The 144179-nt window shown below is 39.2% G+C and overlaps 4 protein-coding genes across 10 annotated transcripts; 1 reads left to right on the forward strand and 3 right to left on the reverse strand.

Annotated features, from left to right (window-relative positions):
• The first annotated feature begins 26182 nt into the window (after positions 1 to 26182).
• LOC145093772 (tyrosine--tRNA ligase 1, cytoplasmic-like) lies at positions 26183 to 28573 on the forward strand. 2 transcript variants are annotated; one of them, XR_013703087.1, is made up of 11 exons: positions 26183 to 26376; positions 26631 to 26778; positions 26866 to 27155; positions 27241 to 27337; positions 27436 to 27541; positions 27630 to 27712; positions 27792 to 27937; positions 28017 to 28122; positions 28207 to 28266; positions 28383 to 28515; positions 28546 to 28573. XR_013703087.1 is itself a non-coding variant. In XM_079032008.1 (10 exons), the coding sequence occupies exons 1-10, from the start codon at positions 26276 to 26278 to the stop codon at positions 28401 to 28403; spliced, it is 1158 nt and encodes a 385-aa protein (XP_078888134.1). In that variant the 5' UTR covers positions 26183 to 26275; the 3' UTR covers positions 28404 to 28570. The 2 variants fall into 2 exon arrangements, 1 of the variants encoding a protein (XP_078888134.1); XM_079032008.1 differs by having other exon boundaries at positions 28383 to 28570.
• Positions 28574 to 29466: 893 nt separating this feature from the next.
• On the reverse strand, positions 29467 to 76113 carry LOC145093773 (putative disease resistance RPP13-like protein 1). Of its 6 annotated transcripts, XM_079032011.1 has the most exons (4): positions 72157 to 76113; positions 71892 to 71946; positions 66846 to 69259; positions 62619 to 62801 (listed from the first exon to the last, which is right to left on the reverse strand). In XM_079032011.1, the coding sequence occupies exon 1, from the start codon at positions 76014 to 76016 to the stop codon at positions 72180 to 72182; it is 3837 nt and encodes a 1278-aa protein (XP_078888137.1). In that variant the 5' UTR covers positions 76017 to 76113; the 3' UTR covers positions 62619 to 62801; positions 66846 to 69259; positions 71892 to 71946; positions 72157 to 72179. The 6 variants fall into 6 exon arrangements, with proteins under 6 accessions (XP_078888141.1, XP_078888137.1, XP_078888135.1 ...); XM_079032015.1 differs by lacking the exons at positions 62619 to 62801; positions 66846 to 69259 and adding an exon at positions 29467 to 29809; XM_079032009.1 differs by lacking the exon at positions 66846 to 69259.
• A 15560-nt stretch (positions 76114 to 91673) lies between these two features.
• On the reverse strand, positions 91674 to 96017 carry LOC145096118 (uncharacterized). Its single transcript, XM_079033888.1, has 16 exons — positions 95667 to 96017; positions 95454 to 95598; positions 95323 to 95384; positions 94952 to 95065; positions 94536 to 94580; positions 94254 to 94426; positions 93952 to 94147; positions 93810 to 93881; positions 93589 to 93726; positions 93418 to 93474; positions 93257 to 93338; positions 92968 to 93056; positions 92838 to 92882; positions 92702 to 92737; positions 92030 to 92453; positions 91674 to 91915 (listed from the first exon to the last, which is right to left on the reverse strand). The coding sequence occupies exons 1-10, from the start codon at positions 96015 to 96017 to the stop codon at positions 93472 to 93474; spliced, it is 1299 nt and encodes a 432-aa protein (XP_078890014.1). The 3' UTR covers positions 91674 to 91915; positions 92030 to 92453; positions 92702 to 92737; positions 92838 to 92882; positions 92968 to 93056; positions 93257 to 93338; positions 93418 to 93471.
• Positions 96018 to 141597: 45580 nt separating this feature from the next.
• Positions 141598 to 143729, reverse strand: LOC145093775 (uncharacterized). Its single transcript, XM_079032016.1, has one exon. The coding sequence runs from the start codon at positions 143640 to 143642 to the stop codon at positions 141750 to 141752; it is 1893 nt and encodes a 630-aa protein (XP_078888142.1). The 5' UTR covers positions 143643 to 143729; the 3' UTR covers positions 141598 to 141749.
• Between the last annotated feature and the right edge of the window lie 450 nt (positions 143730 to 144179).

Raw genomic sequence — 144179 nt, forward strand, 5'->3', positions numbered from 1 at the left:
AGATGGCTCACAGACCTAGAGGGAACACTCCTCCTAGCACAGATAATGCAGATGAGCAGAGTGAGGAAGAAGAGGTTCGTCATGTCTCACCCCGAGAGCCTACTCCTCTACGATCTCCTGCTTTACTAGAATCTCCAAAACACAACATAATTCCAACTCCAACCCAATCACCGAAAAAGACTGTTCCACTTTCTGTTCCCATTGTTACTACACCTCTTACCACTTCAGCAACAACTTTGCCAACCTCACCACCAATTACTTCTGTTCCTATTTCTACTGTATCCCTATCCTCTCCTCTTATAACCGAATCCACAACCACTACCATTCCCAAATCAACCGTAGAAGTCAATGTATCTGATACAGGGGATACTACTGCGACTACAACTCCAATCAATACCAAACTTCCTTCACCTACCCAATCCACTGATTTTGGTGCTACTCTTGGAGGAGACGATGAGGAATTTGACTCAATCTACTACAGTCCTTATCGACTTCAATCCGATGAAGAGACTGATGCTCCTGTTTCAAGTAAACAATTAAAGGGCATTCATGAGAAGTTGGATCGTTTGCTTGCTGACAGCAAAGCCTATGGTGGTGTTGTTCTTAAAGCCTTTCTGGAGACAGCCATTGAGCAGTATATTCGGGCTATTGACAATTCTACGAAGGCAGTTAATGAGTCTACCTCCACCTGTAAGAAGGCCACCAAAGATGTTTCTGAGATTGTTCATACAACTCAGATTTTTCTTGAGTCATTAAAGTCTCATGCTGACACTCATGCAGCTCATTATCAATCCTCCGTGGACTCATTTTCTAACTCTCTTCACGATGAAACTACTAAGTTTGAGGCTGTGCGCTCTGAGCTTAAAACAAAAACCACTTCTTTCTTACACTCAGTGGATTCTCATTTTGATGCTCTGGCTGCTAATCTGGCAACAGAGGGTGCCTTGAAGGAGGATTTGGCTAAAAAGCAAGCCACAATTGATGTTCAGCAGGTGCAGCTGGCCCAGGCAGAGAAAGAAATTTCTTTGTTGAAAGTTCAAAGGGCTGTTTATAAAAGTTGTGCAGGTGATGTGAAAGACATGCTGACTAATCTGCTTGAAGCACATGATCCAATCTTAACTCTGACTATTCAGAATCATCTTCAATCCAAACTCCTTCCTGCCATTGCAATTTTAAGTGAAATGAAAGGTGTTTCGGAGGGGGTTGTACCTCCAAAACAAGGGGGAGAGAGTAGTGCTCGACCGAAACCAGTTGTGAAGACAGAAGATGAAGAACCGAAAGTCACAACAGAACCAAAGGTTAATTTAGCTTCGGGTTCTGGTTCTCAATCTAAGCAGAAAGGTGTCAATGATGAAAGTGAGAGTGATGTTGAAGAAACTATAGCTGACGCTCTTATACGAAAGAAAAGAAACAGAGAGCTTGATGAAATAATGAAAGTGGCTAATGAAGCAGAGGAACGGGAAAAGAGAACCAAGGAAGAAGAGGATGTCTTGCAATGCAAGAAGGCTTTGTTTCCTGAGTGGAACAGAGACACACTTATCAATCAAGCTATTGAGTTTCCTTCTGTTTATTGGTTGGAACCAGTTGCTTCGTTTGATTGTGATAACTCTAAAGACTCGCAGTTCGATATGCCTATTACCAGAAAAGCGTTTACGTTTCACTGCTTTGAGCCGTCTGTCGAGTTTCCACATCCACATCCAAAGGTTGATAGAGAATTGATTGATTTTTACTTGAAGTATGGTCAACCGCAGTACTTAACTTGGAGTGCTCAGAAGATTGTAAAAGTTAAGGTACTGAAACCTTCACCTGCTGGGAGATTCATAAATGTCAATTTCAAAATCACTCGTGGTTCAGCAAACACGGTGTCTGTAATCTCTCTAGCAGATCTTCCTAATCTCAATCCTCATGACTGGATTCTGCTATACAACATTCTGCTCTCTGATCCTAGGGAGTATGAGCCGATTTTAGATCATCTTAAGAGAATGTTGGCTTCCTATATCCATGAGTTAGCAACTATGGATCAGGAAATAGCAAAGGTGATGAATAAGAAGCCGACTGTGAAGCCGACACCTAAACCGGGTGATGTAAACATGATGAAGTTGGGACAGATAGATTCTGCAAATCTAACTGTTATGTTCACGAAAGGAGAAGGACTCAGGTTTCTGTTTTCTCTGGCTGATAAGCATCTGTTTTCAACAGACTGTTTGGAGCACATCATCAATATCATACACCGATGCAAGCAGAACTCAACGGCTGATAAGAAGAACTTTACTAACATGCTTTGTTGGTATATTACTTTTTGTCATCATATGATAGCAGTTATACCGAAGGTGTTCAAGACTGTGAAGAAGCCTTCTGCTGTTAAAAAGGAATGAGTTTTCGGCTCCAAAGACGCAAAGGGGGAGATTGTTGAGTCCAGTTGTGTTGCGTCTTGGGCCGTCTATATTTTGTATCCGGATTGGGCCTGTCCATCCGTGTCTATCTAGATTAGTTTCGTTGTTATCTAGATTAGCTATTAGGGTTATAGTATATATGCATGCATGTATGCTTATATTGATAACAATGATTACTTACGTAGATTCTTGTAACCCTAAAAACACCTCTACAGATTGAAGTTCTTTATCGAGCTCTTCTGAGGTGTTATCACATTAATCATACGACATATTCAGTGCTATTCACTTTAGATGTCAGCACCAATTCATCGAGGGGCACATAAGTATTGTTTCTCTAGTTAAGGAAGAAGGAACAAATAAACTTCGACTACATAGTTTTTGTCTACTTCATCATATTATACATGGACATACGCTTTATTACTACTAGTTATAGATAACGTTGGAGTAAACCAATTCATAACATAATTATAGATCAAATCCCTACATGTATCTTAGTTTGAAGAATATAAGATATTATCGTATTAGAACTACTCATGACAATATCCATGAGGTAATCTCTAAGTGCGGGTTATTCCAATAAGTAAATATAGATTAAGTACTCATGAGTGTTAGTGCAATCTCTATGATATGCCCAATCACTATTGAGGTTTGAATATACTAATACTCGGGAAGTGGGTTCCAAACATGCAATAGGAGAACACAATGATAAGTAAATTGAAATGACTGATTTCCATCATATATTAAGATCTCCACTTGATAATCGCCAAAACTAATTGAGACTTATACTGCTTAAGTTCTCAAATTTAAAACAAACTAAACTAAATGTGTTCAAGCCAATTCATTTGCAAATTTAATTCATCTTTACTCTGTCTAACTGTCAGTCTTGGTCAGTAACATTAGCTTAGGGAATGGATCGACAAGGTTATCTTCCGATATGAGTTATTGACTGTGATGTCTTTACCTTCGAACAACTATCAAATGTTATGGTACTTACCCAATATATGTCATGTGAGATTATGTGACTTGGTATCCATACTCATAGTAATTTCACCCTTATAGTCACAAGAACCTTCAGAAGCACCATCAATGATTGAATTTCAACAATGATGCCACTAATGAATCTCTTTTATTCACATTGTGTAACGACCAAAATTTCAAAACAATTAAAACTTTTCAAAACCACCCATTTTAATAACGTTGTTACAAAAAGGTTTTCAATACATAATTTAACAGAGTATTTTTCCCAGGTTCAAATCATAAAACACCAACGCGGGGAACGGTACGATCACGCCTTTGCCTTGTCACAGACTCCTGAGAACCTAAAAACATAAAACCACAACTGTAAGCCCGAAAGCTTAGTGAGATACCCCCAAAATACCAACCACATATACGCCCTTCCAGGCCACGACCTTCCGGTCCAAAACATATTGCCTTCCGGCCCATAACACATCGCCTTCCGGCCCATAACATATTGCCTTCCGGCCCATAACATATCGCCTTCCGGCCCATAACATGAAATGCCCACATAACATAACATATCATAGAACAGCCATACATATCGGGTCAAACCACAGTCCAAGCAACTGTGCACATAACATATAATCATTCAACAGATCACAGTCAGTAAATCGATCAACAGATCACATAACATATCATTACCCTAACCAAGATACCGGCCTAACCGGTCACTAGCATTGCATCACCCTACGAATCAGTCAACATACTAATTACACACATACACCTTTCCAGGCCATGACCTTCCGGTCCACATCGCAATGCCTTCCAGCCCACAACATATAATGCCTTCCGGCCCATAACGTAATGCCTTCCGGCCCATATTCCGCAATATCATAACATCAGACACTACCCGGATTTCCATCCGATAAAGGGTCGACCTTGGTGCCGTAGACCCTATCGATATAGTGAGGATAACTCACCTCGAAACTGCCGACTGAACAGATAACCCAAGCTGCTCCGATCACTGATACGATCTCCACCTTTGGACAGCCACCAATGCACTGAACTCAAACAATAATCACCAATTACCAAAATACCCCTGGAAACCACTGGTCAACCCTTGGTCAAAGACAAGGTCAAAGTCAACCCCTGACTGACCCTACTCGCCGAGTCAACCCGATGACTCGCCGAGTTCCCATACTCAGAACTTCACTCAATCCGCGACCTAACTCGCCGAATCACCCCGAGACTTGCCGAATCCCACAACTTCTGAGTCCTCTCGCACACAACTCACCGAGTCATCCCTTGACTCACCGATTCTCGACTCAACCAGAGAATATCAGAACTCTTCGACAAGACTCGCCGAGTCCAAGAACAGACTCGCCGAGTATATGGCTATCTTCAACCTACTCGCCGAGTTGTTCATACAACTCGCCGAGTTGTTCTTCCAACTCGTCGAGTCCCAGCTCATCTTCAAACAACTCGTCGAGTACACCCATGTGACTCGCCGAGTACCACCGGTCTGAATCCATACAGAAGCACTCCAAGCCATGTAATTGATCCAAAACATAGATCTAGCTTCCTACAACCCCTTCATCACGTAAATTGGCAAACTTTACGTGAATCCAACAAGATCTAGGCTTTTTGCACTTAGGTTTAGGGTTTGAGACATGAAAGCTTCACTAAACACTCCAACACAGGGAATTTCATGCTCTCTGATTCTTCTCCATTCCAGATCTGAGGTAGCAACCTCAGATCTAACCTCTAGACTTCCACTTACATCCATAGGCAAGTTCCCACAAACCCCAAAATGAAGAAACAACATAACAATAGCCCAAGAACGAGATATTACCTCCAATGGACGCCCCAACTGCAATGTAATTCGAATCCAAGCAAAGCCCCTTGCTCCAAGCCTTCAATCTCTCAAAATTCCTTCAATAATCATCTCCTTCAAGCTCCCAATTGAGATATGATCACTCACACACGAAGGCTAAGGGTTTCTGGACTTGGAGATGAATAAAGAGGCTGAGAGTGGGCTGTTATGTTCTTTATATAGGGCTCAACCCCAGGAATTAAGGTTTTCTCCACTCAGCGCCTACTCGCCGAGTCCTCCTTACCGACTCGCCGAGTCGGCTACTTAACACGCGACCCAGTCGCGACTCTACTCGCCGAGTCACTCTTCCACAACTTACTCTTTTAGCCCTTCAACTCTACTCTTGATATTTCGGGATGTTACACATTGTTTCCATTGCAATTTAACTAACTGCAATATACTCAAGGCTTTTTGAATCCACTATAGTGTATTACTTGGTACTCTTCCATGCTAATACTTCACCATTCAGTAAATGCCTGAATTCTGACTACGAACGCAATCGTCCTTATTAGTGTGGAGTTTAACATCAGTGTAACCTTTATATTGATCTCTTTCATACTAACAATATCATTTCCTCTATCCTCCTAGTACACCTAGGAATATTATTAATTTTGATTCGTTGATTCTCACCAATTGATCTGATCCGACTTGTCATGCTCAAGGCATACAAGTCATTAGATTTCATATATATCATGACATATATGACCGATCCCATAGCAGAAGCATGTGGGACACGACTCATTTCATATTAGCAGAATAGTAAAACTAGGACATTAAAATCACTTAATGTCATGTCATATTCTATTAAGCACGAACTCATTTTGAGTTCTACATGTCGAGTTTCCTCATGATTCCATGTACTTTGGCTTAATCCAATGAATCTCTTAGATCTATCTCCATAGGTCCTTATATTATGTACGTGTGTTGTATCTCCCATGTGTATCGTTGTGAAACAATTACCATACCAACCCAAACTTTTACATTTTCTAAGTTAGAACATAGTCTCATAAGAATTGTATACTATCTATGTACAATACAAGGATGGCTACAATGCTCCTACTAGCATTGACACACACACACAAACACACGCACACACACACACACATATATATATATATATATATATATAGAGAGAGAGAGAGAGAGAGAGAGAGATTAATTGCTCCCACTATCATTGACATATATATGGCTCATCTGTGTTTCTTGATGTGTCTCCGGGTTGGACTTCCATAGATTATAAGGGTCGTTATTCCCTTGTTGGTATGGATAACCTAGAAACAACAAACAAACTCGTAAGTTGATTGATCGGGAGGGGATCCCGGGACAACGCTCCGATTGTAAAGTCTGAAAAGGTTTATTTATGATAATGACGATCTATTAATTAATGGGAAACGAGAATATTTGGGATGTAATCGATTTAGAATGATCGGATCGAATGTGCGTACCTTGTATAGTGTTCTTCGTTCTTTATTTATAGTCGATATTGAGGGACCATACCCTCTTCCTATGCCGAACAGGTCTGCCAGCATGTCACATTAATGGTCGTACACTTGAAGGTACACTCGTGTGTACTTGTTAGCCATTTTAATAGTTGTGGTTTGTTGATTTAAGGATCAAAGTAATTAATGGCTATCTTTTTGTGGAGGTGGTCAAGGAGTTTCGATTGTAGACCGTTGAAAGGTGATATTGAAATATTCTCACCAAATGATAATTATTTGTTTTGATAATCGAGGCAAGTAAGAGTCGAGTGCTTGTCGACAGACAAGTTATGAGTCGATAAGTTGATGCATGTGACTACAGAGCTAGTAGATACCTTATATGGAGAAAGACCAGACAACGGTGAATACAATGAGTCAAGCTCATTAAAGTCCAATGTGGGGACGAGTATGGGTCAGAAGTGACCTAGGTGGTCGAAAAAGACATGAAAGTTAAACGAAATCATTTTAAGGAGAGAAAAATTGTAATGACCCAGAAATTCTTCCGTTGACGACGTAAAAAGTAATTGTCGTAAAGTTATTTATATTTAAAGGGTTTAGATTGAGATAAATAAAATAAAAAAGGTGTTCATTAATATTTAAAAAATAATCAATATTAATAAAGCGTATAATCATATTAAATTAAACTAGATTATAACCCGTGGAAACCACGATCGATATATTTAAAATTTCTATACAGATAAAAAAATAATAAATGTAAAAAAAAGAACCAAGATATTGTCGGTTTTAAGTAATTATGAATTAATTTGTTAAACAAAATAAACATAATAATGTTATTAGGATATGATTTTGTATTTTCAAAATTTGAATTCAATTTGATTTGTTACAAAAAAAAAGAATAATAAAAATCATAGAAAAATGACACGTGTCAAAGAGACATTCTAAAAAACTGACACGTGTCATTTTTAGGTTTCATTTATTAGAATATGTAGAGTAGATAAAGCTAATGCTTAAGATACTGATCACTTTAAATGAAAGTAGAAGGTGAAATGTGAACTAACGATCAAATTTTAAGGGTTCAAATTGGGAATTAAAACCTTCTAAGGCTACGTAAATAACATTTATGTTTCTTTCCTAGGATGCGGCCAACGATATTCATTCTATTGAAGGCTTCGAACGTTTTTTTTGGGCTACTATAATCGATATAAAAAGAAAGAATCCAATAGTTTGTGTGTGTTGTGCATCGATCAACATGAAAAAAAAGTCTATCGTGAATGAGACTGGTAGGTGCGGACGAGCTCAAGGTACGAGAAGGCGGCCGACGGATTTCTTGTAGGTGTAACGGAGGATGTGAATGTTGACTTAACTGGTAAAATTCTTGGTCTCTTTTCCCCATATAATTCTAATTTAATTGGTAGTGTTTTGGAAGGAGTTATGGGGTGAATTCCATCCCATTCGTTCAATTAATCTCCTACTTTCACTTCAATTCTCGTGACTTCCTTTATGAACGAATTCCAGCCACTTTAGGTGTGTTATTAGCTTGTTCTTGTTGTCAAGATTCTTATAATAACACTATCTTACATGTTATTAGTGGGTAAGAATTAGTTGGAATTCTGCAGTCAAATTGTATTATTTTGGAGTCATGTTCCTTGCTTCTTATATACCCAAATCCTATGAATTTATATGAATGATTTTCTATATACAAAGCATGTTTGAACTCTCCAAAAGGTATTCAAAATAGTTTTTAAGTGTCTTCATATATGGTTAATTGGTAGGAGAAATTTAAACCTAAATTGGTATTTCTCTTTTTAACAATGTATTTTGTCTTTCCTTTAAAGACAATGTACTTTCGACCATGGTTGGAGGGTGAAACTATCTTTTTACTCCCATATTATATTGCTATTGTTTTAAACTTTTTTCAACTGTATAGTCGATTTGGGTGGTGATTTAATGGGTTAAATGGTAAAAAAATCCTTTAAAACTTAAAGTTGGAAATTGCAAATATTGACAAATATGCCCCTGGATTGGAAAAAATATAGAAAAATCATCAGGTGTCAAATTGAGGATCTGTAAACTCTTAAAGTTTTCATTTGAGTCTAGTTTGTCCTTGAATTTTTCCAGGACCCGTTGTTGCCTCCAACTACGGTGGAAATCGCCTTCTTCACCAACTAGTCAGAATGTAGCTGCATTGATATGTAGTTTTGTAAAAATCATATAAAATTGTAGAAATTTTTTTTACCTTTAAAAGCAGATTCTGGAAAGCTACAATTCAGAATTTCTTGAATATGAAATAAAGCTGTAAATTCTACAGGTCTCAGTGGTGCTAAAACAACTCTAAACAGACGACTGTTTTAGGTTCAAAAACTGGGAATTTTGTTTGATGGTTAATTTATATGTTTAGGTTATGAAACCGTCACATTTGGCATTGTGGAACTCCAATAACATTTTGTTTGTAATGTAATAAGGTCAAATGTGACATTTTAACTCTTACAAGACTTCAAGTGTGAGGAGGACACATCTTTGGCAAATGTAAGTTAGTTTTTTGGTATTTAAAGTACATTGTTAGGAGAATCTTGTATCTTAGATGAAATGGGATGAACCTTGTTACCTAGGATGTGTGTACCCCATTTGGGAGTGAGTAATGTGCCATGGATGTTGTATTGCTTTATGTTTAATAGAATATACAATGGTTGCATGCTAGTTTCTTATTTGTTTGATGTGAGATGTGTGATAAGGCCATGTTAGATTGAGTGTTATACATGGATATTATGTGATGTGAGCATGTCAATATTTGTTTGAAAATAATTGCCAAGTTGTTTAAGACAAGAATGCTAGAGATGTAAAACCATTATTGAAGTGTTGCAGATGAAAGTGATGTGTGATGTAAAATGTATTAGTTAAATAAAAAAGTTACATGTTTACATGAAAATGAACTCTTAAATAAGTAACATGTAAATAAAAGAAAAAATCATAATATTTGCATGATTACTTGAAGAGGGTAAAAGTATAACTCTTTAATTGATTAATTCTTATTAAATTAAAAAAAGGGGAATACACTAGCGGGGCAAAAGGTAGCAACCTAGACATAGGTGTATACCCTATCCAGATTATTACAGGACTAGATGCATTGAATGACACCTACAGGAAAAGAGCTTAAGCCAAAGCATCGTCAAATGATTTTTCTAAGAGATCATTCGAGACATGGTCCGACCAGTTGGTGGACTGGAGTGATGTTGGTCTAGCGGTGGGGGCAATGCAAACATCACATGGGATTGGGAGGTGTAACACGGTGGAATTGACAACGTCTGTATAAATCCTTAACAACAACAAATGTATACATATGTGCAATGTCGGAGTAGCGAGCACAATGTGCCGGGAGCAATGATTACGGGTGAGAGTCGCGCCTCACCTAGTTCATTGGGTCGTTTTGGTCATGTTAGTAGTGAACAGGATACTTGCCTTGGGGTTTGCGGTGAATAAATAGACAGAAACTAGGAAGTATTACCATAATAATTACAGTGATTGTAAGCGATGAATAATTATTAAAATAAAGCAGATATAAATATTACTTAATAATATTTTAGCGGTGAAAAGATAGAAAATTAGTTTCAGCGTGGTTGAGGAGAGTAAGTAAAAAAAAGCTCTAAAAAAGAATAAAATTAATTGAGCTAAACAATGTTGGATATGCGGTGTCATGTTGTTATGTCTTTCTTGTGAGTATTTGATTATGTGGGAATGTGTTGTGTGATCAATTTCTGATATGTGTGTTCTTTTAACACTATATTATAATTGACTCACTTAGATAGTGTTTGTTTTTTGTTTGCAGATCTGCGGGGCGTCTTCTGTCTGCGCCGTGCAGACGACGCGTAGACATAGCCTTCGCAGACTGTTTGATTTTTTGAAGACTGCAGACCTAAAAATGTCTATGCGCCCTCTTCTTGGCGCAGATGTGGACCGAAGTCTTCTAACATCTTCAAACATCTTCTAGCCTAAAAAACATATATATCTTTATTTTTTTAAGTTTTTTTAATTTATATTTTTCCAACTTTATTAATGATAAACAATTTGAAAAAAAAATACAAAACTTAAAAAAAAGTTCGACGATACAAATATGGTATTTTTGACAAATTTATAAATAAAGATTTATTACAATAATAGTCGTTGAAATTTTTTATATAAATATGAAAAAAAATCATAGTATATTCTTATATTTTTTTGCCAAATTTTGTAAAACATTAATTAATACAGTATTGTCAATTTCTCGAAAAAATATTTATGGTACGTTTTTAATGGATATTTGATAAAAACCATCGATTTATGTATCAAATTATTTGATCATTAATTATAATGTTTAGTTATAACTTTGCAACCAAAGTTGCTGGTTTTTATCAAATATATACGTTAATTCATACCATTTTTATTTTTATTTTTTATACAATAATACATAAAAGTTGATCTAGATTCGTTAATTATTTATAACAAAGTTATAAAAATATTAAAAAGTCACTTTGAAGTTTAAAAAAATCAGTTTATCTAGATTTAAGCTTATTTTAGTAGCCCGCAGATGTTACAAAAACAAACAATCTTCTTTTTTTAGACTGCAGACGTTTGATCCACCTCTTCTACTGCAGAGGTCTACAGATGTGGTCCACAGACTACATACATTTTGCCTCAGAAAAACAGACACCACCTTAGTATATGCTAACACTTGTTCTTTGCTTGTTGATCGATGTTCATTGGAACAGATAGCTTGACATGATGCCTTGGTGAGGATGGGGGACCCTTTTAGGTAGTTATATTCTACTTTATGTCTTAGTATTGATACCATTTTGGACATGTTGTTGAGCTTTCATCACATTACTTTTGAGAATCTACTATGGTGTAAGTTTTGAAAACTTTTATTTCAATGGACTTGTTTTGATAATAAAGTAACACTGGTGATGTTTTCATAATATTTAAAATAAAAATGCTGCTAATGTATTCTGGTTATGTTAGGGAATTTCGAAATTGGGTTATGGGAAATCTGGATCACAAATAGGAATCGTGTAAAACACTTTCCTTGTTTGATATTTCGACCCTAATTGCCTTCGGTATCACGAAATCCAAACTAGGATAATTCATGAAGTTACAATTCTGATCTTAGGCACAAAAAATAGAATCAATTTTGAGAGAAGATGAAGTCGAAAGTGTTTTCCAGTTTTCTGTGTTTCAAAGTGTCACACCCCCGAACCAGACGGCGGAAACGTCCGGGGGCTGTCGTGACTCAATTGAATACCATAACATTGAATATATATGAAACAAAACAACATTCGTCACCATTCATCAACATAGTACAACCAGTAGTGTTTACATGTCATACATTGTTTAAGACATTACATTTCCAAAAATTAATTTTGTTTGGTTCATTCAAAAATAAACTGCAACCGTCACTGAGTATGATTTCCCTTGATTCACTGGTTCCCTGAGAATACAAGTATTTTGAAAAACGTCAACATATGAAATGTTGGTGAGTTCATAAGTAGTGTTTGAAATCGAATGTTTATATTGCTTGAAAAACCACCAGAAAATCCGATATTTTCTGAAAAGAAAAGCTTTCGAAAACGTTTGTGAAGATCCATAGGTATGCTTGTTTGTTTCTATACTTAAAAAAAATGTTCCTTTAAGATGTATGCGTTTCAAATCTGTATGTGATAAAAAAAAAAAAAACCTAGGGAAACCCGATGTTCCCCTAGTTCTTTTGGAATCCATTAAGTTGCGTTGAAAACATTATGAAAATAGCAGTATCGGTCCCAAGCGACGTTGGAAGGTTCTCGAGCATTGATTATTTACTACAAACCCGCATTACACAAACGCCCAGTTTATAGTTATACTAACGAACCCGAAGGCGTCGTCCGTACTAATCACGTTATCCAATCGCCCGGACTAAGTGTAGTCCCACATCCGAAGAGAAAGAGGTCACGAAGACCCCGGTAACTCCATTAACCGGTTGGGGAAAATATGCGTGCGAGGGGTCCCCGACCCGCCTCGTAAAATGTGTAGACTTTTCTAGCAATACCATGGACCCTTGGGGACCAGTGGTACAAGCCATTGAAAGTCACCCTACGTTGTGCCAAGTCGGTGAAACTCAACACTTCGTAGAAAAAAAATGTCTTCGGGCCTTAAGATCAGGTCATTGGGCTAGCTAGGCCCAACAAACAAGATTTTACACTTTTGGGGCCCGAAGATGGTGCGTAGACGTCTGTGCACACTCGTATGTATATGTATTACCAGTCGTTATTTGTACGTATCGAAGAGTTAGTAGTTGTAGATTTTCATTGGCTCGAGACCGAGCCAATTCGTTTAACAACGACTTTTGGTATTGTAATGAGTTGTATCTCGTTGATAGTTGAGGTGTCATTATTTGATCAAGTTGTACATATTGAATCAGCCTTGGAATATTTCTGTTTTCAGCCCCTCATTATTTGTAAAATTTACATTTTCAACCCTTTTATTTCAATATTTCCCGGTTTGGTCCTTAAACTATTTTTCTTGACATTTTAACACCAAAAATTATTGAAATTAATATTTCCCAGCATATTTTCCATAGAAAACAGTTTAGGTCCCTGAAAATGCAGTTTTTCTCGGTTTTAGCCCTTCTTTTCGCAATTTTGACAATTTTGGCCCAAAATGGAAAATTTTTGCAACTTTGGTCCTTTTTAAATTTAAAAAGCATTTTAAACCTTTGAAAAGGGTTGGGACACTTATAGTCCACTGTTTTACAGAATTTCACAGTTTTGGCCCTTCAAAACAGAAAAATTCGCATAATGGGCCTCCTTGGGCCGAAATTTTCATTTTTAGCCCAATAAGCTTGAAATTTATGTTTTTAATCCTCTAATTGAATAGAATTCCAGAAATAGTTTTATGGAAACTGTTTTGGCACATTTCAACCATCAGAATCTGTAAAATGTCAATTTGGGCCCTTAATTTTGTATTTTTCACATTTTTGGCCCAAAATGTGTGTTTTTAGCTTAAAGAAAATTGTTGTTAACCACTTAGCTATTTTTCTTGTATCACTTATTATGTAGGAACACATTTGAAGCTAAAATCATAAAACATAAGTTACATCTCGGTTTTGAGGGGTTTAATAGCTAGATCCAACATTAAAACACATATAAGCATACATATAAGCATGGAAATCATACAAGGCATACAAACACATATAGATCTACACTTTCACTTGTATTCCCCCCCACAAAAACTCATAAAAACAGAAAATAGGGGTATGAATCTCACCTTGGGGTGTTGGTTCGGTTTTTGCAAGGAAAATGGAAGGAAAAATGAAGTGTTTTTGGCCTTGGCTCCCTTTGGTGAAGATCTTGAGTTTTGAGATGATTCTAGGGTGTAAGATCACGATTTTCGTATAGATTAGGAAAGGATTTTAATAACAAAAGAATTTAAACCATAGATCCATGCATAATCTTACCTTAGATGATGATTTACTTGCAAAATCCTCTTGGAAAGTCCCTAAATTTCGAGATTTTTGGAGAGGGGAGGGAGGAGAGTTCTTGTGTGTTCTAGAGAGAAAGTTGAGATATTTTTGGTGTGTGTGGTGTTGCTCTCGGCCAAACAAGAAGAGAAGAGAGAAAAGAAGTGACTCTTGAAGTGATACATGCATGGAGGTATGTGATATGTGCCTAGAAATCCATTAGATAATAGTGAGGTGGCAACCAAAGTCAACCTCCCTTGGATTTGGGCCTTGGGCCGAGAATATGAAGGGGAAAGAGGAAAAATTTGGGCTTTTGCCCCTAAGCCCAACATTAGAGGTAGTTTAGGGTATTTATTGGACTTATAAAATAAAATTGTGATTTTTTTATGCTTTATTAAGCTAGGTTAGGTTAAATTATGGATCAAACTTGTGTTTTATTTCCTTCTAGGTTCTACCTAGCCCAAAATATTGGAATAAACGAATGTGGGTCCAATTAGAGCCCAATTAGGGTCCTAAGCCCATGATAGTCTAATTGGAAGCTTATTGGTTCATTTGGATCCAATAAGGAAGTCTTAGTCCAAAATGGACTTAACCAAAACTTCTAGGGTCTCCAATTGTTTGATGACTATTTATAGTACTTGTATCTTGTATTTGATTAAAGTTTTTGATTCACATTAACTTGAATGTATAGATTACATAGCTTAAAATTCACAGTTGTGACATCATCCCCCCGTTAAAGGGAATTTCGTCCCGAAATTCTGTTTGAAAGCTAGATTTGAGAATGCTAGAATAGGCGAGGGTACTTTTGCTTCATTTGATCTTCGCGTTCCCATGTGAATTCTGGCCCACGCTTTGCGTTCCACCGTACCTTCACGATCGGGATGCGACTTTGTTTAGTACGCTTCACCTCCCTGTCCATGATTTCGATTGGTTCTTCGACGAACAGGAGATTCTCATTGATTTCGATTTCGTCAAGAGGAATGACAAGGGTTTCATCTGATAGGCACTTTTTCAGATTAGAAACATGAAACACGGGGTGTACACCGTTTAGCTCCGGGGGTAGTTGTAGTCTGTAGGCTACCGGACCTATTCGGGCGACGATTTCGAAAGGTCCAATGTACCGTGGGTTTAGCTTTCCTCATTTTCCGAAACGTATAACCCCTTTCCAGGGTGAGACCTTCAACAATACTCGATCACCGACCTGGAACTCTAAGGGCTTTCGCCGTTTATCAGCGTAGCTCTTTTGCCGGTCACGCGATGCCTGTAATCGAGCTTTGATCTGGACAATCTTTTCTGTGGTCTCGCGAATGATTTCCGGTCCTGTCATTGCCTTATCCGACGTATGTGTTCTTGCTAGCTGGGTGTCACCTACTTCAGCCCAACATAACGGTGATCTACATTTACGCCCGTACAGTGCTTCGAAAGGGGCCACCTTAATGCTCGAATGATAACTATTGTTATATGAAAACTCGATCAACGGTAGGTGGGTATCCCAAGACTTTCCGAAGTCTATCACACATGCACGAAGCATGTCTTCAAGCGTCTGAATGGTTCGTTCGCTTTGACCGTCCGTTTGTGGGTGATACGCGGTGCTCATATCAAGATGAGTTCCCATTGCCTTGTGGAGCGACTGCCAAAAGCGTGACGTGAACCTACTGTCCCTATCCGAAATGATGGATTTTGGCACTCCATGAAGTCTTACAATCTCTCGTAGGTACAAACGCGTCAGCCTCTCCATCTTGTAGGACTCTTTGATGGGCAGGAAATGGGCAGATTTCGTCAGTCGGTCGATTATTACCCATATGGTGTCCAATCCGTCCGACGTCTTGGGCAGCTTGGTCACGAAGTCCATAGAAATCCCCTCCCATTTCCACTCAGGGATTGCCGGTTGCTGTAACAATCCGGAAGGTTTCTGGTATTCCACTTTTACTTTGGCACACGTAAGGCACTTACTAACATAAGTTGCGATTTCCGCCTTCATGTTAGGCCACCAATAGTGCTGCTTAATGTCCAAATACATCTTGTCCGAACCAGGATGAATGGAGTATCGTGTCTTGTGAGCTTCCTTCATAACGATCTCCCTGAATCCTCCGATTTTTGGAACCCAAATACGGTTCATGAAGTAGTATACCCCATTCTCTTTGACTTCCAGGTTCTTCTCCATTCCGCGTAATGCCTCGCTAGTTCTATTTTCCGTTTTCATAGCCTCTGCCTGTGCTGATGCAATTTGAGTGGTCAGATGAGACTGAATGGTTATCGAGTGCGTTTTCGTACGGCGATTTGTGTATTCCTTCCGACTTAATGCGTCAGCTACCACGTTGGCCTTGCCTGGATGGTACTTGATCTCGCATTCGTAGTCGTTTAACAATTCCACCCATCTTCGTTGTCTCATGTTCAGCTCCTTCTGATTCAAGATGTGCTGGAGGCTCTTGTGGTCCGTAAAGATGGTGCACTTTGTACCGTACAGGTAGTGCCTCCAAAATTTTAGAGCGAAGACCACAGCTCCCAGTTCTAGGTCATGGGTTGTGTAATTTACTTCGTGCGTCTTTAGTTGACGGGACGCATATGCTATTACTCTTCCACGTTGCATGAGAACGCAACCTAAGCCCTGATTTGACGCGTCACAGTAAACTACAAAATCTTCCGTTCCTTCGGGTAGAGATAATACAGGAGCGCTACAAAGAGCTTGCTTCAAGGTTCGAAACGCAATCTCTTGTCTATCTGTCCACTTGAATGGCACACTCTTTTGCGTAAGCAAGGTAAGTGGCTTGGCGATTTTAGAGAAGTTTTGGATGAATCTCCTATAGTACCCTGCTAGGCCTAAGAACTGACGAATTTCTGTGGGCGTAGTCGGAGTTGCCCATCCTTCCACAGCTTTGACCTTAGAGGGATCCACATGAATTCCATCTTGGCTAACTACGTGACCTAGAAAATTCACGCTCCGTAGCCAAAACTCACACTTAGAGAGTTTGGCGTAAAGCCTTTCCGATCGCAGCGTCTCTAGGACTTGTCGGAGATGTTGGCCATGCTCCTCTTTGCTTCGAGAATAGACGAGGATGTCATCGATAAACACAATGACGAAGTTGTCCAAGAACGGTCGACAGATTCGGTTCATTAGGTCCATAAATGCGGCGGGTGCATTTGTTAGACCGAAGGGCATTACGACGAATTCATAATGTCCATAGCGGGTTCGGAAAGCGGTTTTAGGAATATCTTCTTCTCGGACCTTGAGTTGATGGTATCCGGACCGTAGATCTATTTTAGAAAAATAGCTAGCTCCCTGGAGCTGGTCGAATAGATCATCGATTCGCGGGAGTGGGTAGCGATTTTTAACAGTGAGTTTGTTCAACTCTCTGTAATCGATGCACATTCTGAAAGATCCATCCTTCTTTTTGACAAAGAGCACCGGAGCTCCCCATGGCGAGTAGCTAGGTCGGATAAATCCCTTGTCCAGAAGCTCACTGAGTTGGCTGGATAATTCCTGCATTTCAGCGGGAGCCAGTCGGTATGGTGATTTAGCGAGAGGAGTTGCTGCTGGGACGAGGTCGATTCGGAACTCAACCTGTCTCTCTGGGGGTACTCCTGGAAGATCTTCGGGAAACACGTCCGGAAATTCACATGCTACCGGAATGTCTTGGATGTTAGTTTCTTCTTTGGCCTTGTCCACTATGTGGGCCAAGAACGCTAAGTTGTTATTTCGCAGATGTTTTTGTGCTTTGATGCACGAGATAAGACGAAGATTCGTGCTAGGTTTGTCTCCGTAAATTACTAGGGTTTCGTGATTCGGGAGACGAAGGCGAACGGCCTTCTCGTGGCACATAATCTCAGCATGGTGGGGGCTTAACCAATCCATGCCGATAATCACATCAAAACTCCTAATTGATACTGGCATTAGATCTATTCGAAAGACGTGCTGGTTAAGGGTTAGGGTACATCCAGTGTAGATTTCCCTAGTGGATTCGGTCTTCCCATTGGCCATTTCCACCGTATAGGTTTCATTTAGCTTTTGGGGTTGTTGTTTTAATAAATGTTTAAACTTCTCGCTTACGAAACTTCGCTCCGCTCCGGTATCAAATAAGATGCATGCATAAGTGTGGTTTAGGAGGAACGTACCGGTCACAACTGCGGGGTCCTGAACTGCATCACTCTGACCCATAGTCAGCATTCTTCCTGCTCCTCTGTTTCCTGAGTTGTTGTTGTTGTTAGGGCAGTCTCGACGGAAATGTCCCGTCCTTCCACACCCGAAACAGGTGTGGCTAGGCCCTGCGTTGTTTCCCTGACTCTGGTTCTGAGGAGGATAAGTCCTGCAGAACTTTGCAGTGTGTCCCCTTCGGTTGCAACTGGTGCAATGGAACTCCCTACATTCTCCTTGGTGATGGAAACCGCACTTGTTGCATTTGGGATGAGTGCCGGAATAGGGTCTTGAAGTATTTGAAGCAGCTGAGGCTGGAGCATGTGATGTGACTGGTACCGGCGCAGTGACAGCGTGAACTGCCACCGTTTGTTGCTTTTTAGAGGTCTCGGGACCTTGACGCCCCTTCCTCTTGTTGTTCCATCCTTTCTTACCATCGCTCTCCTTCTTCTTTTCAGTCTCTACCGGTTTCTCGCCCTTTTTGTGGTTATGATCATACAGCCTCTTTGCCAATCTCTTCGCACTGTCAAAAGTTTCAGGGTTCGCAGCTATCACATTCCCTTGAATGGGGGTTGTCAATCCCCAAATGAATCGTTCAATCTTCTTCCCCTCTGATGTGATCATACCCGGGCACAACAGAGACAGTTCGCTGAATCTCGATATGTAAGCATCGATGTTCCCATTCTGCACCGTGAGATTCCATAGTTCCTGCTCCATCTTCTGTATTTCGCCCCGGGGGCAGTACTCAGCCGTTAACATCTCTTTCATCTCTGCCCAGGGAATAGAGTTGGCGACAGGGAGTGTCATAGCTTCCACATGACCATTCCACCAAGTGAGCGCTTGGTCTACAAAAGTGCAGGCCGCGAACTTCACTTTCATCTGCTCGGGGCACTCGCATATCTCGAATACCGACTCTACCTTCTCGATCCATCGCTTCAGGGCGATCACTCCTCCGGTACCGTTGAAAGTTCGGGGTTTAGCGTTCGCAAAATCCTTGTAGGTGCACGTTTTAGTGAGTCCTTGGTTCGTCCCGTTGTTCGAACTTCCGGAGCCTTGACCATTGCCTCCTCCGTTGTTTCCTCGGTGAAGTTGTGCCATAGCTGCCGTGACCGCAGCAGACACGGCTGCCTGGAAAGCAGTGGAGTCAACTTCCGGCGGGGTTGGTTCGGGATTTCCGCGAGTAGCTGGGCGAGGCATCTTTCTGTCATGAAACGGAAAGATGTTGAGTGTACGTGGTTTCGGTGAGGTTATGATCCTACTAACTAGGTGTAGGGTACGAACCTAAGCATTACTATCATCAAGCATGCAATCATAATGTCCCAACACATAGCAACTGAGAATAATTTAGCAAAACACATAAAAGTTTATTAATATTATCCGCATTTCGTACAAGAAAATTTGCTCGTAGGAGCATACATAAGTAACACTAATCCGACAGCATAACGGCTCCATGAGTAGTGTAGTCACTTAAACATAGAGCCGGAGTACATAACATAGTTACTAATATCCTACTACGATAGGTCTATCCCTAACCGCGATGAGCTGCGTCAGGAGGTGGTGCCGAAGTCATATGCCGAAATGTTGTGCCAGTAGCTGCGCCATCTCTGCCATGTCTCCTATAACCTCATCCCTCTCATGCTCTGCTTGCACTGCCCGAGCCTCCATAGCATACAGCTGTTGTCGCAGTGCAGCGATCTCAACTTCGAGGGAACGGTTCTCTCTTGGGGGGTTCACTGGTGGGGTAGGGTGATCTGGTTGTGCCTCGTCCTCGCATGGCGGGATGGGGTCCTGGTCCCCGTCCCGGCCGTCTTCGTCGTCATCGTCGAGCTCTCCAAATTCATAGTCAGTGTCTACATATTCGTCGGGTTTGACGTCGTGTGCTTCTCCTGGATTCTCTCCCGGCTCATCCACAAGCATCCCGTGAGCTACTAAGGCCTGATGAAACTGGATACCCTGCTGCTCCTCCTCGGGCTCCTCCTCCTTCTCTAGCCACCCGTTGTTTCCCTGATTGGGGAAGTAGGGGTCTCCCGGGTGATGAAAACCAGCCATGCTGTCTGCGCGAGTACGGAATTATGCTACATTATTCCTAGGGTACTATGACTATTACACAGGCTAAGCAAATATTCTCTTTTTGAGTGATAGAGGGTAAAATTTTTAGGTTCCCTGGCTATTCCGATCTCATCAAGACATGTGTTAGTTTTACCTTGGAGAGAATGTAGTTGATCAGGCTACATTCACTCCTTGGTATCACTAAGAACAGTCCCGAATTAACCGAGATACCAGCATTATGGTGTTTGATTCAGCGTTAGGTCCTTACTCCTAATGCAAGCAAGTGTATTTTATTCATTTGTTTTGTTCAGAGTTATGTTAGTCCTTCTTTTTGGTTTATAGTTGCATATCAATGTATGGCTCGACATGCTAGTTCACTATAAACAAAGCTCTGATACCAACCTGTCACACCCCCGAACCAGACGGCGGAAACGTCCGGGGGCTGTCGTGACTCAATTGAATACCATAACATTGAATATATATGAAACAAAACAACATTCGTCACCATTCATCAACATAGTACAACCAGTAGTGTTTACATGTCATACATTGTTTAAGACATTACATTTCCAAAAATTAATTTTGTTTGGTTCATTCAAAAATAAACTGCAACCGTCACTGAGTATGATTTCCCTTGATTCACTGGTTCCCTGAGAATACAAGTATTTTGAAAAACGTCAACATATGAAATGTTGGTGAGTTCATAAGTAGTGTTTGAAATCGAATGTTTATATTGCTTGAAAAACCACCAGAAAATCCGATATTTTCTGAAAAGAAAAGCTTTCGAAAACGTTTGTGAAGATCCATAGGTATGCTTGTTTGTTTCTATACTTAAAAAAAATGTTCCTTTAAGATGTATGCGTTTCAAATCTGTATGTGATAAAAAAAAAAAAAAACCTAGGGAAACCCGATGTTCCCCTAGTTCTTTTGGAATCCATTAAGTTGCGTTGAAAACATTATGAAAATAGCAGTATCGGTCCCAAGCGACGTTGGAAGGTTCTCGAGCATTGATTATTTACTACAAACCCGCATTACACAAACGCCCAGTTTATAGTTATACTAACGAACCCGAAGGCGTCGTCCGTACTAATCACGTTATCCAATCGCCCGGACTAAGTGTAGTCCCACATCCGAAGAGAAAGAGGTCACGAAGACCCCGGTAACTCCATTAACCGGTTGGGGAAAATATGCGTGCGAGGGGTCCCCGACCCGCCTCGTAAAATGTGTAGACTTTTCTAGCAATACCATGGACCCTTGGGGACCAGTGGTACAAGCCATTGAAAGTCACCCTACGTTGTGCCAAGTCGGTGAAACTCAACACTTCGTAGAAAAAAAATGTCTTCGGGCCTTAAGATCAGGTCATTGGGCTAGCTAGGCCCAACAAACAAGATTTTACACTTTTGGGGCCCGAAGATGGTGCGTAGACGTCTGTGCACACTCGTATGTATATGTATTACCAGTCGTTATTTGTACGTATCGAAGAGTTAGTAGTTGTAGATTTTCATTGGCTCGAGACCGAGCCAATTCGTTTAACAACGACTTTTGGTATTGTAATGAGTTGTATCTCGTTGATAGTTGAGGTGTCATTATTTGATCAAGTTGTACATATTGAATCAGCCTTGGAATATTTCTGTTTTCAGCCCCTCATTATTTGTAAAATTTACATTTTCAACCCTTTTATTTCAATATTTCCCGGTTTGGTCCTTAAACTATTTTTCTTGACATTTTAACACCAAAAATTATTGAAATTAATATTTCCCAGCATATTTTCCATAGAAAACAGTTTAGGTCCCTGAAAATGCAGTTTTTCTCGGTTTTAGCCCTTCTTTTCGCAATTTTGACAATTTTGGCCCAAAATGGAAAATTTTTGCAACTTTGGTCCTTTTTAAATTTAAAAAGCATTTTAAACCTTTGAAAAGGGTTGGGACACTTATAGTCCACTGTTTTACAGAATTTCACAGTTTTGGCCCTTCAAAACAGAAAAATTCGCATAATGGGCCTCCTTGGGCCGAAATTTTCATTTTTAGCCCAATAAGCTTGAAATTTATGTTTTTAATCCTCTAATTGAATAGAATTCCAGAAATAGTTTTATGGAAACTGTTTTGGCACATTTCAACCATCAGAATCTGTAAAATGTCAATTTGGGCCCTTAATTTTGTATTTTTCACATTTTTGGCCCAAAATGTGTGTTTTTAGCTTAAAGAAAATTGTTGTTAACCACTTAGCTATTTTTCTTGTATCACTTATTATGTAGGAACACATTTGAAGCTAAAATCATAAAACATAAGTTACATCTCGGTTTTGAGGGGTTTAATAGCTAGATCCAACATTAAAACACATATAAGCATACATATAAGCATGGAAATCATACAAGGCATACAAACACATATAGATCTACACTTTCACTTGTATTCCCCCCCACAAAAACTCATAAAAACAGAAAATAGGGGTATGAATCTCACCTTGGGGTGTTGGTTCGGTTTTTGCAAGGAAAATGGAAGGAAAAATGAAGTGTTTTTGGCCTTGGCTCCCTTTGGTGAAGATCTTGAGTTTTGAGATGATTCTAGGGTGTAAGATCACGATTTTCGTATAGATTAGGAAAGGATTTTAATAACAAAAGAATTTAAACCATAGATCCATGCATAATCTTACCTTAGATGATGATTTACTTGCAAAATCCTCTTGGAAAGTCCCTAAATTTCGAGATTTTTGGAGAGGGGAGGGAGGAGAGTTCTTGTGTGTTCTAGAGAGAAAGTTGAGATATTTTTGGTGTGTGTGGTGTTGCTCTCGGCCAAACAAGAAGAGAAGAGAGAAAAGAAGTGACTCTTGAAGTGATACATGCATGGAGGTATGTGATATGTGCCTAGAAATCCATTAGATAATAGTGAGGTGGCAACCAAAGTCAACCTCCCTTGGATTTGGGCCTTGGGCCGAGAATATGAAGGGGAAAGAGGAAAAATTTGGGCTTTTGCCCCTAAGCCCAACATTAGAGGTAGTTTAGGGTATTTATTGGACTTATAAAATAAAATTGTGATTTTTTTATGCTTTATTAAGCTAGGTTAGGTTAAATTATGGATCAAACTTGTGTTTTATTTCCTTCTAGGTTCTACCTAGCCCAAAATATTGGAATAAACGAATGTGGGTCCAATTAGAGCCCAATTAGGGTCCTAAGCCCATGATAGTCTAATTGGAAGCTTATTGGTTCATTTGGATCCAATAAGGAAGTCTTAGTCCAAAATGGACTTAACCAAAACTTCTAGGGTCTCCAATTGTTTGATGACTATTTATAGTACTTGTATCTTGTATTTGATTAAAGTTTTTGATTCACATTAACTTGAATGTATAGATTACATAGCTTAAAATTCACAGTTGTGACACAAAGGAATTGACGTTTTTTCCCAGACTTATCCACACAACAGATAAAACGAGAACAGTTTTCAACTTTCAGAAAATCTGAATTAATCCTTGAATTTGCATCTTTAAAGAATGACAGATTAGTCCTCGTACTGTTCTAACAATGTTTAGTAAATACAAGTGTGCACTCCCACACCTCCTAACTTGTATTATAACTAAAGCATTATTCTTGAAACACTTGTTAAGTCCATTACACTAAAATATTGGTGATCAAATCACCAATAGGTTAAACGTGTTTAAAATAAAAAGAAATATTTGGGTGAAAATCACGATGTTACACTAGTTATTAAAGTTTGTTTATTTTGGTCCCACAGTTTTGGATCTTTGGAGTTTAAGCAACTCCAGACATAATGAGGAGTGTTTCTCTTCATTATAGAGCCTTGTGATCCATAAAAATGGGATCTTGGTCTTTCACATTCACCCATCCTAGATCTATTAAGCTTATGGGTCATGAATAACACTTAGGGTTAGATTTTGGTCCCCTTGTAGCCATGCAAATGCATAAAGGTTGCAACTTAATGATTCTAGACGTTAATTAGGGTGAGAACTAAAGTTTGGACATTAGGTCTTAATGCATTAAGAACATTGGTTAAGAGTTGGACTTCAGTTGGTTACGTCGGGCGTAACCCCTGAGTACGTTAGGCGTAGTAGGCTGTTGCCCCGTAATCTTTCCAAGATCAAGTTGTACGTTGGGCATAGCGAGGAGTATGCATGACATAGTCCCATAAACCTATTTAGGCCATTTTTGGGCCTTAGGTCATTAGCGGTTTTGGGCGTTTATTGTTGGGTCATATATAGGAAGGGCAAATTCCCTTAGTAAGATAAAAGATGATTTGGACCATTGATTATGGGTTAAAACCCCGATTATTAATTAAGGTTGACTTTGGGTTATGACCGGTGTGAGGAGCCGTGGTAACATCAACTTGAGTGTGTGATTCGATTATCTTCAGTTAGAGGTGAGTCTTCTCATTGTGCAAGTGGGTCGAAAGGACCAATGCCGACTCACTAAATTGTGTATGTAAGATGCTAGTTGTCTTTGTGATTCTTTCATGTTTGTATGACTGGATTGAAATAAACCCCAGGGCTCGACTCATTATTTTATGATTATGTTGAAACAAACCCCGGTGTTGGGCTCAGGGCTGGGCCCATGAGTATATGATGGGTTGAAAGAAACTTTAAGGTAAGGCCTATAATTGTATGTTGGGTTGGAATATATCCTAGGGATAGGCCCAATTGTATGTTTGGTATGTGGTACTTTGGGGAACTCAATAACCTTTGTGCTTACAATTTATGTTTATGATTTAAGGTACTTTTGGTATGAAAGGGAAGAGCCCGACGTCATGGTACAACAACCCCTCATGATTCCACACTTATTTTCAACTGTACTCTGATGTTTTGTTGACAATTTGTTTTGTGGTTGATTTTGTGATACCTGATGTAAGAAACTATTGGTTTTTAATTAAAATGAAAAATTTTATCATTGTTTTTAGGTTGTTTCAAATTCCCTCTTCCCGAACATCATCTCATACTCATTGATCTCAAAAACCATTTCTTCTATTTCACTTTGAGGAATTGTCACAACTTATTTGCAAAACAAGTAATGTGAAAGTAAATGACCCCCTATATACTGATTGAATATCTAACCACTTACCAAGACATGTCTTTTGAGGACATAATCATGCATGGCAGTCGGTCCTGAGTCTCGCAAGAATATCCGCAACAATGACATGTTTGCAAGATAGTGTAATAGAAGCATAAAAAACCTTATCATGTTGAAAAAAAACTACCTTGAAGCTAATTTAGGGTTGTAAAAGTGTTTCAAAACGAAAAGCGATGACAATTCCAGAATTGTTCTGCGCATTCCGGATTTATTCTTCGCATTCCATAATGGCAGACTGGAATACCTTTCCGTGTGCCCGAATACTGAATTTCAATGTACAATAACGTAAGACACTAACTAAACTCGTTTTGGGTTGATCCTAACACTAAATAACATTTCTACAACACTGTCCGACGAACATGTTTTTCGTGTCCCATAGTAACTATTTTACACCAATAATCATAAAATTTAAACAACTACAAGTGAAAGTGTCAAAAAGTGACACATAAATCTTCAAATTTATCATAATTGTATGTCATATCTTCTTTGCTTTTTTAATCTGAAATGCATAGATATTTTAAAATATGATTTTGTACAAATCTGTCCGGAACATGTCGGAAGAAACCGTAATGGGCATTCCGAAATGTGTTGGAATGAGCCTACGGATCACTGGAGTCCAAAATGATCTTCGGAAAAGGTGATTCTAGGATCAACGATTGAGAGTTGAGACTAATGCACATAACACCCTTTACTTATTCTTAAGTAGTTTAGCATATAAATGGGCTGCAAATACCATAATTAAAATAGAAAAGTTAGGGTACTCGCCAACCCAATTGAATAGCCCATATCTTACTTGACTACTAACTACTCAGAAGTCAGACCTCGGTGGCTGCTTCCCCTCTCAACCCTAAATCTTCGTATCTTCTACGTCCTGCGACCACGAAAGAGATATAGCGATGTCAATGGAGAATCCTCCAGGGAAACAAGGAGTTGAGTCACTATCTCTTACTGCAGGGGATGAATCCTCCTCTTTGAATCCGTTGAATTGTACCACACAGTAAGTTTCATCTCTAATCTACCCACGTAGGGTGTTTTTTTGGCTACACATTGGGATTCTCAAATGTGTTTGAACTTAATTTGATTGGACTGCGACTAAATTGGACCCCTGTATCATTTTTCCATGAGCGTACCAGTAATCATTAATTTGTTTTATAGAATCAACTTCATTTTTATAACTTGATGAAGATGTACTTGCTTCTATTCTCTCTTCCCATTTCTAAGTTACTAAACAAAAAATTCGGTGGGGTTTAGGATGAGTGTTGAAGAAAAGTTCAGGATTGTGAGGAGTATTGGAGAAGAATGCATCCAGGAGGAAGAACTGTTGAATCTTCTTACCAAAAAGCCCCAACCCATCTGCTACGATGGGTTCGAACCCTCTGGGCGAATGCATATTGCTCAGGTATGTCATATGTGTATGTCAATTCGATTTAAATATCATATAAAGAAGGTTGGTTTAAACTTTAAATCTCAATTGCTATATGTATAGGGTGTTATGAAGACGATTAATGTTAATAAACTGACTTCAGCTGGTTGCAAAGTAAAGATTTGGATAGCAGATTGGTTTGCTCAATTAAACAACAAAATGGGTGGAGATTTAAACAAAATCCAAACTGTTGGACACTACTTAATTGAGATCTGGAAAGCTGCAGGCATGAATTTGGAAGATGGTAAAGTAGAGTTTATTTGGTCTTCTGAAGAAATCAATTCAAGGGCACATGAATACTGGCCATTAGTCATGGACATTGCTAGAAGAAACAAACTTCCTAGAATAATGAGGTAATTATAATTTATAAATAAATAAATTTGTTAATTAATTTATATCCTAATTTTATTAATCACAATGCTTGTATTATATTTATAGGTGCTGTCAAATCATGGGTCGAAGTGAGCAGGATGAACTCACTGCAGCCCAAATCTTCTACCCTTGCATGCAATGTGCTGATATTTTTTTCCTCAAGGTTCTTGTTTAAATCTTTTTGCAAGGGTAAAATAGTCGTTTTACAGTTTATGATTTTATTAATAGTTATTAAAGAAACAAATTTGTTGATTTGGATAGGCTGATATCTGTCAATTAGGGATGGATCAAAGAAAAGTTAATGTTCTTGCAAGGGAGTACTGTGATGACATCAAAAGGAAAAACAAGCCTATCATATTATCTCATCGTAAGGGCAATTTTGTAAACTTGCTTTTATTTCCAATTTTACCATTTTTACTTGAAATATCAAAATGGTTGTTGTTGTTATTATGTAGATATGCTTCCGGGTTTGTTACAAGGACAAGAAAAGATGTCAAAATCTGATTCTTCTTCTGCTGTTTTCATGGAGGATGAAGAGGTAAATTTTTTTCAATTTTGGGAGTAAAATGTAAATTTGAAGTTGTAATTAATTTGTATGTATGATGAATTTGTGATAGGCTGAAGTTAATTTAAAGATAAAGAAAGCATATTGTCCACCCAATATTGTTGATGGAAATCCATGTCTTGAGTACATTAAATACATTGTATTCCCTTGGTTTAATGAGTTTAAAGTTGAAAGGAAAGAGGAAAACGGAGGTGAAAAGTAAGTTTTTAAAAAAAAAAGAAAAAAGAAAAACATTTTTTCTTTTAAATTTTGTTTTAACATTTTTCTTGAATGTCAGGGTTTTTACCAGTTATGATGAATTAATTGCTGCTTATGCAAAAGGGGAGTTGCATCCTGCTGATTTGAAACCTGCATTATCCAAATCTTTGAATAAGATATTGCAGGTATAAAATAATAAAATATGCATATTTGGTATTTTTTATTTCAATATTTTTATTTCAATCTTTTTGTGTGTGTGTGTTGTATAGCCTGTGCGTGACCATTTCAAGAATGATGAGAAGGCCAAGGCTTTACTGAAGAGGGTTAAGGTATGGTTTGTTCCCATGCTAAAATTTATAATGCATAAAGTATTCTAATTTGCTTATATTAAAAAAAAAATTAAGTTGTTATTATAGTATTAATAATCTTTGTGGTTTAAATGTAGGCTTTCAAAGTTACAAGATGATGGAAGTCTTTTAGTGAGTGGATGAGAAGATGGGAGTTTAGTTATATTAAACAAATTGTTCAAATTTTCTTCACATATGATATTATTATTTATATTTTGCATCAACTAGTAGCACTTGAAACACAACCTTTTGGAATAGTAACACTTGAAACACAGTTTGGTTTTAATTATTTGGAAAGAATAATAACATACTCTCTTACTGCATAAGAAAATAATTATTTTGGAAGAAATAATATTCTTAGGTATATTTGTTTGTATTTTTGATTATATAAACTAGTATATGGCTAATACAGCTGTTTTTAAACTAGTAATCGGCAGTAGAAGTAAACCTTAGGACAAGTAACTTATTATAGCATGGAACAATAAACCTTATATATATATATATATATATATATATATATATATATATATATATATATATATATATATATATATATATATATATATATATATATATATATATATATATATATATATATATATATATATATATAACTTTATTGTTCAAAATAGTGAATTATGAAACTTTTGTGTTTTTCCTTAAAGTCAAAACAGTTGATTTGTTACGTGCTTTTAAGAAAAATCATTTATTTCCGATCTATACACTAAAAAAACTATTTCCGTTAATGTTATGGAAAGCCCAATACGGTTTTATTAATTAATTAAATATATAAATCGATATGTGCTAAGTTAACAAATTCTATCGGTATATATCTACTTTATTTCTAAGAAAAAAAAATCATCACAATTCTGCTATTGATTATCCTCATATCGTACCAAATTCATATAATTAGTATATATCATATTAAGAAATTTCTGTTGGTACCTTCTATACAAGGTTGTTAAGATCGGGATCCTACCTATGATCGTTTTTGTGTTTGCAAGATCGGGATCCTAAGATCCAACAAAATAAAATATAATTTTAATTTTTAATTTTTAATCATGAAAAATATTTCAAACATTCAAATTTTCGTTCAAAAGTTATAAAAATTTCAAAATATTAGTCATAAGTCACAATACAAAATGATAAATGGTAAATTGGTAAAAGGTAAAAGACATAAAGTGGTAAAAAAAATTCATTTGCAAAAAAAAAAAAATCAATGGAAGGCTGGATCGGATTGGATCTCGATCCTACGATCCTACCTACGATCTTACGATCCTACCTGTCATCCTACCCAAAATACGATCTTTTTATGATCCGGATTGTTTTTTTCATACCTATGATCATACGATCTTACGATTAAGATCGCGATTTTGGCAACCATACTTCTATACAATACTTTTTTTTTTGTTTTATTTTATTTAAATTTTTGCATAAATTTGTTGTACAATCATCTTCAAGAATATATCCTTCAAAATTCAAACCAATCCAGCCGCCTTTAATGCCAGAAAAACATCAAACATAACTGCAAGACAACATAGTTAATTAGATCATTCTAACATTATGATCATAATCCACATCAACATATAATGTTGGAACGGAAAAAATAGAAACATATATTTTTTTCCCAAGAAAATGATTTAGAAGGTAACAGAATTCTAAAATTTAAAAAAATATACCATCTTACTTTATTTTGTATAATATATACCAACAAACTAAATCATTTATACACTTACGAATCGTTAAAGTTAACCATTTGTTCATAAAACACTTTTCCATCATCGACTATAGTATATTGTTAAGGAAACCTAATAATGTGTACAAATATTGTAGTTTGTTGGTGTTTTTTGAACAAACTAATAATGACTGTAGTAGTATATACTTAAGTCAGTTGACGTTTTAGATTTTTGTTTTCTTGTCATAATGCTTCTAAATCCTTCCCCCCTCTCATTGATTTTCAGTTTCACCAAACTTACCTTTGTTATGACAAAGTAATCAAACACGAAATATAACAAACATCAAATCAAATAATTCGAATTTTAATCAGAAAAACATACTTGAATGTTGATGTTTACAACAGAATCACACATGAAAATATGTAAATTGAGGCCTGTGAATTGTAGTGTCCTAAGACAGAAATTGCCTTGGTAGGGGTCTGTCTTGAGGATACGATCCATCAGAATCTCATCGATTGGTTTCCGCCTCGTGATTCAACCTAACATTGGAAAGGAATCTGGGTCTCTCCATGCCTTTCTTTCTCTCCCAGTTACTACCACACTCACATAAGGCTAAAGAATCTTACACCCAATGATGTGTGGTCAGAATACAAATCCCAAAATGCAACCCTTGTAGACTTTGACGGAAACCTAGTCCTACCGGAACTTCATTTGAAAAATTCTACAGCCTCCACTACTCCGCCCGTTCCTTCCATTACTTCCTTTGCTCGACTCACAATAACAAGTCACAAGAAAGATGATAATCAGACTTGTAGGTAGTCACCAGAAAATATCAACTCTCTCTCTCTCTCTCTCTCTCAAATGCTAAGCCGTCTCCCTCGGGTTTTATTGTTAGATGCCTATAAGCTCATCTGAAGGACAATAATAGGAATCATGTGTTTCTTGTAGAGTTAGAATCAACAGAAAGCCAACAGCAAGATGTGAAGTTCGATCGATATATATGATTGAAATTGGTTAATTGTGTTGTAAATGCAATTTACTTATATCCCTTAAGTTTTTTTTTTGGTTAAAAGAAATCGATACAAGCATATTTACTAGCCTTAAATGGTTCTAAATCCCACATTTACAACATTAATCTTCTAACTTTGCTTAATTATTCATAATCCACCTTTTGTTTTTGTTTGAATGAATTCTAACCCTCCCTTATATCAAACATTTGATTCATATTAACCATTTTTATTTAATTAATTTCATTTTATAATTTTAAATCGAAGTTATTTTACTATAACAACTATTCGAGTGACGTAAGACCAACGTCGTTAACAGAATGATTTTTGGGTCATTACATGTTAGCTCCCAAAGATGCGACCTCAAATCCATCTCACATATGTAATGCTAATTTGGAATAATCCGTACTATTCCACTATAAAAGTTATCAATATTATTAAGACTAAAGATTCAACCCTATATGATCAACAAAAAACACAAAATAAATATCATCGGAGTGAGCATACCTTTGTGTTAGTTTTACTTTGAGTGTTCCCCAACCAGTTGTCCTATTGAACCTTGAGCATGGGATCTCCAATGTTTCTTAGGTTTCTGTAATATCCGTTCTCTTGGATGAATTAAATGAGGCTTTTAGAGGGTCAAAAGGTTGGATTTTTGGAGAAAAAAGGGTCATCACGACGTGAGCTATGGAGGCTCACAACGCGAGGGGGCCGCATGAAGATTCTATCCAGGACTGAGCTCAGGATATGAGCAACAAGAGCTCACGACGTGAGGATCGCTGCAGCCTAAGCCCATAAAGTTGTAGGGTTTCCCACATATTTAAGCCCCTTAAATCGGTTTTAGGGTTCATTTCTCAGCCTCCACCGTCCCCTAACTCAGAAAAAAACCCTAACCCTAATCCATCTTGGTGATTTTGGATCCATTTTAGTGTTTTGGTGGCTAGAAGAAGAAGGAGAAGTTCTAGAGTGTTGGTTCAACAAGGAGGCTTCATCATCATCACCATCATCTTGTGTACATTTTGGACCATTGTAAGTGTCCAAGATCCAATCTTTATGAGCTCAAATTGCTAGATCTAAGTTTTAAGCTCCTTTTTGCTTGTTTATGATAGATTGCATGCTTGGGATCCATAAAGTTGGCAACTTTATGGATCAATGAGTCATTCCCTGTGATTTAGGGTTCGTTTGTTTTTTGGAAAAAAGACTTTTTAGGGGATTACATTTGCAGGCGGGTAGATGTTTTGTAACGCCCCGATTCTCAGGTATGGATTTAAGTAAGCATCTCTTTGGTTTTAAATCCTACTCGACGAGTTAAGGGTGCCCTACTCGTCGAGTAGCAGCGAGGTGGGATCGCACATTTAGTGACCTACTCGCTGAGTCCATAAAGGTACTCGACGAGTAGGAGCTGGCAGATGAAACCCTAAATCTCGGGGTTCTGCGCTCTATTTAAGGAGGCATAAGCCTCATTTGGCCTCCCTGCAGTTAGTAAGAGCTCATAGAAAACCCTAACCATGTATTGTGTCTTTCTTGTGCATTGTAAGATTGGAAGAAGGGCTTGTGGGAGGAAGAACTTGGAGAATAAGGAGATAGGAGCAAGGAAGGAGTGGGAAATCCGAAATCTGCCTCAGTTAGCACCCATTGAAGGTATCAAGTCAACATCTTTATCTCTTTTCCTTCTAGATCTCATATGGTGGAAATCTAGGGTTTTATGGTTTGAGTGAGGTGATATTGCAAGACATGAGCTAGATCTGAAGTTGTAACTTCAGATCTAGACCTTTCCCAAGTTCTAGATTCATAAAGTTCATGTCTTGGTCGTGAATGACCCCCCCCCCCCCCTTGTGCATGAAACCCATTAAGAGCTTAGTTTTGGCATTAAGAACCTTTTTAGCCATGCATGCACGTAAAGTTTGAAACTTTACGTGAAAGGCATGCCCTGGGAGCTTGGATATGTAATTTGGAGCCATTGCATGGATTAAAATGGGTCTGTATGTGTAGCACCTGGTTTCTGGTACGTAAAAATTTATCTAAGTATTTTTCATTTTAGCCTTGGACTCGGCGAGTTGTAGGCCCGACTCGCCGAGTAGAGACGGGTTTGGGGGCACGTTTAAGTTGGCGACTCGGCGAGTCCACATTCGGAACTCGGCGAGTCCCAGCTGTCTGATGAAACCCTAAATTTTTCGGGTTTGCACCCTATTTAAACCAACCATTTGCGCCCCAACCTCGCCCCCTTCACCCTCAAAGCTCCCAACATCGTTTATACCCCTATTCCTTGTGAGATTGAAGTGTTTTGGTGTGTTCTTGAAGATTTTGAGGAGAAAGAAGAGTAGATCAAGAAGAGGAGAAGGAGGACAGGCATCTTTGTGTCATCTCAGTGCTTTCCTTGAGGTATAACTCGTTTCCCCTCTGTTTCCATGCTTGTAGTCTCTATTAGCTACATGAAAGTCCTTCTTGAGCCATTCCCCAAGCTTATTTGTGCATTGTGGTTTGTAATAAGCTGTTAGCCTCTAGATCTAGGCATGATTGAGTCCCTGGAGCTTGGATCCACTGCCTTTATGGAGTCATATTGCATGAAAGCCCTAGATCTACTCTTTTGGTGCATTTTGAGCCCTAAAACCTTCATGGGTGATTATTTACACGTAAAGTTGGAAACTTTACGAGTAATTCATGCCCTAGAAACCCAGATATGTGAATGGCACGAGCTGGATTCAAGCAAAATTGGGTGTATAGTAATTGTATGTGACAGACTCGGCGAGTCGCTCATCAGACTCGGCGAGTCGAGTCGCGAGTCCCCGAGTTTTCCCCCTTTTCGTGTTCGCGGGGTAGAGTAGTGAGTCATGGGGTGTGACTCAGTGGGTCGGAAGCCAGACTCACTCATATAGTAACTCGGCGAGTCAATGCCATGACTCGGCAAGTTCAAGGCAATCTTCTTGCCTCAAGAACAGACTCGGCGAGTTGTTCATACAACTCGGCGAGTCGCAACACAGGATGTTCTTCGGATGAAGACGATCTCGGCGAGTTGTTCATACAACTCGGCGAGTAGGATGAAGGACTATTGGACGTCGGTTTAGAAGGAAAACTCGTCGAGTCAATGCCTAACTCGACGAGTAGAGACGGGATTATGGTCAATCGAAGGATTAGGGACTCGACGAGTTGGAGAGCCAACTCGGCGAGTCGGGTCAACTGGAAGTTGACTTGGACTTGGACTTTGACCTGGTTAAGGGTAAAAGGGATCCTTTTACCCTAAGTACATCTAGCAGTGTCTGACTAAGTGTTTTGTGGGAATTATAGCCGGAGGATTTCCGGAGCAGCAGCAGCAGAAGGCAGTCAGCTCCCACACAGATCAGCAGCTACTTTGAGGTGAGTTACCTTCCAGTAGCGGTGGGTCTACGACCATAATGCCGACCCACCAGTAGGAATTGTATGATAGATTTTTGTCTTTGTGATATTCATCTAGGGCTGTTACTACCTAAGATATGTTATTGTGCTAGTATTATATGATGCTATGTGTTAGTGACAGTAGGGGGAGATAGTCCCCCAGAATACCGGTCAAAGAGGGCCGAAGGGGCGGTCATGCCCAACCATACTAGATAGATTATGTGATTTATGTGTTATGTGGTAGTAGTAGGGGGTGAAATAGTCCCCAGCATCCGGTCGAGAGGACCGAAGGGGAGACCAACACCCAGATATGCTAGTCAGTATCCGGTCGAGAGGACCGAAGGGGAGACCAGCACCCAGATATGCTAGTCAGTATCCGGTCGAGAGGACTGAAGGGGAGGCCAGCTCCCAGATATACTAGTTAGTATCCGGTCGAGAGGACCGAAGGGGTAGGTCGGGCACCCAAATATGCCTGACAATATATGTATGTTATGTGATAGTATGGTATGTGGTATGTTGGGGGAACTCACTAAGCTTCGTGCTTACAGTTTTCAGTTTTGATTTCAGGTACCTCTTCTTCGAAGGGGAAGGAGCCGGCGCGGTAGCGGCACATCTCACACATGTCTCGTATTCCGCACTATGAGATATTCCTGGGGATTTGTACTATGACATTATTATGTTTTATAAAATGTTTTCCCAAACATGCAATATCTGTTATGAATGATATTATCGATGAATGTTTTATTTCTAATGTTTTGTTAAGTATACGTTTTAAAAATGAAATTTTTGACCCGTATTTTTGGGATGTTACAAGTTGGTATCAGAGCCCTGGTTTGAGGGATTTGGACACACCTTTGGGGGTGTCTGAACTCAAATCGAGGGATTAAAAAAAAAATTGAAAAGGAAAATGTTTTCTAAAAGGTTAAGTAAAGTGTTTTAAGAAGGAACGAAGTGGGTGATGTGCGCTACCGGCCGAGCTCAAGTAAGTATTCCCCAAAGTACCCATACAAGCTTATGTTATGTTTATTAGTTTCAGTAGAACAACATGCTAGAATAGGACTAAGGATCTAGGAGTGATGCCTTTTGTGCTTGCTTTATGTGCTTCAGTGTATGAAAATTGCATGCTAGAACTGAGTAGACAGCAGTAGGATAGCCTGTTAGGGTTATGCCTGATAGTATGAGTTTAGCTCTGTATGCTAGTTCAGTTTCTCTCTATGAGAGCGGATTTGCTTGAGATTGTTCCCTTTGTTCGAATGCTGCTTGCTTTGTGCTTTGTGTGTTGGGGTTGCAAAGTTATTCATTCATGACTTTGTAAATGTTTGACTTTTGTAAAACCCACTTGCATGTGGTGCTTTAGCCTTTAGACCCATTTGTTAGAGAGTGAGAGAGAGACATGTAAACACCTCTATAAATAGTGGGTTCATACCACTTGTAGAGGTGTGCTTGAGAGATGTAGAAGTGAGTGTGTAAGTGTGTGTTAATTATGTAGTCTAGATCTAGTCCTTTTTTGTAACACCATATACATTCAATATATCTCTTAAACACCCAAATCACCATGTTCAATTGTGCAAGCTTTAATTCCGCATGTCAAACCATGTTCTTTGTCACTACAATTGGTATCAGAGCTTGGTTTTCACGATCAACGTGACTTTTGAAGAACGATTCTCGGTTTGGTAATTTTTGTCACAATTTTGAGCAATTTTGGTGAGTCTCTCTCTATGATCTCTCTTAATTTCGTTGATATCGTGCGTAATGTTTTTGATTTGTGATCATTTGACTCGTTGGATCTAAATTTTTGTTGAAAAACCCATTTGTTGTGATCCAATAAATTTTTGTCGATCAATTCCCGATCCAATTTTATATTCGTTTATTCGATTCGAGTTTCAAATTGCATGTATTCGTTTGAATCAAGAACTTGTCCAAAATTCATTGTGAATCATTTCAGATTTTGAGATCCCGACACTGTTCATCGAGTAGCCCAAATCATCAATTAATTCAAGGTTTAGCCCAATTCTCAATCCATTAGTATTCATTGGTTCATTCTTTAGCCCACAGGATTGTTTTTTATCTGATAATGTTGTTAAGCCCAATTAACAATAAAAGTGTTTGTATCTTACTCGCTGTTCGTCATTCATTCTTCATCATACGTATTCATCATTTGACAGTTCGCAATTAGTATTTTCTTTCCGAGTTCTTGAGCATCAATTTCTTCTCATATTTCTTGCAAATCGATTACTGATTAGCTTTGGTAAACTTGTGAATCGATTAGGTTAGTTGTGTTCAATCACAATAATCGATTATGATCAAGTAAGAGTCAAGAAATCAAAATTTGGATCGTTGATTTGGATGAAATTTTTGATCGAGAACAATTGAAGATGGTGAAGAACAGTTGAAAAACACCTTTTGATCTGAAATCGGAACTCAAAATCATCTATTTTGTGTTTTTAGATCGATGACTCTAAAAAGTCAAACATGAGTTCTATGGGTTGATTTATGAAATTAAAAGAAGAAATCGATGGCTTTGAGTTCAATATGTGATTTGAAAGAAGAAATCGAGTTTAATTTGGAGATTAATTGGTTGGATTTGTGATTATGTTGATGAATGATGGAAGGAAACGAACCGAGAAAGAACAAATGATATGAACAGATGATTGTCAATAGTCGATTGTTTTTGATAAGTCGATCGATGTTTGGAATTTAGATTTTGAATGGATTCGCGTTTGGTGAAACTTGCGAATTCGTTTTTGATTTTGATTTACTGGAAATTGGATTTGGAATCGATATTGAGGATCGATTGGGTGTTGTTTGAGTGGATGAAGAACGAACGGATGAACTGATAAAAGATTTTGGAACTCGATTTTGATTGAGTGTTGTTCGCATGATTGGAATCGATCGATTGAAGGCTTGATATGCGAAAGAATGATTCCATAGTGATCGATTATTTGGGAAAAGGGCTGATTAAAAATGGATTTCGCATATTGAATACAGTTCACAAGTTTGATCGATAAAATGCGAATGATAATTTTTTTTTATCAAAGACGAGTTCGCATTTTGATCAAAGACAGTTCGCATATTTTGATTGCATTTGATCTTGATGGGTTCTCATTTGTGTAACTGCAGTGTACATCTTGTGTTTAATTCGCATTTGGAGTTTTGTATTGGAATCAAAATGCGAATTCATCTCATTATGATTCGCATTTTGGTGATTGAAACATGCGAAGGGATGCGAAGGGTATAAGAATGAAAATGCGAAGCCTGTTATTACCAGTTCAATGAAGAAGAAAGCCAAGAGTTTCGCATTTGGTCCCTGCTCTTTTTAAGGAATGACAAAAATAATCCAACTTCGCAAGTTTGAAGAATATGCAGAAATTGTAAAAACGAATACCTGTAGTTTCGCATTTTTGACAGTTTATACCCAACTTCGCAAATGGGGTCATAAAATGCTGAAATTGCAGAATTTTCAAATCTGGTCCCTGCAGTTTGTGCGAATTTACACATTTTACCAAGTTTCGCAAATGGGAGTGTGTTTCGCATATTTGGCTGTTTTTGGCGCAACGGGTCACTGCAGAATTTTGAAATTTACGATTTCTACCCATTTTTGAGAAATTTTGTCAAAGGCGATCCGTGAACGAAGCTAAAAATTCAATATTTTTTGGATTTTTCGGATTGAAGCACAATGTTTATGCCACATGTTAAGGGGGAGTTTTGAAATGAAAAATTCCGAATAGAGCACGTTCTTTTTCCATGGAGTTTTATAATCAAATTTCGATTATAAAAAGGGGGAGAAGTTTTATATGGAAATTCGAACTTGAATTTTTCATATTACGCGGATTTGAAGACCGAAGTGATCTTGAAGTTTTTAAAGCCACGAGATGATGCAATTGGAAGTTCGAAAGTGATGTATTCGAAATGGGTTTGGAATTATTGAAGATTTTTGGGGTGTGTTTTTATGCGCAATTTTAGGGTGATTATTTGGAGTTTGGAATACTCTTGATCATTCGTTGCTGCTTGGTTTGTATGGTCTCACATCCTAGAGCCCAAATTGAAGAGTCATGGAAGAATTGAAGATTGAAGTTCGTTTCGACATGTGTCACCTTTGAGGCTCGAACCGCGTAGTGCTTGATTTTGGAAGATTTGAAGTGGGTTATTCATTCCTAACTTTGAGGGGGAGAATGTTGGGGTTGCAAAGTTATTCATTCATGACTTTGTAAATGTTTGACTTTTGTAAAACCCACTTGCATGTGGTGCTTTAGCCTTTAGACCCATTTGTTAGAGAGTGAGAGAGAGACATGTAAACACCTCTATAAATAGTGGGTTCATACCACTTGTAGAGGTGTGCTTGAGAGATGTAGAAGTGAGTGTGTAAGTGTGTGTTAATTATGTAGTCTAGATCTAGTCCTTTTTTGTAACACCATATACATTCAATATATCTCTTAAACACCCAAATCACCATGTTCAATTGTGCAAGCTTTAATTCCGCATGTCAAACCATGTTCTTTGTCACTACATTATGGGGCTCTGAGCGATGGGAGTTAGCCATTAGGTGAACACGTCACGTCACACGTGATCAGGGTTGAATAATCGTAGAGTGCTGGATTTGGCCCTATTGCGCAGCTCTCGTTTGAGTCTAACCGTTGTAGGGACGAGTCTGTTACTCGAAGGATTATTTAAGCCTCATCACATGTGATGGTATTCAGGTAATGACTAATTGGAATTGCAAGGAGGCCTTCAGCAGCTGAGGACCGGGAAGGGTGGAGTTAGAGATTTCCCTAGGGCAAGCCTAGGATGGGTATAACAGTGATCAGCAGTAGTGAAAGGGATCTGGTGGAGTCGAGGTAGTCCTTGAAGAAGGTACGGATAGATGTAGAAGGTAGTATGGGCCCGTACTACTGAAAGCTGAGGATCCGTACCCGAACCAAGGAAGGCCAAGATAAGACCAGGGAACTTGTTGTAGATGTGATCCCTCAAGAAGTATCAGTATCGCTAACGAATGTTATTTATGTATTGCAGAATGGTGGTACTACGATCGAGACCGATAGATGGCGGTTCAGGAGAGGGGTTAGGTTCGGGATCAGGTTTCGAGCCAGTAGATGAGGGACTATGCGAGTTCATCGCGTCGGAGATCACCAGGGGTATCCTTGAGTCGACCCCCATTATCTTCGGGTCGATCAAGGAAGGGATAATCGAGTTGATGGAGGATCGCCTCCGGGCATTCAGGAGCGACATGGCATCTGGCCAGTCAGGATCTCGCACACTATCCTTTAAGGACTTCAGGGCAGTGGTGCGCCGGATTTTCACAGGGCGAAGGACCCCATAGCTGCCAGGCGATGGATTGCAGACATTGAGTCTGCGCAGTTGACTAGCTTCTGCCTTGAGGGGTCGAAGGTGAGATATGCAGCAAGATGTTTGAGAGATCGAGCTAGGGATTGGTGGGAGTCCGTTGGTGACTCGTTGGGAGCCTCGGCTATCGAGGCTATGACCTGGTCGGACTTCGTGACCAGGTTCAGGGTAGAGTTTGCGCCGGCCATTGAGCTTTAACAGCTGGCTAGGGAGTTCCTAGATATGAGACAGACGACGGAGACTGTGGCGGAGATCACCGCCAAGTTCCAAGAGAGGGTGTTGTTAGTACCCCCAGTACGCAGGTGATGAGGATATGAAGAGGACCCGTTATCACGACATGCTACGAGCTGATATTCGGGAGCATGTCAGTTTTTCGGCCTGCCCTACTCTGGAATCTATGATTGCCAGGGCAAGGGAGAGGGAGATAGATCTAGAGCACGTCCGGAAGAGGAAGGCGGAACAGGGGCATGCTATGGGGACTTCTGGGAAGAAGCCCAAGGTACCAGACGCGGGGCCGAAAGGCCAACAGGGGCGGGGCCGCTGCAGGAAATGCGGCAAGACGCACGAGGGAGCATGCAAGTTGGGATCATCAGGATGCTACAAGTGCGACAAGTTAGGGCACTTCAGCAGGGATTGTACCGCCCCTGCACCTGTGATACAGACGATGGAATTGCTGTGTTTCCACTGCAACCAGAAGGACCACAAGAAGGCCAATTACCCCCAGTTCACAGCATCAGCGCCGGTTAAGGCGCCAACTCCAGCTACCCTGCGGATTACAGATGGCCGGCAGGGCAAGGTAGAGGCTCCAGTGGTGAGGAGCCGGACGTTTCAGCTGGCTACCGAGGAGGCACGCGCCGCATCCGATGTGGTGACGGGTATGATTCTCTCCCTCTATTTTATTTTTATGATATTGATATGTGCTCTGTGTATATGCGTTAGGATAGTTCCATGTGAACGGTATCCCTGTTCAAGTGTTGTTTGACTCGGGTGCCACCTGATCATTTGTTTCTCTTGCGCTTAGCAAGAAGTTCACTGAGTCTTCGGGCATGTTGGATTGCCATTTAGAGGTAGAGATCGTCGATGATCGATCAGTTCGGGCATCAGCGGTATTCCGAGATTGTGTTCTGAGGTTATTCGAGGAGCGCTACTTGGTGGATTTGGTTCCCATTCCGTTGCGTGGGAACAAAGTGATTATAGGCATGGATTGGTTGAGCCCTAATGGGGTGGTGATAGATTGCGCACAACAGCTAGTGCGGATCAGGACCCCAAGTGGGGGAGAGTTGGTGATCCATGGCGAGAGGCGCTACCTTCAGCGGGGTTGCGCGGGATATGTCGCGTACGTTATGGATACACGGGAGACGGGTAAGGAGACAGTGAGCGAGGTTCCAGTGGTGCGAGACTACACTGATGTGTTCCCAGAGGAGCTTCCTGGAATACATCCGGAGCGTCAGGTAGAGTTCCGGATCGACCTAGTTCCTGGTGCGGCTCCGATAGCCAAGGCACCCTATCGGTTGGCTCCTCCCGAGATGCATGAGTTGTCTACGCAGCTGCAGGAGCTGCTAGACAAGGGATTTATTCGACCGAGTAGTTCACCCTGGGGAGCCCCGATCTTGTTTGTGAAGAAGAAGGACGGGTTGCATCGGATGTGTATAGATTACCGGGAGCTGAATAAGGTAACGGTGAAGAACCGTTACCCACTCCCGAGGATTGATGACCTCTTTGATCAGTTACAGGGAGCATCTTGGTTTTCCAAGATCGATTTGCGTTCAGGTTATCATCAGATGAGGGTCAGAGAGGAGGATGTACAGAAGACCGCGTTTCGGACGCGTTATGGCCATTATGAGTTCGTGGTGATGCCGTTTGGGCTCACCAATGCTCCTGCCGCGTTCATGGACCTCATGAACCGCGTGTGCAGACCGATGCTGGATCGGTCTGTGATAGTTTTCATTGATGACATCTTGGTTTATTCCAAGACGCAAGAGGAGCACGAGCAGCATCTGAGGGAGGTTTTGGAGACCCTGAGAAGGGAGAACTTATACGCTAAGTTCTCCAAGTGCGAGTTCTGGTTGCGCGAGGTGCAATTCCTTGGGCACCTTGTCAACCAGAAGGGTATATTGGTCGACCCGGCCAAGATCAAGGCCGTCATGAGATGGGAGGTTCCGAAGTCTCCATCTGAGATTCGGAGTTTCTTAGGATTAGCAGGCTACTATCGGAGATTCATCCAGGATTTCTCCAAGATAGCCGTACCCCTGACACGGTTGACTAAGAAAGCTGTAGTCTTTCGATGGGGGCCTGAGCAGTAGGCAGCGTTCGAGACTCTCTGACAGAGATTGTGCAAGGCGCTAATCTTAGCCCTGCCCGAGGGCGTAGAAGGTTTTGTGGTATACTGTGACGCATCCATTTCGGGGTTGGGCGCGGTACTGATGCAGAGGGGGCATGTCATTGCTTATGCCTTGAGGCAGCTGAAGCCTCACAAGGCGAACTACCCGACGCATGATTTAGAGTTGGGGGCGGTGGTCTTCGCCCTCAAGATTTGGCGGCATTACCTCTACGGGGTCCGATGTACCATCTACACGGTCCACAAGAGTTTGAGGTACCTCATGGATCAGCCAAATCTGAACATGAGGCAGCGTCGGTGGTTGGACGTGGTGAAGGATTATGATTGTGAGATCCTTTATCACCCGGGGAAGGCCAATGTGGTGGCCGATGCGCTTAGTCATAAGACGACACCGATCAAGGGTGTGTGTATGAGGATGACGGTGGTGACCACACTGTTAGAGCAGATTTGGGAAGCTCAGCAGGAGGCTATGAAAGAGGAACATCGGAAGAGCGAGCGAATAGTGGTTCAAGTCACCTCCTTCGATTATGATAGCCAAGGACTATTGACACTACACCGTAGGGTGTGGGTGCCGTATCACGGAGGCGTGCGCCAGATCTTGATGGAGGAGGCGCACAAATCCCGATTCTCTATTCATCCAGGGGCGACGAAGATGTACAGGGATCTTCGTCTAGACTATTGGTGGCCCTGCATGAAGCGGGATGTGGCTTGGTACGTTGAGCGGTGCTTGACCTGCAGGAAGGTCAAGGCCGAACATCAGAGACCGCACGTCAAGATGCAGCCCTTGGATATTACGTTGTGGAAATGGGAAGATATTACGATGGATTTTGTCACAAAACTTCCCAGGACTGTGCGTGTAGTAGATTCGATTTGGGTCATCGTGGATCGATTGACCAAGAGCGCCCATTTTATTCCGATCCAGGAGAGCATCTCGGCCGAAAAGTTGGCCGATATCTATATCAGGGAGATAGTGGCGCAGCACGGGGTGCCAGTGTCAGTGATATCAGACCGAGATGTGCGTTTCACTTCCAGGTTTTGGAAGAAGTTTCATGATGAGTTGGGCACTCGTATGCATTTTAGCACCGCCTTTCACCCGCAGACGGATGGTCAGAGTGAGCGGACCATCCAGACCTTGGAGGATATGTTACGGGCATGCGTGCTAGACTTCGGTGGTAGCTGGGACACCTATCTTCCCTTGGCTGAGTTCTCGTACAACAACAGCTACCACGCGAGTATTGACCGTCCTCCATTCGAGATGTTGTACGGACGGAGGTGCAGGACCCCGATATGTTGGGGTGAAGTTGGCCAGAGGGTCATGGGGAGCACCGAAGTGGTGCTCAAGACTACTGAGAGGATCCATCAGGTTCGGAGCAGGCTTCAGACTGCACAAAGCCGGCAGAAAATTTATGCCGACAAGCGTCGTTCGGACTTGGAATTCCAAGTCGGGGATATGGTTCTCCTAAAAGTATCGCCTTGGAAAGGCGTCATTAGATTCAGGAAGCGGGGCAAGTTGGGCCCGAGGTACATTGGTCCGTTCAGGGTTGTAGCCCGGGTGGGCAAAGTGGCATATAGGCTGGATCTGCCAGCCGAGCTCAGTCAGATTCACAGCACCTTCCATGTCTCCCAGTTGCGGAAGTGCCTAGTGGATGATTCAGCAGTGGTGCCGTTAGAGGATATACAGGTTGATGACAGCCTGAATTATATTAAGCGCCCAGTCGCAATCCTCGACCGGAAGTCGAAGGATCTGAGGAACAAGAGGGTGGAATTGGTGAAGGTGCAATGGCAGCACCAGAAGGGTTCAGAGTGGACTTGGGAGCCGGTGGAAGAAATGATGGAGCATTACCCCGAGCTGTTTCAGGATCGAGCACCAGACTTCGAGGACGAAGTCTAAAATAAGTGGGGGAGATTTGTAGCACCTGCTTTCTGGTATGTAAAAATTTATCTAAGTATTTTTCATTTTAGCCTTGGACTCGACGAGTTGTAGGCCTGACTCGCCGAGTAGAGACGGGTTTGGGGGCACGTTTAAGTTGGCGACTCGGCGAGTCCACATTCGGAACTCGACGAGTCCCAGCTGTCTGATGAAACCCTAAATTTCTCGGGTTTTCACCCTATTTAAACCCACCATTTGCGCCCCAACCTTGCCCCCTTCACCCTCAGAGTTCCCAACATCGTTTATACCCCTATTTCTTGTGAGATTGAAGTGTTTTGGCGTGTTCATGAAGATTATGTGATTTATGTGTTATGTGGTAGTAGTAGGGGGTGAAATAGTCCCCAACATCCGGTCGAGAGGACCGAAGGGGAGACCAGCACCCAGATATGCTAGTCAGTATCCGGTCGAGAGGACCGAAGGGGAGACCAGCACCCAGATATGCTAGTCAGTATCCGGTCGAGAGGACCGAAGGGGAGGCCAGCTCCTAGATATACTAGTTAGTATCCGGTCGAGAGGACCGAAGGGGTAGGTCGGGCACCCAGATATGCCTGACAATATATGTATGTTATGTGATAGTATGGCATGTGGTATGTTGGGGGAACTCACTAAGCTTCGTGCTTACAGTTTTCAGTTTTGATTTCAGGTACCTCTTCTTCGAAGGGGAAGGAGCTAGCGCGGTAGCGGCACATCACACACATGTCTCATATTCCGCACTATGAGATCTTCCTGGGGAGTTGTACTCTGACATTATTATGTTTTATAAAATGTTTTCCCAAACATGCGATATCTTTTATGAATGATATTATCGATGAATGTTTTACTTCTAATGTTTTGTTAAGTATACGTTTTAAAAATGAAATTTTTGGCCCGTATTTTTGGGATGTTACAATATGGCTTAAGGACTAAAGGAACTCGGCGAGTCATATGAAGATAGTCGTGGGCTCGACGAGTTGGATGAATAACTCGACGAGTCCGATGAAGATTGCCATAGACTCGACGAGTTGCGTGAACAACTCGGCGAGTCAGATGAGTTTTCCCTAAGTTAGGAATGTGTGTGTATCGGCGTGTTACTAGAAGGAAACTCGACGGGTGGCCATAGGGCCTCAATCGAGAATCGTGGGAACTCGACGAGTCACCCCGGTGACTCGGCGAGTAGCCGAGGGTTCTCGATGAGTTAAGGTCAACATGGACTGTTGACCTTGACTAAGGACTTTGACTTTGACCAGGGTTAACTAGTTGGGTTATGAAGTACTCTGTGAGGATGAAGACTTATGAGCATGTTCGGATTATGGTAATAGGTGGTGGAGTATTGACGAGTGGTCGGAGAGCTGTGATTTATTTACCGAGCTGACATCTACGAGGTGAGTTATCCTCACTATACTAAGGGGTCTAAGGCACCAAGGTCGACCCATTGGATTTGATATCCTAGTAGTTATTGATATGTTGAGTTGAGTTAGTGATGAATGCCAGTTGATATGCTAGTCGGGTAGACCTGTAGGACTGCCTGTGATACTGTATGATTATATGTATGTGCTTTAGTCATGATACATGTCGAAATGTTATGTGGGATGGGTTGAGGTTGTACTGCTCCGTGCGGTAGCCAACAAACCCTAGAGTATTCCAGATATGAGCTGAGGGCCCAATAGGCATTCCAGACTCATACTGAGGACTCGGGAGCATTCCAGATACGAGCTAAGGGCCCGATAGGCATTCCAGACTCGTACTGAGGTCCCAGGGGGTAGTCCAGCTTGAAAAGCTGTGGACCTAGTGCATGCTGTGTTAATGTTGATATTGCTATGTGGACTGTATGTGTATCAGTATTTTGGGGGCAACTCATTAAGCTTTCGGGCTTACAGTTTCAGTTTATTGTTTTAGGTACATCAGGGGATCAAGGCAAGGCCAAGGCGTGATCGTACAACTCCTCCTATTTTGTTTATGTTTCTGGGAAAAACTTTGATAATCAATATTTTGAAAACAAAGTTGTAATGTTTTGATGAACTTGACATGTTTTAAAAAGTTTAAATTAGTTTGAAATTTTGGGTGTTACAAGTCGGTATCAGAGCCTTGGTTTCAGTGAATTGGAGGAACATTCGTGTGAATCCTGTCTCAAATCAAGGAAAGGTTTTCAAAAATGTTTTAAGAAATTGGTTTTCAAAATAAATAAAGGAGGATGAAGGGTGTACGATCAGCCGGAGCCAATAAGTAAACCCCAAAATACCATACAATTATTTGATTATGTGATATGTTAGAACAACATGCTAGTACTAGGCTAGGAATCTTCAGGAATTGCATTGCCTGACATATGATGCATGCTAGCCTACGGTTTTCCTTATATGAAATTGACATCATTACTGTAGTTATCTAGTGTAGGCATCACAGTTGTACATAATTAAGATCTTATAGCCTGAGAATGTTTGATTTAGCCTTATGTTCTGTTCTTGTTTGATTGGGAGCTTAGAGAAGGATTGGATATTCGAAGGCCTATAGGGTCCAGCGTTATGTATGGCTAGCGTACACCAGTGCTGTAGGGTTGGTTGAAGTTTCGTGGGTGGGTTGGTTGTTTAGGAGGAGTCCGCCGACTTCGAGGCATTTAGACTTCCTTTAGGAGTGAGGCTTGAGTGCTCGATACGATTATGTGTATTGTTAGGGCCTTGTGATGATACTTGGGACAAATACGTGTAGGTGTGGAAGGTAGTATGGGCCCGTACTAATGAAAGAACAAGACCCATACGCGTAACAAGGAAGTCACAACCCCTAGGGTTTTGTCGGGGGTTGGTCCCGAGTTATTGGTATGAGTTATCTGATACCTTGTGTTATGTTTCAGAATGGTGATGATCAGGCGCTTTGTGACTGGATCCGGTTCGGGATCAGGATCAGGATCAAGAAAGGGCGGACAGGGGGAGTTGATAGCACTCGAGACTATCGGCCAGATGAGATGGATGACAGGATCCGAGTGATCTTGCACGATGAGGTTGTTGTGTTGTTCCGGGCCGAGCTGTCGGAAATGTTCGGGTCGATTAAGACCTCCATGGTGGAGTATTTTGATGAGCGCTACGCAGCCCTTGCAGAGACATCCGCCGCAGCAGCTGCATCAGCTGTATCTACGACAAGGGGAGGAGTTGGTAGAGGTTTTCAATACAGAGACTTCGATAACGCGAAGCCCCCTACTTTTGATGAGACACAGGATCCCATCAAGGCTATGAGATGGATTTCAGATGTTGAGGGGTGTTTCTTCAACTGCTCATGTCCTGCTGACCAGAAGGTCAGGTGTGCTCTGAACCTGCTTAGGTCCGGGGCCAAGGACTGGTGGAGACTTACGACTGGGGCTTACACTGATGATCAGAGAGCTGCTGTTACTTGGGAGCAGTTTAGAGATATGTTCCGCGCTCGTTACATTCTGAGGGTTGAGCGGGAATGTTTGGCACAGGAGTTTCTGATCTTGAGACAGGATGGAGAGTGGGTGACGGAGATCACCCGTATGTTCACCGAGCGGGAAATGTTCTGCCCAGAGTTTGCTTTCGAGCAGTCTCAGATGACCCATTATCTGAGTATGCTCAAGACTGATATCCGATAGTTTGTATCTACCCAGTGATGTGATACTCTTCCGGAGTTGCAGGAGGCCACCAGACGGCGGGAGTTGGAGATTGAGCTACAGCTGAGGGAGCAGCGGCCGGCCCCGACACAACTGCAGCCAGCGCCGAAGCGGTCTGAGACCGCTGATGCTAGGACTGGGGGTCAGCAGGGCTGCACTTGTGGCAAGGGTCATTCTGGTGTATGTCGGGCTGGTAGTGGGTGCCACAAGTGTGGCAAGGAGGGGCATTACGTGAAGGATTGTCGCCAGGCCGCTTTAGCTTAGGGTATGAGGTTATGATATCACTGCGATCAGGTTGGTCACATGAGGGCCAACTGTCCACTACTTGCCGCCAAGCCGGTGCAGGCGTCAGCATCGACTACTTTGAGGATCACGGATGGGAGACCAATTAGGGCAGAGCCTTCGAAGGCTCAGGGTCGTGCGTTCCAGCTCACGGTGGAGGAGGCCAGAGCAGCACCAAATGTGGTTGCTGGTATGTTTCTATCCTCATCTCGTTTTATTTATCTATTGTATGCTTCTCTGTTGAACCTGTGATTAGGTACATTTTTGGTGAAATCTTTGCCTGCTTTGGTCTTATTTGACTCAGGGGCAAGTCGGTCCTTCGTGTCTCAGTCTTTTAGTAGGGAGTTCTGTGCGCCAGTGGGCGAGTTAGAGTGTCCGTTGCAATTGTCTATTGCCAACGAACACGGGGTTTCTGCTTCTTTAGTTTATCGAGGATGTGGCTTGGAGACTTTCGGGGTGTCGTTTCCGATAGATTTGATTCCGATCCCCATGGGGGGGGGGGGTGTGCGTGATTGTGGGCATGGATTGACTCAGTCGGTTTGGTGCTATGATTGATTGCGAGGGCCAGCGATTGGTGGTTCGAACCCCAAGTGGGGGAGAGCTGGTTATATATGGTGAGGGAACCAAAGTAGGATCAAGGTTTTGTTCAGCTGCCAGGGCTCGACAACACATTCAGCATGGGTGTATGGGTTATCTAGCGTATGTGGTAGATACACGAATCAGGGACCAGACCTCGGTTTCCGATGTACCAGTGGTCAGGGAGTTTGCACATGTGTTTCCAGAAGAGTTTCCAGGGATACCTACGGAGAGGCAGGTCGAGTTCAGGATCGACCTGGTGCCAGGTGCGACCCCTATCGCTAAGGCGCCGTACCGATTGGCGCCACCAGAGATGCATGAGTTGTCGTCGCAGCTGCATGAACAGTTGGGCAAGCAGTTCATTCGACCTAGCAGTTCTACGTGGGGAGCGCCGATTCTTTTTTTCCGGAAGAAGGACGGTTCACACCGAATGTGCATTGATTACCGGGAGTTGAACAAGCTAACGATGAAGAACCGTTACCCACTCTCGAGGATAGACGATCTCTTCGATCAGTTGCATGGTGCATCTTGGATTTACAAGATAGATTTGAGATCTGGGTATCATTAGGTCAGGGTCAGAGAGGAAGACGTGGAGAAGACCGTGTTCCAAACTTGTTATGGACATTACGAGTTCGTGGTGATGCCATTTGGGCTCACAAACACGCCAGCAGTGTTTATGGACCTGATGAATCGGGTCTACAAACCGATGCTTGACCGCTCGGTCATAGTGTTTATATATGATATCTTGGTGTATTCCAAGAACCGAGAGCAGCATGAAGTGCATCTGCGAGAGTTATTGGGAGTCCTGAGACGAGAACGGTTGTATGCCAAGTTCTCAAAGTGCGAGTTTTGGTTGCGAGAGGTCCAGTTCCTCGGATATCTCGTCAACCAGCAGGGGATTTTGGTCGATCCGGCCAAAATCGAGGCAGTTATGCAGTGGGAGGTCCCAAAATCTCCCTCGGATATTAGGAGTTTTTTGGGGTTGGCAGGATACTACCAGAGATTCATACGAGATTTCTCCAAGATTGCAGTACCCCTCACTCGTCTGACGAGGAAAGGGGTGGATTTTTGGTGGGGCCCCAAGAAACAAAGGGCGTTTGAGACCCTCCGTCAGAGTTTGTGTGAGACACCAGTCTTGACACTCCCGGAGGGAGTTGAGGATTTTTTGGTGTTCTGTGATGCATCCATCACAGGTTTAGGGGCAGTCCTCATGCAGAGAGGACGAGTTATAGCCTACGCATCGCAGCAGCTGAAGCCGCATGAGACGAGATACCCTACGCATGACTTAGAGCTGGGGGCGGTGGTGTTCGCCCTCAAGATATGGAGACATTACCTTTATGGGGTCCGCTGTACCATTTACACGGATCAAAAGAGCTTGAGACATATCATGGATCAGCCGAACCTGAACATGAGGCAGAGCAGGTGGCTGGATGTAGTCAAGGAATACGATTGTGAGATCCTTTACCACCCTGGTAAAGCGAATGTGGTTGCGGATGCACTAGGCCGCAAGTCGGCTGGATCTTCTACCCCCGCGGTATGTATGATGATAGCGGTGGATTCTCCGTTTGTGAGTTTGATCAGAGATGCCCAGGTAGAGGGCATACGACCGGAGAATTGGAAGTTGGAGAGGATCAAGGGTGAGAATACCAGGTTCGTGCAGGATAGTAGGGGGTTACTGACCCGATGCGGTCGGGTTTGGGTTCCAGTGTCTGGTGGGGTTAGGCAGATGGTTATGGAGGAGGCTCATAAGTCTCACTTCTCTATTCACCCGGGGCCACCAAGATGTACTGGGATTTGAGTTTGAGCTATTGGTGGCCGTGTATGAAGCGAGGGATTGCTTGGTACGTCGAGAGGTGGTTGACCTGTAGGATGGTCAAGGCCGAGCATCAGAGACCGCATGGCAAGCTGCAGCCCCTGGAGATTCCCATGTGGAAATGGGAACATATCACAATGGACTTTATCACAAAGTTACCAAGGACGGCGAAGGGGTTTGATGCCATTTGGGTCATCATTGATCGATCGATCAAGAGTGCCCATTTCTTGGCCATACGGGAGAATTCGTCGACCGAGAAGCTGGCCGAAGTGTATGTTCGTGAGATCGTGTCTTGCCTTGGCCATACGGAACAAGGAAATACCTTTGGTGAAGGTGCAGTGGGAACACCAGAAGGGATCTAAGTGGACATGGGAGTCGGAGGCAAAGATGCGCGAGCACTACCTAACATTGTTCATTCCAGAAGACTTCGAGGACGAAGTCTAGTTCAAGTGGGGGAGAATTGTAACGCCCCGATTCTCAGGTATGGATTTAAGTAAGCATCTCTTTGGTTTTAAGTCCTACTCGACGAGTTATGGGTGCCCTACTCATCGAGTAGCAGCGAGGTGGGATCGCACATTTAGTGACCTACTCGCCGAGTCCATAAAGGTACTCGACGAGTAGGAGCTGGCAGATGAAACCCTAAATCCTGGGGTTCTGCACTCTATTTAAGGAGGCATAAGCCTCATTTGGCCTCCCTGCAGTCAGTAAGAGCTCATAGAAAACCCTAACCGTGTATTGTGTCTTTCTTGTGCATTGTAAGATTGGAAGAAGGGCTTGTGGGAGGAAGAACTTGGAGAGCAAGGGGATAGGAGCAAGGAAGGAGTGGGAAATCCGAAATATGCCTTAGTTAGCACCCATTGAAGGTATCAAGTCGACATCTTTATCTCTTTTCCTTCTAGATCTCATATGGTGGAAATCTAGGGTTTTATGGTTTGAGTGAGGTGATATTGCAAGACATGAGCTAGATCTGAAGTTGTAACTTCAGATCTGGACCTTTCCTGAGTTCTAGATTCATAAAGTTCCTGTCTTGGACGTGAATGAGCCCCCCCCCCCCCTTGTGCATGAAACCCATTAAGAGCTTAGTTTTGGCATTAAGAACCTTTTTAGCCATGCATGCACATAAAGTTTGCAACTTTACGTGAAAGGCATGCCCTGGGAGCTTGGATCTGTAATTTGGAGCCATTGCATGGCTTAAAATGGGTTGTATGGCTTAAGGACTGAAGGAACTCGGCGAGTCATATGAAGATAGTTGTGGGCTCGACGAGTTGGATGAACAACTCGTCGAGTCCGATGAAGATTGCCATAGACTCGACAAGTTGCATGAACAACTCGGCGAGTCGGATGAGTTTTCACCAAGTTAGGAACGCGTGTGTATCGACGTGTTACTAGAAGGAAAATTGACAGGTGGCCATAGGGCCTCAATCGAGAATCATGGGAACTCGACGCGTCACCCCGGTAACTCGGTGAATGGGTAAGGATTTCAACGAACTCGGCGAGTAGCCGAGGGTGCTCGACGAGTTAAGGTCAACATGGACTGTTGACCTTGACTAAGGACTTTGACTTTGAACAATGTTAACTAGTTGGGTTATGAAGTACTCTGTGAAGATGAAGACTTATGAGCATGTTCGTATTATGGTAATAGGTGGTGGTGTCTTTGACGAGTGATCGGAGAGCTGTGATTTATTTACTGAGCTGACATCTACACGATGAGTTATCCTCACTATACTAAGGGGTCTAAGGCACCATGGCCAACCCATTGGATTTGATATCATAGTAGTTATTGATATGTTGAGTTGAGTTAGTGATGAATGCCAGTTGATATGCTAGTCAGGTAGATCTGTAGGACTGCCTGTGATACTTTATGATTATCTGTATATGCTTTAGTCATGATACATGTCGACATGTTATGTGGGATGGGTTGAGGTTGTACTGCTCCGTGCGGTAGCCAACAAACCCTAGAGTATTCCAGATATGAGCTTAGGGCCTGGTAGGCATTCCAGACTCATACCGAGGACTCGGGAGCATTTCAGATACGAGCTGAGGGCTCGGTAGGCATTCCAGACTCGTACTGAGGGCTCGATGGCATTCCAGATACGAGCTGAGGGCCCGGTAGGCATTCCAGACTCTTATTGAGGGCCCGGGGGGTAGTCCAACTTGAAAAGTTGTGGACCCAGTGCATGCTGTTCTATTTTGATTGATATGATATGTTAATGTTGATATTGCTATGTGGACTATATGTGTATCGGTATTTTGGGGGCAACTCACTTAGCTTTCCGGATTACAGTTTCAGTTTATTGTTTCAGGTACATCAGGGGATCGAGGCAAGGCCAAGGCGTGATCGTACAACTCCTCCTATTGTGTTTATGTTTCTGGGAAAAACTCTGATAATCAATATTTTGAAAACAAAGTTGTAATGTTTTGATGAACTTGACATGTTTTAAAAAGTTTAAATTGGTTTGAAATTTTGGATGTACATGTTTACCAAAAAGACCGTTTGATTTTTGGAAGACAAAACAAATTAAAAATACTTTTTTCATATCTTTTTCGGAAGGACCTAAAAATGCCTCTTTTAATTGCTGAATACGCTTACCTTTTTCTCATCGTCTCCATCCGCTTTTCCCTTTTACTTGAAATTGCATCCTCCCACTGGCCACCGACGATCTCTCCGCACTGTCCATACCTCCGACGGACGTCAGTTCTTGCTCCGCCTTCGGCGCTCCTCGCTCATCCTCCGTCGCTCCACGTCATCATTGCCACCGCCGACTCATCAAGTATGTTTTGTTCTGTCCCTCTTTGTTCTCCTCTCTCGTTTATCTTCCATTATCTCCCTCTCAGATTGTCTTGTTAGTTTATGTAACGTCCGTAGATTCGGGCTAGTCAATTTAGAGATAATAGAGGTCGAAAATGACTTTTCAAAAAAAAAGGTTATTTAGAATAAATAATCTTAACTAAGTTATAGTATATGTTACAAGGATTTCGTACATATAAAGAACGCCGAAATCCGAGTTATAACGAAGAAGTTATGACCTGTCGAAGTTTCGTGACAAAACCGGCACGATGCTGAATGACGTAAAAAGTTAATTTACGTTAGAGCGATATTAAGCCTTAGTGATCTAAACAAAAGTTGTAGAGTTCGTTAAACCATGAGCGTGCATAAAAAGAACGTCAAAATCTGACTTCGTATGAGGAAGTTATGATTTTTCTAAGTTTCGACTTAACGGTATGCAGCCCGAATACTCGATTTGAGATCTCACGGTTTTTAGCCGAAACAATCTGAATGAGAATCGAAGATGTCGTCATTAGTAGTGCAACGGTAAAAAGACAGACGAAAACGAACGTCGGATGAAGAAGTTATGATTTTATAACGAAGTTTTCCTGTCCCGGCCTACTAAAAATAATATAATAAAAATAAATTCAAAATTAGCCGACGGAGTCTAAATGAAAGTTGTAGAGCATAATCACACCTTCGTGTGGATATAAAGAACGTCGAAAACGGAGCTCTTATGCGAAAGTTATGAATTTTTGAAGATCGTGGCACACATACCAAAGCTTATCCGAAGCGTACGCCCAACGTACTTGGAAATTACGCCCAGCGTACTGATTACGCCCAACGTATTCCAAAATTACGCCCAACGTAATCCCAGACCCAACAGCCTATAAATAGAAACCGATATTAGCCATTTGCCTTGCCATTTTTCTTCCTTTCTCTCTATGTTTTGCATCGTTTTGCGTGCCAATTATATCCCGAAGCCCCGGTATCATTCCCAATCCCCGAAGCAAGTTCCGAAGCCCCGATGATCCCGATAAGTGATATTCCCGAGCCGAAGCTCTACCCGCGAGAAGCCCGTTTTTGTGAAGATCTTCCAGATCTACCGAAGAATACTACTTCTACAAGTCGTAGTGCTGTCCGAGCATCGTCTAATCAAGTAAGTGTATAGTCACTTTCATCTTACACATAGATATGAAGTATTTTATAAAATACGTGCTATGTGTACATATATTGTTGTTTATATGTGTGAGTGTGTGGTTACTCTCTTCTAAAACATAAATATAAAGTATTAGCTATGAAATACGTGCTATGTGTTATATATTATTTGTCTATTTGAGATGGGCTTGGAATTGATATTTTATATGGGTGTTAAATGATTTAAACTATATATGTAATTTATATCTACAAATATGTTGGGTAGAACATGGGTAGATGAAATAGTTGATGTGTGTTGAAAGAATGTGATAAGAGATAGGTGAGGATATAATGGTGATGATAATTAGGTGATGATAGATAGGTGATGAATTACGAGTCCAGGCGATGTTGTGGCTACGTATTCATACGATGATAGTCTATCCCTTATTATGAATTACGAGTCCAGGCGATGTTGTGGCTACGTATTCATGCGATGATAGTCTAACCCTTATTATGAATTACGAGTCCAGGCGATGTTGTGGCTACGTATTCATGCGATGATAGTCTAACCCTTATTATGAATTACGAGTCCAGGCGATGTTGTGGCTACGTATTCATGCGATGACAATCTAACCCTTATTATGATTTACGAGTCCAGGCGATGTTGTGGCTGTGTAATCATGCGATGATACCCTAACCCTTACTAGTCACATATTGAGGGAGTGACCCCCAAATCAGTATTGTCTATATGATGCAGGCGATGATCCTTAGGAAAAGTTCTTAGGAACAAACATATAAGGAAATAAGATGTAAGGAGATGAGAGGTAAACATGATATAGGAGATGACCCTTAGGATAATATCTTTTGGGACGATTAAATGAAGATAATGGGGATGTGTAATTGGGTTGATTGTTTGATGATTAAATATAATAATTATATTATTGTGGGTTGAAAACCCTATACGCTCACCAGGCTCCCAAGCCTGACCCACTCAGTTTTCTTTGCATTACAGGTAATGGCACAAGGGTATAAGTTGGTGGACTTGACGAGAGATTTTGGATTATAGATCAGTAGTTATAAATAACTATTGTAAGGTCTATTTTATATTGTTTATGCTTTTGGTCTGTATCGGAACATGACATCCCGAGGTTTTATTATTCAATGAAAATACATTTTCTTTAATAAATACGTTTGATAAATTCTTATCATAGTTTGTTTTGGGAACAAATTCCGCAACAATTTTCTTTAAACGATTACTCTGATTTTAAAAACAAAGCATAAACAAATCGGTCTTTTCTGGCCGTGAAATTGGGGATGTCACAGTTTAAACTCCATTAATGATGAAATCCCATCTACCATTTTGTCAATTAGAAACCTTATGTGTTGTTGATTTCTCAAATAACTTCTATTTATCACTTTGATTTTGTTTTCTTTTGTACTTGAATCAAACTACTTCTTGTTCATCTAAGCTTTATCTGTTCCTCTCTTGTGATTTTGTTTAGTTTAAGATGTAACTTACGTTCTTCATTTTTCCTGTTCAGTTCTGTTTTCTGACAGTGGGTATCGATTTGTCACATTATTCTTTGGGAATTTTGTATATGCTTGAGTTTAATCTGTTCTGTCACTCTTCATTCTTGTTTCTCTTTTCTTATATCCCTCTCAACTTGTATTATTACTTTAAACTCCATTAATGGTGAAACCCATCTACCATTATGCCAAATAACTTCCTGTTGTTGATTTCTCAAATAACTTCTTGTTAATCTATTTGATTTTTTTTTTGTTTTCTACCTAATCTAATTGATTATGCTTTACTTAAAATGTAATTTTCATCTTGTTTACTGCTCTTATACCAGAAAAGTATTAGTTGTTTCTTGTTTGAACAAGTAATTTTTCTGTTTCTTGTTTGAAATCCCTTTGGCACCAAATCCGACCATCAGGGGTATTGTTGTCCAAAATTTGTAGTGTCCTTTCTGTAATTCAGATGTGGAATCAGTTGATGATTTATGTTTGATTCCTTTTTTATTTTAGGAAAACTGGTTATACCATCATAAATGGTTTTTACTTTCATTGAATAAGTTGTTATATATATATATATATATATATATATATATATGTATTGGGTTCATTGTCTATAGCAACATACTTTATAGAGGATGTAAACAATAATTGAACAAGTAATCTGCAAAAACTCAAAAGGGTAGCTTTGTGTTTTTTGAAAAGTTAATTTGATTGTGAGAAAACTTGCATTTCTTTTGAAAGAGAAGGAAAAACTCACAGACTTCAGAGTTTCTCTTTAAATTGTTTAGTTTCAAACTGTTTAGTATAGTACTATTATTCATTACATGCTTCTAGTGTAATGCTTTTATTCAATTTTGTTTCTTGATCAACATCATGTTTTTTGTTATCATTAGCTTGAGATTCATTTGAATCAAATGTTTCTATTTTATGTTGTTTTTCTAACATGTTGTAATCCATAGATATGAATCATGAAATTTTTAGTTTTTTAAGTCGATTCTTTCATGGACTTAATTTATAAAGTTATTATATGTAGCTTGTCTAATTGGGAGACAAACTACAATGGTCGAAAAAGCAAGTAAAATGTTTATTAGATACGTGTATCGAAGAGATCAACATAATTGAAAAAAAGGAGGTAGCATGCATAAGGAGTCTTGGGTTATGTTAGGGAAAGCTCTAAAAGAAAAGTTTGACATGGATACTTCATAAAAACAATTAAAAAAATGCTTTTGATAATCTAAAAGCTAAATACATAGTGTGGAATATTTGAGAAACAAGTCAACGAATTTATAGAATGCTCAAACAAATTCATTTGCCTTAGTGAACACAAAATGGGAAGAATTCAAGAAGGTGTGTCTATATAATTTAATTTTTTTAGTTTATGTCCAATTTTAGTAATGATGTCAAAATACTTATAATTAATATTAATCTTGGTTTAGGGTCATCTAAAGGCAGGATCATTGAGGACACACCCATTGCCTTATCCCAAACTTTGTGAATCTTTGTTTGATGGAAGTAGTGCCGGTGGTAGCATTAAATGAACCTCTACTCAAACGACACCTGCATATATATATATATATATATATATATATATATATATATATATATATATATATCATCTTCTTCTTATTGTGTCCAAAGATTTCTGATTAATGACAACCCTTTTAATGGCCTAGAAGATGATAATGATGCCGCTTCCAATGACACTAGTGCTCGAGCTCCTAGTGATAAATCTCATGCCGGTTCTACTTATAAGCCCGATAAAAATGCTAAAACTACTGATGCTTCTACTAATAGGCCCGATAAAAGGGCTAAAACCAGTGATGCTTCTACTGATAGGACCGATAGGGATAAAGCCTCTAAAACCTCTTTTAGTCTTGATGAGTTGAGTCTTGATATGCAAAAAGCTTTGCAACATTTGGTGAATAGCAAGGAAGGGCCGGCAGTAGAAGAATATCATGAGAGGTTGAAGCTAGTTGGATTAGATCCAATGGATCCTATATTTTTGGCAACCTTTCACCTTTTTGGAATGTCAATTAATATGAGAGAGGCATGGATGACTTTGCCACCAATACCTGAGGTCTTAAAAGGGTGGATAAAGATGATTGACACCACATTAGGGATGTTTAAGTAGTCTTTATGCTTATGTTTTTTCTTTCATTTTGAACAATTATGTTTTTCTTGTACTTATGTTTGACATTATGTTTTTTGCTATCATTTGAATGATTGTGTACTTATTTGACACAAATATTGCTAGTATTGGGATTATATGCTTATTTGAAACAAAATGTGTGCTTTGAATATGATACAAATGCTTATGCTTTTTGCTTTATCATATTGAGATTTAACAAGTGTTGATGGTTTAACAGGTTCATAATGGATTACGATAAAAAGTCACACCTACTAATTGTTATGTATCTTCGCTTTTTTTTGGAGACGAGGTTTGAAAAGAATGCGAGATAATACCTCAAAAACGTCTGGGCATCAATTCACATTAGAGTTATTACAAGGAACTAATAACCAATGCATTGAGCTCTTACGTATGTTACATGATTCTTATGTTCGGCTTTGCACACATTTTAGAGTAAAAAGTTGGGTAAAGGATAGTAAACATGTATCGGTTGAAGAGAAGATGGCGATGTTCTTGATGATGATTGGTCACAATCAATGTTATGTAATCATCAAACGTACATTTCAACACTCAAAACAAACGATTCATAAGTATTTTTATGAAGTATTGGATAAAACACTCGTATTCGCAAAGGATATAATAGTGCCAACTCCCTTTAATCCAAATCCAAACATTCCTTGACATAATAGGAGGTTACGAAGGATTTTAAAAGAAGCGGTTGGGGCACTTGATGAAACTTTGGTACATGCTATTGTCCTTCTTGACAAACAACATTTGTATAGAGGAAGGGGAAAAGGTGATTGTTATCAAAATGTATTGACAGTATGCGACTTCAACATGATTTTTATGTTTGTCGTGGCTGCTTGGGAAGGGATAACACATGATTCTAGAATATTATCTGAAGATTTAGCAGATCCAGATGCACCATTCCCATTTCCACCGCCATGTTTGTTTACATTTTCATTTTAATATTTTTACTTTTATTTTAATATAATTATTTCCTTATATTTACATATAAGTATTATCTTTGTGATGATGTGTATACACACACACCCGAGGATTTATGGCTCCTTATTGTAATGTGTGGTATTGGCTTGGAGATTTTCATCGAAGACGTGCATTAACCAACAAAGAAAAATCTAATCACTCACATGGAAAAATTCGAAATGTCATTGAGCGTGCTTTTGGTGTCTTGAAAGCATGTTTCCCTATATTGAAGAGAATGGCTCCATTTCCATTGGTTACATAAAGAAACATCGTCATTGCATGTTTTGCACTTCATAATTATATACGAAAAGAGGGATCGAGTGATGAGTATTTTTCTCAATATAATCAAGTCGATGTATCACTTCAAAGCAACAGTGTACAAGATGATGATGATGAGGAGAAGGATGACGAAGATGAGGTACAACCACATGGAAGTGCAAGAGATCGGGAATATATGGTTCATCTTTGAGATCAAATTGCTGACCAGTTAATGCGAAATGTAGAAACAATGATTTCAAAAAAAAAAATATGTTAGTTGTGTGAATTTAGTTTTAATATTGTAAGACAATCATCAAAAAAATCATTTATGTTTTTAAAAATATCAACTTTAATAAGTAAGCAGCATTCCAGTTTGAATCGAATATATATATATATATATATATATATATATATATATATATATATATATATATATATATATATATATATATAGTTTATCTAATGTTTTAAAAAGTATTATATGTTTGAAACTGTATGAAATTGTTATTGGCAAAGTTCGAGTCGGATATAAATTTTAATAGATTAGTAATGTATGAGATGTTGAGTTTTTAGCATTTGGGCTTTGGTTGTTTCAACATTAATTTCAATGATCAATTTTGTCGTTGAACAATGGATATTAATGCAAGTCGGGTGGCAACGTCTAAGTATACAATTCTTATTAAGAAAAAATCTATTGTGTCAAGTATACAATTCTTATTAAGAAAAAATCTATTGTGTGTAAGTATACAATTCTTATTAAGAAAAAATCTATTGTGTTTTTTATGTTGCTTTTTCATATTATCTAATATTTTCTTACAAAATACTATAAATCTATTAAATTGTTTGTAAATATTATTAAATGGTTAGGTTTTTCAATTTATTAAAAACTAACATGAATTATTCATATTTTAATATGAGAAAAAAAAATTGGTTACTTGATTTCCTTTATTGCAACATCTCTTAGTTTTAGTTCATTATAATTAAAAAACAAACAATCTTTTTGCATTAAGACTTTTTGTATGAATACATAAAAAAAGACTTTTAGTCTATGTCTTCTTCCGCAGATATGGAAAAGGACAAAAGACATTTGAACGCTTCCGAAACAAACAACACCTTATTCTCATGGATCTGTAGTATGGTTATAATTCATGAATCTTCTTTGAGTTTGGGGTCATTTCTTGTCATTTTGACCTAAGATAGGTTTAGGACATTAATGTCCATCAAGTAATCGTTTTTATTGGCCTTTGGAGTCCTTGTTAGCTTCTAGAAGAATTAGGATTGCAAGCTTAATGGATTAAAAGCTTAAAAGTTAGATTTTTAGCCTTTGACTGTTCTCACGAGATGAAACACAAGGTCTCACGGCATAAGAAACGTTTGGTCCCGTTGCTGGATTATCTGCTTGGTCCCGTTTCTCAAAATATGTTTATTTATTTATTTATTTTCGACATAACTCTTACTTTATTTCACTTTAATTTCTTCCACATCCTCCATTCTAACTACACGTACTAAAAATATGTTTTTTTTTTCGACATAACTCTTTCTTTAGTTCACTTTATTTTCTTCCACTTTTACTCCCCAAATCTCATTTATTTTAACTCTCTCTCTCTCTCTCTCTCTCTCTCTCTCTCTCTCTCTCTCTCTCTCTCTCTCTCTCTCTCTCTCTCTCTCTCTCTCTCTCTCTCTCTCTCTCTCTGATGTTACCGATGTTTTAAAAACCGGTTTGAACTGGCCGGTCGAAACGGTTGGACCACAAACCGAAGAAGGAACGGTTCAACTATCACCGATTTTATGTTTATTTCTTAACCGGAACAAACCGGCTGATTTTACAAAAATCCGGTTGAACCTGTTAAATTAAACCGGTTGAATCGGTTAAATTAAATAAAAACAAATGGAGAGAGAGAGAGAGTATTTTATTTTGTTTTATTTTTAATTACCAGTAATAAAACAAAAAAAATTCAAACCAAATTGGACCATTGATGCTAGTCCAAACCGTTTTGTCCCAAACATGCTAGTTTTGACATACCACACCATTCTTGCAATTTTGTCTATGAATTAACCAGAATAGTTTAGCATTTAAATGTTAGATGCAAAGCACCATATAAACCTAAATTTATTGTTGAAAGGTGGTATATATGTTTGACTTGAAAGTCAAATGGCAAGATTCAAAATATAAGGGCTACAATCTATATTACCTGCAAGTATATAGATTACATGAAAGAAAGTGTAATGAGATCTTTCAAACATCAAGATTCCATTAAAACATATATATGCAATTGATCAAATGCAAATAAGACATCATATACTTCGAAATGATTTTATTTGGTTGGATTCAAAATACATTGTTATTTAAGTTGTATAATTTAATCTTTTTTTTTTGTCGACTGTCACTTTCCTTTTAGTATTTTGATATTGCAAATTACTTATTTTTAGTTGTCTTTTTAATTTAAGGAAAATATGTTGCTATTTTTACTTATTATATACCTTACCAGTTTCACTCTAATGTGTGGCTATTTCCATATGCAAAACATATAAGGTATGTACTAGGGATGAGAATTTGGACCGGCGAACCGGCCGGAACCGTTATTGGAACCGGAATCGGAACCGAATAGAACTGATCGAGCCGAGACTGGGACGATATTCTTGTGGATTTTTGGAACTGGGAACCGGTAGGAATCGGAACCAGTAAAACCGAAAAAAACCGGTACAGTATATTGTTATTTCTTGAGGACCGGTTCCAACATTGAAAACACGACAAGAACTGGTAGCAACCAGAATTGATAGAACCGACGGTCTGGTTATGTTTCAATTTTCCACCAAGTTCGGTTCCCAAGCCGGTTCTGGCCGGGCCGATTCTGATGCTCATCCCTAGTATGTACAAAATATTAGGAATGCACTTTGTTATTATATATTACTTACATACCCGAACAAATTTATTTACATACCTTGGACCTTTAACCAAAATCTATAGACCATTTTCTGAAGAAAAAAAAATTATAAATAAGAAAAGTTTTTTCGGAAATTTTTATAAATATGACTGCCGTTTCTACAAAAAAGTAAAGTAATGTTTGTTCAGATAAAAGAGAAATCTCCAGAAAAGTCTCCCAAAAGAGTTTCTATTTAGCCAATAATTTTTTTAATAGAAAAACCTAAGAAACCGACTAATTCTTACAATCTAATCCTTTTTAACATATTCACGTGACCTGATGTGTCACTCCACCTTGCAAACCTTTATTTATTTTTTTATTTTTTTATTTTTTAAATGCAGGTTAAATGCAGGGAGGGAGTCACGAACATGCGTCTCTCATTATTGGAGCTTTTTATTTTTTTAAAACGAAGCAAGGAGTATTAGATCTTGCGTCCCTTCTTTACCAAACAAGGCACCTTACCAATTCAACAAGAGGAATTACCTTACCAATTCAGTGGACACTTTGATTGATGCAATATTTCCTTCTTTGCAATCCAACGACACCGATTCAAAATTTATCATTTTGAGGGCGATATTGTCAACTAAAAATGAAAGTGTTGATGAGATTAATAATAAGTTGAACGAACGATTTTCTGGCGAGCAAAAAGTTTACTATAGTTTTGATGAAGCGGAATGTAACGTCCCAAATTTCAAGACTAAAAATTTCTTTTATAAAACATTTCATGAAAACACATTTATCAATTCATAACATAATCAGAGTATAAATTTCAAAACACATTTTCATTATCAGAGCAAAACATCCCAGACTGTCAAATCTATGGTGTGTGCCATGCGATCACCCCGAGCTCCTCCCTCCGCTACCGGAAGTACCTGAAACCAAAACTGAAAACCATAAGCACGAAGCTTAGTGAGTTCCCCCATCCTAATACATACCATGCATAAACACATACTTCACATATTGGGCCACACCCGCTATTCTGGGCCTCGCCCCCTACCTCGGGCCCCGCCCGCTACAACGGCCTCGCCGCTCTAGGCCCCGCCTGGCTTTGAGCCCCGCTCGGATACAGATCTGTTTTACTTAGGCCTCGCCTGTCACTGGGCCTCGCCCGCTAACATATACTACGCATAAACATATCATAACACATAAGCTAAACATGTACTACTTAATCTGATTCTAAGGCTTCGCCTATCTTGGGCCTCGCCCATGTCCTGCAACTGATGAGTCATGGAACCCCGTCCACACTCCTACTGATAGTGAGATACGGGCCCGACCCACACCCACTCTTTCCTGACCTGGGCCTCGCCCCTGCTTTTTTGCTAATGAGATATGGAACACTGTCCATACTCTGCTATCAGTGAGATACGGGACCACGCCCACACTCACCTCCCTACCAGACACATACAAGTATCACACAGACAACAAGTATAACTATCATGCAAACCATTCCTTGGGCACCCGCCCGCTACTCTGGACCTCGTCCTGAAAATCACACTAGCATGTTGTGCCTAGGGCTAATCCCCGGGTCTTCCTACTCATAACTATATGGGCCGACATTGTGGCCGTAGACCCATTCACACAAAGGGAAACTCACCTGCACTTGCTGAATTCGCTGACAACCCCTCTAGCTGTTGTTCGACAACTCTCTGAACTGCTGCTCCCCTAGCTCCCCGAGCTACCAAAACCAAACATATAACACTCAACCCAACTGACCTCTCAAAAGTCAAACAAGTCAACTCTGTTCAAAGTCCAAGTCCTGGTCAAAGTCAACCTTCCAGGTCAACCCTACTCGCCGAGTCCACCTACTGACTCGCCGAGTTCATATGTTCAGAGTCCTTCCATTCGCGACCCGACTCACCGAGCCAGCCCATGACTCGCCGAGTCCACCGATTTCCGAGTCTTGTCCTGTCCAACTCACTGAGTCTCCACTCAACTCACTGATTCGAGTCTTAACTCGAAGGGTTCGGGGTTTCGCGACCTGACTTGCCGAGTCCAAGAACAGACTCGCCGAGTCCAAGGCAATCTTCATCCGACTCGACGAGTTGTTGTTCCAACTCGCCGAGTTCCTGCCCAACTTCATCCAACTCGCTGAGTCCACCCATGTGACTCGCCGAGTCGCTCCTGTTCTTAACCCATCCAGTGGATTTTCGAGCCATGTAGGGGCTCCAAATCATAGATCCATACTCCCAAAGTCTATCCTTCACGTAAAGTTGCAAACTTTACGTGAAACTAAGGGGCTATAAGCTTAAAACACTCTTGGGCTAGGTTTAAAGGCAAAAAGGCTTCACCAACTACTCATCTTCTGATGATTTACAACATATTGGACCATCCCATCAGTAGACTTGAAGTGGCAACAACATATCTAGGCCCCAAACTCGAATTGGGTCTCAAACAACAATAAAACCCCCAAATCTCATAACAAAACTAGATCTAGTTGCAAGGGAGGGAAGATAGCAGCTTATTACCTCCAAGATGAACACAAACTGAAGTAGATCTCGGATCTACACCTCCCCTTTGAAGCAACCTTCTTGATCTTCAAGTTCCTCTCCAAAGTTTCCTTCCTCCAAAGCTATTTCTCTCAAATGATGGAAGCTCCCACAAAATCTAGGGTCTACAGGTTCTCTAGGATGATATGGAGGTTGAGGGAGGGGCATAACACCCTTTATATAGGATACGACTCCCGGGATTAGGGTTTTCCTCGTTCAGACCAGACTCGCCGAGTTGGTCGCTTACTCCTTGACCCGGATCCCGCTCGGACTCGCCGAGTTCCTCCTTGGACTCGCCGAGTCGGGCTTTCAACTTAGGGTTCCTTTCCTTTCTTGGCCTTCCTGATTTTGGGTGTTACAACTCTCCCCCACTTAAACTAAACTTCGTCCTCGAAGTTTGCTATGGCCAACCGCCTGCGATCTGCTTCCAATACTCTACTTATTAATCCAACACCCACTGCCTACCTTCGCTGGCCTTTTGCTCGGCTCTCCTGCCGACCAATAGTCTTTGCGGATAATAATCTCGGGTCAACCCTGACCCTGAACATGCTTGAAACACAACTTACTCAACCGACAATCCTTCTAGTACTCTCCGAGTACCCATGCTGAACACCCTGGGGATTTACCCCTTTCTTTCCTTGTGCGATTTATGGCCTTTCCAAGGCAACGTTCCATAACCAAGTACTTCCTCTGACACTGTGAAGGTCCTATCCTTCACTAGCTCCATCACTCCCGCTACTTATAGTACGGGCCATTTCTGCCAGTATCCACTAGATACTCCTCTCTGCCATAACTTGGTGCCGAGCACCCCTCGATTAGCTAACTGAATCCCACCATAGACTGCTTACCAGCACTGCTACTGACCAAAAACTTTTTGCCGTCCCTCTTCCGCCTCCCGGATGAATGGAGACCACCCTGGTCCCTACTGATGTATCCACACCTGGGTTACCGGCTCCCACCGGTCGCCAATCCCAACACCAACTCCTAGTCGCTCCGAGCGACTTTCGAAGAAACTTCGACCACCTATAACTGCTCAATCTATTCTGCCATACTGGCACTACAATCCTGGAATCCTCGATCCCCTAACTTGCCCCTAAGGTCCTTACCAGGTCTCACCTGCGCTACTAAAACTCACGGGCCTCGCCCACTGGTCTCACCCGCCTATAACCTTAAGTGATCTTCCATCTAGACTCACTTGTCTAACCACTCTCGCACGGGCCTCGTCCACGGGTCTCACCCAACCATACTACTGATCAACCCTGCTCCCAGGTCTCACCTATATTGCTACTCACATACGGGCCTCGCCCACGGGTCTCACCCAACTACATCCTGGAGCGGCCTCTCCCAAGGTCTCACCTTTCTAGGGCTATACTGGAAAACTCCCTCTTATTCTCAACCACTACCCAATCTTGATCCCTACCTGATCACTAGGAGTAAAGGGCCTCACCCCAATCCTGCTAACTAGGAGATACGGGCCTCCGCCCACACTCCGCTAACAAAGCTACTAAGGAATGCTACGACTTACCCGTAGTCTTACTACACCTTCCACCACAGACCACTGGTGAATGCTACGGCTGCCCCGTAGTCTTACAACACCTTCTACCACTGACTGCTAGTGAATGCTACGGCTACCCCGTAGTCTTACAACACTTTCCACCACTGACTGCTAGTGAATGCTACGGCTGCCCCATAGTCTTACAACACTTCCCACCACTGACTGCTGCTGGAAAACGATGTGGCTCTCCCGCCGCTCTACGATGTTTTTACATGCTGTCTCGACCACTGACTACTAATACGAAAGCATCCCATGCTATCAGCCCTCAAGATCTTCATTCCGACTCACCCGAGTCCTACTGGCGACCCGCCAACCTGAATTCCCAACCACGTACTAACCATCACCATCGTACGCACCACTGATGGGGAGTTTCTCAAACTCCCAACCCTGAATCCTTCAATCCATCAAATGTTGTGCTACTTCTTTTCTTTTCAGAGATCGCGTACTTATTTTGGATTTGTGTGCTCTTACCCTTGCATGCTCGGAGGGTTCACCCCCACTTCGATCCTGCTTACCCCTCGCTGCTCAATGCTCGAAAAGAACTCCCAATCCTTGCTACCATCTCATAATCAACCTGTTGAGGAACCCAAGCTTACCATAGCTAGGGATCTAACCACTCCATCTCTCAAACGTTACATTTCCGAACTAGCGAGACATACCAAGTCCCACACATACATGCTACAGTTACTGCATCCTAAGTGACCTTCTCCGATAGGGCACATCCCCTAACTACCATTTAGATATCCGAGGTATGCAGATGGCATATAACTAAATCACAGGCAAGTTGCACCAATAGAAATACTCATACCAATAATAATGCAGAACCATAACAATATAATCATGCATAAAGAAAACAGAAAACGGAAGTCGCATACCTGCAATGTCCGACGCTGCCTGCGTCTCCATGGTAGCCATCTGAAAAGCCTTTCCTCCTACCGTAGGCGCCTCTGCTCGGCCCTGACGGCCGTCTGTGATCCTCAAAGTTGCAGGGGTAGGTGTTATCACCCGTCCTGCTGAAAGCAAACTCGGACACTGAGCCTTCTTGTCGCCCCGCTGACCGCAGTGAAAACATAACAGGTCTGACCCCTGAGTGGTGGTCGCAGTACAATCCCTACTAAAATGACCAGTCCGACTACACCTGAAGCAGCCAGACTCACCACCACTACCACTCCTGCACGCACCCCTGTGCGTCCTGCCACACCTCCCGCACCGACTACGGTCCTGATAATCCCTCGATCTCGAATCTGACCCCTTGGGCCTTTTGCCCGAACCTGTGGCTACCCGAATCTCATCCGGCTTCCTCTTCCGGATCTGCTCCAAGTCGATCTCCCTTTCCCTGGCCCGCGAGATCATGTCCTCCAACGTCTTGCAGTCGGACCTGCTCACAAACTCCCTGATGTCACTTCTAAGCATCTCATGGTATCGGGCTTTCTTCATCTCCTCATCCGCGACATACTGCGGAACAAGAAGGGCCCTCTCCCTGAACTTGGCGGTGATTTCCGCCACAGTCTCAGTAGTCTGTGTCAGATCCTGAAACTCCCGTGCCAGCTGCTTCACCTCAATAATCAGTGAGAACTCCGCCCTAAACCTGGCCGAGAAATCACTTCATGTCATCGCGTCCAACGCGACATCATCTCCCAGAGCATGACCAATCTCCTCCCACCAATCCCTCGCTCTGTCCTTCAGAAGACAGAAGGCGAGTCTGACCTTGTCCCCCTCGGGACACTTGCTCGTACGAAAAGTGTTGGCAACATCAGCCAACCATCTGCTGCTGGCAATGGGGTCCCTAGCCCCATGATAATCTGGTGCCCCGCAAGCCCTGAACTCTCGGAATGTCAAAGTACGCGCCCCCAACAAAGCCATCATCTCGGTACGGAAGGCTCCCAGCCTCTTATCCAAGATCTCCAGTATACCCTCCTTGACCGTGCCAAAGATCATAGGAGTCTGATCATGTATGTTGCGCGTAACCTCTGCTGATGTCAACTCTCTCATGCGCTCCTCGAGCTGCTCGGCCCCTGAATCCGAGCCTGATCCCTCTCCGACGCCTGACCCGCTCGATGGTCTCTCTGGCAATGTCACCATGTTGCAAATATAATACAACCAATATCAAAATACACATCACTGCAGAGGGATCAACTCACAAACTACCAGATTCCCGGTCTCGTCTTGGCCTTTCCCGAATCGAGTACGGATCCTCTGCTTTCAGTAGTACGGGCCCATACTACCTTCCACATCTATCCGTACTTTCCTCAAGAACTGCCTCGACTCCACTAGGTCCCCTTTTCTACTACTACTGCTCCCAACACTATCTCATCCTAGGCTTACCCTAGGGAAACCTCCGACTCAACCCAAACCAGCCCTCAACTGCTGAAGGCCTCCTTGTAATGCCAATTATCCATCACCTGAATACCATCACATGTGATGAGGCCCAGATAATCCTTCGAGTAAAAGACTCGTCCCCACAACGGTTAGACTCAAACGAGAGATGCGCAGTAGGGCCAAATCCAACACTCTGAGATTATTTAACCCTGATCACATGTGACATGACGTATTCACCTAATGGCTAACTCCCATCACTCAGAATCCCACAATGCACAAAGCAAGCAACATTCAGACAAGGGAAAATCTAACCAGAACATACTCAAGCAATCATATCCACATAACAAGAATCTGCACTAGCCTGCGACATAAGCTCATATACTCAGGCATAGCCTAAACAGGCTACCCTACTACTGTCTGACCAGAACTATCTTGCAGCTCTACAACACATATAACAGGCACATAAGGCATCCTCCTTAGTCCTAATCTAGCATGCTGTTCTACTAACTGATAATCATAACATAAACTTGTATGGGTATTTTGGGGTACTTACTTGAGCTCGGCTGATTGCATGCACCACACCCCCTTTTCTCAAAAAGTTATTTTCTTTCTGAATTCTTTTCAATTTTTCTAAAACTGTTTTATTTCTCAAAACCCCTTTTTACAAAAACTATCTTTTCATTTTGAAAACCTTTATACCAATCCCTTAGTTTGAGTCCAGACACGCCCGAGAGCATGCCCGAATCCCTCAAACCAAGGCTCTGATACCAACTTGTAACGTACCAAATTTCAAGACTAAAAATTTATTTTATAAAACATTTCTTGAAAACACATTTATCAATTCATAACATAATCAGAGTGTAAATTTCAAAACACATTTTCATTATCAGAGCAAAACATCCCAGGCTGTCAAATCTATGGTGTGTGCCATGCGATCACCCCGAGCTCCTCCCTTCGCTACCGGAAGTACCTGAAACCAAAACTGAAAACCGTAAGCACGAAGCTTAGTGAGTTCCCCCATCCTACCATATACCATGCATAAACACATACTGCACATATTGGGGCACGCCCGCTATTCTGGGCCTCGCCCCTACCTCGGGCCTCGCCCGCTACAACGGCCTCGCCGCTCCAGGCCCCGCCCGCTACAACGGCCTCGCCGCTCCAGGCCCCGCCTGGCTTCGAGCCCCGCTCGGATACAGATCTATTTTACTTAGGCCTCGCCTGTCACTGGGCCTCGCCCACTAACATATACTACGCACAAACATATCACAACACATAAGTTAAACATGTACTCCTGAATCTGATTCTAAGGCCTCGCCTATCTTAGGCCTCGCCCATGTCCTGCAACTGATGAGTCATGGAACCCCGTCCACACTCCTACTGATAGTGAGATATGGGCCCGGCCCACACTCACTCTTTCCTGACCTGGGCCTCGCCCCTGCTCTTCTGCTAATGAGATATGGAACACCGTCCATACTCTGCTATCGGTGAGATACGGGACCACGCCCACACTCACCTCCCTACCATACACATACAAGTATCACACAGACAACAAGTATAACTATCATGCAAACCATTCCTTGGGCACCCGCCCGCTACTCTGGACCTCGTCCTGAAAATCACACTAGCATGTTGTGCCTAGGGCTAATCCCCGGGTCTTCCTACTCATAACTATATGGGCCGACATTGTGGCCGTAGACCCATTCACACAAAGGGAAACTCACCTGCACTTGCTGAATTCGCTGACAACCCCTCTAGCTGTTGTCAGCGAATATGAATTAAAACAAGAATAACATGCAAATGCAATCTTTGGTTAATAGGTAGTCTTTTCGCAAGCAATTAATGTGTATTTCCTGACAAGGTATATATTTCCCTGTTTGCCACATGTAAGCTATTTCTGAAATATTAACCCAATCATTAATTTTTTTCTTTCTAAAAGATCATTTTGGGTGATAACATTAGTTATGCCGATCAATCTGCAGCAATGGCTAATGACCTTCAATAGTCTTGACTTTCTACTTGATGAAAGCTTATTATTTGCACCAGATGATGCTAGAAAGGATTTGAGATGGATTCTCTAAATTTTAGCATGTTATTTGTTTCATTTCTAATCTTCTATTGATATTTAACTCTCATACCTTATTTAGTTTTTAAGCATTCTAAGGAGTTTTTTTGTTCAGCATAATGTGAAGCAAGGGCCTGTTTCTGTCGTATTGAATTGACCAAATCGATTCTGACAATTTGGAATGTGGATCTGAATACTGCTTCACAAACTGAATATATAATAGCATTGAAGCTATTTGTGTTTATTTCAACATCTACAAAAACAAACTCCATTACTCTCTAGTGACCAGGATCACCATCAAACCACTATTCTTTTAATGATAATATCTCTTTCATTGTCTCTAATCTATTCTACAAATTATCTTCTAATTGTTATACAACGATTAAATTGGTGTTCACATTGACTTCAGATGGATGAAGTTTTCTCTGTCGTTTTTCTTATGTGCTTTTGATTACCCCTATATATAAGTCAAAATGTCAAATAATATTCCCCACTCATATAAACGCAATTCTTATAAGCATAATATTTTATAGGTGTAGAGGACTCTAGTGATGGTGGAAACTTGTGAAGCAGAGGGTTTAACAAATCAGTTAGAGGTCGACTGAAGTCCTTAAAAAGTTACATTTTCATGCGTAGGCACAAAATGATTTGTTTCCATCATTGCAACATCACACTCTGGCCTCAGGCTATTGGCAATGGTCACGCGTGGTTGGTGAATAAAGGTGATGCCATGTAGATATTTTACTATTCCACAACCAACTCACCGGGTTGTGGAAATGGTGTGCACCGGTGGTTTAGTAGTGAAAGTGCAAAAGGAAGAAAGAGATAAAGAGAGAAACAGTGAGGGAACCAATCATTGTGAGCGTCTTCGTCCATCTCCATGGTCACGCAACAACCAAACCACCGGGGCTTGGGGCGGTGTTCACGCGTCCTTAGCCCCTCCAGTTCAGCCCTTCACGCGTGGAGAACTATCCACTCCTGATAGCCTCATATTGAGCATCTCATATTGTGTAGCATAAGTAAAATCATGGCTAAATTTGGAAAATCATTTCAATTAATTTACGAATCAGAGTTTCTTGGAGATGAAGGCTCTGTCATTTTATTAAATGCATCAATATAGACTTTGGTGACAAATTATGGATCGCCCCTTGGAATTAAGTTGATTTATCTACTTGTGGAGAAGATATGCAGAAATCAGGAATACGTCTTTTCTGCTCACACTTGTCTGCAATTGACAGATCTGCCTAAGAGAGCAATTTCAAATCATTCCTATTTCACAAATGAAATTTCTAACCTGCTATTTTTTTAAAGCAACTTTTTTATCATTTAGTTATAATATTCTGCAATCCATCATATCCCTTCCATGTTCACAACTAAATGATATTTTTTAACAAAAGAAGTTCCTGATAATGTGACACAAATTTATTTTTTATGCTAAAATAATCTCTAGGGACTGCTTTTATAGTGCAAGCAAAATGTATTATTAAGTTTATGTGTATATAAACCAAAAGAAGTCAAAGGCAGAGGGAGGGGCTACCTTTTATTTGTATCATCATGTTTGGGAAGTGAATCCAAGTTCTCAATTAAATGGCCTGCCAAATTTCAGAAAGCAGGATGAGTTAATAAAGTTATAAAACTGTTTGTCCATGTTTACAATCATATATTGACATGGAAACAGTTTCTTTTATTATATACATGCTTATGTTGGATATAATATTGGCATTTTGTTGGTTGAAAGAAGGCAAAATCAAAATGTTATATTTAAAATTTATAATTTATCATCAGCAGAGGGAGGATCATACCTTCAGATTAAGTTTGTAACTGCTCAGGGTATGTAAGTGTAAGGGATACGTGAGACGAGGGGCCAGTAGGAGCCTCTTTTACTACTCCTTTCTTTCAGATTTGGGCATCCAATTATTGTCAACCTCAAGAGTGAAGGCAGCAACATTTCTGGTAGATCAATTATCTTTGGGCAGTTGTAAAGGTGGAGACCCTGGAGGGAGGTGAAGTGTTGGAGTCCCATTGAAACCGATAGATCCATCGCCTTTGGGCAGTTGTAAATGGAGAGATGCTGGAGAGAGGTGAGGTGTTGGAGTCCCATTGAAACCGATTCCACTTTCTCAAATCCATTTATTTCAAGATCATTAAGAGATGAAGGAAGAAGATGGGACAACTGACACAAATTACTCACATCTTCCGACTGCCCACCTATTAAAATCAGATCAATAAGTGAGGTTGGAAAAGTCTGTGGGCCCCACTTTGAAATGGGCTTCTTCAACCCCCCTATGTGAAGGTGACAAAGTTTTGGAGGCCAAAACCCATAAGAAAAGGAAGCATCCATACTTGGACAATTTACTATTTTCAGAACTGTTAAGACATTGAGTTTCGGCAACTCAGGGTCAGGAAATGACTCAATATTTGGACAATCTCTTATTACGAGTTCCCTGAGGTGATTGAAGGAACTCAAATCAGTGATCAATTTCAGATTTGGCCAACCAGATATATGTAGAGATTCAAGCATGAGTATGTTTGAGTTGATCTGAGGCTTCTTTCGTGCACCTACCAACTCCTTTTCCAATAATTTATTACAACTATAGATGTAAAGTGACTTAAGGCTATTTGGATAGCTGCAATGCTCCAAGCTGTCACAATCCAATACGGACAAGCTTGTAAGAGATGTCAGGTTGCTCCCACAATTATCTTCCTCTTTCTCTCCTAAACTCACCAAATTTAAACAAAAACATACATCCAACTTCCTTAAATTCACAAGAACCTTACTTGCCTCTGCTTCTGATTCCCACAAGTATCTTATTTCATTACACCATGTGATCCTTACTTCTTCAACTGCCCCAAGATGCTCTATAACACCTCCCCACACTTGATCATTAAGTCCTGAAATACTATCTATAACCAAATCGGTGACTGATGAAGCTACACGAACCAGACTTCCTAACACTTCATGACCGCACCAACTTATCCATAGAAACCTGAGTGAAGGTAATGCTTCAATTGAGACTCTAACCAAATTAGGACACCTTTCAATACAAAGCTCTTTAAGGCATGGAAATGTTGTATCCACAAGTACCCCATCATTATTGGTTGACCATGCCTCCCATCCTTCCATATCTTTGAAATGTAGAGTTTCAAGTGATGGGAACGCAAGACCAGTAGTCCCAAGAAACTCCAATCCCACAACTTTCACCTCATCCATGCCTTCGATAACCAACTCCTTAAGTGACGGTAGCTGCCCAAGTAGCGGTAGAGATGTACACTTCTTACAACCATTTAATGTCACTTCAGCCAACCGATGAAATGAGGGATCCCCAACCCAACTCGGAAACTCTGTACCTCCATATGACACAATTCCAAGCTTTTTCAGAATATCATTATGAGGCTTCATCACATTCAGGACCTCCTGTTCAACTGTTTCCTCTCGAGAATTATCAAATACACCACTCCATTCCACCTCTAACTCACTTAGCTTCCTGTGGGATAAGTTCACTTCCTGTGCGTGCATTGGGTTTCGCACTTTGTCAAGCCCCTCAAAGGAAATTTTACCTCGGAGATCCTTTAGATCTTTAAGCTCGGTTATTGAAAAGCCATTGTCTCCTTCAATAACGATCTTAGAGAGAGTCCGTAGGCTTTTCAACTCACCAATCCCTAATGGCATCTTCTTCAAAAGTGGAGTATCCCTCATGTCAAAATGCCGCAAATTCTTAAGCTTTATGAAGCTCTCAGGCAACTTTTCCAAACTCTCACAACCAGAAATTATCAACGTCTGTAAATTATAAAGGTCACAGACATTATCAGGCAAATGTGTAATTTTAGTTCTAGAAAAATTAAGATACCGCAAGTGCTTCAGACTGCCAATGAACTCTGGTACCTCACTTATGCTAAGTTGACTCAAACTTAAGACCCTTAATAATGGTAACTCGGGAAGTAAGTCGGCCAGAACTTTATTCGATAAGTGAAATTTTTGCCAACTGTTCTGCTCAAAAGATACTGCTAAGAATGTTCTCAAACTATTAGCTCCTTTGAATGCCTTGAACTTTGTGTAAACCATATACTTCTCACAAACAAATGACATATGCCGGTACTTACCCGGATCATCCTTCCGAATTTCCTTCTTCATTTCAATGTCTAACCTTGAAAAAAATTCTCCAGCAACAGACATGGCCAAATCATTCATCAGGTCATGCATAACAAATAACGATTTATCATTAGGTGCCTGTTGGAAAAATGACCTTGACAACAAGTCTTCAAAACATTCAACACCCATACGTTCCATTGATTTCCCTGTAGTACTTGATTGATGCAAAAACCCTTCTGCCATCCATAATAGAATCAACTCCTCCATGTCAAACATGTAGTCCTTAGGGAACAAGGAACAGTATGCAAACAGCAGCTTCAAATTGGCAGAAAGATCATGGTAGCTTAGCCTAAGAGCTGGAGTAATCTCATCTCTCTTCCCTAAGCTCCATATCTCACTATTAAGCAGCTCCTTCCATTCTTCCTCGTCGGTTTTTGTCCTCAATAACCTCCCAAGCGCTATCAAAGCCAATGGCAGACCATCACATTTTTCGACAATACCTTCACCATGTGGTTTAAGTAAAGGATGGGAATCGAAGTTATTTTCACCGAATGCATGTTGACAGAACAAAGATACAGCATTCTCATGTGACAAAACAGAGAGACTGTAAGGTTGATTGTAACCCAGTTGGGTTAGCAATGACAGCTTCCGGGTGGTGATGATAATCTTACTTCCAGGTTCCCCTGCAAGAAATGGGCGTTCTAGAATTTCCCAATCGGTATAGCTTTCACTCCACACATCATCAAGAACAAGAAGAAATCTTTTCTTTGATATCTTCTCTTTTAAAGCTACTTGAAGAAGATTTAAGTCCTTAAATTCTTCGTTTCCCCCGCCTATCGATTGAAAGATAACTTTGGTTATATTGAAGATATCAAATTCATCTGAAACACAAACCCACGCCTTGAGTTCGAAGTGAGCCTTCCCTTGCATTTCGTCATACAAAAGTCTAGCTAGAGTGGTCTTGCCCACCCCACCCATACCAACTATGGGCACGATGCTAAAGTTTTTATCGCAAGGTTCATCCTCCAATAGCTTGTGGAGCAACGCATCCTTTTCACCTTCACGTCCAATAATCCTAGATGTATCTACCAAAGAGGTCTCTAATCTTCTATTCATATGTTTTGGGCTTTCATCTTTCACACTTAAACCAAGATTTTCTTTTTCCTCTACCAGTTCTTGGAACTTGGTGGTAATAGCATCTATCTTGCTACCCATCCTAGTACTCAGTGAGAAATTTGTGCAACAAGTTGGGATTATCTTTCTTACCAAGCTGGTGGAGGCTCCAAATTCATCGGTCAACTCACGATGCATACCTTCTGTTGCCAAGTCATCAAGTAGGTCGTCTATGTCGTAAGCCAGATGTTGGAGACCATTCAACCACTCTTTAACAGCTTCATCACTTATTTCCTTCTGAGAAGCATCATTAAGCAGAGCTTTAATCTGGATTAATGACCTCTTCAGTTTCCTGAGCTGGGAATCAATTCCCTTAGCGCGAGCAATCTTCTTGATGGCTTCAGAGGCCAGCTTTTCAAAGAACACCGAGAAGAAAGCCGAAACAACGATTTCAGCCATTGTTTATGATAATTAAGAGCAGAGAATATTAGTAGAAATGGGGAAGAAATGGATATGCGGAGAGAATGATTTCAATTATTGTTTATAGCAGAGATGTGAATGCAGAAAGGTTTCAATTATTGATGAGGGCATAGATTCGGATAAAATCAATGTACACCACAATTTTGGGTGTTAACTATAATTTGATTTGAATTAATAAGAAATAAATTTTTTATTTTAATTATTAAAATTAATAAAATTTTAATTAATTGAATACATTATATATATAAACCATTTCTAATAAATATTTTACATATATATTACCTACATATTAAATGTGAAATTTTAATTTAATAAAATGAAAAATAAAATAAAATGACAAGTGGAAAATAAAAAATTTAAAAATTCTAGAAAATATCATTTATCCAAATAAATAAAAAGAGAAGATGTGGCAAAAAACCTTCATTTATTATAGTAGATTCTCTTATTTTTATTTAAATCGATACAATAACTTTTTCAAATGTGTATTAAATAATTTTTACATCTTCACCCCTTCTATTTAAAACTTATTTTCAATTTATATCCTTTTTTATTTTGAAAATTTACTTTCAACCCTTATTACTTTAATTTAATATATATTAATATTTCAATATATATATATATATATATATATATATATATATATATATATATATATATATATATATATATATATTTCAATTTAATATATAGTAATCAGTGTTGCAGAAATCGGCATTGGCAGCCGATTAATCGGCGATTATTCGTTTGACGGTCTCGAATAGATTACGATAAGGGTGCTTGGCGGAAATTGGTCAAAATATGCCATTTCCTGTTAAAAAAAATGATTATTTGTAAAAACACGATAATTTGGGACTTTTCTGACAGTTTTCCTACATGTAAACTTAAAATTTTAACGGTTAAACTTATAACTTTCTAAAATCGCTGAAAAATTAAGGGAAATAATTTCAAAGGGTTTGTCCATAAGAACACTCCCCACCCTTTCTATTTATCTTCATCACTGTGCAATTGACCCCATCCTTCCATTTCGTATTAGCCATAACTAATAACTATATTTAAATTTATGGTCCTTTAACTTACCCCTTCATTGACAATAAATATTCTATCTTTATTTTAGTGCGGTGTAAATGAATACCACTACGATCATAATAATATAACTATACTTACATTTATGGTCCTTTAACTTGCCATACATTTACCATAAATATCATATCTTTATTTTAGTGCGGTGTAAATGAATATCACTAGATCAAATCAAAATAATATAATAACTATATTTACATTTATGGTCCTTTAACTTACCTTACATTTACAATAAATATCATATCTTTATTTTAGTGCGGTGATACCACTACGATCAAATCATAATAATATAACTATATTTACATTTATGGTCATTTAACTTGCCTTACATTTACAATAAATACCATATCTTTATTTTAGTACGGTGTAAATGAATATCACTACGATCAAATCATAATAATATAACTATACTTACATTTATGGTCCTTTAACTTGTCATACATTTATAATAAATATCATATTTTTATTTTAGTGCGGTGTAAATGAATATCAAATCAAAATAATATAACTATATTTACATTTATGGTCCTTTAACTTACCTTACATTTACAATAAATACATTATCTTTATTTTAGTGCGGTGTAAATGAATATCATTACGGTCAAATCATAATAATATAACTATATTTATATTTATGGTCATTTAACTTACTTTACATTTATAATAAATATCATATCTTTATTTTAGTGCGGTGTAAATGAATACCACTACGATCAAATCAAAATAATATAACTATATTTACATTTATGGTCCTTTAACTTACCTTACATTTACAATAAATACATTATCTTTATTTTAGTGCGGTGTATGTGAATACCATTACAATCAAATCATAATAATATAACTATATTTACATTTATGGTCCTTTAACTTGCCATATACTTACATTTATGGTCCTTTAACTTACCCTATAATTTATATAGTATTCCTTTTCATGCCTAAAGTTTCACTATCCTTGAGGTTGAGGGTTCGAGTCCCGTTGTGGACATAGGTGGATTTAAGGAGTAGTTTAGGAGTAGGTTAGATTTGTCGTTTCAAAAAAAAAGTAAAAGAAAATGAGTTGGCCAGAATATTTGTCGTCGTTTGATGAGTTAAATTACGAGGTATGTTCGTGTATTATTATTCATATATTTATGGTTTTATATATCACATAGTTATATTTGTATGTATTGATTAGGCTAATGATATTCATACAAACAATGCATCTCAAGATGACGATAATGAAAATACTTACTTCATTAGTGACACATCAGAATTTGAAACTAGCATGGTATAAAGTTTTAGATTTATTAATATTGTTATTAATCAATAAGTTTACTTGTATCTAATAATTTCTTTTAGGTATTTAATTCTCGTCAGAAACTAATAGACTGGGTGCAAAATACAGGGCGTGGACTTGGTTACGTTATTGTAATAAAAAGATCCATTGTTAACTCAAATATTTTTTTTCAATGTGATTGCAGTGGTACATACAAAAGTAAAAAAAAACATCCACAAAAAATACCGATACCAAAAAAATTAATTGTCCATTTGCACTAAAAGGCAAATATTCATCAAAAGATAATTGTTGGTCATTAAAAGCCATATGTGAAATGCATAATCACGAGTCCGCCTTATTATAAGGGTCGTGATGGATCGTTGGTTGAGGAGTCGAGGAAGAGGAGAATGATAGTTCATTATTTCCAGACTAAGAGTCAAGGTTGATACTGGACAGTTGAGAGGTCCGGTGATGGAATGGTGTGATTCTGAATGACTAGAGGCAGTCATGATAGGAAGTTCTGAGGATTTCATCTGAGATTCGGGGTATTGGGAGATGCTTAATCTCTGTCGGGGAGATCATCGAGTGTTGCATAGCACCTTCCAAGAATAGGTGCGATGTTACTAGTAGAAGCAGTCTGTGGGATAGATTGTTGGTACGCCAATTGGTGATGGTTCGAACCCTAAGTGGGGGAGAACCGGGTATTTTATTGAGGGGATCAGAGATTTGTTCGAGAACGGTTAAAGATCTGGATATAGAGACCTATGGTGCGGATTCATGAGTCTAGGGTTATTGGTGATCGAGGCTAGGTGCAAAGCGAGATAATGCATGTGGTATGAGTTTGAGAAAGAATGAGTGAATTGGGAGATTCTTTGTGGCCTGTGCTTCTCGGGGTTAACATATGTCAAGTTCAAGTGCGATCGGGTCGCTGGATTGCAGATGCAATAGCTGAGATTTTCAAGTGAATGTATAAATTGTAATCTATACCCCTGGAAGGGCAGCAGTTGATTTGTCAACCAATTTCAGGGTCAAGATGAGTAGTTTCGTATGATTAGTGACCAGTAGAGGGGGAGTTTCGGGTTCTAGACAACAATTTCTGAGCCATTGTCGATGCCTCGATGTTTCAAGTTGGGAGATAGAATACTCTGAGGGTTCAAGTGGTGCGAGAGGAAGATCAGTTGAGAGGTTCCGAAAGAGCAATGTGGTATCCAAGCATGGGGTCGTGAGTATGAGATCAGTGGATTGGGAAAAACATCGTGAGATTAGTGTTGGTGTACCAAAGTATCCGGGGGGGATCACATCGACTAATTGATGTTAAACGAGATTATTAAAGAATGAGGATTGCAGCGAGAAACGGAGTTGTCGTGTCAATTTCCGTCAGCAGTAGTGACACTTAATTTTGGATGGGTATGTGTGCGTCTATCTATGTTGGGTCGTGGAACGTGGGTTAATGGATACAGCGTGTGGCGTTGACTTAAGGTTGAGACCATGGGTGGTAAGAGAAAGTGTGGTAAGGTTGCAGGGAGCTGCAACATGCATGAGTTAGGGTGTGGTGATATTACAGGGAGCCATAGTATTCACCAACTAGTCAGCGAGAGGATGTTTTTATACTGCGGGGAGCCGTAGTACTCACTAGTCAGCGAGAGGGTGTTATGATACTACGGGGAGCCGTAGTACTCACTAGTCAGCAAGAGGGTGTTGTGATACTGCAGGGAGCCGTAGTACTCACTAGTCAGCGAGAGGGTGTTGTGATACTGCGGGGAGCCGTAGTACTCACTAGTCAGCAAGAGGGTGTTGTGATATTGCGGGGAGCCGTAGTACTCACTAGACAGGGAAAAGGTGTTGTGATACTGCGGGGAGCCGTAGTACTCAATAGTCAGTAAGAGGGTGTCTTGGTGCGGCAGGGAGCCACATTATTCGTTAATCAGAGCATGACGCAGGAGAGTTCTTAGGCTTGAGTAGCCTTATTGGGTTGAGTATTCGGGAGCCTGGGGCCATATCAGGAAAGAGACAGAGGACTTTATAATTGTCGGGAATCGTTATACTCTGATTTGAGTTGTGGTTGTCGCAACCCAAGGGAATTGGAGAAGAGGTATACGCGCAGGTTGCGGGTCATGAGTCGTGAGTTGAGTGCTTTATTGGATCGAGCGGTTCCAACACTGGGTCAGACCAAACTCTCGAGTCTGAGTTTGGCTATGGTGGTGCGTTGGGTAGGTGAAATGAGATTCTGGATTCTGAGGTGGATTCCATGTTGAGGGGAATCGTTTATCATCTGATGTCTTAAACCTGTGTAGATCAGTACTCGGGTACGGGAGGTACTGCAAGATGCATGGAACTATGAGCAGTAGACGACAGAGGTCGGGGTTGAGTTGATCTTCAGTTGGGGGTGTAGCATTCGCTTAGGGTAAATCGAACTTCGTGACTTGTGTGTCACAATGGGCCGATGTAGTTATAGTAAGAAGGAAACCAATAAGACGGTTGGGATAGTGCAATGATTGACCTTGGAGGTCCAACTGATGGGTCGAGATTAGACCTGGTACTCAGTGTTAAAAAGGGCTATGAGGAATGGAGTTGAGGCTTATGATTTTTTTGATGTCTGAGGACATTTCTGAGCGAGCACGATTATTCTCTTGTGTCTGATGGCAGAGTGTTGAGAATTCTTTGTTTGGATGGGTTCTGATAACAGTTCAGTGGATAAACCCTAGTGGGATGTGAGCCCTTCCGTTTCTTGGGGCGTGATTCAGATTGTTGCTATGTTTGGTATGAGTGATCGGTAGCTGATTGTTGGATTATGTCTGGAGAGAATCAGAAGGATTGGTTTTCTTCCAGGATTGGGAATCCCTGTTTGGATTCAGGTGTCCAGAAGGGGGGGTGATAGTTGTGTGGTACGAGATCCTATCGATGGCGCAAGATCTGTGTGTTGAGGAGCGATTTCGAGGGTGAAGTCTAATTTAAGTGGGGGTGAATTGTAACATCCGGATTTTCAGGGATATTATGGTGTATGTTAAACTTGAGATTGAAGGAGAGACTCGACGAGTTGAGGGTCCAACTCGTCGAGTCGAGTCGGGTTTCTCCCGTGATTTAATGAGTGGACTCGACGAGTCAGAGGAGGGACTCGTCGAGTAGGTGCTGGGCAGAGAAACCCTAATTTCCGGGGTTTGGGACCTATTTAAAGGCACTTAAGGCCTCCCATTGTGGCTACCTTTTAGAGAAGAGAACCCTAACAAACCAGAAAGCTTAGAGAGTGAGGGAAGGAGCTAATTTCATCACCATTAGTGCATTCATGCAAGAAAGAAGGAGGGGATTCAAGCTGGGCTGATTGAGGGGCTCAGATCTGCTATCATTCCATCAAAGGTTGCAGCTGGAGGGTATGAATCCATGCCTATTTTCGTGTATATAGTAGATCTCATGAATCTATGGTTTCTTTACCCCTTCTTTAATTGAGTTATGGAGCATGTGGAGTCTCATTGAGGAATACACATTACATCTGGAACTTGAAAGGTCCAGAGAGTCCTAGAAACAAAGCTTTATGCTGTTATATGAATGTATTGATCCTAGGATTCCATTGTCAGGGTTATTTCATCAAATAGAGCTAGATGTGTGATGCATGGACATAAAGATTGGACCTTTACGTGACTTTTAGATGTTAGAAGGTCAGATCTATAAGTTAGAGAAACAGATCTGACCTCAGAAGGTTGAATGAGTGTTGCCATGGAGGAAACTCGCCGAGTCCGTGAGGGAACTCGACGAGTCAGATCGGGTTGCCACGCGATTCGTGACCAGTAGTAACCCGTTGAGTTGAGAGGTTAACTTGACGAGTCGAGTGAGACCTTAGGAGGAGTCAGAGGACACGCATGGACTCGGCGAGTCACCTGAGTGCACTCGACGAGTCTGGTCAAAGTTGGATCGTTGACCGGAGTTGACTTCGGTTGACCTTGGGGTTGGTCAAACTAATTTAAGAGAGGTCAGGGAGGGGTAGAATAATCTTCTACCCATTCTTTAGATAGGATGATGTAAGGAGTGTACTGATTAGAGATGCTATCATTTTGATAGGCGGAGGCTGGATCGGGGATTTGAGCATTAGAGTTTACTAGACATCTTACGAGGTGAGTCTTCTCACTATATATTACCTAGAGTGGTATCTATGTGCATACCGGAGGGTCTTACGTGTTATGTGCATGCTTGAGAATTATGTGCTTGAGATTTATGTATGCTATGTGATATTAGACCGGACCGGAGGGTCCAACGAGTTAGACCGGACCGAAGGATCCAACGAGCTATGATCAGACCGGAGGGTCCAGATGAGACACATCGACCGGAGGGTCGTACCGAGTTATAGCCTCGAGTGGCGTATGTGTTGTCTGAGGTATTTTGGAGAACTCACTAAGCATTTATGCTTACCGTGTTATGTGATATGTGTTTCAGGTACTAGCGAGGTTCGCGAGAAGGCACCGACATGATTTGTACACTCTGACAAAGGATTTTGTATATGAGATCTTGGGATATGTTTTATTGTGATGACACTTGATAAACATGAGATTTTGAGAATATTATATGAGTTTTATGGTGTTTTAAAAATGAATTTTTTTTTTGAAATCCACGTCGTTACATGCATGTTTCCATGTGTAATTGTCACGAATAGAGACATGGCTTGCATGAATGCATGCAATAATGTATTTCCAGAAGCTAAAGGATTACTTTGTAGATGGCATATCAATACAAGCATTAAGAGAAAATACAAAATGTTTTTAGTGCGTCTTCGTTGTTGGACCTCCTTTTATAAAGGTTGGAAAAAATTAGTTGAATCTGAAACCGAGGAAGCATAAAATTCCATTCTCATACAAGTCGAAAACATTTTGGTGGAATATAAAGGTATTTATTTAACATATCTTTTAGATTTGTTAGTTTATATATATATATATATATATATATATATATATATATATATATTCAAAATTGATGTAAGTGTATTATGTTTCAGAAGTTATTACTTACTTGAAGAAAACGTGGTTGTCACAATATAAAGAAAAGTTTGTATCTGTTTGGACCGACGTATTTCTCTATTTTGGGAATTACACAACCAATAGAGTGGAGAGTCAGCATGCCAAAGTAAAATTATACTTGGACTCATCACAATCAGATTTAGTGACGGTATTACCAAGAATTCATGATGTTGTTCAGTCTCAAGACTATGCTATCAAAGCAAATTTAGGACAGAGCATGATTATTGCACGACATCCTTTCATCCATCCAATTTTCAGATATTTGGTTGGTAATGTTTCAATTTATGCACTTGAAATAATTTTCAAGGAATTTGAACAAATCAAATTCCTTGAAATTTGTGGATGTCAACTGCGTACTAGTCACGGGCTACCATATGCGCACGAACAAGCGGTATATTTAAAAAATGAAAATCCAATACCACTTGATTCCATTCATAACTTTTGGAAAAAAAAATTAATTTAGATCCATGCATCTGACTAGAAGATGATGATGTGGATGTTGAAGGCCAAACGTCTAACAGACAGTTGAAAAAACAATCAAGATCTAGTAAGTTCAGTTGGGTGCGGAAGTTAAAAGATATTTTTTCACCATCAACAATTTCGCTTCGGGAACCTACTTCTCACAAAAACAAAGTACCATGTGGACGTCCGCGGTTGAGTACACAAACAAGACCTATTGTTCCGCCTACTTAAGATCCAATGACTAAATATCCTTGTAGACATAGTTTTGAGACGTCTATGTCAGATTATAATGGTCTAATTAGTTTGATTTAAATTAAGAACCAGAGAGGCACAATACATTTTCGTTTCAACAACCTCAACATTTTATTCAAATTCACTTATGAGTGAAATTCCAAATGAATTTCATCCATACATTACAAACATTGAAGATGTGGAGGGAGATGGAAATTGTGAATTTCGGGCAATAGCTGTCTCCCTCGGGTATAGTCAAAATTATTGGCGTCAAATTCGCTCAGACTTATACAACGAGTTATTAGAAAATTAGGGACGATATTCAATGATTTTTCAGGATGATATAAACAACGTACAACACTCGTTGAGTTTCACTGGATTTGGTTATGCACAAAGTGAATATTGGTTGATTATGCCGGATACTGGATTTCTCATTGCTAATAAGTATGGTGTAATTGTCTATTTTTTAGACAAACAAGGTTCGTCGACCTGTTTTCCACTTTGGCATGGTCCGCACGATATTTCACATCATAGATCTATTATTATCGCATTCGTTTATAATGGCCATTACGTAAAAGTTGATTTACAAATATTACATCAAATGCCTACAGTTTTGTCACTTTGGCGTCACCACAAATCAAAACGTGCCGCTAGATGGGAAATATTGTATAATGCTCGACTTAATTCATATATTCCACCGAATGCACCACGTAATAATTGTAATATTCATGTAGTTAATGTCCATGATAATTAATAAAATTAAAATATGACATTGTTTGACGAAATGATAGTAAATGAAAATGATAATTTTATTTGTTATAGTTGTGAAAAAATATCATATTATATTTTTTATTGTTCGTTTAATTGTTTGTGATCGTTATTTTTTATTGTTCGAAACGTAAACAAACTCGAATTTAAACCGAAAAGTTTATAAAAAACTATGTCATTTAAAAAAATTAACAAAAGAAAAGGTTAACCACCTTGAATTATACCGACAAATATATAAAAACAAACACGTAAAAATACTTTTTGTTAGGTTAACGAATGAAAATTATTAATAAAAATTAAATTATGTATAATACGACATTAGCAAAAAGGGTCATTCATGCAAGTTTTGGAAACCACATATACCATATTCGTAAAAAAAAATTATCAGAGACTAGCTTTGTGACTTTTGGCAAACCATAATGACCATTTTTGTTATTTTGATATATATATATATATATATATATATATATATATATATATATATATATATATATATATATATATATAATTTGAAAAAATAAAAAAAAATTATATGAAATCTATACAAACTCTATTAAAATAAATAAATAAATAATAATAATAATAATAAATTGTTAAAAGAAAATGAAAAAGAAAAAGGAAGAATAAGTTAGGTGTTTTTATTGGAAACAAGGACTAAAAGTGTAATATACATAAACTATAGGACACAACCTATTAATTTTTAAATTAGAAAACAAAACTGAAAATAAAACCAAAGCACAAGGACCATTTTTATTATTTACTCTAAACAAAAACATTAAAATAATTTTGAAATCCCTCGTCCTTAATCTGTCATTCGATAAATACCATCATTACATATTTAATATTTTTTTAATTAAGTTTACCATTAATAGTTTTCAATAAGTGGTTTTGACTTTTCTTCCGGGTGTATAAGTTTACCAAACATTGCCAATGTCATATCTATTTATAAAAAAAATCATAACAGCATGTCTGAAAACCATATCATCGAAAGTAATAAAAATCAGACTACAATCCCAGAACACTCCATGTGGAAATCATGTGTGTGATGCGCTGCTACACCACCGGCTCCTTCCCCTTCGACGAAGAGGTACCTGAAATCACAATCAAAAACTGTAAGCACAAAGCTTAGTGAGTTCTCCCATCATACCGCATACCATATAATATCGTCGGTATCTTTCAGCCGGTAACTACCATCGGTATCTTTCAACTGGTAACTATCATCGGTATCTTTCAACCGGTAACTACCATCGGTATCTTTCAACCGATAACTGTCATCGGTATCTTTCAACCGGTAACTATCATCGGTATCTTTCAATCGGTAACTGGGGACTATTTCACCCCCTACCACTAGCATACAATAGCAAGATATAAACATACAGTCAGACATATCGGGGTACTGACCTACCCATTGGTCCTAACGACCTATGCCAGGGAAAGACTATTCCCTGTCACTACCACTAACACAACGTTCATATTACGCAAGCATATCTCATGACCAAGTCACATAACCAAAGCAAGATAATTATCATAAAGACAATTATCTACTAAATATCCCTGTTGGTGGGTCGGCATTGTGGCCTTAGACCCACCCCTACTGAATGGTAACTCACCTTGATGTCGTGTAGCGTCTGAACTGTCCTCGGCGTGAAGGTCGGCTCCCCTCGACTCCTCAATCCCTACACGACACTCCTTAAGTCATCAAACATAACATGTGACCCTAACCAGGGTCAATACCATAACAAGACAAAGTCAATCTTGGTCAGAGTCAACATCCAGTTGACTCGACTCGCCGAGTTGGCCCGCCAACACGCCGAGTCCACACTCCACTACTCCGATACAACCTCGACTCCGCTCGTCGAGTCTAGCAATAACTCGACGGGTTCTTCTTCCTTCAAAATATCGGGGCCATCTTCATCCGACTCACCGAGTTCTTCCCTGAACTCGGCGAGTTCATCTCCCTCATAAGAACATGTCCAGTCTACGACTCTCCGAGTTGTATGAACAACTCGTCGAGTCAATCTTCAAAGGTTTGGAGATTTCCTTGGACTCGCCGAGTCTGTTCATACACTCGTCGAGTCCCATGATTCTTAGGTCCTTTTTCGCGTCTAAACGTCTACAGGACTTCCCTCCCTAACAGCTGGTCCATTCGCGGAATGGATTTGGTGGTCATACACCTCGACTTGTCGAGTTCCAAGAACAACTCGGCGAGTCCATCCTTGACCATTACTATACATCTGATTTAAGTGGGTCTTATCACATCAAAGCCATAGATCTGGCCTCCTAATGTCCTCTTTATACGTAAAGTTCCAAACTTGGTGCACATGCATGGGGTTTTTGACTCAAAATTCCATAAAAGGTTCTCTACAATGTGCATGGGGCTCTCATGGTCATAAAGTTGGCACCTTTATGCCATGAGACCCCTCCAATGACTCAGATCTGAAAGTAGAACCCCATAAATCACTTTACAAATCCGTAAATGGCTTAAGAAGCCCTAAACGCACCCAAAAGCTAAGCCCTAAAAATGAACAACCAAATGGAAGACCAAAACAGGGGGCATTTACCTTGCTTGAGCTGAAGATGGAATAAGATCTCTGGATCTACAAGCCCCAACTCGAATTTCCCAGCTTCTTCCTTCCTTCCAAGCTTCACAAGCCAACCAAAAACACCAAAATGGCCTTAGATCACACAAAATGGCTAAGGTTTCGATATACAGCTTCTTGAGAGCATAAGGGACGATGGAGGCTACAATAAGACATTTAAATAGGGTGCAAACCCTCAGATTTAGGGTTTTACTCGTACAACACCTACTCCCCGAGTCAGTCTCCCGACTCGTCGAGTAGGTCACTTAAAATTTTTGCGGATCTCGACTCTACTCAACGAGTTGTGTAACAACCATCAATTTCCGGTCAAGTCAAAGTCAACTAAAGTCAAAAAGTCAACGGGTCGACTCAATTAACCCTTGGGTACTAGGGCTTACGTTAGGTAATTACTATACAACTCGCTATGCTAATGAGAAATCATCAATTGAAAAGTTTGTATATCTAGATTTCATTAACCTAAAACTGCGTTAAGTAATGAACCAAACCGATAAAACAATGTTGCATACTCATCGGGAGTGTGTAAGATCCTTAAACAAGGCTTAACGGGGTTTACAGACCTTGCGTTGCGAAGTCGGACACTCACAAATGTCACACACGAAACCTCTCTCAATCGTTTTCACTCTATCTCTCTTTATCTAGAATCTCTCCCAAATCTCTCTTTGTATGAGAAATCTCTCCAAGAATGTGAAATCTCTCCAAGTATGTCAAATCTCTCCGAAATCTCTCTCAAAAGTTCCCGTAACTTTTCGTAATCATTCGGGTCATCCCGACCCTTAACCGGGTCAAAAATCGCTTAAAACGGGGTTAGAACAGGTAAAATACCCCAAAAGACCCGAAACCCCCTTTATAGGGCCGAAGCCTCTTGGACCGAATGCACCTACAAAGCGAAACCCCTGCTGAGGAACCGAACCATGCACCAGGGACCGAACCGAGCTCTAGCCTTCGGACCGAACCCTCCCTCTCGGGCCCGAACCTCGGACGAACCGAACTGGCCTTCGCTTCCTACCTTCGCCTTCGGGTTATTTCGCTCCCGACCAGCTTCGCTCCATTTCACCTCCTGACTCACCCGCACCTTCGGTCTCAGCCTTCTAAGGACCGAACCTAGCCACCTTCGGCCCCCCATGCGAGAAGCCTCGTAGAAAGACCATTTCTTCCCGGTTTTCGACTACGATTTCTTTTTAAACCCGTTTTTCATCATTTTAACGCGAGATTTTACCCAAAACTTTATTTTATCAATTAAAACCTCATAATTCACTAATTCCCACGTTTTTAATGCAAATATTATCCAAGAAATTAGTGGGTGAAGTACAAAAGGGTGGAGTGTTGACTTATCTTTGTTTTATGACACAAGCAACCTCCCACACCCACTCCATGACTAGCCACACTCCTCCCACCATACCTAGTCACATCCTTGTACATTATCATCATTTCCATCCATTCTCACGTTCTAAGAGTTGGGAAAAACTCACCCTCTCTCCTCACTTCACTCATTTTCTCTCATTTCCACCAAAAGATCAAACACTTTTCTCTCAACTCTTCTCTCTCAATTTCGAGATTTCCAAGGCATTTTCCAAGGCTTTCCTTCTACTTTTGGTAAGTATATTCATCCTCCATATAATTATTTCACTTCCTTCTACTCAAATCATAGATATTTTACACAAACATCATCACATTCAAGTTAGATCTTTGAACCTTCAAGACATATTCTTAGTGTTCTTGAGTGGAACACTACCTTTCTCCATCATCCATCTACTGAAATCATATAAGGTGAGTTCATACCCCTATATTTTCATGTTTTCTTATTTTTTAAGAAGGGGGGGGGGGGGGGGAATACAAGTTAAAACACCAAGAACATAACTAAATTCTTCTAACAGCTTTCATCAGAAAAGTTGGACTCCATTCACGTACTGTTTTGGTCAACTTAAACATTTTATTTTTCAAAACTGCATTAGGTGATAATAGTTAAGGTTCTTAGCTTTAAAATGACTGCTTGCACATCTCCATACGATTTTTCTAAAATTTATGGTGATTTTTACAAAACTGCCTAACATTTCATAAACGAATTCAGACCAATTCGTGAATATGAACATTTTAACACCAGTTAAAGACTTCCAAAAATCATGATAAAAATTATTAATAAACTAGACACATCTTAGGAACTCCCAGAATTTACGGATTCAGTTTTCAACTTCGTATGATTTTTTTGTGATTTTTCTAAAATAGTGCAGAAAGGTTAAAAACTAGTTAACAGCTTATAACTTTCATAACACTTTGTATTATGTTGAGCAAAGTGTATAACAATAAGTTCTAATATTGAATGTGTTTTCCTGTTAGTTTATCATTATAAACTGAAAATTTAGGCATTCATGATAAGAATTACTCATTCATTCGAACACATAGAACAAGCTATAATAAGCATAGTTTATGGATTTATACTACATAAGAAAGGTTTTACTCACAAAACAAATGGGTTTTTCATATACTACATAATAGAAATAGTTTATGGACTCATAGTATCAATGTATTTTCATAAAAAGGGGTTCTTTTCATTACAAACATTTCGGATAAACTATAATAGGTATAGTTTATGATCCATTTACTTTTCGAAATCATTACAAAGGTTTATTCGATCATTAAGTGGGGCACAACTATAAAGTGTCGGTTTATTCATTAAGTGGGGCACAACTATAAAGTGCCGGTTTATTCATATAAATGGGGTAGGAATACAAAGTACCGAGTTTATACAAAAAGGGGTACGAATACAAAGTATTGGGTTTATACAAAAGGGAGTACATTACAAAGTACCGGGTTTTTCTTTCAATTAAACGAGTTTATGTCGATTTGAACTTGCATGATTTATTTTAAGCCTGGCAAAATACTTGTACATTTCGGTTTTTGGATTAAAGACTACATTTTACACTTCAAGGAAAATATTGGATTTTTCTTGGTAACACACAACTCATTATAAAGATCGGTTTCCAAACTCTTCGTCTAAAAAGCTTATGAACTCACCAACTTAATTGTTGACACTCTTTCAAAACTACTTGTATTCTCAGGAAATCAACGAAACCAAGTAACCACAAGCTTTTGAGGACGGAACGCTACGGCGTTGAACAACTATTTTTATATCATGTTGTAATCAGTCATTGAAATATGTAACACTTGAAACCATATAATTCTTTTCTGATTATATTTATGATTGGTTGTATCTACTTTGAGCACTATTATACTCGTTGTTGTGATACTATACATGAAGTCCTCCACCCCCGGACGTTTCCGCCATCCTTGGTTTGGGCGTGTGACAGATTGGTATCAGAGCATTGTTTATAGTGAACTAAGTACATCGAACCACATAAGATATACAAACTATAAATGCGTTGGGACTATGGTCTCTGATTTAACATTTTTCAAATAACTATACTTTTAGAACTGAATAGTTTCTTATTAAAAGTATACATGCATGCATACATACTAAGGTCAACATTATTCTAGAACAAATCAAAAGTAATGATTGTTCAATGGCACAAGTAGGCTTGGGGGTGTATAGTCAGGTCTGGGAAATACATAGCCTGATCAACTATGTCTAACCCATAAGTGATTAGCATATGCCCGGGAATTGTTGTGGCGTTGCAACAAGTCTAAAAACTTACCAATTCTATCTGCAAACAAACATTAAAAAGCATAAATCAAACATTAAAATACTATAGGAGTATTTTGTGATACTATAACCAACTTAGGTGAAAACTAAAGACCCCTATTAGTAGGTCTTTAACGACTGAGTGCATACACCAAGGTTATACATAATTGAAGATATCACTACTAGAAAAACAGCCTTTTACGACGCTCATTGCGCATCGTAAACGGCTCAGACGACGCGCAAATGCGTGTCAAGGAAGGCCCTGTCATAAAGAGAGACGACGCGCATTTACGACGCTCATTTACGACGCACAATTACGACGCGTGTTTACGTCACGCAATGCGTATCAAGAAAGGCCCTGTCATAAAGGAAGACGACACGCATTTGCGTGTCGTAACCTTACGACGTGCGTGTTAATGACACGCAATGCGTATCAAAAAAGCCCCTGTCAAGAAAGACCATGTCATAAATGAAGATGACACACATTTTTGCGTATCGTAATTTTAAATTTTTTTTAAAAAAAGTTTATTTGTGGATTTACTTATTTTCATATTAAATTTGCATTTCATGTCACATAATGGAAAATAAAATACCATATACAAATAATACAATGCATTGCACAAAAGTTAATGTTATACAAATAATCATTCCAATAGTAGACAAAATAATTAGATACAAGAAATATGAAAAACTTGAAATCCCTGAGATTAATAGTTCTAATAGAAACTTCATGTGAGATACATACAGTTGGACCAGTAAGCAAGGATGTTCCTGAATCCACAATAGTAGCACAAGAACACGTATACATCTTCTGCTACTGTTGAAGGTTGTCATGATAGCTGTTATGATTTAAGCATATATAACAAAAAACCAATAAGTGACTATGAGAAGTTAGATAGCGACAAATCCAATTTAAATGGACGAATGAGAAACAATGGACTTTAAAAACTTACATGTAACAAAATGATCAAAGGCTTCATGGTATGAAAAGGATACATATACACACATGTTGGTACCGGCTCACGGAGCTCTAATTCCTCAACAGATATGACCGTGCTTGTATCCGTGTGAACCATTGAATCATCTCCATATATGCCTAACCACCTTCTTCTTCTCCTTGCATCCTTTCCCCATCCATGGATTGTATCTCTTATACTTTGTGGAATTAATGTTGCCTTGTAATTCGTACCCATTTGTGTACAATAATACACTGTTCATGTTACTATATCCCATATCATTGCGACATTGTCATATAAGTGTCTGTATATGTCGGAGTCTCCCACATCTTTTTGGATATTTTCATGAAAAAATCATACCTGGGTAACTAGGGCATAGAGTGGTGGGGTGATATAGCTGCATAAGAATTGGCCCACAAACCTGGATAATGGAAACAAGAGATAAGAATACTTAGAGGTTTAATTTTGTATGAAATTCATGTCAAAATTGAAAGGAACTTCATTCAAACCCTAAAAACAGGTGTATGTACGCGAGCATGTGGTTCTTGATGAAAAAATCATTATAATTGAATTTCCACTAGAATAACAAAAGTGCATAGTTGATGTATAAATATATAATGCCAACTTTTGAGATGAAAATATGTTAGGGGATTAAGTAGAAGAAATTACCCAGAACCAAAAGAAAGAAGCTAGCTCAAACGCTTTCTACATACAAATTGATCATGAGTTATGAAGTTGTTTTACTAGCCCTAAAAACAAACACTTGATGGAAATGAAGAATCAAATGGAAGGAAACTACACAAACCTGGAATTATTGTATGAATTCAGTAGGATAAGATTTGCAAAGCACCTGTAAGGTAAAAGTAAATAAATAAAATAAAACTTAAAGAGAATAAGTACTTAAAAGTATATTTGCTGTAAATAATAATCAATACCTCAATGGGAGTAAGCATCTTTTTTTCACTAATTTTATCATATTTCTGCTTAATTCTTGGTGCCAGCTTTTAACCCCTGCCATGGAAGGCTACAACAGCATACACATATTTCATAACATAAGCTAAGATGATGATGTATAAGACTATATTCCACAGATTTCAGATTTTTAGTCATTTCACCACAGATTCATAGATTTCATCACAAATAAGTCATAGATTAAATACATTCAACTGATTCAAGTATACAAATAAAATAAAAGAATGTAGAAGGATTGTAAGAAAAACATACCTCACTGCCTTTTGGTATTGTTTGCATAGCACGTACAGTTGCCATTCTGCCTTCAAATACAAGAACTGAATTTGGAGAGCAGCTGTAAAATCAAAGTCATTTGTTAGTTGATGTGAGTGAAGTTTCAAAGAAGAAAATACCATTTTTACCCCTAAAGTCACCTGTGATTTATAATGGAAATGAAGGGATATAGTCCAGTTCCAAATGGTATCAGCTCACTGTCACAAATTGTATGTGCATTGCATGCAAGTTGTGTGCGATTAAAATAATATGTATTATAAAATTATATAGAAATTATTCTCGTTTTGTTTTAAAAAAAAATAGAAATGTACCTTGGAGAAATTCTTTGCAATCTCTTTAATATTGAGAGTAGACCACTGGAGTATTATATTAACAAGACTTGCCATTTGTGCGTATAACACCAACTGCTTCTCTTCAACTTCCGAGATATCTTTATGAAAATGTGTCAACTTTAACAACAAAAACCATTGAAACTTAGCATCACAATACATGAAATTGACGAGTGTGGATATAAATAAAGAGCGAGTCCAACCCCTTCAAATATGTCTTTCAGAAGTGAGATTACTTGTAAAGCAAGCACGTCTTGTCTACAGTCGTCTCCAACCTACAGTACATAAAGATAAACATTTAATAATTAAACCAATGTTTATAGGTGATGAGTAGTAATTGCTTACCTTAAAAATACAAGCTTGGAGTTTTATATCTTTTGGGTCCCCATCTCGATCAAACACATCAAAAGTGATCATAATTGGGACTTTTGCTGCCGACTGTAAAGGGATTCCACTATTGACCTGAATGCCCCTCACAAGCTTACTAGGAGCTGTTGGTAGATAACAATCATCTCCAGGTAACTGAATTTTTTCCAACCCTCTGTACCCATATCGTTTATAAAATTAATAACCAGTAAACTACTATATGCTAAAAACAGGAAAACATAACATTTAATCAATATATAAATGAAACAACTGAGATATACCTCTTGATGCCAGCTCTCCTTTCTTCTTTGGGGAGTGGATACAGAGCACCTGATATAGTGGTGACTTTTTCAAAGAAATCAAATTCTCTGTGAAATACTTCACGTGCCTTGGGGCTAAAACCATCAATTATGTGGTCTCTAACAATGGGCACTAGAGCTAGAAATTCTTGTGTCTGAGAAGGACAAAATGGTCAGAACTCAGAAATATGTTTGTAAATCATAAAAAACAAGTGATGTTAGTGCAAAGCAGATATAGCCATATAGGTAATAAGACACATTTACCTTTGCAGTTATTACTTCTTTACCTTCTGCTGCACACGTCTCCCCCTGTGATCAATCAATACACATTCCAATTACCTCAATAGACATATGTTGAAAATAGGCTAAATTACATTTATCGTCCCTGTGGTTTAACAAAAGTTATGGATACCACGACCATCCCTGAAACTAGTTTTTAACCAGGATCGCCCCTGTGGTTTCAGTTTGTTTTTGTTTCGATCTCTAACTTGTGTAGAATGACTATTCTACCCTTGTTTCCTCCCTCCCTGATTAACCCTTTGATCAGGCAAGCTCCCTAAGTCTCAATGACTAATAACGATTACAATAACAAACACATAGTAAAAAAATTACAAAAAATAAAGAAGGGCGAAATAGTCATTTTACATCAATTAGGGACAACAACTAAAACAAAATCATACCACGTGGAAAAAATGTAATTTTTCCTTGAAAATACATGTAACTGCCAAATTAGAATATGAGCAAACACAGTCACTCCTTTGAGCAACTCTAAGCAAGTATCCTTCAACCAACTTCTGCAATTTTGAGGCAATAGTGAATTATGTGCAATTAAAGGGTGTGAGTGTGACAAAGTATAGGTGACAAAGGGAGTTGTTGCCAATACCCACCTCCGACACCACTAAGAACAGCCTCCTTTAGTGATGCTGCATGTGTACACAAATTGAGATGTCAGACCAAATCCACATATTCTTGATATTGCATGATATGGCATACACCGAGAGTTACTAGCGTCCATTTCCTCCATAATATACTGTATCAACTATAGTTTTACCTTCGAAATGAAAACACATATAAACGCACATAAGCAGACATCACTATATGGATAGATATTGCCTTTTCAAAAGGTAAATCATATCAGCGAAAAGTAATAGAAATAAACCTAGATTTCTTCAATAGCAGAACGTAGTTTAGGAGTATCTTTAACAGACTTAAGATGATTAACAGCTCCCCAAACAACACTCAACCGATCCAGCATCTTCTCTAATGGTTCCACTAGCTTCGGCCACGACGGCTCCACAGTTTTCTCCAATTCAACCAAATCGCTGTCCTACGATGTTTTTTCCCCAAATCAACAATCGAATAAACACAAATCTATAATCAATCACACAGACTTACAAGTTTCTTCAACAAGGCACGCATCCTAGGGCGCACATGACAGTCATCGATTGCATCAAACGGAGGGAACACAAAGTCCTTTAATAGAGGATTATCATCAGAAACCATCGACATTGAAGATGGCAGTGTGGCGGAGCAGAATGAACCACGGCGATGAGCGGCGGCGGGGGAAAGCGAATGTGAGTAGCAGCAGCGGAGGATAGTACTGCGAGGAGGAGGAGGTAGGCAGAATAAGAAGGAAAGTGACCAAAGGGGGCAGATGCGAGATTTAAGAAGATGTTTAGGTGTGGAAGATGAAGAAGAGCATAGGGGACGGTGGAAAGAGAGAACAAGGGAAATGATGATAGCCATTGCAACAACCACAACTTCAGTAGAGATATCATCGACAACTTCCGGAGAGATTCTCGGTGTACATCACTTTGGAATCTGAACTTGACGTCATCATCGACAACCACAGCTTCAATAGAGACATCAACGGTACCGTTCTCTTAAGCGGCAGGCATGAAGACGAAGACCTAGGGCTTTTCTTATTAATTGGAAGGGGGGGGGGGGGTTGTTAATTTTTGGGATTCAATAGGCTGGTGATTGTGACTCCAAGGACGACCAACCCTAGTATATCGATGATGGTGGGGAAGCCGGCAAACGAAGGTGAATCGTCCACCCATGCTCTGGTTTGATTTGCTTTTGTGAGGTCCTGAACAAAAAGCCCTAGAATTAGGGAGGATGTATTTTCCCCAGTATCTACTAAAACCCTGGCCTAGCACGTGCTGGAGAGAAGGGAGGTGGCGATGGCTTAGGGTTTATAGAGAGACGGGAGGTAGAGAATGAAGGGAGATCTAGAGGAGAGAGTATCAGAGAGAGGAGAGTGGATTGCAAGGATGAAAGATAGATAGAAGATTTCAAAACAAGGCGGGTTTTCAAAATTTTGGGATTTCGTTTCCCCCTTGTCTACTAAAAGCGCGTTTCATTAAAATTATAAAGCGACAGGTAAAGACGACGCGCGTTTAAGATAAAGCGCCCTCCGTGTTTTTAATTTTTTTTATTGAGACACTAAATTAAGGGCACGCAGTAATGCGTGACGTAAATCCTAAATTTTTTTGAAGAGATGACATTATTTTAAGGGCACGTCCTTTTGCGTATCATTAATCAGCGCGTGTCGTAAAAAGCGCGTCATTAAAGGTCTATTTTCTAGTAGTGTATTATAGACTCAAAATCTATGACTATTTCTCTACTTCCTGTTCCTTGTTTGGTTGTGGATTTAGAGTAGAGTCATTTATTCGAAGGTCTATTCTATCTCAGATTATGTATAATTGGTATGCACTATGTAATTATAGACATGACTGATAAGGATCACCCTTATAAGTAATTAATTATAGAGTTAGACGCCTATTAACTATCTCTTCCACTCCTATTCTCGCACGTATAACATAACAAGATCCTACTTACCGGGTGACCCCTACTTTCCCAACCAAGGAAATGGTGGATGGTTATGAGAAAAATCAAAAGTGGAACCGGAGGTAATGAACCCTCCATACATAGCCAGGGTTCCCACGAACCGTTTCGACTACATCGGACCTGTGCCCCGTTGGGCAACTATGATCGAGGGTTGGAGTCGACGGCAATGACAGCAGTCACCATGTGGAGACCAACGAGGGTGCTATGACCTCAACCACAGGGGACCGACTGACAGAGCCCTCCCGACAAAGACCCGACGGATCGCGAACATCAGGGATTTAAAACAGGGAGACTGCAAACCAAGTTCGAAAACTGGGTGTTACTACAGACCCTACCATCTCACGTACCCGAGACTCAGAAAGAGACTACTATTTCAGAGGCCAACTTTCTATTTAGGACCTTATCGCTGTTTGGACAGAGGCAAGAGAGTAACAGGGTAGACACACGACATTCAAAGAGAGGAGGATCGTAGCCAAGCATCGATTGGCAGAGATGCAAGGTGCATCGACTTTGCCTCTGGCATCGCAAGGGACAGATCGTCATGAGTAGAGTTCATACCGCTCACAAGACCTTGTAAATTAGGTTCATGAGTATGCGTTGGTGCTACTCTATCCTAAGTGTAAGCACGACACTAAAATTTAAGCGGTCATACTAATCGAGAGATCTAGTTGCTATCAAAACTTTTCCTTGCATGGATGGGAGGTAGACCTGCTTCAAGGTCGAAAATTTTCGCTGAAACGATAATTACTAGGATCATATTAACAAGATGGGCTTAGGGCATGCCTAACAGAGTGGAAGGTCTATTTAGTCTTAATTATATAACTAAGCATACATTAATTGGTCGTAATAAGGACCTAGCTTGGATCAAGTTACAAGGTTTCACTTGGATAAAGAACGACTAAAATACATAAGTCTATCATATATAGACTCTCGTTATGAACTGTTTTCAGAATACCATAAACAACCAAAATACGTTACAAATCGAACTAACATAAACTTAGTTAGGAAGATCGCAGCGTATAGTCATTCTAAAAACTCATTATCCTTTCACCTTTAAACATTTTGGTGGAAAAGTGCCTTCTTCGTAGACCTATAGGGTGCAATCATACTAGCACTAATACACCGGATCCCGTCAAAACTCCTCAACTAAGTGTGTTTGGTCAAACATAACCCTAAGGTGAGTAAGGCCTAACGCCTGTACGAAACCTACTTCTACCCACGACCATAATTCCGTCGCAGAAACGTTAGTAGAAACACTAAGAATAGTACAACAATGTGCAAAAATTTATATATGTGAATATAAACCGTAAGAATGCACTTGAGATAATTATCCCCACTCACGAAGTCATTTTTCATCGTGAAACAAAGCTATGTCTTCTCCAAGAGGCAACCAACTGACTAGCAAGGCGCCAACCCTGCAGATAGACTGCTACTTTTCAAGCTGCAGTCACGGCAGCCGTGACAACCGTTATGGCACAACTCAATGCTAACAACGCAAACAGAGATGGAAGCGGTACCGACAATATAAATCATTGTAACAGTCAGGAACACTGGCGGGTGCCTGCCAATGAAGGCTCCTCAGGCTAGAAACCCACAAACAAGAAGCGAAAGTTTTGGAACAAAAAGGAGCGCAACCAATCTCAAAGACTCGCTAAAAGACAACAGCCCATGGCCACCCCTACAATTACAACAACAGTCACAACACATACCTCAACACTAGCCACAAGGTCTGTCACCCAAGCGTCGGTCAGACCATATAAGGGATCACTCCCAAAGTGTAACGAGTGTGGCTTCCATCACAATGGGGTTTGCCGGGTGATGCACTGTAAAAACTGCGACAAGAACGGACATACTGACCGCTTCTGCAGAAACCAAACCCAGCACCTCCCTTCAATCACCAGCACCAAGTTAGACCCAGTATGCTACCTATACGGTGAAACGGGACATTGCAAGAGAGAATGTCCAACTGAGAAAAATGACGGGGGAGCAGGAGGAGTGTGATGAACACACCAGCAGGAGTAGCAAGGAAACCTTATTAGGACTTTTGTAATGTTTCCAATGACAAAACGTTTAAGTACCATATATTTGTAATGAATTTGGTATGCTTGCTAAAATTCCGTCTTTCTAAAAGTAGTTAAAATACTCTCTCGTTCAAATCAAATCAAGGACACTCATATATGACCTTAGGATCATTACTTATAAGTTGTGATGACTTTGTGCATATTTCGGGGTTAATTATAAACAAAATACTAAAGACTTAAAGCGAATAATTCTGTCTTGACTCCTGTTCCATGTCTAGTAGTGGGATTAGGGTGGACCACCCACTCGACGATTTCGCCAATGTCAAATTTACGTACGACGTACATATACTGCTCAATCATAGAGTGACCTGTCAGGGATCATGATATCAAGCATAATTGCTAACTATCAGAACCCACTCACTACCAGTGCTAGTCGTTGTGGTAGGAATCATCTGTAGTAATAATGACATCGAACGACACGGAACACACTGAAAAGAAACACAAGATACTCTATCACCCTAATGAGCACTTCTTACGAATACCTCTTAACACATATCGTACCTAAAAAGATACTATTGTCGTCATTCGATTCCAAATTATATAGTCCTCACTTTCCTGACTAAACGACTACGAAAGGACCCTTCACCTCACCTACCGAATATCGAAACCTTCGTCTCCCATAAACACATCCAGCACGAACCTTCGGGTCGTCTCTCGCTGTGAAACCCCAAACTACTCACCAGAGGAGAATTATACTTTCCAAAACCTTACCACAAGTATTTCCAGAAGACTTGTCGGGAATGTCACACATGCAACAGATAAGGTACAAGCATAGAGGCTTGGGACGAATGCGGTTAGTCTACCACTACTACGTGTATACGCGGGGATAACGTATAATTAAGACTCTATGGACATTGGATGTGTGCTTCCGCCCTATTTCCTGGTCCTTGTCTGGTTGTGGACATGGGGCAGAGTCACCCATCCAACTGTCTTGCCAACCTTAAGTACATACGACCTATATGCGCAAGTTAATGATAGATGGACCAGGTGCGAGTCCTGCCATGAACTACGGGACTAGGTTACCCAAGAGTGCAAGTGGACGCTTTATCATCCGAATAAGACTAGTCGTGTAAACCGAACCTATAAGTTCCCTACTGATCTAATCAAATGATAAATGATAAAGCAGACCCCATGCAACGCTCCGAGGAGAAGTTATCACTTATGACTTAGTACAAGTTCGAGAAAGGCTGGAAGCATCTCGAGAACTCCGCAAATGTGACAACCGTCAATTTCCAGTTAAGTCAAAGTCAACTGAAGTCAACTATTCAAACTGGTCAACTCCACAAGCCCTTGCGTACTAAAGTTTACGTTATGTAAATTCTAAACAACTCACTATTCTAATGAGAGATCATAAATCGAAAAGTATGTACATCTAGATCTCCTTTACCTAAAACTGTGGTACGTGGCGAGCCAAACCGATAAAACAATGTTGCATACTCATCGGGAGTGTGTAAGACCCTTAAACAAGGCTTAACAGGGTTTACGGACCTTGCACTGCGAAGCCGGACACTCAAAAAGGTCACAAATGAAACCTCTCTCAATCGTTTTCACTCTATCTCTCTCTATTTAGAAATCTCTCTCAAATATCTCTTTGTATGAGAAATCTCTCCAAGAATGTCAAATCTCTCCCAAATCTCTCCAAGTATGTGAAATCTCTCTCAAATATCTCTTTGTATGAGAAATCTCTCCAATAATGTCAAATCTCTCCCAAATCTCTCCAAGTATGTGAAATCTCTCTCAAATATCTCTTTGTATGAGAAATCTCTCCAAGAATGTCAAATCTCTCCCAAATCTCTCCAAGTATGTGAAATCTCTCTCAAATATCTCTTTGTATGAGAAATCTCTCCAAGAATGTCAAATCTCTCCCAAATCTCTCCAAGTATGTGAAATCTCTCTCAAATATCTCTTTGTATGAGAAATCTCTCCAAGAATGTCAAATCTCTCCCAAATCTCTCCAAGTATGTGAAATCTCTCTCAAATATCTCTTTGTATGAGAAATCTCTCCAAGAATGTCAAATCTCTCCCAAATCTCTCCAAGTATGTGAAATCTCTCTCAAATATCTCTTTGTATGAGAAATCTCTCCAAGAATGTCAAATCTCTCCCAAATCTCTCCAAGTATGTGAAATCTCTCTCAAATATCTCTTTGTATGAGAAATCTCTCCCAAATCTCTCCAAGTATGTGAAATCTCTCCCAAATCTCTCTCAAAAGTTTCCATAACTTTTTGGAATCATTCGGGTCATTCCGACCCTTAACCGGGTCAAAAACGGCTCAAAACGGAGTGAAAACGAGTAAAATAGGCTTTAGGACCCGAAACCCCTCTTAGGGCCGAAAGTCCTCTTAGGAACCGAAAGTCCTCCTAGGACCGAAAGCCTAAGCAACCGAGACTCAGCAGCTGAGGAGAGAAGCCTCTCGGACCGAAAGTGAGGAGAGAAGCCTCTCGGACCGAAAGTGAGGAGAGAAGCCTCTCGGACCGAAAGCCTCGCGATACCGAGCCTCGGCTCTCGGTTCCTCCTCCTTCGCCTCTCGGTCTCTGCTCCTCCCTCTCGGCCTCGCCTCTCGGTCTCTGCTCCTCCCTCTCGGTCTCCTTGCCCTCTCTCGGTTCTTCCCCTCTCTTCTCTCGGTTCTAGCATCAGAAGACCGAACCTCGGCCAGATTTCGGAATTTTGTCACTTTTCGCCCATTTTTGATATTTTTAACATTTTAAACCCGTTTTTAATTATTTTAACGCGAGATTTTCACCCAAAATCATATTTTAACATAATAAACCCTAAATATTCATAATTTAATCAAATTTTCACGAAAATCCTTATTTAAATAATAAAATCTTATGGGTGAATATTTAAGGTGGAGTGTTGACTTGCTTTACCTTATGACACAAGCAACCACTCCCACACCCACTCCGTGTCACTATTCCCCATCAGCCCATACCTAGGTCACATCAATGTACTTTCTCATCATTTTCACCCATTTCCCACGTTCTTAGAAGCTGGATATTCAACCTCTCTCCTCATTTCTCTCATTCCACCACAAAGAACAAACTCTTTTCTCTCTCACTTCCTCTCTCTAGAATTCGAGATTCAAGGGCTGATCTTGAGTTTTTCCTCCACATTTGGTAAGTATAATCCATCCTCCATATGATTATTTCACTTCCTTCTACACAAATCATAGATATCTTACACAAACTCCATCATATTTGTGTTAGATCTTCGAATCTTCAAGCAATCTTCCCAAGTGTTCGTGAGTTGAACACTCCTTTTCTCCGTCATCCATCTACTGAAATCACTCAAGGTGAGTTTATACCCCTCTATTATCATGTTTTCTTAAGTTTTAAGGGGGAGAATACAAGTTAAAACACCAAGAACATAACTAAAATTTCCTAACAGCTTTCATCAGAAACGTTGGACTCCATTCACGGACTGTTTTGGTCAACTTAAGCATTTTAGTTTTTAAAACTGTTTTAGATGCATGTAGTTAAAGTTTCTAGCTTTAAAATGACTACTTGCACATCTCCATACGATTTTTCTACAATTTATGGTGAATTTTACAAAACTGCCTATCATTTCAAACACCAATCCGGACCAGTCTGTGATTATGGACTTTTTCACCCAAGTTGGAGGTCGTTAAAAATCATGATAAAAATTATGAGTAAACTAGAAACATTTTGGGAACTCTCAGAATTTACGGATTTAGTTTTCGACTTTCTATAATTTTTCTATAACTTTTCTAAAACAGCGCAGAAAGGTTAAAGTTAGTTAATAGCATATAAATTTCATAACACTTTGTATTATGTTGAGCAAAGTGTATAACAATAAGTTCTAAATATCGAATGTGTTTCCTTGTTAGTTTATCATCATAAACTGAAACTAAGTCATTCATGATAAGATTTATTCATTCATTTAGAACACGTATATAAGCTATAATAAGCATAGTTTAATGGATTCATAACACTAACGCTATTTCATAAAGGAGTTCTTATATATTACAAACATTTTGGATAAACTATAATAGGTATATTTTATGATACATCACATAACACACTCGTACAAAAAGGGTACATTCATACAGAAAAGTTTTTACACTCACGCACACTACACGTAAACTTGTTAACCTAAATTGTGAGACAATCTCTTTCCGTACGTCCGAGTGCGGGCTATAATTCCTGGTAGTTATAATCAAAGTCTCCTGGAGGGAGAACGTGATAGTTGTGTATAGATCTATATTGGGTTTGACACCCCACACCTTGCTGCTAGCTACAGTGGGCCCTGCAGGTCTACGAGTGACAAATGTCATTTCAGTTTTACGACGCCTGAGAAACGTCGTGACAGGTTCATTCAGTCATAGTATGATTATAGCGACTCACATAGGGAGTTAACAACACATAAAGTTTACGAGATTTTTCTTTTTGTATAAATCAAAAGGGGGTTTTATGTCGATTTAAAATCACTTACTATATCAATAATTACAGATATTATGGTATACTTTCGGTCTTGGTATTTAAGACTACACATCATCCATTACGTGTTTTCTCATATTTAGAAGGGTTTTCACGCCAATTTAAAACCACTTTACATCTATAAGTATGACAAATACTTGTTCACTTCCAGTCCCGGTACTTAGGGCTACATAACTTTTATAAGGAAAATATTGGATTTTCTGGGTATCATACCTCGCTTTACAAAGATGAAATTTTAAACTCTTACCATCAAAAGCTTATGAACTCACCAACCTTGTGTTGACACTTTTTCAAAACTACTTGTATTCTTAGGAAATCAATAAACAGGTAACCAAGTGCTTTTGAGGATGGGACGTTAAGGCGTCAAACATTTCATACTTATTGTCTACATATTGTAATTGATTTAGAACATGTAATTCATACAATGATGTAACTCTTTCGAATATATATATATATATATATATATATATATATATATATATATATGATTGGTTGTATTTACTTTGAGCACTATTATACTCGTTGTTGTGATACTCTACATGAAGTCCTCCACCCCCGGACGTTTCCGCCATCCTTGGTTTGGGGGTGTGACAACAAAACCCGAATAAGTCTTATACTTTATATAAAAGACGCAGAGTTTTTACTAGAGAATCTATGATGGCTAGTGTAAACATTATGGTCATATATTAATAAGATTCTATGGACTTAGAATATGTGATTCCGCCTCATTTCATGTTCATTGTTTGGTTGTGGGCTTAAGGCGGGGTCACCCATCCTAATGCCCTTGCAATCTTAATGATATAAGACTAGTTTACACCAAGAGATTATAAAAGAGTTGGTAGGGCTTATAATGCAAATTTCGTCACAGTTGGTTGAAACATTCGTAATACCAGTACTCACTAACTACAACCTGAAATATTCATAGTGGTAATAACGAGAATGAAATGAAGAGTTTAAAGGCATGCGTAGAATACACTATCATTTCAAAACAATGACTCCTTTAAATCGATTTAGCTCAAGTTACAATAAGAAATTCCAAGGTCGTCATTTAACTTCAGGCGGATTGGTTCCCGCCATACCAATTTCTTGTACACCGAAAAGTACCCACATCTCTTCCCGAACTCTTGAATCCCCAATCAAAATGCAAATTTCGGGACGAAATTCCCTCTAACGGGGGGATGATGTAACAACCGTCAATTTCCGGTCAAGTCAAAGTCAACTAAAGTCAACAAGTCAAACGGGTCGACTCAATTAACCCTTGGGTACTAGGGCTTACGTTAGGTAATTACTATACAACTCGCTATGCTAATGAGAAATCATCAATTGAAAAGTTCGTATATCTAGATTTCATTAACCTAAAACTGCGTTAAGTAATGAACCAAACCGATAAAACAATGTTGCATACTCATTGGGAGTGTGTAAGATCCTTAAACAAGGCTTAACGGGGTTTACAGACCTTGCGTTGCGAAGTCGGACACTCACAAATGTCACACACGAAACCTCTCTCAATAGTTTTCACTTTATCTCTCTTTATCTAGAATCTCTCCCAAATCTCTCTCTGTATGAGAAATCTCTCCAAGAATGTGAAATCTCTCCAAGTATGTCAAATCTCTCCCAAATCTCTCCAAGTATGGAAAATCTCTCCCAAATCTCCCTCAAAAGTTCACGTAACTTTTCGTAATCATCCGGGTCATCCCGACCCTTAACCGGGTCAAAAATCGCTTAAAACGGGGTTAGAACACGTAAAATACCCCAAAAGACCCGAAACCCCCTTTATAGGGCCGAAGCCTCTTAGGGCCGAAGCCTCTTGGACCGAATGCACCTAGGAAGCAAAACCCCTGCTGAGGAACCGAACCATGCACCAGGGACCGAACCGAGCTCTAGCCTTCGGACCGAACCCTCCCTCTCGGGCCCGAACCTCGGACGAACCGAACTAGCCTTCGCTTCCTACCTTCGCCTTCGGGTTATTTCACTCCCGACCAGCTTCGCTCCATTTCACCTCCTGACTCACCCGCACCTTCGGTCCCAGCCTTCTAAGGACTGAACCTAGCCACCTTCGGCCCCCCATGCGAGAAGCCTCGCAGAAAGACCATTTCTTCCCGGTTTTCGACTATAATTTCTTTTTAAACCCGTTTTTCATCATTTTAACGCAGGATTTTCACCCAAAACTTTATTTTATCAATTAAAACCTCATAATTCACTAATTCCCACGTTTTTAATGCAAATATTATCCAAGAAATTAGTGGGTGAAGTACAAAAGGGTGGAGTGTTGACTTATCTTTGTTTTATGACACAAGCAACCTCCCACACCCACTCAATGACTAGCCACACTCCTCCCACCATACCTAGTCACATCCTTGTACATTATCATCATTTCCATCCATTCTCACGTTCTAAGAGTTGGGAAAAACTCACCCTCTCTCCTCACTTCACTCATTTTCTCTCATTTCCACCAAAAGATCAAACACTTTTCTCTCAACTCTTATCTCTCAATTTCGAGATTTCCATGGCATTTTCCAAGACTTTCCTTCTACTTTTGGTAAGTATATTCATCCTCCATATAGTTATTTCACTTCCTTCTACTCAAATCATAGATATTTTACACAAACATCATCACATTCATGTTAGATCTTCGAACCTTCAAGACATAGTCTTAGTGTTCTTGAGTGGAACACTACCTTTCTCCATCATCCATCTACTGAAATCATATAAGGTGAGTTCATACCCCTATATTTTCATGTTTTCTTAAGTTTTAAGGGGGGAGGGGGGGAATACAAGTTAAAACACCAAGAGCACAACTAAATTCTTCTAACAGCTTTCATCAGAAAAGTTGGACTCCATTCACGTACTGTTTTGGTCAACTTAAACATTTTATTTTTCAAAACTGTATTAGGTGCTAATATTCCAGGTTCTTAGCTTTAAAATGACTGCTTGCACATCTCCATACGATTTTTCTAAAATTTATGGTGATTTTTACAAAACTGCCTAACATTTCATAAACGAATTCGGACCAATTCGTGAATATGAACATTTTAACACCAGTTAAAGACTTCCAAAAATCATGATAAAAATTATTAATAAACTAGACACATCTTAGGAACTCCCAGAATTTACGGATTCAGTTTTCGACTTCGTATTATTTTTTTGTGATTTTTCTAAAATAGTGCAGAAAGGTTAAAAACTAGTTAACAGCTTATAACTTTCATAACACTTTGTATTTTGTTGAGCAAAGTGTATAACAATAAGTTCTAATATTGAATGTGTTTTCATGTTAGTTTATCATTATAAACTGAAAATTTAGGCATTCATGATAAGAATTCCTCATTCATTCGAACACATAGAACAAGCTATAATAAGCATAGTTTATGGATTTATACTACATAAGAAAGGTTTTACTCACAAAACAAATGGGTTTTTCATATACTACATAATAGAAGTAGTTTATGGACTCATAGTATCAATGTATTTTCATAAAAAGGGGTTCTTTTCATTACAAACATTACGGATAAACTATAATAGGTACAGTTTATGATCCATTTACTTTTCGAAATCATTACAAAGGTTTATTCGATCATTAAGTGGGGCACAACTATAAAGTGTCGGTTTATTCATTATGTGGGGCACAACTATAAAGTGTCGGTTTATTCATTAAGTGGGTTACAACTATAAAGTGTCGGTTTATCCATTAAGTGGGGCACAACTATAAAGTGTCGGTTTATTCATTAAGTGGGGCACAACTATAAAGTGCCAGTTTATTCATATAAATGGGGTAGGAATACAAAGTACCGGGTTTATACAAAAAGGGGTACGAATACAAAGTACTGGGTTTATACAAAAAGGGGTACATTACAAAGTACCGGGTTTTTCTTTCAATTAAACGAGTTTATGTCGATTTGAACTTGCATGATTTATTTTAAGCATGGAAAAATACTTATACATTTTGGTTTTTGGATTAAAGACTACATTTCACACTTCAAGGAAAATATTGGATTTTTCTTGGTAACATACAACTCATTATAAAGATCGGTTTCCAAACTCTTCGTCTAAAAAGCTTATGAACTCACCAACTTAATTGTTGACACTCTTTCAAAACTACTTGTATTCTCAGGAAATCAACGAAACCAAGTAACCACAAGCTTTTGAGGATGGAACCCTACGGCGTTGAACTATTTTTATATCATGTTGTAATCAGTCATTGAAATATGTAACACTTGAAACCATGTAATTCTTTTCTGATTATATTTATGATTGGTTGTATCTACTTTGAGCACTATTATACTCGTTGTTGTGATACTATACATGAAGTCCTCCACCCCGGACGTTTCCGCCATCCTTGGTTTGGGGGTGTGACAAGTTGGGCCTCCAACTCGTCGAGTCCCAGAGAAAAACATAAAAATACTTGAATTAAATGCGTACCAGTAATCGGGTGCTACAAATCTCCCCCACTTATTTTAGACTTCGTCCTCGAAGTCTGCTGCTCGATCCTGAAAATGCTCTAGTAATGCTCCATCATCTCGTCCTCTGGCTCCCACGTCCATTCCGAGCCCTCTCGGTTCCGATCGAGGATTGCCACAGGCCGCTCAATGTAGTTCAAGCTGGGAGACATGGAAAGAGCTATGGATCTGACTGAGTTCTGCTGGCAGATCTAGCCTATATGCCACCTTACCCACCCGGGCTATAACCTTGAAGGGCCCGATATACCTAGGGCCCAGCTTGCCCCGCTTCCTGAATCGAATGACGCCATTCCATGGTGACACCTTCAGGAGTACCATACCCGGCCTGGAACTCCAGGTGTGAACGTTGTTTGTCGGCATAGCTTTTCTGCCGACTCTGAGCAATCTGAAGCCTGCTCCTGACCTGCTGGATCTTCTCCGTAGTCTTGAGTACTACTTCGGTACCCCCATGACTCTTTGGCCAACCTCTCCCCAGCATACGGGGGTCCTGCACTTCCTCCCATACAACATCTCGAATGGAGGACAGCCAATACTCGCATGATAGATATTGTTATAGGAGAGCTCCGCCAACGGGAGGTAAGTATCCCAACTACCTTTGAACTCTAAAACACATGCCCGCAGCATATCATCCACAGTCTGGATGGTCCGCTCACTCTGACCATCTGTCTGTGGGTGAAAGGCGGTGCTAAAATGCAATCGAGTACCCACCTCGTCGTGAAACTTCTTCCAGAACCTGGAAGTGAACCGCACGTCCATGTCTGAAACCACCGAAACTGGCACCCCGTACTGCGCCACTACCTCCCGAATGTTGATGTCAGCCAACTTTTCAGCCTAAAGACTCTCCTAAATTGGAATAAAATGAGCGCACTTGGTCAATCGATCAACGATGACCCAGATTGAATCCACCCCTTGCGCGGTCCTGGGAAGCTTCGTAATGAAGTCCACAGTAATATCCTCCCACTTCCACAGCGGGATATCCAACGACTGGACCTTTCCATGGGGTATCTGGTGCTCAGCATTGACCTTCCTACAGGTTAGGCACCTTTCCACAAACCAAGCTACGTCCCTCTTCATACAGGGCCACCAATAATCGAGACGAAGATCCCTGTACATCTTCGTTGCCCCGGGATGGATGGAGAACCTGGATTTGTACGCCTCTGCTATCAGTACCTGGCGCACACCCCCATGATACGGGACCCACACCCTACAGTGAAGAGTCAACAACCCCCGACTATCATAGTCGAAGGAGGAAACCTGACCCACAATTCTCTCACTCTTCCGATGTTCCTCCTTCATGGCCTCCTGCTGGGCCTCCTGAATCTGCTCCAGCAACGAAGTCACAACTTTCATCCTCAGATAGATGTCCCTGATCAGCGCTGCCTTGCAGCTAAGCGCATCGGCCACGACATTGGCCTTCCCCGGGTGGTAGAGGATCTCGCAATCATAATCTTTTACCACATCAAGCCACTGACGCTGCCTCATATTCAGATTTGGCTGGTCCATGAGATACCTCAGGCTCTTGTGGTCCGTGTAAATGGTACAACGAACCCCATAGAGGTAATGACGCTAAATATTGAGGGCGAAAACAACAGGACCCAGCTCCAAATCATGCGTCGGGTAATTCGCCTCGTGAGACTTCAGCTGCCTCGAAGCGTAAGCTATAACATGCCCTCTCTGCATCAATACCGTGCCCAAACCTGAGATGGACGCATCACAATATACCACAAAGTCCTCCATGCCCTCTGGTAGGGCTAAGATTGGCACCTCGCACAATCTCTGTCACAATGTCTCAAATGCAGCCTGCTGCTCAGGCCCCCAGCAAAAGACCATGACTTTCCTCGTCAACCGGGTCAGGGGCGTGGCTATCTTGGAGAAGTCCTGAATGAAACTTTGATAGTAGCCTTCCAGTCCCAGGAAGCTCCGAATCTCAGATGGAGACCTCAGAACCTCTCACCTCATCACGGCCTCCACCTTGGCCGGGTCAACCGAAATCCGGTTCTGGTTGACAAGGTGCCCAAGAAACTGCACCTCGCGTCACACTTGGAGAACTTAACATATAAGCTCTCCCTCCTCAATGTACCTAGAACCTCCCGCAATTACTCCTCATGCTGCTCTCGCGTCTTGGAATAAACCAAGATGTCATTGATGAAAATTATCTAAGACCGATCCAACATCGGTCTGCACACGCGGTTCATGAGATCCATGAACGCGGCAGGAGCATTGGTGAGCCCGAAAGACATCACCACGAACTCATACTGGCCATAAAATGTCCGGAATGCGGTCTTCTGTACATCTTCCTCTCTGACCCTCATCTGATGATATCCTGAATGCAGATCAATCTTGGAGAACCAAGATGCTCCCTGTAGTTGGTCAAAGAGGTCATCAATCCTCGGAAGTGGGTAACGGTTCTTCATCGTTACCTTGTTCAACTCCCGATAGTCTATACACATCCGATGCAACCCGTTATTCATCTTCACAAACAGAATCGGGGCTCCCCAGGGTGAACTGCTCGTTCTAATGAATCCCTTGTCTAACAGCTCCTGCAGCTGCGTAGACAACTCCTGCATCTTAGGAGGAGCCAACCGATACGGTGCCTTGGCTATCGGAGCCGCACCAGGGACTAGGTCGATCCTGAACTCTACCTTCCTCTCCGGAGGTATCCCAAACAACTCCTCAGGGAATACTTCCGCAAAATCTCATACCACGGGCACATCGCCCACTGTCGCCTTACCTATTTCCCTGGTGTCCATAACATAGGCGATGAATCCCGCGCAACCCTACCGAAGGTAGCACCTAGCTCTTGCTGCTGAACATAAAGTTGTTCCTCGCTGTGGCCTCTCGCCCTAAATCACCAGCTCTCCCCTACTTGGGGTCCTGATCCGCACCAACTGCTACGCGCAGTCGTTCACTGCCCCATTGGGGCTTAGCCAATCCATACCAATAATAACCTTCTTCCCCTGCAAAGTTATGGGAACCAAGTCTACCAGGTAACGCTCCTCGAATAGTCTCAAAACACAGTCCCGGTAGACCTCTGATTCTCCCACTGATCGGTCGTCCACAATCTCGACCTCCAAAGGGCAATCCAGCATGCCCGAAGACTCAGGGAACTTCTTGCTAAGCATAAGAAAGACAAATGATCGGGTAGCACCCGAATTAAACAATACCTGAACTGGGATACCGTTCACATGGAACGATCCTAAACAAAGCACATACATAACATATCAAAATCACAACGACATAACATAAATGCATAAGAAAGAAATCGTACACGTCACCATGTCGGGTGCAGCGCGTGCCTCCTCGGCTATCAGCTGAAATGCTTGCCTCCGCACCACTGGAGCCTCTACCTTGGCCTTCCGACCATCCTTCACCCGTGCCGAAGCTGGGGTCGGCGCTGCTGCTGTCAATCTAGGGGAATTGGCCTTTTATGGCCCCTCTGATTGCAATGAAAGCAAATCAGGTCTAATATCTATACCGTAGGAGTAGGAGCAGTACAATCCCTACCAAAATGTCCAATCTGGCCGCACTTATAGCAGCCGGAACCCGGCCCAGTGCGACAAACTCCCTCATGTGACCGGCCGCACTTTCCACAGCGGTCTCGCTCCTATTAGCCCTTCAACCTCACGTCGAATCCCTTGGTTTTCTACCCCGAAACTCCTACACGTTGTGCAGTCTCTGACTTCCTCTTCCTGAGGTGCTCTAAATCAATCTCCCTCTCCTGCGCCCTGGAAATCATGGACTCAAGGGTTGGGCAGGCTGAATAGCTAACATGCTCCTGGATATCAGCCCTCAACATATCATGGTAGCGGGTCTTCTGCATCTCCTCATCCCCCACATATTGGGGTACCAATAATGCTCTCTCTCGGAAATTGGCAGTGATCTCCGCCACAGTCTCCGTAGTCTGTATCATATCTAAAAACTCCCTGGCCGGCTGCTGAAGCTCCACAGCTGGTGCAACTCAGCCCTGAATCTGGTCACGAAATCTGACCAAGTCATATCCTCGACGGTTGGGGCTCCCAACGAATCACCAACTAACTCCCACCAATCTCTAGCTCTATCCCTCAGACATCCCGCAGCAAAGCGGACCTTCGACCCTTCCGGGCAGAAGCTTGTCAACCGCGCAGACTCGATATCTATGATCCATCTCCTGGTAGCAATGGGGTCCTTCACCCCATGAAAATCTGGCGCACCACTCCCTCGGAAGTCCTTGAAGGACAGTGTACGCGTACCCGTCTGGCTGGACGCCAAATCACTCATGAATGCCCGAAGGCGATCCTCTATCAGCTCAATAATCCCCTCCTTGATCGACCCGAAAATGACCGGGGTTGCATCAAGGATACCTCTCGTGATCTCAGACGCGATGAACTTGTATAGCCCGTCATCAACCTGCCCGGATCCTGCACCCGAGCCTGATCCTGATCCTGAGCCTGATCCTCCTGCTCCATGTCGCGTGATCGCCATACTGAAAATAAACACATAAACATCAGGATCATACATACCCCTAAGAGGTCTCACGCACTCTCCAAGTTTCCTCGTTCCATCTCGGTCCTCCTTGACTCGAGTATGGATCCTCTGCTTCCAATAGTACGGGCCCATACTACCTTCCACATCTATCCGTACTTTCCTCAAGGATTGCTTCAACTTCACCAAGTCCCTTTACCGATATCCTTTCCTACTAATCTTGTCCAAGGATTTCCTAGGTCACTCTCCGACCTACTCTCCGCCATCAGCTGCCCTAGGAGTCCCTACATCCCTTCCCTAACTAGCTTGCAAATACTGTTACATATCCGCTCACTAGTTAGTTAAAGTTAGCCAGGACTCCTTATGCACAAAGTAAGCAACATTCGTGCATCGATTAACCACATAAGGCATAACCTAATCAGGCTAACAGTCCTAGCATACAGCTCATACAACAGGCATTCAAGGCATCCTCTAGATCCTTAGCCCTACTCTAGCATGCAGTTCTCAGAATCATATATCAGGCATACAAGACATCCTTCTAGATCCCTAGCCCTAATCTAGCATGCAGTTCTCAAAATCAAGAATCATACACATAACATAACAAGTATGGGTATCTTGGGGAAAACTTACTTGAGCTCGGCCGGTCGCACGCATCACATACCTTGTCTGTTCTCAAAATTTCTTAACTTAAAATTTTAGAAACTGTTTTCCTTAAAAAAATCTTTTAGTCCCTCGGTTTGAGTCCAGACGCCCCCGAGGGCATGTCCGAATCCCTCAAACCAGGGCCCTGATACCAACTTGTAACATCCCAAAAATCGAGGTTAAAAATTTCATTTTTAATTAAGTAATTCATAACATAGTTTACCAAACATTGCCAATGTCATATCAGTTTATAAAAAAACCATAACAACGTGTCTGAAAACCATATCATCAAAAGTAATAAAAATCAGAGTACAATCCCAGAACACTCCATGCAGAAATCATGTGTGTGATGCGCTGCTACACCGCTGGCTCCTTCCCCTTCGACGAAGAGGTACCTAAAATCACAACCAAAAACTGTAAGCACAAAGCTTAGTGAGTTCCCCCATCATACCACATACCATATAATATCGTCGGTATCTTTCAGCCGGTAACTACCATCAGTATCTTTCAACCGATAACTATCATCGGTATCTTTCAACCGGTAACTACCATCGGTATCTTTCAACCGATAACTGTCATCGGTATCTTTCAACCGGTAACTACCATCGGTATCTTTCAATCGGTAACTGGGGACTATTTCACCCCTACCACTAGCATACAATAGCAATATATAAACATACAGTCAGGCATATCGGGGTACTGACCTACCCATTGGTCCTAACGACCTATGCCAGGGAAAGACTATTCCCTGTCACTACCACTAACACAACGTTCATATTACGTAAGAATATCTCATGACCAAGTCACATAACCAAACCAAGATAATTATCACAAACACAATTATCTACTAAATATCCCTATTGGTGGGTCGGCATTGTGGCCTTAGACCCACCCCTACTGGAAGGTAACTCACCTCGATGTCGTGTAGCGTCTGAACTGTCCTCGGCGTGAATGTCGGCTCCCCTCGACTCCTCAATCCCTACACGACAATCCTCAAGTCATCAAACAGAACATATGACCCTAACCAGGGTCATTACCATAACCAGACAAAGTCAACATCCAGTTGACCTGACTCGCCGAGTTGGCCTGCCAACTCGCCGAGTCCACACTCCACTACCTCGATACAACCTCGACTCCGCTCGTCGAGTCTAGCAAGAACTCGACGGGTTTTTCTTCCTTCAAACTATCGGGACCATCTTCATCCTACTCGCCGAGTTCTTCCCTAAACTCGGCGAGTTCATCTCCCTCATAAGAACATGTCCAGTCTACGACTCGCCGGGTTGTATGAACAACTTGTTGAGTCAATCTTTAAAGGTTGGGAGATTACCTTGGAATCGCCGAGTCTGTTCATACACTCGTCGAGTCCCATGATTCTCAGGTCCTTTTTCTCGTCTAAACATCTACGGTACTTCCCTCTCTAACAACTGGGCCATTCGCGAAATGGATTTGGTGGTCATACACCTCGACTCGTCGAGTCCCAAGAACAACTTGGCGAGTCCATCCTTGACCATTATTATACAACCGATTTAAGTGGATCTTATCACATCAAAGCCATAGATCTAGCCTCCTAATGTCCATTTTATATGTAAGGTTCCAAATTTGGTGCACATACATGGGGTTTTTGGCTCAAAAATCCATAAAAGGTGCTCTACAATGTGCATGGGGCTCTCATGGCCATAAAGTTGGCACCTTTATGCCATGAGACCCCTCCAATGACTCAGATCTGAAAGTAGAACCCCATGAATCACTTTACAAATCCGAAAGTGGCTTAAGAAGCCGTAAACGCACCCAAAATCTAAGCCCTAAAGATGAACAACCAAATGGAAGACTAAAACAGGGGGCATTTACCTTCCTTGAGCTAAAGATGGAATAAGATCTCTGGATCTACAATCCCCAACTCGAATTTCCCAGCTTCTTCCTTCCTTTCAAGCTTCACAAACCAACCAAAAACACCAAAATGGCCTTAGATCAAACAAAACGGCTAGGGTTTCGATATACAACTTCTTGGGAGCATAAGAGACGATGGAGGCCGCAATAAGACGTTTAAATAGGGTGTAAACCCTTAGATTTAGGGTTTTACTCGTGCAGCACCTACTCGCCGAGTCAGTCTCCCGACTCGTCGAGTAGGTCACTTAAAATGTTTGCGGATCTCGACTCTACTCGACGAGTTGGGCCTCCAACTCGTCGAGTCCCAGAGAAAAACATAAGAATACTTGAACTAAATGTGTACTAGGAATCGGGTGCTACATGGAGGCACAAAGTCGGTGCAAGCGGTGGAACTGGAAGTTTGTTTGCTAGAAAAAGATTGAAAGCGATACAATATAACCCAGCTCGATAACCCAATGAACAGAGTCGAGAAGAATAAAAGCGGTGACGGTGAGTCGAAAAGCATAGGAATATAACACGTGTTTTGGACAGATATCCACTCATTGAACATCGAAAAGGAAGACGAAGATGGTGGATTAGCAGCACCTGTAAAGTGCATAGGGTAAACAGGATAACATAAATGAAAATAAAAAGAAAAAAAAATTATAGGAGTGGTCCAATAGGATTGATTTCTTGTTGCTAAGGAACAAGAAATTCATCTATATATAATAAAAGTTACATAAAAAAAACTAAGATCAAAATAACTAGAAAAACTAATAAAGAAAAACAACCAACATTTAAAAAAAACGAACCAATCTACAGGAAATATTTTTTCATGATCTTCTTTTTCTTCTTCAAAACTAGTTCGAGGACCATTCCCAAAAGATGATCAGTGTTTTCCATCAAGAATTTCATATCCTCCATTTCTTGTCTTTCTTTTTTTCCGGCTTCTTTTTTTTGTCGACATGTCAAACGTTCAACGAAGTTCATATTGTATCGATCAAATATCGCCGTCATTTTCCGCATTTCATCCGCGTCCATGCTACAATCCGATTCACCGGAAGAAATCCCCTTCCCTTTCCATTTTGCTTTGTCCCTACCCATCGGTCGAACAATTTTTTCTAGCTTCAATTCGGCATCGTCACTTAAATCTATCCCGACACGAGCGTAAGAAAAAGTTGTGAATCAACTGGAGCCCATTTTTGTTCTTTTCTGATTGGCCTTCTTCTCGTAGTATAAAATCTTGTTCGTATTGTTTCCACCTTGGGCTAAGACATAATAATTTCCAATATCGGTGCGACTTGAATGTTTTTCCCGTTTCCACGCGAAAAGAATGTGAAGCCTCTTGAAGAATTTATTCATCTCCTTAACCGATTTTCCTTTGGATTTTTAAGTTGTTGTACAACTCGTTCATTTTTTAGATGGCTTTCTCTATTTCTAAAAACTTTGAATTAAGTCGGTGTTTGGTTTGGTACTATTCATCTTCTTTACCCAACTTCTTGAGGAATCTCTCAAGAATGTGAATCCAAAAATGATCTACAGGTTGTGCATTTATCTTCGTTGAATACTCTGAAATTTCAACTCAAGATTTTGTCAAAACTATCTCTTCTTGCGGACTCCATGATATTGGCCTCTTGCGCCGGTTGTTTTCCTTTGTGGTGTTGGGGGTGGTGTGGGTTGAGTTTCCCATACAACCTCATCGAGGCTTTGGTATTGTGGTTGAGAGTGAGAGGGTTGAGTTTGGGTTTGGGTTTGGGTTTGGGTTTGGGTTTGAGGTTGATTTGGAGAAAGCTGATCGGGAAAAACAGCAAAGTTTGTAAACATATTTAGAGTAACATTTGGAACTTGCATGGGGTAGAATGCCTAACATTTTGGTATTGCAATTGTGGAGGAGATTGGATGGGAGCATCTAGTTTAGGGTGATAAACCCCTTGAGATGAATTGATAGCGAAAGTATTTTGAATTAGGGTGCTTGAACTCGAAACAATGGTGTTGTTTTTTCTTTTATCAGATTTTGGGGTTAGATTGTTGTGATTCATTTTTTTGAACAAAATAGAAAGAATCTGATAGAAGAATGTGTGGGTTTGAAGGTTAAAATAGATAGGTATTTATAGTTGTGTAAAATGGTGTATGTATGTGTATGTATGTATGTATGTATATATGTGTGTGTGTGTATATATAAAGAAATTGTCTAGTTAATAGACCTTAGTAAAAAAAATTAATTTTTTTAAGTTATAACCGTTGGAAAAGGCTAATAAGAAAAAAAATATAAAATCGAAATGGACCAATGAATGAAGGAGAAAGAATGCGAGGACTCTTGCCCTAGTTAGGCTATCCCGCATCCTCGATGTTGTGTTCCGAGGTGCGGGTTCGGTTCTTGCATCGGTTTTCCGCTACACTCCGTGTAGCCTTATTATTTATTTTTGGGAAAACTCGCTAGATGCTTGTAAAGACATTATGTTATTCTAATAAAGCCAATTTATAATTTAACTTTTGTTAAATTAATAAACCGGATAACCAAAAATGGTTGAGATTATGTGGAGTTATAATAATTACATGACGTATTTTGTTTAATTATATGTTTAATAGGTTTAAACATGTGGAAACCACGGTTGAAAACAGTATTAATAAAAAATCATGAGTTTGTACGTTGTAAAATACATTTGATAATAGGAAAAAACACAAAAGAAATCATGGAAATAAAATGAGTAAATTACACGAATGGTCCCTATGGTATAGGGTAATTTGCGCGTTTGGTCCCTAACTTAATTTTTTAACTCGGAAGGTCCCTATTGTTTGTTTTTGTTACGCACTTGGTCCCTGTCTTACCTAAAAAGACTATTTTCCTTTGATTTTTTAATTTATTTAAATAAACACACCCCCAACCCCACTCCCCTCACCTTATTTTACCTACACCACCATTTTTTTCCTAAATAAAAAATAGTTTTTTTAGGTAAGACAGGGACCAAACGCGTAATAAAAACAAAAAGTAAGGACCAAGTGCGTAATAAAAACAAACATTAGGGACCTTCCGAGTTAAAAAAATAAGTTAGGGACCCAACACGCAAATTACCCCAAACCATAGGGACCATTCGTGTAATTTACTCAAATAAAATTGATATATTACAAATTAAGCATGTCGGTAATATAATAAACACAAATAAAACGAATACAATAAATTATAAATTAATATGATGCTTGTAGTGTGATTTACTATTGTTTGATTTTGACCCATAATACTAGAACCTTTATAACCAATATCATATCTAGTTTTTTATGACTTAAGTTTGGCATTATTTTAGTAGATGTTGAAATTTCATAAAGTTATTATTAAAACACGAGATTGGAATTTGATACCCAGTCAAATAAAGGAAAATTAAATTTGACATTTAAATGAGTGTAATGATTTTTTATTATAATGAAATACAATTATATAAAAAAATTGTAAACAACTTCTTCGTCCACGACAATCATTTCGATTGATAAAACAACAATATTATTTTGTAAAGTTTCATAGCCTCGGTACTTGGACCTTGATGTGTATATCAACATTCACTTTTTGTTTGTCACGTCATCTTTTACCTCACTCTTATTTCCCTCACTAAAACCCGAAACCCATCAAGGTCTTATTGAGGTTGTTCATATTATAGTTCAAAATGAACTATAGATACAAATTAGAAAACGAGTTCAAAACCATGTCAATGGTCCACTCCTTTCGCAACTCGATACTAAGATTCCCTAATCTATCATCTACATTTAATGTCAAGATCACATATATAATTATTAACAACAAATTTGTGCTTAAAAGTTTATATAATTAAGCTAAAACTTTAATTAAAGAGAAAAAAAACTCCATTAAAGTCATTATATTTTAGTCTGATAATCGTTTTAGTCTTTATATGTTATTATTATTCATTTAAGTCCTCAAAACTAGAAATTGTATTAATTTTGACCATTTTTCCCAGTCAAACAGGTCATCTCAGCTTCAGAATTTACACTTTTGGCTTAGATTTTAAAATTTTATTCCAATTTTGGTAAAAAATTTACACTTTTGGCCCAGATTCAAACCTTTGTTACAAATTCATCCTAAATTTAGTTTTTTTTTCATCTTTTATTTTAAAATTTTGTTTCAAATATGTTTTTTCCATTGTATAAAATCATATTAATAAAAAAAAAGCATATTTCACATAAAAAAACCTTCTATTTTCTATATAAAAACTTTTTAAAAAAAAATATTTGTTTATGCAAAATACTTATAAAAAACCTTATTTTTAAAAACACTTGTATACATAATAACTATTTATAAAAACATCTTTTTTATTTTAAATACCTATTTATAAAAACATAGATATGTGAAAATGCATGAAATACACTTATGTAAAATACATTATTATATTCATAAAAAATATATACTAACATGTATTTTAATATATATATATATATATATATATATATATATATATATATATATATATATATATATATATATATGGTTAGGTTCAAATGTTCTTAACATTTATTATGTACTCGTAAGTACGAATCTGGACCAACGGATGAAATAGAATCAATGATCAAGATTTGAGGGTTCATTACAATAGGGTAACATGTACCCTATAATCACAAAAATTTCAACATAAATGCATTTTCGTCAGTTAAACTATATAAAAAAAAAAAAAAAGTTTCGGATTTTAAGGGATAATTAGTTCCCTTATTTTAAAAAATCTGAATTTTTTAAAATTAATTCTAATTTAATTTTGATATAATTTTTAATAATAACTGATTTTATTCTTTCAAATTTATTTTTGATTTTATTTTTGGAGAATATGGTTTCATGCAAGATATTTTTTTTATAACTAACATGCTTAAAGAATTATACAACATATTGTCAAGAATACATTTTCTAAAGAAAACGGATTTAATTTTTAAGAATCACTAACTACATTAATTTGTAAAGAATAAGACTATAAATAATTATTACATTCATTCTGAAAAAAAAATATGACTAATAATGGTTTGAGAATTACACATTTCTTAAATATTAAAACTAAGAATGGTTAAAAAAATCAAAATATAACAAAAACACTAATTTATTATGAAATAATATTATTGTTAAGAAACACTTTACACATTTTGGCAGAATACATTCTGCAAGAATACACTATCGTTCTTCATATTTTCTTTATTTTTCACGTCAATGACAGCATCTTCAAAACCTAAATCCACAAAGAAAACATAATCAAATTTTAAATATTAAAAAATTCAATGCATTCTAAGAGAATAAATACTATATATTCTGATAGAATGTAGTAAACATTAAAGAACTGTAATTTATTCTAATAAAATGCAATCTTCAAATTATAAATTCTGATAAAATGTAGTAAACTTTAAAAAATTGTAATTAATTCTAATAGAATGTAATCTTCAAATCAATATATTCTGGCAGAATATTTTTTTCTTTTCCTATCTTGCAATGTTTTTTATTTTTCCTATCTTGACAAATAAAGAGATTGAAATCGAATTCTGTAATAATAATATACATTCCTAGAGTGTTGACATACACAAGTTGCATATATACGTTTTAACAAAATAAGCTCTATATACGCACATACACTACAATTAAATACACTAAGGTTAATTGAATATACAAGGTATATGGAAATTAGTCCATAATATCATCTTCCACCTTAAAGTCCTTAAACCCCATAAAAAATTCTAATAAGAAAACCCATATAAAAAAATTATAATAAAAAATCCCACAAAAACCCACTGCATCGAAATAAACATATAGGCATCAAATTTATTCAATTTCAATTAACACTATTGTCCCAAACAAAAGATAATCTAATCAAAGAAAACCCAACTTTCCATGGATTGTAATGAGATGTATGTTCGTTGATTTTGGAAAAAAAGAATGATAGTTGATATTGGAAAAAATGAATATTTAAAATCAAAGGAACCTTAACAGTAGGCCATATTTTTCCTTGATTCAATCTAAAAACTGAGCACATACCTTCCGATGTTTTGACGGTGGCTATAGGGAAATAATATGTCAGCATCAGTGGCTATGACGAAGAAGGAGGGTGTCATTGGTGGCTGCATCCGATGGTATGGCCAGCGTTTTTAGAGAAATAAGAGGAACGGGTGGCGGCGTTTATAAGTGGACTAGGGTTTTAATAGGTAAATAAGAACTAATCCTTTAAATAAAGGGATATCAATTGTTAATTTTAGGTATTAATTAATACATATATGTAATATTACTAGTCTACCCTTATTAATTTAATTAATAATTATATTATTGTTAAATTCTCATTTATCTATACATGCATACTATATATATATATATATATATATATATAGAGAGAGAGAGAGAGACATGTTTATATACATTTTTATAAAAAGCGTGTTTATAGACATGAATAAAGCTCTATTCACACATGAATATAGTTTTATTTATATATTTTTATGTATTTTATATTTTGTTCATGTTTGAACATGTTTTTCTAAATCTTTTTCATTTAGTTAATTGTTAATTGTATTTATTTCTTTATTTGACGATGTGCAGAAAAAATCGAGATGCTTCTACAATGGAATGTCGGAGTGCTGATATACAAAACAAACACGATAAAGTGGAAAAGATCATTTATGATTAGAGAATAATAGTTTTATTATAATTTTTGTTTATGTTCTATTCATATGTGACTATAGGAAAATAGATATTTATTACATTGTAACTTTTTGTGTTATTATTTATGAATAGATGTATAATATATATCTAATGTGTTTTATTTGTTTATGTTTATAGTTGTATTGTAATTTTTTCTATATAAGTTGTGTTATATTTGTTTATTATTATAACTTAATTCATCTATTCATTTAAGATTACAACCAAATTCATATATAATTACATATATGTTTTATTCTTATATGATTACACATATTCGGATTAAATGATGAACTCATCAATATTTTTGATAGATTGGTGATAATAATAATAAAAAAAAACATTTTTAATCAGGGTAAAAACTTTTTTCTAAATGATATTATTGATTAAAAATAGATTAAATATATTTCTAGTATTTAGGTAAAAAAAATAATTAATTAGATAACATCCCATGATTTTAGGAGTTATTAATTATCCATATTTAATTACATCGTAAAATTCCTTTTTTACCCTTACGGAATTATTGGTCTAGAACTGTTCTCGCATTCTCAACCTTTTAGGTGTTTTCATTTGATCATTTCCCTATATATATATATATATATATATATATATATATATATATATATATATAGTTATTTTGTTTCTAGTAACTATTGTGTGCCAGAATGCACAGATCTAGACCATCGAATGAAATATAATTAAAGGTCATGATCTGAGAGTCTATGATAGTAGAATAGGATAACATGTACCATATAATCACACAAATTTCAGAATAGGGGCATTTTAGTCAATTAACATATATTAAAAAAGGAAGTTTTCAGAATTTTAGGGATAATTAATTCATTTATTTTTAAAAATCTGAATATTTTAAATTAATTCTAAATTAAAAATCCGATTTTATTTTGTCAGAATGATAGAATGTTAACCATACACTAGAAAATATATTTTTTAATTATATTCTATCAAAATGACAGAATGTCAACCATAAACTAGTAAATACATTTTGAAAAGAACACACAAAATCAATTCTTGAACTAATAAGATACCAAATAATTACATTGTATGATTGTGATTCATTGAATAATAACAACATTCTGAAAGAAAAAACAAAAAAAAAACATCAAAATCTAACAAAAACACTAATCTATTCTAAGAGAATATTATTTTTAAGCAACACGTTATACATTGTAGCATAACACATTCTGGTATAACACACTATCGTTCTCTATGTTTTCTTCCTTCTCCACATCAATGTTAGCATCTTCAAAACCTAAATCCACAAAGAAAAGATAATCAAGTTTTAAAAATTAAAAAATTCAATGCATTCTAAGAGAATAAAAACTATAAATTATGACAGAATGTATTAAAGACTATAAAGTAAGTTTGACAAAATATAGTAGAAAATAAAAACTATAAATTCTGATAAAATGTATTAGAGACTATAAAGTCAACCATAAAGTATCACAAATTCATTACCAGTTACACAAATATACTTGTTAACAATTATACCTTTATATAAATAAATTCTAATATAATACATTACATAATTTAAGAGTTGTGATTGAATACAGAATTCACGAGTTATGATTGAATACAAAATTCAAGAGTTGTGGTTGAATCATCAACACACATCTGCATTCATTCCCAGTTACAGTGGGATCACTTTATATGATTGAAAGCAAGTAACCTATGATTTCTAATTTAGGATGAAGAAGAAATTGAAAGGAATTATGGCACCTTATTTGCAGATGTGGAGGGTTCAGGTTCCGCTTTGGGGGGAAAAGATTCAATAGCCTTGAACCCCATATCTAAACTGTCCTTCCTTGAGGATAATCCCGAATCATATAAGAAATCCAATTGTTCTTGCTTCTTGAAATAGTACAAAAGTGAATCGGTAAGAATGTGAAAGATGAAACCCTAACCCTAACCCTAAATCTGCGAATATAAAATTTGAGAAAGAGAAAGAGGATCTTACGGAACTAAGCCGACCTGTTCCTAAAGTTGACGAAATTCGGCTTTCTCCCTTTCCTCGTGGATTCGCTTTTGGAGTTCCTCGAGCTTCTTCTGTTCGGCATCATGCTTCTGCTCCGCTTTCCAAACGTTTTCAATGTTACGCAGACTACCCGTGTGCCATCCTTTCTTGTTCAAAAACTACAAAGCCATTCTTGAAGAGCGGTGATTTGGTGTTTAATTGATAATTGATACGACTCCCTCTTTATCATCCTGAGACCGCCTCAATAGTAGAAGATATTGTGAAGATATTGTCAAATATATTTACTTTATTTCCTTAATTGAATGATTTCAATTAAATGATTTTGTAACATCCTGGTTCCGATGTATAACATTTCTGTATGAGTTGCATGGTTCACTCGACGAGTTGGTGCCTCAACTCGTCGAGTAGAGTCGCGGTTGGTGACGTGGATTAATGAGCTGACTCGACGAGTCTGTGAGCTGACTTGTCGAGTCAGCGCTATTGAGGGAAACCCTAAATTATCGGGCTTGTAGCCTATTTAAGGACACTTATAGCCTCTATTTCGTCTCATCCCTGAAAGCAAACCCTAATTGCTATTTGAGCTAAAGAGTGAGAGAGAAGCTCATATTGTGGTTCTTGTGCATCATTTGAGGAAGAGGATGAGGTTATCAAGCAAGGAGCTGGAGGTGAGGCTGTTAGATCCAGTGATTTCCTGTCTAGAGCTCCTGAGGAAGGTATGAAGTCTTCACCTTTCTTCTTATTTTGGATAGATCTCATATCTTTGGATATTTAGGGCTTTTTGCCATCTTTTGTTTGGGTTTTTGAGTAGCATGAGTTATCAAAGAGTCTAGAACTCAAATCTGGACCTTGTGAGGTCCTTAGAGTCTAGGTGTTCCAACTTTATTCACCCATATGAGGCTTTTTGGGCTTAATCTTTCATGAAGGGCTTGTATTAGCATTTTGGAGCAATAACATCATGCATGAACGTAAAGATCGAAGCTTTACGTGCTTATTGAGCCTTGAGATAACAGACCTAGTGTTTGGAGTGATAGATCTGTTTGAAATCATCTGAATGAGGAATCAGATCAAAGGGACTCGCCGAGTCCATGGCCTGACTCGACGAGTCGGTGAGGGTTTGTCCCGATGGGTTTGAATGTGCGATCACTCGGCGAGTTGGGGGTCAACTCAACGAGTTGGGCTAGACCTTCTTGAGACTTTTTAAGAAATGAGGGGACTCGACGAGTCGCAAGAGTGCACTCGACAAGTCGGGTCAAAAATGGACTGTTGACTCGAGTTTGACTTCTGTTGACTTTAGGGTTTGGTCTACATGAGTATTGGAGACCATGAAGGGGTAAAATGCTCTTCTACCCAATTCGAGAGTTGGAAAGAGAGGAGTAGCGTTTGGTTTTAGAGTCGAGAATCGAGTATTTATTGAGATAACTACCCTATGTGTTAGGCGGTGTCTTGTTCGAGATTCGAGTACGAGGATGCGTGCTTGTTGTTGAGGAGAGTCTTCTCACTATACCTTACCTAGAGTGGTAACTATGTGTGACCAGAGGGTCTTTTGTGCTTTCTTGAGTTATGCATGTTTGTGTAATATGTGTTGTATGTTATATTATGTGTTACTTAGACCGGACCGGAGGGTCCAACGAACTATGAGACCGGAGGGTTCTCAAACAGACCGGACTAGAGGGTCCAACGAACCATGGGACTGGAGGGTCCCAACTAGATCGGACCGGAGGGTTCAACGACCTGTGGGACTAGAGGGTCCCACTGAGACACATTGATCGGACGGTCTTACAGAGCTATAGCATCGAGTGGCTAATTATATGTGTGTGGTATTTTGGGAAACTCACTAAGCTTCGTGCTTACTGTGTTATGTGATATGTGTTTCAGGTTTTCTCAGGATTGCGGGAAGGCACCGACTTGATTGCACACACCAGAGAAAGAGTTATGTTTGAGGATCCTGGGTTAATAATCGATCAATTATGGAGTTGCGTTTGTAAATTAAATCAATGAGATTTTTTGTGTAATGTGTTACGATAATTATGTGATTATAAAATGAAAATTTTGTTTAAAAATTTACGGTGTTACAAGTTGGTATCAGAGCTTTGGTTTGAGGGATTCGGATGCACCTCCGGGTGTGTTTGAACTCAAACTAAGGATTTGAGAAAGATTTTCAAAAGAGATAAATTTTTCTAAAAATGAGAAATAGTTTAAGAGAAAACGAGTTTGAGCAGTGTGTACAATCAGCCACAGCCCGAACGGTGATTTCCCAAAATACCCTTACTTTTGTGTTATGAGATATTTATGAGATATTTTATGAGATATTATGCATGCTAGAGATAGGCTAGGTATTTCATATTTTAGGGCTAGGGTGGCCTGATTTGTGATGCGTTAGCCTAGGAGTTGCTGCTATCTGTGATTTGCTTTTGAGTATGTGCGGAGTAAGAGTATCCAGCAGGAATCCTTTTAGAAAGGGATTGAGTAGAGGAGTAATCTAGGAGAGATACCTAGATGAGCATTTGAGGAGTCTTCTGAGAGGGTAGTCAGATACCCGCGTGGGGCAGAGTTACTTGAGTTCGGTGATACCTTTTGAGTGTGAGTAGAGCAAGTGGAGTAATAACCTAGAGTGGTTTTACGTGTTGGTAGAGATTATTCGATGCCCGAATGTTGTTTACTTCATGCTTAGTGGGACTCTTGATGATGGGAGTCAACTACTAAGTGAATATGACTATATCCAGGAGGTAGATGGCTGGCAACATAAGGAGTTATTTAGTAGCTGATAGAAGAGAGTGAGAGAACCTAGGAAGAGCCTAGGGAGTAACCATAGTCAACTGAGTGCGCTGATAGAGGAGAGTATTCGCTGGGGAGAGACCAGGCTTAGCAAGATTGATGATCGAGAAGGTTGAGCAGTTACTTAGGAAACCTGGGACAATCTGTGTAGAAAGTTTGAGTAGATGTGGCAGGTAGTATGGGCCCGTACTACTAAAAGCAGATGACCCATACTTGAAACAGGGAGAATTCCAGAGGTTCTAAGTAGTGGATTGAGAAGAAAAAACATGGTTCGAGTACCATGATTCGTAGCGGATTGAGAAGAGAGAATATGGTTCGAGTACCATGATTCATAGCGGATTAAGAGGAGATAACATGGTTCGGGTACCATGGTTTATAGCAGATCGAGAGGTGGCCACATGGTTCGAGTACCATGACTCATGGCGGTTAGTGCTTCTGGTTTTACCAGTTATTCCGTTGTGATTGGTTAGACACAGATCAGCTGTGAAGGAGTATGGGGCCAGAGGGCCAGGTTGAACGAGTTTCAATGGAGCGTACCTTAAGAGGGAAATTGAGTTCGTTTTGAGGGATTTTATTGGCGAGATGATAGTTGGAGTTGCAAGGCTTAGGGATGAATAGAGATGATGCTTATTGGAGGATCGAGGATAGAGTCGAGCCATCGGCTGATCGATGAGACATCACCTTCTGCGGCAAGAGTTGCGTTGTTCTCGCTTCTGGGAGAAGCAAAGGAGATATCGAGTTTCCGGTTTCAGAGTTTGGAAGTAAACCTCGTGGGGTAACATATGGTGGCGACCTTTTCATCAGAGTATTTAGGCAGTTTGTTTGCTATGAGGTATTTTTATACCACGAGAGAGTCGTTAGTGGGACCAAGATGGAAGAGAACAAGAAGGTGCCTTACTGACGGAAGCATACTTTTAGCAGTAGTTCCAGGTGATCAAGAGGAGTATATCGTGGCAGTGGCCCTCTTTGTTTACATTTTATATATTCTGTGAGAGTAAGGTCTCTTGCTTTTATGATGATTCCTGCGGTGGGAGGCTGGTCGATGAATCAGAGACGAGGTGCGTGATAGTGCATTATTCCCAGACCGAGAGTCAAGGTTATTTCAGAACAGTTGAGGTATCCGACGGTGTGTTAGTTTGAGGTTTCGAGATGACCATAGTCAGTCAAGTTGGGAGGATTCTGAGATTCTTGTATGAGTTACGAGAGATATTGGGAGTTGCTTGGTCTCTATCGGGAAGATCATCGAGTGTTATGTTGTACTTTCCAAGAGTAAGTGTGATGTACCTGGTGGAACAGTCTGTGGAATAGATTGTTGGTGTGCCAAATGGTGATGGTTCGAGCCCTGTTTTGGGGAGAACCGAGTATTTTATTGAGAGTATTAGAGATTTGTTCAAGAGCGGTTAGAGAACTGGATATAGTGACCTACGTTACGGATACATGAGACCACGATTAGTGGTCGTCGAGGCGAGGTGCAAAGCAATATAATGCATGTTGTACGTGTTCAGGAAAGGATAAGTGTCTCCACGGCAGGTGGCCATTGGTCGGAGACCTTGTGGTGCTTATAAATTCTTCGAGGTTGTAATGGTGGGTGGCGCGTAAGGATAGTTTCGGCAGTTGAGAATTTCTGGTTTAATGTATGGGTTGTTATATACACTCTGGGAAAGGTAGAAGTTGATTGGGCAACCAAATTCAGGGTCGGTATGTGTATTCTTGCATGGGTTTTGAGCAATAGAGGAAGGAGTTTCAGATGGTCGTCAACGTGCTCTAAGTCCTTGACGATTCCTCCGTGTTTCAGTTGAGACATGGAATATTCCGAAGTTACGAGCTGTGTGAGTGGAAGATCAGTTATGAGATTCTTAAAGGATGCATTGTTGTATCTGAGTATGATGTCGTAAGTAGGAGATAAGTGGTTGAGGCAAGACATCTTGAGGTTCTGTGACGGTGTACCGAGGTATCCGAGTAGTATGCCCTGAATTTTAGGATTATTTTGAGACTTGAGTTATGAGATGGCAAGTGAAGTATCGAGTGACTATGGTTCCAGCAGGAGCCCTTCAGCTAGTTGTCATCAAACGGGAGTATCCAAGAATCTGAATTGCAGCGAGAAAAAGTGTTGGTCACAAAGGTTGTTGTCAGGAGTGGTGATGCTTAACCTGGGTGGGTGTGTGTACCTATCTATGTTGAGCCGTGGAGCATTCTATATTGAACTCAGTGGGATGATGACTCGAGGAGGAGATTATGGGGGATAAGAGGGTGAGTGGATCCGAGTGGGAGTAATCACTTCGGATTATCATGGGAAAACCATGGAGTGAGCCCATGGTGAGTCGGTGAGAGAGAGTGTTGTGATACTATGGAGAGCCATAGTGTTCACCAGTCTGCAAGAGAGTGTTGTGATACTGCGGGGAGCCGTAGTGTTCACCAGTCAGCGAGAGAGTGTTGTGATACTGCGGGGAGCCCTGGTATCCATGAGTCTGTGAGAGAGTGTTGTAGGCCTATGGGGAGTCGTATTATTTGCTAGTCAGAGCATGAAGCAGAAGAGTTTTTAGGCTTGGTATCCTTATTCTTTGAGTTTTAGGAACTTGGTGGTCGGACCAGGGGCGAGACCGGGGTCTCCATATTGTCGGTAATCGTTATATTCTGAGTTAAGTTGTGGTTATCGCAATCGAAATGAATTGGAGAAGTGATGTACATGTGGGTTGTAGGTCATGGGTTATGAGTTGAGCGCTTCATTAGGACGAGTGGTTCCAATTCTTTGTCGGACCAGACTCTCGGGTTTGAGTTTGGCTCTGGTGGTGCGTTGGGTAGGCGAGATAAGACTCCAGATTCAGAGATGGGTTCCAGGTTGACGGGTATTGGTTGTCATTTGATGTCTTAGACCCCAGTAGGTCAGTGCTTGGGAACGGGAGGTACCGCGAAATGTATGGAGCTAATGAGTGTTAGACGACAGAGGTCGAGGGTGAGACATTTTCAGTTGGAAAAAGTAACATTCGCTTGGGGGTAAAAAGAACTTCGTGACTTGTGTGTCACAATGGGTTGAGATATTTTTTGTGAGAAGGAAGTCGGTGAGATGTTTTGGGGTATGCAACGGGTAACCTTTGGAGGTTCAACAGTTGGGTCGGGAGTTGACCTGGTGCTCAGTGTTGAAAGGGATATCTGAGAGGGAGTTGGGGCTTATGATGTTAGATGTAAGAGTACACTTCTGAGCGAGCATGATTTTTTTATGTCTGAGGTCAGAGTGTAGAGAGCTCACTGTTCATTTGGGTCCTGATAGCAGTATAGTGGATGGGTCTCTCTTTTATTCCTTGGAGTATGATATGGATAGTTTAGCGTGTCTGATATGAGTGATCAGTAGCCAATTTTTGGGCATTGTCTTGTTCTATCAGTCGCAACAAGAGAATCTGAGGGTCAGTGAGTTATTAGGGTCTGTTATTCAAGGAGCGAATAACATGGTGATAGCTTGAGGGGGTGGTCTTGCAGCGAGAGAGGGCACTAGAGTTTCCAGTTTCTGGGGTGTCAGAAGGGGTATCGTAGCAGCAGAAGGGTATGTTCTCTTTCGGGTTTGGGAGTTCCTATCTGGTTTTGGATGTCTATGGAGGAAGTTAGTTGTGTGGTATGAGATCTTTTCGGTAGTACTTTTCGGGTTTTGGGGTTCGATCTATGTGGCGTCGAGAAGCGATTTCGTGGGCGAAATCAAATTTAGTGGGGGAGAATTGTAACATCTTGGTTCCGAGGTATAACATTTTTGTATGTGCCTCAACCCATCGAGTAGAGTCGCGGCTGGTGACGTAGATTAATGAACTAACTCGACGAGTCAGTGAGCCAACTCGCCGAGTCAGCACTATTGAGGGAAACCCTAAATTCTCGGTCCTGTGGCCTATTTAACGACACTTATAGCCTCCATTTCATCTCATCAGTTACCCTACACCCTTGTAAGCAAAACCTAATTGTTATTTGAGCTAAATAGTGAGAGAGAAGCTCATATTGTGGTTCTTATGCATCATTTGAGGAAGAGGATGAGGTTATCAAGAAAGGAGCTTGAGGTGAGGCTGTTAGATCCAGTGATTTCCTGTCTAGAGCTCCTGAGGAAGGTATGAAGTCTTCACCTTTCTTCTTATTTTGGATAGATCACATATCTATAGAGTTTTAGGGCTTTTTGCCATCTTTAGCTTGGCTTTTTGAGTAGCATGAGTTATCAAAGAGTCTAGACCTCAGATCTGGACCTTGTGAGGTCCTTAGAGTCTAGGTGCCCCAACTTTATTCACCCATATGAGAGTTTTTGGGCTTAATCTTTCATGAAGGGCTTGTATTAGCAATTTGGAGCAATAACATCACGCATGAACATAAAGATCGAAGCTTTACGTGCTTATTGAGCCTTGAGATAAAAGATATAGTGTTTGGAGTGATAGATCTATTTGAAATCGTCTGAATGAGGAATCAGATCAAAGGGACTCGCCGAGTCCATGGCCTGACTCGACGAGTCGGTGAGGGTTTGTCCCGATGGGTTTGATTGTGCGATCACTCGACGAGTTGGGCTGGATCTTCTTCAGACTTCTGAGGAAACGAGGGGACTCGACGAGTCGCAAGAGTGCACTCGATGAGTCAGGTCAAACATGGACTGTTGACTCGAGTTTGACTTCTATTGACTTTAGGGTTTGGTTTACATGAGTATTGGAGACCATGAAGGGGTAAAATGGTCTTTTACCTAATCCGAGAGTTGGAAAGAGAGGAGTAGCGTTTGGTTTTAGAGTCGAGAATCGAGTATTTATTGAGATAACTACCCTATGTGTTAGGCGGTGGCTAGATCGAGATTCGAGTACGAGGATGCGTGCTTGCTGTTGAGGTGAGTCTTCTCACTATACCTTACCTAGAGTGGTAACTATGTGTGACCAGAGGGTCTTATGTGCTTGCTTGAGTTATGCATGTTTGTGTAATATGTGTTGTATGTTATATTATGTGTTACTTAGACCGGACCGGAGGGTCCAACGAACTATGAGACCGGAGGGTTCTCAAACAGACCGGACTAGAGGGTCCAACGAACCATGGGACTGGAGGGTCCCAACTAGATCGGACCGGAGGGTTCAACGACCTGTAGGACTAGAGGGTCCCACTGAGACACATTGACCGGAGGGTCTTACAGAGCTATAGCATTGAGTGGCTAATTATATGTGTGTGGTATTTTGGGGAACTCACTAAGCTTCGTGCTTACCGTGTTATGTGATATGTGTTTCAGGTTTTCTCAGGATTGCAGGAAGGCACCGACTTGATTGTACACACCAGAGAAAGAGTTATGTTTGAGGATCTTGGATTATTAATTTATCAATTATGGAGTTGCGTTTGTAAATTAAATCAATGAGATTTTTGTGTAATGTGTTACGAGAATTATGTGATTATAAAACGAAAATTTTGTTTGAAACTTTACGGTGTTATAGATTTCCTTAATTAAAAGTATAAAAGATCCAAAATACCCTTTAATGATTTATTTAATTATTTATTATTTCTTAAATTCTCATTGGTGCATTATAGTTGCTAGAAACATTTTTTTGCTGTATATATATATATATATATATATATATATATATATATATATATATATATATATATACACGTGTTTGTATATAGTTTTTTTATAAAAATTAATTTATGTAATTGTATACACACAAATTTTTTTATACTTAATTACTATCTATTTTATAAAAACTTTTTACTGTATATATGAGTATAAAAAATGTTTTTATAAATTTATATTTTGCATACAAAAAGTTTTTTATGTAGAGAAAAGATGGTTTTTTATGTGAAAATATGTTTTTTTTTGTATGAATATGATTTTATACAGCAAAAAAACATATTCGAAACAAATTTTGAAAAAAAAAAAGATATAAAACCACTAAATTTATGATGAATTTGTAACAAAATTTTGAAATTTGGACCAAAAGTGTAAATTTTGGACCATAGTTGTAATAAAATTTAAAATCTGGACTAAAAATATAAATTTTAAAAATGAGATGGCATGTTGATGACTTGATAAAATGGTCAAAATGAATATAATTATCTATTTTTGAGACTTAACTGAATAAAAAAACATATAAATAGTAAATCAATTATGAGGCCAAAATATAAGAATTTTTATGAAGTTTTTTCTTAATTAAATTGTCAAATATATCCGTCTATATCCAAGTATATATTTACCTTGGTGGTAAGAAAATAAAAATCCGTAAGTGAGGGTTTAGCTTTTAGGTTCATTCTTGAGCATCAATTTCTTTGTTTAGGGGGCATGTATGCTTGGCATTTCACCAAGAAAGTAAGCATAAGGTCATCCGATATGGGAGAGGAAACCACGCGTGAAGACTGATGTGGCACCTTTTCGCACGCGTAAACATCGCCCCTAAGGAGCATGTGTGTGTTGTGGCGTGACCGGTTCCACGGGCGAAGACAGTCAATAAGGGAATAATTTTGCAAACGACCAATGAGATTCGTTGATTCCAAACGATCAAATGGTCGTTGTTCTCGAAGGAAGGTGCGAAGAATTCTTGAATAAGGCTCGCTGGAAAAAGAATTACATCAAGAAAAGGGGTTGCGAAAACCAGAAAGAAGAAGAAGAAAAGAGGCGATGGCTGAAGAAGAAGAAGAAAAGAGGCGATTAGGAAATAAAGTTTAAATTAAAAAGATTGAGCTTAATTAAATTTAAGTGGGCTAGACATATATTTAGTGGGCTAACATTTTTGTGGGTTAAACTTGGTTTTGATAATATGAACTTATTTTTTGGGGGTTTAATTGATTTGGTGATATGGAATAATATGGAGTATATATATATATATATATATATATATATATATATATATATATATATATATATATATATATATATATATATATATATGTGTGTGTGTGTGTGTGTGTGTGTATTTATGTAATTTTAAAATCTAATAAAATGTTTATTTAAATTTTAAAATTATATGTTGTTTATTTAATTTAAGTAAAAAAACTATAAATAATATGGAGTGGTAACCACATTATTTACAAATGTTATTTAATTTCAGAAATTATGTTTTTTGTTTTTTCAATTTAACGAACTTTTTATTAATAAAATATTTTTTATGTTTAATAATTATGTTTTTTATTTAATATAATGTCAACAAATAAATAAAAAATAAAAAGATAAATAATATGGAGTGGTAACCATTATCAATGACTAGTGGTTTGATAGTGAACATGTAGTAGAGCTAACGTGACGTTGAGCTCACAACACTTTTCTAGTGGGTTGGTGTGACCATACCATTAACTTAATGTTTACATATCAATAAATTCATACAAGTCTAAACTTTAAACATAGAATACATCAAACTTCTAGAAAGGCGAGCAATAAGCAAAAGAACAGTTGACATAGTATGTATAATGATCGGGCTAGAAACATAAATCTGTTACAAACAATCATAATAAAAACATGAGAAAATAAGACAACATCATAAATGATCCTCTGTTTTTAGAAATCTGACATTTAGTTCTTAAGTTTAATAAACCTCACAAATAGTATGTGCGTTTTCAAAAAATTTGATGTTTGGTCGTTATGTCTCACTCCGTCAACTTTCTACCATTAATTGAAGGGCATTTTTGTCATTTCACTACCTAAGACCAGATGTTTTCTCTTATTTTTTAAAATAGTAATAGTAATTATTTAATATAAAAGCCTCTCTCTCTCTCTCTCTCTCTCTATATATATATATATATATATATATATATATATATATCTCAACGAACCAAAATGTCCCACAAAACAAACCACTCCGTCTCTCACTTCATGTCACACCCCGAAACCGAAAGCGGAAACGTTCTGGGGCGGAGGTGACGTCATGCGTAGTATCACAACCAATGTACATAGTAAGCATAGTAAACACAAAACATTACATTACATATAATCATTTACATTTGTTTGAAAGTAAAGTTATACATGATTATAGATATATGCATCCAAAATGAACAAAAGTAAAGACGTGTCTTCTACGTGCTCCGTCTTCGCCAAAAGGATCGCTGGGTACCTGTCTAATGTTGACCCGAGAATACAAGCAGTTTGAAAATCAACATAAAGCTGGTGAGTTCATAAGCGGTTTTATTTTCGAAAAAGAATGAGTTTCCTTTGGTTTTCTGAAAAAAGTTATTATCCAAGAAAATCCCATATTTTCTTATAAAGATAGTTTAGTTATTCATTCGTTACACAGTTCGATTAAGAGCAATTATGTTATCCTAGGAAAAACCCTTATTTTCCTAAAGTCGTGGTTAGTTCTTAGTTCGGATGCAATGTACTAGTATCTACCGCACTGGTAATATTAGATAAGTATTCTGAAAGCCTGGTTATCCTACACACGAATGTCGAATATCTATTATACTTATTCGCAATTTCGAATCTTTGGAGACACTCAGAGGCGCACACTAAATGTATATTCGAAGTTCTGGTGACATCCAAAGGCGTATTTTAGATGTATTTCCGAAGCTCTGTCGACATCTAGAGGCGTATATTTTCGAAACTCTGTCGATATCCAAAGGCGTACTTTCGAATTATTTCCGAAACTTCGGTGACACTCAACGCATACACTAGCTGTATTTTCGAAGTTTTGGTGCCATCCAAAGGCGTACATTAGACATATTTTCGAGGCTCTGTCGTTATCCAAGGGCGTATCTTAGACGTGTTTTCGAACTCTAACGATATTCAAAGACGTACTTTATTAGCAAATACTCTATTAGTGATTAGCATGGATTCTTTGTAGATTATAAAATATAACATGCATTATAACATTTTATAATGATTTTCTCGTTTAGTATGAAGACTAACTCTGCAGTCAAACTGTTGGTTCATACGGTTTTCGATATTAAAAGCATACAAAATATGAAACATTTGAACTGAAAATAATAAGTTTGAGTACAAGATTTCCTTGTACTTTTTCTTGTATTCCCCTCCCCCCCCCCCCCAAAAAAAAAACATTTGAAAACACGGAAAAAGGTGTAGGGGTATGAACTCACCAGACGAGAAATGTGTCGGCTTGGATGCTAAGTGTCAGTTTGGGGCTTGATTACACGCGAGGTTCCTATGTAATATGAAGTGATACACAAATGTATATAATTAGACTTTGAACCACTAATTAGGTATGAATATACACTCCAAGACGCGAAAACACTTCAAATCAAGTGTTTGGAGTGACCCGGGTGGCATCTAAGGGTGTGTAGGGCCTAAATATGGAGTTTACTCTTCAAGAGTAAGCCCTTAGGGGAGTTTACGGTCCAATGACCATATCCCCATGAGTTTACGGCCGTAAACTCATGGGTGGTGTGTTCTTGGATGCCAAATGGTCTTACAATGCACACGGGAAAGTTCTAGGGTTGATTCCATGGCTTAGGAAGTGATCGGGACTTGAAATGACCTTGGATAAGGAGTTTATAGTTTATGAAGATGTTCTTGGGGAGTTTACTACCTTAAACACATGATTTTACAACCGTAAACTCATGTTTGTCCATGATTCATGGGTTTTAGTGGTTGTAGGTTAAGCATACAAAGTTCTTGGTCCAATTCCAAGCCATACAAGGTGTTAAAGGCACTTTAACACCCTTTGGGGGTGTTTATGGTCTAAGGAGGAGTGTTTACGGTCCAAGGGCGTTCTTGGGCCGTAAACTCAAGTTTGATTCATTTGTGTATGTTTTGGTGCATCTCATGAAGGAATATAAGGTTCTATGCATTAATGGAAGCTCATGGAAGCTTTTGGAGGTGTTTAAGGGCAATTTAACATCATAAAAAGGTGTTTATGGTCCATGAATGAGGGTTTACGGTCCAAGAATGTTCTTGGGCCGTAAAATCATGTCCATGCTTCAATTGGTAAGATTTTGGGGTCCTAAGCTCATGCATGCAAGTTTCTAAGCCATATCTAAGCACTAGAAGTGATTTGGAAGGGTTTTGGGACTTCAAAACCCTCTTTAGGGGTGTTCACGGTTTTGTAAGGGTTCTTAAACCATAAACACATGTTCTTGATGTATTTTGAGTGATTCAAACATGAATTTGCATACAAATCAAGTTAAACAACAAGTTAGAATAGATTACTTACGATTTCGGGCTTGAAGGGGGGTTTTTGGATCAAACTCGAGTTTTAGAGAGAGAGTAGTGAGAGAAAGTTTTTTTAAGATAGAGAGAAAAAGCTTTAAAATGATGCCACTCAATCCCTTATATAGGGTTTGAGTTTGTGGCCCGGTGGAATTCTACCCGATACCGACGTTAAACGAAGCTTTTGGTCGTACCCGATTAATTTGCCGTAACCCGACCAAATTGAAACTAAAAATTTTCTAAATAAAAATTTGGGGTGTTTTCATGTGTTTCTAACGTGTTTGGATACCCATTAAGTCATAATAAAAGTCTCAAATTAAATGACTTAATCCAAAAACGTAATCGGAACAATTCGCTTAAGATGAGTTTTATGGACGGAACGGGTTACAGTGACAGAATAAACTTCGGGTTGTCACACTTCAAGATGTTTACAAAATCGGTGGAATCAGAACTATTTCAATTGGGCGGGTCGAAAGGGTATGCCACCGGTGGGAACTTTCTCTGATGATGTGCGTGTATAAGGTGTATGTGTGTGTTCCAATGGTCGAAAGCACAAATTAAAATAATCTGGAGAGTGTGTGTATAAAATCGGATCCGTTTATTGATTGCTTTGTGTTTCCTTTATCAGATACATCCTTGTGATTTAAAGCTACACCTTCGTAAACTTCCATTGTTCATAGAATAACCCATATATCATCTTACTGATTTTGTGTTTCATAGGGTACAACTCAATGATTTCAGTTCGTATTTGTTATAACAAAGGAGGATATATATAAACTCAAAATCATAACAACCATGGATTATCAGAGGATGCCAAAAGACGCAACTTGAAAGATGTGATAATTCTTATTTAAGAGCCAGAGAGAGAAAACAAAACAATGTTGCTCGGTTCCTTCCATTTCTAGTTCAATTGGCATTATAAAACTACAAATAATTTTGTATCATCTTAAATTAATGGAGCTTCTTCTCCATCCTCACAACCTACTCCGATTTCTCTTTAGGGTTCTCGGTTTAGTGGAGCTTCTTTTTCAGGATCTGTTTTCTTCAACGTCTAGCCTTCATCTTCTCCGTTTAGGTTGGCAGGAGAATAGTGAGAGAACTCCATGACTAAAGCCATTTTCTGGGTTTGTTCATTTTCACACTCCCCACTTTGAGTTCTTGTTCCTCCTTATTTTCTTGGTTTGTTCTTAAATGCACACATATACACACACCCTAGGTTTTTGGATTTGTTCTTCAATACACACATGTTTACATTTATAGGTTCTTCCATGAATGAACACAGATTTCGAATAAAACACCTAAATTATTTTTGATTTCGAAAAAACCCATAAATGATTACTCATGAACTCACACTTTTTGTGTATGTGTGTGTGTTCATCCTTATGTTTTGAATCATAGGAACCATAATGCCAAACCCTCCACAATTTGTTGGCTATGATATCGACAATGACTTCGAGATCGAATTTCCGTATGGTTTTCTTAATCCATTCCGGTTTGACTTGAGGATTTAGGCTGAAGATCTATAAAATGAGAGAGAGGGAGAGAGAGAAGATCATTTATATATATATATATATATATATATATATATATACACACACACACACATATAGAGAGAGAGAGGGAAATAGGTTCATATGTTTTTAACAATTATTGCGTGCTTTTAGGAACCAATAAGAATTAAGGAAATAATAAATAATTAATTAAATTGATAAGGGTATATTAGTAACATAACTATAATTATTTATGGTAAATAATTAAAATCTTTAATTACCTTAATTGATCCCTAAAATGATAATTCCTTCATCTTCATAACCCTAATTCAATATCACAGTATTCATCAAACTCCAATACGATTATATTCTTCACCCACCATAGGCGAAATATACAACCACGAGATAGCCACCTCCACCATATACAAATATGTACCAACAGATCACACCATCGTCTCTATACTATTGGAATCAACAGTTTCAGTGGCAAGGATAACTGCGACTGCAATTTAATCCAAATTAACAATTCAGGACATCTCCATTTTTCAATCAACGCCAACAACAACAACCAGATTTTGATAAGATCTGATAGTTTCAAACGCAAGGATAGGCACCACAACATTATGGACATTTTTGGCGACCGATAGTTCCAGTCACAACAATGTATTACTCTTTTGAAGCTGCTAAACACACGGTAATTTCAAAACTTTTTATTTTTGAATTCACACTTCCTATTTGAAATCTGATTTGAATGTTAAACACACAATAATTACTTCCTTTTTTAATTGCCATTATTATGTACATGTAAACATATTCTTATATATCTTTTAGTTGCAAAACATCATACAGACTTCCTCTATACTTCTAATCATAGGTAATCATATTCTTATATCTTTTTTAGCAAAATTTTGATATGTAATTTGGTAATAGTGTTCAAGGTGTCTTTATTTTTAAATTCTTTTGATGTGGGTGGATTGAGTTCATTTCATTAGTGATATTCTATAAAGCATGATGATTTGGGTGTGCCCTAAAGGTGTTTGACGAAATGTCTAGTAGAAAAGATGTGGGTGGAAGCTCCACCTTGATGAGTAATTGATAACATAGGTGGGATCGACCTTGGATGTGTGCAACCTGTAGAGTGGAATGGTGATATTAAAGGGTGGAAATCTCACCTTCATCGACCCGAAATTAAACATCCAATCAGGTATGAAATTATACTTCTCAATATTCTAAGTTCACCAAATCGTCTTTATTACCACCGACCTTTATCATTGAAATTTTGAATTAAAAGATTTAAATAGAAATTGTAAACTTGTGGTATTGAAATTTCTTTTATGGATTTCGTTATAAAAAAAATCAAAGTGGTTCACAAATAGATCATAGAATTTGTAATTTTTATGAAACTATACACATGGGGTTCGACACGATTGTTAATGTAAACTCCTTCAACAGTTTCATGTTAGAACATAAATTATGGTTTGAGCTAGGCATTAATATGTTTTGAGTCTGTAACAGTTGGATTATAGTTGTGTCTTTGAACAGCTTGTGTGTGCTGCCGCAGACTCGTGTGCGGCTGCACACAGTGTGTGTGGCCGCACACGTGTGTGTGGCTGCACACCCATGTGCTGCCTGTGGTGTGTATATATATAGTGGGGTGTGTGTCAGATTTGTACCTTTTTTGCTGAATTCATCACTGTACTTCCCAAGGTGTACCTGACATCTTTTTGCAATAGATGTGTGCATGCTTGATCTGATTTCTACTCCTTCATTCATATCTTTTTCATAATTGCTTCATTGATTACTGATTTGGATCTTCAATTTTGGGGACTTACATTTCATTTACAAACAATTTGGTTCTCAATTTTGATAATTTTAAGAATGCACGTAAAGTTACAAAATATTAACCATAAATTAATGTCAAGAATTTTGAACATCACATTCTAACAGAATATGATTTCATCAACATCAATTTAACAAAATGAATTAATAATGTCTACTATATTATATTCTATCAGAACTTATAGTTTTTATTCTCTCTTAGAATACACTGAATTTTTTAATCTTTGAAAGTTGATTATGGTTTCTTTGTGGATTTAGGTTTTAAAGAGGCTTTCATTGATGTGGAAAAGAAGGAAAACATAGAGAACAAGAGTATTCTAGCAGAATGTATAAAATGTTTATTAATAATAATATTCTTTCAGAATGGATTAATATTTTTGTTAGATTTTGATATTTTTTTTTTCTTTTTTAACAACTATTACTTTTAGAGACTATATCTCAGATTTTTAGAAAGCACAAGGATTATTTATGAAGTTTTTTAAAAAGCATTTAATGCTTAATTAATAGTCATTTTACTATTTTAGAATGACTAAACAAAATAGGGTTGTGCTATAAGTACCTCTTTAACTATATATATATATATATATATATATATATATATATATATATATATATATATAATTGTAATACCATACCAATTAATATCCGTAAGTAATAGGGACAAATTTTGTTTTTGTTCCGATTTTATATAGTCGTTCGAATTTATAATGCCCGATTTATAAAATGTTGTTTGAAATTTATAATAATAATATTAATATTAAAATATAAAAAGTATATAGAAACTGATTTTATATAGCCGTTTAAATTTATAATGTCGTTTGAATGTTAAAAATTTTTTGCGAAATTTATAACAACAATAATAATAAATAAATAAATAATAATAATTAAAAACAACAAAAAAAAGGAAAAAACAAAAAAAAAAGACAAAAAATCAAATAAGAATGGTGGAATTGGAAAAAAAGAGGGTATTTATAAAAAACCCCAACAAAATATTATTTTCTAATTATTTTAAAACGATTACAAAAAACCAAGGTTGTAAAAATCGTTCGGGGATAGCTCGACTGGCAATAAGCGATTAATCGGACTAGGCGAGGATTAATTGGCGGGGACCCTTAATTATTAATAAAATTATTTAAAAAATTAATATTCCCTAAAAAACTAAGTATTTGAAAATTTAAAATTTTGAAAATTTTAGTTTAATATTTTAAAATTTGAAAGCTTGAAAATTTGAAAATTTAAAATTTTGGTATAATATTTGAAAATTAAAATTTTTTGATTTTTTTTAAAAATTCCCGCCTATGACCGTCAAGGACCTACAAAGCTGACTTTCACCGATTTTGACCAATCTCCTCCAAGCATCCTAATCGTAATCGGTTTAAGGCCGTCGAGCGATAATCGGCCGCCAAGACCGATTTTTGCAAACATTGCAAAAAACAAGCAAATAGTGTGCTCAATTGGGTTTTTAGATTTAAATGGTACTCCGTATCGAGATAGACACTAGTTTTTTCTTCCGATAGAATCTACATTTGACCTCTGTCACTAATAGAGATTTATAGTACCTCACAGGTCATATATTTTAATATAAGTGTTTGACTATTAGTCAAACCGGATAGAATCTTTAAAACATGGCATAAGAAAAGGAATCTACTGTTACTACCATATAAAGAAGACATGTTGCAACTGGCAAAAAGAAAAAAAAAAATACATTCAACTGTTTTGGCCTAAAATGAAAAATTGTTGCAATTTTTTTACATAACCAATGAAATAGATAAACGCAAAGTTGTGAGAATACAATACACTGTAAAGCATACCTTTTAGAAAACCAAATACCATCTAAACTGTAAAACAAGGAGCATCAACTCCTTCCTTCGGCACAAGTTTACCAATCAACTTAAGCAAAGAAGCATCTAAAGACCTAGCTTTGATATGATCAAGTAATAGTGATACAGTTGTAGCATCAAGTGTGAAACCTCTTCCTTCCACTTCTTTTAAAAGCATCTCTACCAAATCATGTTGTTGGTTTTTGAGAATTCCTTGGAGAAAAACATTGCAAGTCACACTATCTGGCGGACAACCACTCGTTTCCATTGTATAAAACAATTCTTTTGCTTCCCCCTCAAGACCTTCCCGAAAAAAACCACTAATCATCACATTATATGTCCAAACATCAAGTTGCAAACCTTTAACACTTACCTCATTGAAAAGAATCCTTGCAATATCAATCTTCCCACTTTTACTTGCACCATCAATGAGTATGGTGTACACAACGATATCCAAATTTAGCTTGTTGTCACCCATCAAATGAAACAAAGAGAGTGCTTCCTCCACTTGATTGTTGTTGCATAGACCCTCCAAAACTATTGTGTAAGTGCATCCATCTGGAATCTCGTTGTGTGCTCGCATCTCATTAAAGAGATCATATGCATCTTTACAATGTCCAACTCGAAACAATCCTTGTAACATGGTGGTGTAAGTGATTACATCGGGTTTCATATCTTTTTTAATCATTTCATGAAACAAATGCTTGGCATCTTCTATCTTTAAATTTTTACAATACCCATTCAATAAACTACTATAAGTAATAATATTAGGGACCACACCATGAATTTCAACCGAATCAAAAACTTCCCTAGCTTTGCTCATTTCACCTCGCAAACAATACCCATCAATAAGTGAAGTGTATGTCACAACATCAGGATCAATCCCTCTTTGGATCATTAACTTGATCACACCATTTGCATCTTCCACCATTCCTTCTTTGCAAAGCGCATCAACTAATATATTATATGTTTCAACACATGGTGAGATCTTTTCCTCTTTCATTTCTTGGAGCATTTTACAGACCTCATCCCAACGACATAAGTTACAAAGTCCATGAATCAAAGAGTTGTAAGTGACAACATTAGGTTGGATGTATTTGTGGAAAACCATTTCTTTGAAGAGCTTCAAAGCATCATCTACCATTTTGACCTTGCAAAGACTATCAATGATGGTGGTATATGTGACCACATCAGGTTTACAACCCCTTTCATCCATTAGTTTAAGCAAAGCAATGGCTGTATCATTAATGCCAAATTTGCAAAGCCCTTTAATCATAGTGTTGTACATGATTGTATCAGGTTCAAAAAGTTCCTTTTTTATCAGTTTCTTGAATAACCTTTCTGCTTTGATTATTTTATCTTCTAGGATGAGTCCATTTAATAGGGTACTGAAAGTCCAGACATTTGGTAAAACCGCATGTTTGAGGCCATAGCCTAGGACTGCAAAACCTTCTCTGGTATGATACATTTGGCAACAACTATTTATCACAATGGTAATAGTGTACACATCTACAGGAATACGAATGACGTTCATTTGTTTAAATATTTCAACTGAACAAGAATAGTGTTTCATTTTGGTAACAGCTTGCAACAATTGGTTGAATTTAACAACAGATGGCAGAGGTTGCCTCTGTGTCATTTCATCAAACAGTTTGAGGGCATCGTCGATATTTTCAAACATAGATTGATAATTATTATGCAGTCTTCGAGGACTAGAAGAAAAGGCTGAAAGAAATGAACTTAAAATCGTTTTGGGGGAGCAGATTCCGATACTGAATTCCAAAATTGAAGAAGGATTTCTACAAAAAAGAAGGGAAGAATGAGTAGTGAAGGAACCTTTGAATTTTTTGAGGTGATGGGAGACGATAAAAGAAGAAACGATTTTTGGGTTTGTCATCAACACCATAATCACGGGCAACTAAGACTGCGAGCTTAAACGACTTGCAATTGCTGGTATTTGTTGGCAGTAAACCGCATTTACACCCAGATCCGAGTTTAATTTAAGGAGAGAAATTAAAGGAAATTGACAGAAATGAGAAGAAAATAAAAGAAATTGGTGTCCAGAGTCATTAAAGGAGAAAATTGGTAGGAAGTGGAGGGAAATGAGAGGATCATTTTCCCTCCTAACTTTGCTTCCGATTTGGGAGGATTTGGAAAGAAAGAACAAAATGATTAATTTTTCTTCCACTTCTTTCCAACTCGGGAACACAAAAGAAAATTTTGTTTTCCTTTCTTTTCTCTTGTGACTTTCTTTTCCCTTCTCTTCTTTTCTTTTTTTAAACTCGGGAACTAGGCGTTAGGTTTTCATCATATTCGCAAGTCAACTTTTTTTTTTTTACTGGCGTAATTTAATAAATGTCATACTTATTCCTAAGCAGTATGTTACCCATGTAATCTATTACATGTGATGTATTTGTTTAAAAAAAACTAAATATAAAATTCT

The sequence above is a fragment of the Lactuca serriola genome, chromosome 3 (assembly GCF_051521515.1).
Source record: "Lactuca serriola cultivar US96UC23 chromosome 3, Lser_US96UC23_V15, whole genome shotgun sequence".
Classification (NCBI taxonomy): Eukaryota; Viridiplantae; Streptophyta; class Magnoliopsida; order Asterales; family Asteraceae; genus Lactuca; species Lactuca serriola.

What these genes read in the sequence shown, in the direction of transcription:
- LOC145096118 (XM_079033888.1), bottom strand. Translation starts at nt 96,017, where the DNA reads ATGGCTATCATCATTTCCCTTGTTCTCTCTTTCCACCGTCCCCTATGC. An exon ending in AATTACATTTTTTCCACGTG is followed by an intron (nt 94,581 to 94,951) that starts GTATGATTTTGT and finishes GATTGATCACAG; the next exon opens with GGGGAGACGTGTGCAGCAGA. An exon ending in TCCAAGCTTGTATTTTTAAG is followed by an intron (nt 93,882 to 93,951) that starts GTAAGCAATTAC and finishes TATGTACTGTAG; the next exon opens with GTTGGAGACGACTGTAGACA.
- LOC145093772 (XM_079032008.1), top strand. Translation starts at nt 26,276, where the DNA reads ATGTCAATGGAGAATCCTCCAGGGAAACAAGGAGTTGAGTCACTATCT. An exon ending in GCCTATCATATTATCTCATC is followed by an intron (nt 27,542 to 27,629) that starts GTAAGGGCAATT and finishes GTTATTATGTAG; the next exon opens with ATATGCTTCCGGGTTTGTTA. An exon ending in GAGGAAAACGGAGGTGAAAA is followed by an intron (nt 27,938 to 28,016) that starts GTAAGTTTTTAA and finishes CTTGAATGTCAG; the next exon opens with GGTTTTTACCAGTTATGATG.
- LOC145093775 (XM_079032016.1), bottom strand. Translation starts at nt 143,642, where the DNA reads ATGGTGTTGATGACAAACCCAAAAATCGTTTCTTCTTTTATCGTCTCC.
- LOC145093773 (XM_079032015.1), bottom strand. Translation starts at nt 76,016, where the DNA reads ATGGCTGAAATCGTTGTTTCGGCTTTCTTCTCGGTGTTCTTTGAAAAG.